The sequence below is a fragment of the Eulemur rufifrons genome, chromosome 19, assembly GCF_041146395.1.
Source record: "Eulemur rufifrons isolate Redbay chromosome 19, OSU_ERuf_1, whole genome shotgun sequence".
Classification (NCBI taxonomy): domain Eukaryota; kingdom Metazoa; phylum Chordata; class Mammalia; order Primates; family Lemuridae; genus Eulemur; species Eulemur rufifrons.
The window spans coordinates 60,108,452-60,252,630 of record NC_091001.1 but is presented as its reverse complement, the minus strand read 5'-3'; the positions used below and the strand labels follow the sequence as shown (position 1 = coordinate 60,252,630).

The 144,179-nt window shown below is 45.9% G+C and overlaps 2 protein-coding genes across 5 annotated transcripts in view; both read right to left on the bottom strand.

Moving 5' to 3' along the window:
* Nucleotides 1-32,624: 32,624 nt before the first annotated feature.
* On the bottom strand, nt 32,625-133,649 carry ADD2 (adducin 2). Of its 4 annotated transcripts, none has more exons than XM_069494281.1 (14): nt 71,899-72,081; nt 69,875-70,013; nt 62,962-63,113; nt 62,437-62,517; nt 58,485-58,634; nt 57,045-57,188; nt 54,857-54,955; nt 50,771-50,947; nt 47,109-47,366; nt 46,166-46,285; nt 44,776-44,865; nt 42,680-42,827; nt 41,226-41,354; nt 32,625-32,932 (listed from the first exon to the last, which is right to left on the bottom strand). In XM_069494281.1, the coding sequence occupies exons 1-14, from the start codon at nt 72,079-72,081 to the stop codon at nt 32,625-32,627; spliced, it is 2,178 nt and encodes a 725-aa protein (XP_069350382.1). The 4 variants fall into 4 exon arrangements, with proteins under 4 accessions (XP_069350382.1, XP_069350383.1, XP_069350385.1 ...); XM_069494282.1 differs by having other exon boundaries at nt 32,625-32,929; XM_069494284.1 differs by lacking the exons at nt 32,625-32,932; nt 41,226-41,354; nt 42,680-42,827 and adding exons at nt 78,089-78,202; nt 133,330-133,649 and having other exon boundaries at nt 43,099-44,865; nt 71,899-72,115.
* Nucleotides 133,650-142,091: 8,442 nt separating this feature from the next.
* FIGLA (folliculogenesis specific bHLH transcription factor) overlaps nt 142,092-144,179 on the bottom strand; it is an 11,804-nt gene continuing 9,716 nt past the window's right edge. Inside the window, exons 4-5 of the mRNA XM_069495102.1 lie at nt 142,430-142,464; nt 142,092-142,164 (exon numbers count right to left, since the gene is read on the bottom strand). Coding sequence (XP_069351203.1) covers nt 142,149-142,164; nt 142,430-142,464 — 51 coding nt within the window. The 3' untranslated portion in view covers nt 142,092-142,148. The remainder of the gene's footprint in view (nt 142,165-142,429; nt 142,465-144,179) is intronic.

Genomic DNA, 144,179 nt, shown 5'->3' with positions numbered 1-144,179 from the left:
ACCCTGGGATCTCAGAGCCACTCTTCTTAGGAGCAAGGCACATGGAGCAGCACACACTGCTAGGGGATAGGTTTGGAAGTGAGTTGAGCGTGCTGGTCTGCAGTATCTCCAACAAGATCCGTGTTATCAGTGCAGAATAACCCAGAGTATACCCACATTGGATGGTTACGCTCTGGTGTGGTTGTCTCGTCAAGGGGCCGTTGCACAAGGCCACTCCCCTTTGGTATGAGATGCAGTTTCCCCCTAAAGGGAGTGGAATTTCCCATCGTCAATCATCTTGGGAGGAGTTTTACCCGGGGATAGGAAATGAGGAACAGGGAGATGATTCTCAGAGAGAAAAGATTCAAAAACCCTTTCCTCTCTCTGGCTCTTGTAGAGTTGGGTTTGGACTTAAAGGATTAAGAGTAGGACTGTTGGTGGAGAGGATCTGGCCTGTGCCACACAGAGGCATGATTCTGAGCTGGGCCACATCTGGTGGCAGTTGTCCCTTACTCTCTGTGTTGGCTCCCTTACCCATCGCCCCTACCATCGCTGAACCTTTCACACCTGGCTCAGCCATTACTCCGAGGAATTAAGAGATGGGTGTTCGCTCATTCTTGGGAAGGGGTGCTTTGGGCAAGAGCAGCAGCAGTCTTGGGGAGCTCACCAGTGCAGAGCTGGCGAAGGCTCGGCGGGCAGGAGTGAGACACAGGCCCTTGCAGCCAGCAGCACCCAGCAGAGACCTGTGGCACATAGAATCAGCTCTGCTTGAGCCTCAGCAATCCTTAGAGGGAAGGAGACAGCCAGATAGAACACTGGATTTCCTGCAGGAAAGGATCATGGGGTATAGGATCATTTTAATTTTGAGCATAAATAGAAATATGATCTTTTAGGCTGGTAAGGCCTGGGACATACCAGTTACAGTTATGAGAGGAATAGTCAGAAAATGGATTTTTAAAGTGGAATATTTAAACGTAGACAACACATGTAAATCCTGGTGGTACACTTACAAGAATATTAGTACCCAAGGAATAAATCCAATAAAATATATGTAAGATATCAATGGAGAAGGTTATTAAAGTTTATAGAAAGACAATAAAGAAGACCTAAATAAATGCGGACTTAGAGATATTTGTGGATGGAAAAAACTCCAGATCATAAAAAGATCATATACCACCAAGTAGATTCTACTATTAACATTTTGTTGTTCCTGCTTTGTCATGTATCTGTTCATCTGTACATCTGTCTCCAGCCATCACTCCATCTTATTTTTTAGATGTCTTGCAAAGTAAGTTGCAGACATTAGTCCTCTTCCCCCTAAGTACTTTCACCTGCAAACCATGAAGTAGGGAGCTTGGGGATATTTGAACCACCTGGGTCGGGTGGATTTGGGCCCCAAACTGTATGAAAGCCAGCTTTTATTTACGAATTCTTAGGGAAGAGAAACCTTCTTTTTAAACTTTTTCCCCTCTACTTAGAGCCAAGGCTGAGACATATGTTCTTGCCGCCTTCATTTTTGTGGGATCGAAATTTTCTTTGATTCTCCCTGTAGCTTATGGTATACCCCTTGGTAGTCACTAATTTACTTGGGTCTCCAATATGATGTTCCACCCTGGGAACATTCTGTCCTATGTGTGGACATACAAATGAAGTTCCAGGTCACGGAGAATTGCCATAAGGCCTCAGGGCTGCTACCATTTCTCACTTACCTCTCTGGATTCCTGCCTCTGTTTGGGGCCTCCAGAGACTTTCCTTACTTTCTTGACAGCATATCTTTGAAAATATCTTTTAGTCCAGCATGTAGTGCTGATTCGTACTGTTGCACTGTGGCATCCGGTAGGTTTGACTGTAAATTAATATGCACCATCCATACAGCTGCACATATCCTAGAAACTATCCCTAGATCTGTCATTATCTTCACCTCTAACCTATCTGTGTGTTCTGCTGATGATTCAGGAAATCCACACAGGGTATTGCCAAAGGCTCCAGAAACCCATAAAGCACTATATTTATAGACATGAGCTGCTTCAGCTAAACTCTCTAATCCTGTTTTAGCTGAAGTCTGGTGACTCAGCTTGTAAAGGGTTAATTGCTTATGAGGCTCTACTCTGCCTTGGACAGCAAAGAAAGCAGGTGAAAAGACGCTAATAGCAGTGAATCTCCTATGGCAGTTAGGTAGCCCTTGCAGAGAGCACTGGCTGGAGCTCAGCATTCCCTTGGAACACGGCGTCGCTCAGTTAACTAAAGGTAGAGGGGCCCCTCGTGGAGTGTTGCCGTGGAGGAGGAGCCAGATGTGAGCTATACACAGCTAGCCACATCCTGAGTTCAGACAATTCTTCTGGTATGAATCCTCTTCTGGGAATAGCCTACTAATTCAGCAGAAGAGCGTGAGTAACCTGCTCTCAGATGCCTGTCACAGCTGGACAGGTCAGCCTGACATCACATCGAGAAGCCAGGTAGTAAAGCCCAGGGCATGTTGCGGCCTCCAGGTTTGCAATGACAACACGTGTCCAGGGTCGATGGAACGGAAGTGCCGAGCCTGGAACTCCGCGGGGCTCACTCCTGACAGGTCAGCCTCTGGGCATGAGACGGGGTCCCACCCCCTTCTCTGTGAAACCAGCCCTGCCTGCCTGTGAGCCACTGTTCCCTGGCAGGGCAGAGCAGTTTGCCTGGAGCACACCACCATGGAATGCGTGGGGGGCGGGGTGTCCTTGCTGCTGGGCGCCCTGTGCGTTCTACTCTCCTGCTTCTTCAAGGAAGAGAAAAACACTCTGAAAATAGAAGATTGAGCAAAGAAGCTCTTTACTCCTCTCAGGAACTGAGCATTTCCCATGTTCAAGCCCACCAAGCCCCATGCCCAGAACCTGGGTCCCACCATGAAGAAAAGATAGACCTTACCTTTACAGAGAGGACGTCAGATGGCTGTGGGAACTGGTGCTTAGTAGTTACTGAGAAATGTTCCGCCCAACCAAGCTAAGTCTGTGCATCAATGGTTGAGAACCATACCTGGCACGGTGGCTCATGCCTGTAATCCCAGTAACTTGGGAAGCCGAAATGGGAGGTATTTCTTAAAGCCAGGAGTTTGAGACCAGCCTGAGCAACATATTGAGGACCCGCCCCCATCTCTACAAAAATTTTTTTAAAAATGCTGGGAGTCGTGGCACATGTTGTAGTCCCAGCTACTTGGGAGGCCGAGGTGGGGGGAATCCCTTGAGCCCAGGAGTTTGAGGTTGCAGTGAGCTAGGATCCTGTCACTGCACTCCAGCCCAGGTGACAGAGTGAGACCCTGTCTCAAAAAATATCTCTTCTCTTAAAGACTACATTTTCTGAAACAGAAATTAGGAGAAAAGGAAGTGATAAGTTACAATGTTTCAATAAGAACAGTCAGAGTGCAAGAAATCAGCACCACCCTGGAAAATTCAGATGCTGCAGTTGTTGGCAAAGGAGAAGACGTGCATGGTCTGGCTGGGGGGGTGCCGACTTGCTAGAGAGCTCTGAGGAAGGGGGCGCAGAGAGTCTTAGAGCTGCTCCCAGGATTCTAAGTTCAGTCCCGGCTTGGTCCTAACCTTAAGTAAGGACTGGCTTAGGGCATCTGTTTTCCACATCTTGGAGAAGGGTTTGATGATACCTACTACTTGGATGTGCACCCAAGTATTTAATTAGTGTTTGCAAAGCACTTTGAGATGCAGTTGTAGGGCCCACAGCCAAAAACATAGCCAGCTTGTTTAGGTTGGCAGTAAAAAGTTAAGTGCTCTTTACTAATTAACACCCTATTAGTATAACAGCAATATCCATGTCGAGTTACTCAAGACCATGTTTATTTTCATCACTCTATGTAGTTTGGTTTCTAAGCTAAGGAAGTCTGAACTTACCTGATGGCGTGAAGCAATAAATTACCGAAACCTACCTTCAAGCCAAACTCAACTAACAAAGAAATATGCTAAGATGAGTGCATGCCAGGAAATGCCAGTCAAACAGGTGCCTCTTGGGGAAATAAGATACCCAGAAACGCTGGCAAATGTTTCCCAAACCAAAGCTCCTCGTACTCCAGAATGCAGTTCCTGGGAGGAACCTAGACATGAGGAGGGCGCCATCTGCTGGCACCAAGGAGTATTTTTAGCCATTTGCACCCAACGTGCAGCAGTCTGCAGACTAAAATCAGAGAAAATGAGAAAAGCTCAAAGGAAACTTACTAGATTGGCCTCCATTTCTATAAATGGCAATAAAGTCCAACATAACCATTATGAGAAAGTGAAATACACAAATATAGGCCTCTGCTGTATAGTATACCTGGAAAAGTTTAAAAGGAAGTAGAGATTGTTTTTGCAGCTAAAGCAGCAGCAATGGCAGATTAATAAATTGTACCTCATTTGGAACCTATGTTCTTAGCTCATTTTATTTAACAGACAGATGTATCTTAATTAAGCGTTGTTGGCCAATTGGAAATGTCTACACTGGATTTGGCAGAATAATAAACTATGCTTGAGTTAATTCTCATCAAAATCTAATTGGGTGGCTTAAAAACATATTTTGGTATATTACCAGCCCTAAAGAGGTTACAAATTTGAGGGCAGAACTGTCAACACAGACATAATCCACTAAGTAAGTAGCTAATCATTGCTGGACAATAAATAAATAGCCAAACACCAAGATTAGCCAACCTGTATTCAAATAAATTAATCTCTGAATCAATCCATTCTTCCCAAGTCAAAGAAGGAGGTGAGGAAGTGAGCCACACAGATCTCTGAGGGGAAAGTGCTCAAGTCATAGGGCATAGCAATGGAAAGGCCCTAAGCAGGGTGCACCCCTGACATGCCGAGGTTGACCAGGGAGGCTAGTGTGCCCAGAGCAGAGTGAGTGAGGCCCTTTCAGCCTGGGACACATGGAGCCCAACCAGAAGTCTGGTGTCCAACCTGGCCCAGTCTACCCCACCCAAACCACAGCCAATCTATAGACCTAAGAGTGTGAAAGTAAATTATTAAGGTTGTAAATCACTAAAATTTTAAAACTGTTTGTTTTGCAGCATTATTATGACAATAGCTGACATACACATTAATCAAATAATCACACAATCAAGTGTAGTAGCAGACGAGATCATACAGGTAATGGGGGGAGGGGCAGATTGTATAGGTTCTTGTAGCCAGTAAGAGAGGAAGGAAACTGGAAGAGAGGTGTCCAGAGACCAGATGAAGAAAGAGTGTTATGGAAGAGCCCAGTCAAATGTATCAAATGCTGCAGATGAGAAGGTGGCCATCTACTTTACCATACAAAGTGTGGCACTTCCGAGATCAAAAGGGGGCACTCTTAGTAACTATGGCAGGACAAGAGGTATGAGCTCGGGATGATACGGTCCTGTAAAGTGAGAAGTGAGAATCGATCCCAGATTTAGCAACAAGGAGGTCACTGGTAATCGCTCCAAGAGCAATTTTCGTGAACTGGTGGGTTGGGTTTAGCTCAATTGGATTGAGTTCAAGAGAAAATGGGAGGGCTGTGAGTACAGGCAACTTTTCTGAGAAATTCTGCTGTAAATGGGAAAAGAAAAAGGGGAAGTTGCTAAAGGGAGATGTAAAAGCAATATTTGGTGTTTCTTACTTGAAGAATTTTTATAGATATTTGTTTGCTGATGAAAATGATCCAGCTAAGGGAGGAAAGTTTACAATAGGAGAGGGAAGGAGAAATGCCGCGTGATGTCATTGAGTAAGTGAGGTGAGAGAGGATGGGATTTGATAGACAAACAAGGGTATTGTCCTCTGCTAGGATCGTGGGCTATTCGTCTGAGGAATAGGAGGGAAGACAGAGAGTAGACACAGGTAGGTATATAAATGTCACAGTGGGAGTTGGTGGAATGTTTCTTTTGATTTTATCGGTGAAATTAAAAGCAAATTCATCAACTGAGAGAGAGCTTGCAGAAGCAGAGAGGGAAAAGTTTAAAATCATTATCCAGGAGAATGGGAGAATTATTACACCAGAGAGACACAGTAAGATTGCCCAATAGCAGTAAAGGGTATGTGATCATGAGTTGAATTAAATTTTTAAAAAGTGCAATCAGTGGAGGAGACTCCACTTGTGCTTAAGATGTATAAAACTGCAAAAAGAAAAAAAAAAAAGTCACCCTACCCTAAGCTGCTACAAAATCACGGTTTTTCTGGAAATCATCAGAAAGCTAAGATCATAAGACACACAACAAATTATTTGAATTCCAAAAAGAGATAAGTTCTTCTGAGAAGAGAGAGGACTCACTAACCATATTACCCGTGGCAAAGCAGGAAAGAAAGGAATGCCAGCAGGTACAAATGGATAAGAAGAAATAAGCTAAAGTTTTAACCAATTGCCAAAGGCCAAATGTGGGCTAGTGCGTTGGTGGAGAACACGTGGGTGCTGCAGACACAGGGGAGTTTGCGCTCACTCACACGCTTCTCCCCACAGGCTCCCACGGGATGCTCCTGAGAAACAGTACAGGCAGGGCAGGAGACCAGAGAGCGCTCCTCTCTGTAGTACAGGCCAGTCAAAAGCAATCATTTCCCCAGACCCCTCTCTTGGACAAGAGAAGAAGACAAGTGAAAAAAAGAGCAGAAGAAATATTTTAAGAGATAATGGTTAAGAATAAGAATTCCACAAAGATAAGGAAATACATTAAACCATAGATCCAAAAACCTCGGAGAACCAAGAAGGATAAATGCCAAAAAATATAAATAAGCCAAAACAAAAAAATACGCCTAGGCACATCATAGTCTAACTGCTGAAAACCAGTGTTAAAGAGAGAATCCTGAAGGCAACCAGTGGGGAAGAAGGAGGAGAAAGGCACGTTATCTACAAAGGAACAAAGAATTATAGCAGATTCTCATCAGAAACTAGGCAAGCAGAAGACGGTGGAGCAACATTTTTAAAATACTGAAAGAAAAAAGCTGTTGATCCAGAATTCTACATCCAGTGGGAATATTTTTCAAAAATGAAGGCGAAATAAAAACTTTTTCAGAAAAACAACAACAGAGGGAATTCATTGCCAATAGACTTGTCTTATAAGAAATATTAGAAGAAGTTCTCCAGTTGGAAGGAATATGGTACCAGACAGAAATTTGATTCTACAAAAAGAAATAAAGAGCGCCAGAAATGCTAAGAATGAAGGTAAATTAATTTTTTTAATTGCTCTAAAAGATAATTTTCTAAAGCAAGAGTCATTAAACATTTTGTTAAAGGGCCAGATGATAAATATTTTAGGCTTGTAGGATATACAGTCTCTGTTGTAACTACTTAGCTCTGCTGTTGTAGTATGAAAGCAGCCAAAGACAATATGTAAACAGATGGGCATGGCTGTGTTCCAGTAAAACTATATTCATAAACATGTTTGGTTAACCTGAGGGTCATTTTTGTTGATCTCTGGTCTAAAGCAAAAATGATAAAAATGTACTGTGGGGTTTATCAACTATTAATATTTAAAAGCAAAATGTAAGACAAGAATAGCACAAAGGGTCAGAGGAAGAAATTGGAAGTATATTGCTGTAAGGTTCTTATACCATTCACAAAGTATTATATTGATAATATTATTGAGAGGTATACTGTAATAAGTTAAAGATGCACATTGTAAATTCTGGTAGTGTTGGAGAGAGTGACTGTGAGTCAGGAGCTAAACGTTTCAGGGGGCGAAGGGAACTGACTGGGTGGTGGTGGGTGACCTCTGCAAGCCCGGCAGTGGGTGGTGTAGTCTGGTAACATGAGATGTTAATGGGAAGGGAAGACCAGTCTTGTACCAGCAACGAAGAGTGAGGGGGCCTCCTGATGCCCTGCCAGGCTCTATGGCACCAGGAGGGGAGAGAAAACTGCCTTCACAGAGAAAGGCTGCAAAGGAAGCAGTGTTTTTAGGGGCGTGTGAGCATTCACGAGGAGGACTAGGCAGCATTCTAATTCTTTCCTTACTGTGAAACGGGCAACGGGGACTTTAAAGTTCAAATTAAAGCCTGAGCAAGAGTGAGACCCCATCTCAACAAAAAAATAGAAAAACTAGCCAGGCGTGGTGGTGTACCTATTGTCCCAGCTACTTGGGAGGCCGAGGCAGGAGGATCCCTTAGGCCCAGGAACTTGAGGTTGCTGTGAGCTATGATGACACCACTGCACCCTAGCCCAGGCAACAGAGCAAGACCCTTTCTCAAAAAATAATAATAAAGTAATTAATTTAAAAAAATTTTTTTAAGTTCAAATTGGTAGGCCGAGGACACAATTTTTTCACTTTCTACCAAAGACTCCAGTAAAATGATGGTGAGGGAATAAACTCATATTATTAAAAAAGTGCAAAAGAGACCATTGGTAGGTGAGAGGTTTCCACAAATTTCTTGTAGATAAAAAGAGAATGTGAGATATTTGTTGAAGAAACAGGTAAAACAAAGCTTCCCAAAATATGCAGAAGGAAACAGCAGCAAAGGAGAAAGCCAGCGGCCCCAGGAAACTCCAGAGAAGCTCCAGAACCAGGCCCCGCTGGCAGTTAGGAAGGACAGGGGTGAGAAGGAATGAAGGGGCTAATTCAAAACAGGCCCCCTCACATCCCCTTTTCAATTCTACTGCTAAGAAATAGATCGTAGGAAGCCCAGAATTTCCCTTCAGGCCGAAACTAGAGGACTCTTCTCTGAAGATACTAAACTTACTCCAGGGGCCAAATAGGACTCCCAGAGTGGGTAAAGCTCTTGGGAGTCAAGCTCTCCATTTACACATTCAGGCCCCCCCGCTTAAAGGCTGGCTACCTACGTTCTACACGAAAAGAGCACTGGGCCTACAGCTGAGCCCTGTAAACATTTCGGAGCTTCCAGTCAGCACACCCATTCCCAGGACAGACCTAGGAAAGAAAAATAGACACACCTGTATAAGCAAGGAAAACTATGGCAGCTGCAGCTCTAGAGAAAAATCAGTTCCCCATTATCAAGTAGGACTTGACAATCATCAGATAGAAGACAAACACCTGAGCATGAAATAACAACGGTACAAACGTAACAAATCACTCTGAATGAAAAAGATAACTCAGTTAAAAAAAAGAAAGAAACATACAAAAACCAAACTTCTAATTAATATCTGCAGAACTTGGGGGATGATGTATGTATACGGATAAAAACAAGAGCAGGATGCTATTAAAAAGGAACAATCAGAAAACTAATTAGAAAAAATGTATAGAACAGTTAAGAGATAAGGTGAAAAACATTTCCCAGAACATAAGGAAAAGAGATGGAACGTGAGGGAAAAGATAATAAAAGGCCTAAAGGATCAGTCCAGAAGATCAATTCTAGAGCAAGAAAACAGAGAAAGTGGATCAAACTAAAAATATAAGAAGCTTTTCCAGGGCTGAAAAGAAACATAGTTTTAAGGTTTAAAAAGTTCCTATAGTACCGACAGTCACACACATCTGTAACGAATTTCTACTGAGGATGGAGTACATCTAAAAGCAGAGACGGGGTGGGGTGGGCAGAGTGAAACAAAGAAGGAAAGACAGAGAAACAGAAATTCTTTAAAAATCTGAAGTCAGATTGACATCAGACTTCTCATCAGCAGCTAGATTCTAGGAGACAATGGATCCAATTTCACTAGGGGGAAATTATTTTGAATCTAGAATTCTATATCCTGCTAAACTATCAATCAAATGTCAGGCAAAAATAAAATATTTTCAGAAATGCACAGCAAAGAAAGTACAGCTGCCATGGGAATTGCACATTGTAGATCTCTGATTACAGGGCATGTCCTTGACTGTGGGCCCCACCTTTGTGCCTGACGTCCACTGACACACTTGTGCCATGGCTGCTCCTAGTCAATGACTGAAGGTTGCAGAGATACTAAGGCAGACCCATTCCTGGGAGACTCTGCCAAGAGCTCTGCCAAACCTGCTCTTTGACTAAATGGAAGTCTAGAACACTTCTGTGCAGCCCTCTCCCCCTCTGTCCATCACTGATGGTCGAACCTGCATCATGGTCTCTTAGCTCACCAAGCCTTAGCTCTTTTCCTATATTTCCTCAGGCAGATACATTTAATCCACCTTAAAGTTTACTTCTCAGTGGATCCAAACTAACAGAAAGTTTACCTCCTATGTACACTGCTTAAGGGAAAACCACCAAAAACAAGGGTAAAAAGGAAAAAAGAAGAAGAAGAAGAAAAAACAAGCAGAATGAGCAAGACATGAGATATAAATGGCCGACCTAACCAAAGCTCAGTAAATATGAAGTTGTGCAATAGGCCTGGAAAAGGAATTTGAGTCGATCTCTGGTTTGAATACAGTTGCTCAAAGTTACCTTCCCCCCACCCCCACCGGCCTTTCTGGAATTCATCCAAAAGCAGCAAGGAGAATGAGAAACAAAAATGCAAACTCTGTTTAAGAAAAACTTAGAGACAGCTAAAATGCCAATCTGTATGACAAGTGAAAGGACTGCCATCAACAGGAGACTTGAGGGGTGTTTGTGTAGAGAAAGGATGCTACATGGAGAAGTTGCCATGGCCACAGAGCTCAGAAAAAGGCAGTAAAAGCTCCCTTCATAAAGATGAGGGGCATCCTCGACAGGCAAAATCAAAATCTTTTTTTTCTAACCACATTTAAGGAGTGCTCTAGGTATCAAGAAAAGTGTCCCTGTATCTGCTAATAGTTGGGTTCCAAAATGCAAAGCAGATAGAACAAGAAATCATACTGGTAAACCGTAGTTATAGAAAGTGGTCTATCTCTTTGGCAGTGAGGGAAAAAAGAGCCTTTGCATTAAAACAAACCACACAGTGGCCCTTCTTCATTAGCCCAGAAGTAATAAAAGCTAAACAGGCACACACACAAATTCCAGCTAGTCTGGGTTGTGGCCCCAGCCCCACTAACACATGAATTTCATTCAAATACCTGGTCCAGAAAAAAGCTCATTTTCTCCAACAATGAGTAATTTAAAAGCAGCATAGAATTTATACAAAAATACTAGAAGACAAGAAGCAATGTCCTTACACAGGGAAAACAAATGACAGAGAGCCTGAGATGTTGTCATGGAGCAGATGAACATTTTGACCACAGATATTTCAATATGGATTTAAAAAAATATGCAGTAAGGCAATTATCTCCATAAAGTAAGAGGACAAACAAGAGATGCAAGGGCTTAGGGAGGAGATAATAACACCACAGGAGGAAATGAAAAGTAAACTGGCAGAGGTCAAGAAAGAAGTGAAAGAAATAAATGAAACCATGATCAAAATGAAGGAAAATAAACACGATGGAAAACAAATGAGAGACATAAAGTATTGAAATGAGAAAATCAAGAAATATTAAATAAAAATATTAAAATGTTAAAAAGGATTACAGAGAAAATTGGAGATTTGGGATGCAGATAAAAGAGATCCAACACACACATCACTGGAATCCCTGAGGAAGAAAATCAAAATAATGAACCATAAATATTACTATATATCTGGCCATAGGGAAAGCATGTAAAGGTATATGCTCTGGTCTTACCTATTAATATTTGACAGAGACCTTCCAAAATTCTGAGCATACCCCAGAATCCTCCTTGGCTTTGGAGCCACATGGACTTGGATTTAAATCTTGGCTCTTTAAGTTACTACAAGCGCCTTGAGCAAGTTACTTAACATCTCTGAACCCCAGTATTATCATCTGTATAACATGAATACCTACTGCATAAGAATGTCTCAATTAAGTGAGAATTGCACACAGTGTCTGACACACCGCAGGTGGGATGAACAAAAATATCATTTCACTAGAAGAGAGCTGTTGAAGGGAATCCTAACCAAATCCCTCTTTGTCTTTTAGTAGCCAGGTCTTAGAAGATAAGAGAGCAGAACAGTAACATTCTTTAGGTAAGACAGTGGGCAGACGTGGTACCAAATTCCTGGGCTTGAATTGGGAGACCTTAGACAAGTTGCATAACCAAGTGGCATAATTCCAAGGATGACAGCAAAGAGAAATGGGTCCCAGGAATACAGTTACTCAGCAGGCCTAGAGAGCAACCAGCCAGGTTGGAGAAAGCAAGTCTTCATGAGAGATGTTTCCAAGCAAAGAAAAATTAAAAAAAAAAAAAAAAAAAGAATGGTTAGATTCCTTGATGTTGTTGACCTTATAGAAAAGTGTTCTGTCTGAGAGGCTTTTGGAAGCTGTGAGATTTTGTACTTACTGCTGTGAGTGGTAAGTACAAAATAAATAAGAAGTAAACAAAAAAGAAGGCAATTATTAACTACAGATAATAAAACAAAAGTTAAGAAAGGCGACATCATCATAGTACACCACAGTGCTCAGCTGTGAATAATATTTATGTAGGCATAGAACGTAAACAGAGCATATTAACCTAATTATGTGGGGAGGAGGGGACACAGGAAGCAGAGGAATGGGGCTAGTGGTATCAGAGAATTAGATTCTCATCTACCATAATAGGAAGTCAGTAGATAGCATCTCAAATTGATAAAGTAAATGATAACAGCATTTACATGTTGTTTAAAAACGTAGAGATGTATAAACCCCGGAAACCAGTGGTTGAAAGTAGCAGTCTTTTGGGAGGGGAGCAGGTGGAATGGGTAGAGTCGGGATAGGAAATCATATTTTTGTTTGAAGCATTTTAGTTCAATTTGACGTTTGGAACTATGTGCACTGATAAAACAAAGATTAATTTGAAAACCCCATTCATTTCTCCCACGGAGAGGAGTCTCTGTGTGCTGTGGTGCCTTTTCTGGCTGCCCTGGCTCAATGGTAGGGCTAAAAAAGTAATGACAATCCCAACCCTCCCCCACAAGAAAAACCCTCAGCCTCCTATTTTTCTGTGGATGTGTACTTCTTCAAGTGTGTTATTACTTCAAAGAGCTATGCCCTATATCAAATATCTAGGAGAATGAAGAAAGTGATTCATAGGCAAGAAAATTATAACTAAGCAGAAAACACTCGGATGCAAGTTAAACACCTTCCTAAACTTCAACCAGTGTAATTTATCATGTATCTAATTTCCTTTTTGACTTCTTGGGAAATCTTTACATTTCCCCCCACCCCTCCCGTGTTTCCTGGTCCAGCCCTTGGCTGGTTGATGGCCTCCCAGCTCCTCGGGACCTGCTCTGGGGGTCCTTCATGGGTCCAGTCTCCTGGCTTCAGTTTGTGTCTGGTTCTTTTTGGTTTCTTTTATATATATATGGTGAACTTTAACAGCATTTTAATTTAAATTTAATTTAATTTAGACATGGGGTCTTGCTATGTTGCCCAGGCTGGGGTGTAGTGGCACAATCATAGCTCACTGCAGCCTTAAACGCCTGGGCTCAAGCAATCCTCCTGAGTAGCTGGGACTACAGGCACATGCCACTGTACCCAGCTCCTTTGTCCAGTTCTTTTTAACAGGATTTTCTTTCCTTTGAGAGACAAGAACCACTTCAAGCCTGGCACAGAACATACCCCGAAATTATTAGTTGAATGAAAGAACCTCTTTCCTAACCTCAGAACAATCCTTAAGCTGTTGTTAGAGCTGGAGGGATCCTAGTTTATCTGGTCCCACCACCTTATTTTGCAGAAACCCAGGTAGGAACCAACATTTGTTCAGGCCACTTGGCGAGTTAGAGGCTGAGGCAGGTGTGTGTATGTTTCCTGCAGCTGCTGTAACAAAGTACCACAAACTCAATGGCGTTAAAGAGCAGAAGTCCAAAATCAAGATGTGGGCATGGCCATGCTCCCTCCAAAAGTTCTAGGGGAGGCTCCTTCCTGGCCTCTTCCAGCTTCTGGTAGCTTCAGGAGTGACTTGGATTATGGCAGCCTAACTCCAATCTCTGCCTCCAGCTTCCACGGCTTGTCTTCCCTCTGTGTCTGAGTGTCTTTGTGACGTCACATGGAGTTCTCACTTGGTACTGACATATTTTCTTTTCACAAGGACACCAGTCGTGCTGGATTAAAGGCTCATGCTACTCCAGTACGACTTCATCTTCACTAACTACATCTGTGATGACCTTATGGGCAAGTAACAGTGTGGAAAACAGCTTTTCTGCCCTGGGCTGGCAGGTTTACCACGAGGTTGCTGGCTGCCCCTGTCCCTGAGTTGGGTGGCCTGGCTCCTGGCCCTGTAACGAGGGCTCTTCCAGCTTACTGATAGGAATGCTTTCATATCATATTGCTGCTTAAAGGTGAGTCTGCAACTTAAAAGAGGCCCTTGAAAATCAGAGATTCCTTTAAGAACTAAATAAATGGAATAAATGATAAATAAGAGAGAGAATTTCAAACTTGGTGAGAGGCAGTGGGTGACATACCAGAGAAAGTGTCCCTCCTGGGACCCCTCCATTACCTTTCTCAAGTTCCCACCGTCCACTCGTAAGCTCAGATGTGATGGGATAGAAAGGCTCATCCTGCCTCCGAGAGGACAGAATGTTTGGGCAACTCTTTCTCTTCTGCTTCCCACATCTCAGCATCCTTTGTCCCGCAGCGCTCCTAGCCACGGCTGGGAGGTTGGAGACGGTGGGAGGAAGAGAATGCTGCCATAACAGTCACCTTTCCCCTGTAGCTCTGAGCCTGGGCCTCTCCTGCTCTGTCCAAAGATCTCTCCTCTCCAGTGCCACAATGACCCAACCAGGCCCACAGTGTCATGGAAACAGGAGCCCAGGGCCATGGGTCTCTTTGTCCCGTAACAAGGATGATGATCTCACCCTTTTCGGATGATGCAATCTTTTGAGCTGGAACATGCTGTCTTTGCTTTTTGCAGTTGAGACCACAGACCTCTGTGGATAAGGACAGGTTGTCAGGTCACGCTGGCCCTGTGGTGTTTATTTTTAAAGCCACGAGAATAAATCTGATTCATGTCTCTAATGATTCAGCCTTCCCCATAATTGTGAGGGAGGAGAAGTTTGTTTTGTGGCCTCCACGTCCCCTCCTCGCTACCCTTCTCCCCTCAGTTGTCGTAAGTGGCACCAGTCTACAAACAATGGCCCACACCTTTGGGTTAACTGGTGCCAACCCTCCCGGAGTCTTCACACTGTTTAAGAGCAAAGCAGTGAGAGGAACACTGACGGACAAAGCCTTTCGTGTGAAGAGGGCCATTTGGGGACAGGGGAGGGGGGAGGAGGAGGGTTTCCAGTTAGCTGCCACTAACCCTGCTTAGAGGTGACGTGGACTCTGGGCTTTCTTGCCAGGAGCCACATCTGCCCGCCGGCGGAGGGTTTGGAGCGGAAGGCACGGGGGCTGGCAGGGTGAGGGCAAGCGGAGGGCCCAGTGGGCTGGCCACGCAGGCCAGACCTAGAGAAACCATGTGCTGCCACCAAAATAAACTTCAAAGGCAGTGATAAGACAAAAATGCTGGGTAATGACATACTGGAGCATCTTTTCATCTAAGCATCTGGAATCTCTTGAAAGCGTTAATTACACCCTCCTGCCTTTGGATGGAGGAGGAACTGTGTGCTTGTCACCATGGCAGGACATCTCAACCCCCCAGGAAAGAGCCCGGGACTGGAGCCAGGAGTTCCGGGGTTCCACCCTCAGCCGCATCAATGTAGTGATTTTTAGGCAAATTCCTTAACCCAAGTCTTGGTTTTATTATGTTAAAAATGGAAGAAATAATAATAAAACATAGCAACCTTTGTGAAGCACTTGGTGCCAGGTATTGTGCGGGAGCTGCACCTGCCTTATCCCAGGAGGCCCGCCCAGTGCCTCAGGAGGCCTGGTGCTACCAGGGAGCCCATTTTGCAGATCAGAAAGCCAAGTCCTCAAGAGAAGGACTGACTTTGCCAGGAAGTGGAGGGGCTGGTATATGAATCCAAGTCTGCTGACTGCAAAGCCAGGGCTGATAGGCTGATAAGAAAATCTGATGAGACAGAGTATGTGGAAGTTCCTCAGAAAGTTCCACCTTCCACAGAAGAAAAGGGGAGTAGAGGTGCCAGAGACTGAGCCCAAGGGGCCAACCTGCCTTCCTCACTGGGCCCTGGGCTGTGGCATCTCGGGGCCAACTTCCCTGCTGCTGGTGCTTGTGCAAGATTTACTCAGATTTCTAGTGACTTGATTATGTGGGAGGAACAGTATAGAACGTCCTGGATTAAAATGTTATCTTGTTCCTTTCAACCCTTTGCCCTATGGCTTCTGAAACCTTCAGTCTAGGGAAGCCACGCCATTCCAGGCTTCGTAGGTTCTGGGAAAGCAATCATCAAAGCGCAAAGAAGAAAAATGTAAAATAGTATTCTGCTGTGTGTTGTTTTCTGCCCCTCCCCAGGACTTGAGGAACATTATTTGATGGTGGGGGAAAAAATGGGGGGTTGAGGTGGGATGGGAAATGACTTTTCTCCTTTTACTACTGAGGAGAAGATTTGTTTTGTCTTTGAGGACGGTGCACTTTAAATTAGTGTCACCAAGCTTTTGCAGCGCCACGGCCCTGATCCTGGCAGAGTGCCTGTGAATAAGCAGCGGGGAGAAAGCTCTCCAGGACCACCGTGTCCTCTGCACCGGGAAAGGCAGATCTCGGAGCGCCTGCTGTTTCGGGGCTTCCTCCCTGCTCACAGGCTCGAGGACGGCAGGCACGCCCGGTGGGGGACCGGAGACCGCCGCCCCCGGGAGCGAGCCGGCGGGGACCGCGCTTGCGTTGGAGGACCAGGTGGAGCGCACGCGAGGCGGGCACGGGAACACAGGGTGGCGTCCCCGAGTCCAGCAGGTGAGGCTGGCGGCGCAGTTAGGGCCAGATCCAAAAGGCATGATCGCAAGTCGTGCTGAACAAGTGGCGCGCCGGGCAGTTCTTGAGGGACTGGAAGCGAGGACGCCAAGGCACCGGTTGATTCGTGTGTGAGAGAGCGCCCCCTGGAGGTCGCGGCGCAGGACAGCGAGCCCGGAACGGGCGCGGCCGCTTCCCACAACGGGATGGCTGGGCCTGACCCAGTTCCCGGGGGACAGAGACGCAGTGTTATTTTAACCCTTTTCTTCAAATGTCTGCAAAAGCAGGCTCTGTCTAGTGAACATTCCATGTATCTAGTGGGAATTTAAGATATAAAGCAAGATTTCCTCAAAAGTAAGTCATTGTTTTGTGATTGCTGTACAGCATAAACTTGAATAGATGAAATCAAACATTCATGGCAAGATTTTAAAATCCTTTTCTTTTTATATTGTTGCTGCTGCTGTTGTTTCTTCCTTTAGGGGTTCACCTGGTGATGATAATAATAATAGCTAACACAAAACACTTGTTCCATGTCCTGCTCCTTTCTAGGAGCTTTAAAGAGATCAAATTGTTTAAAGATCACAAAACCCAACGAGATGGGCACAATTATTATCTCTGTTTTGCGGGTGAGGGCATTAAATAACCACACAGCAAGTAGTGGCAGAGCAGGGACTTGAACCCAAGCAGCCTGGCCGCAGAGCCCCCTGTCAGCTACTTGCCTGTCCTCACACCATTTCACATGCCCAGGACAGCCCAGCATCTAGCAGCACTGCACACCAAAATGCGGGCAGGTTCTTTACCTAGGAGCGTACATGCAAGGTTTTGTGTACATGTGCATATTTCTAGAGAGAGAGTCTAGCTCTCGGCACCTTCTTGATCCCACCAGGCTAAGAGCCTACAACAGTCAGGAGCTCTGGGATCTAACCGTGGCTCTATCACTAAGCAGCATTTGTGACCTTGGAGAAGCTGCTGCGTTTCTGTGCCTCAGTTTCCTCATCTAACGATGAGGAGGAGGGGCAGTAAACTATGTGGTCTCAACGACTCCCTCCAGATCTAGTATTCTATAGCTCTGAGTTAGTTTGATAAATGTCCGTGCCACTGACCCTGCATGAGCCATGATGCTTTGCTAGGCCCTGGGGCTGCGAGGAGGAGTAAGACCAGCCTGCACCTTTAAAAGAGCTTGCTTTCCCCTACAGGAAAATGGCCACTAGGTCCAGTCTCCCTCAAGGACAGTTGGGGGCTGGGAGAAGAAACAGCACTGTGATGTTGGGACAGCACCCTGGGGTGATCACGGAGGCAGAGCCCTTCTTAGGGTAATAATGGTCACAAAGCCTGCAAGTGATAGAGATCTTTGCCCCAGACTGCTCTGAGCTGGCCTTTGGACCCAGTCACCCCCGAGACACCAGGACAATTCTAGATGTGTCTAGGGGAGGCCTCAAGAGGGAAATTCAGGCCATTCTGCCAATACAGTCATGTGAAGCCCGAACAGTCAGTGGGAAGAAAATAAGAAACATGATTTCATCTGTACCCCAAGCTGGGTTGTGTGTTATGGGTGAATTTTTTTTTTTATTTTTATTTCAGTATATTATGGGGATACAAAAGTTTAGGTTACATATGTTGCCCTTCCCCCCCCCCACCTCCCCGAGTCAGAGCTTCAAGCGTGCCCATCCCCTAGACGGTGTGCATCGCACTCATTATGTATGTATACACCCATCCCCTCTCCCCCCACATCTGCCCGACACCCGATTACTGTTATTCCTAAATGTGCTCTTAGGTGATGACCAGTGAAACCAATTTGCTGGTGAGTACATGTGGTGCTTATTTTTCCATTCTTGGGATACTTCACTTAGTAGAATGGGTTCCAGCTCTATCCAGGAGAACATAAGAGATTCTATATCCCCATTATTTCTTATAGCTGAGTAATACTCCATGGTATACATATACCACATTTTATTAATCCACTCATGTATTGATGGGCACTTGGGTTGTTTCCACATCTTTGCAATTGTGAATTGTGCTGCTATAAACATTCGGGTGCAGATGTCTTCGTTATAGAATGTCTTTTGTTCTTTTGGGCAGATGCCCAATAATGGGATTGCTGGATCAAATGGTAGGTCTACTTGTATCTGTATCTCCATATTGCTTTCCACAGCGGTTGCACTAGTTTGCAGTCCCACCAGCAGTGTATGAGCGTTCCTGTTTCACCACATCCACGCCAACATTTACTGTTATGGGACTTTTTGATAAAGGCCATTCTCACTGAGTTAAGTGATATCTCATTGTGGTTTTGATTTGCATTTTCCTGATGATTAGAGATGTTGAGCATTTTTTCATATGTTTGTTGGCCATTTTTCTGTCTTCTTTTGAAAAATTTCTATTCATGTCCTTTGCTCCCTTATTGATAGGGTAGTTTGATTTTTTCTTGCTGATTTTCCTGAGTTCTAAATAAATTCTAGTTTTCAGTCCTTTATTGGATGTGTAGCATGCGAAATTTTTTTCCCGTTCCGTAGGTTGTCTGTTTGCTCTCGTGACAGTTTCTCTGGCTGTGCAGAAGCTTTTTAATTTAATCAGGTCTATGGGTGAAATTTATAGACAATACAGCAAGGCTAAAGGCCCAGAGCCAGAGGCCAGGTCAGCAAGTGCTACTGCCTACAGTGGCAGTGAAGACTACTGTCACACAGAGGATGGGCAGGAGCCACAGTGTTTGAGAGATGGCTACCAGATAAGATGAAGGTGCCGCCCTGCATGTCATCAGGAAGTACCACTCAAAAATGCAATCTGTGGAAAATAAGTGGTAATTCTGAGCTGGATCACCGCTGGGTGATCTGATAAAGTCAGTTTTCTGGCCCTAATAGGGAGCCTGAATGATAGTGACCTAACCAACTGGCCAGGACTGTTTCCTGCCTGTATTTGTCCTATGTCAGTAGCCAAGAATGGGAGGGAGAGCATTGACGTGGCTCACCATTAAGAAGTTAACCCCATGAGAGGGTTCCAGGTGTCACTGCATTTGAGTATCATGGTAAGGAGACTCCTACAGTGTTTAGACCCCAGTGAAGACAAAAGGAGGCTTTGTTTCTTTTAGCCCTCATTAACCTGGCAAATCAACCACCATCTCATGCCAGATCTTGTCAAGTGTTTGTCTTCCCTTGTTATAACAAAACATTTCCCACCCAAGCCTATGGTCAGGTTTTGTTTTGTAATGAATGGGAATGAGGATATTGCAGTGCTTTCTCAGGAACTTCACAGAGGGTGACCACTGCTTCCTGGCCTCTCCTTGGGCATTCAGGCAGCGATATTGACCTTAGACCCCAGTAAGAGGGGCTCTGGGTCCTGTGCCTCAGAGGGCCCTGTCTGACCCATTATTTAGCCACACCTTCCATGAGGGTGGAGTCAGCAGGGCCAAGGGGACATGCCCATCTGGTGCTACACCACGCTTTGACTACCCAGGACCCCAAATTCCCTGCCCAAACAGCCCCTAGCCCACTGCTAGTGTCTGCACAGGTTCTTTCCGGAATTTATTTTCCCAAGGACTCATGGGAGCCAGAGGGCAGCTGTTTGCATGGGAGGAATGGGCAAAACCTGGACATGTGGTCTGGGTGTCTACCAGTGTGCACACAAGGCCACTTGAAGCATGGGATGGACCCAGCTTTGGGAAGAGAAGGGAAATGGACTTCAGGCTAGGAGTTAGCCTGAGGAGGACTGCTTGAGCCCAGGAGATCAAGGCTGCAGTGAGTGGCGATCAGCTCTCCTCATACTTCTAAATTTGAACCCGGCCTTCCAGCTCATTATGAATGTATATTTGTAAAGGTAGGAGGATAGAACATACTTAACTTGACATGTTTAGCTTGATTTAAAACTTTTCAGTGTTTGATATACAGTACATGAGCCTCCAATTGTGCTCTAACTCTACACCCTCAAAGGCTCAGACAGTTAAGTTGGTCAGAAATGACCTTTGTTCCGTGCTGAGATTGTACCAGACAAAGACCCACCTCTAGAGAGGAGGGACTCGTGTTGCTCACTCTGAAGTCAGGATATTTTGAACAGATAAGACATTGTAAACTGAGGTCATCAATTTTAAGTTTATTTTGAAATGATGCCAATGTTGTGAGTGTGACAGTGGTGTGTGTGTGTGGATGTGTATATGGATGTGTGTGGTTGTGTGTCTGTGTGTGTCTGTCTGTATGTTTGTGTGTATGTGCATACACTGATTTTAAGGATAGTGGGAGCCAACCTTTAGAGATCTGAAGCAATGAAAATTTTCATGATGTCTGCCACTGAATAATTCAAAATTCAAATAATACTAAATCATCAAAATTTATTCCCCCCAATTCTGGTTTTTTAATATTGATTATTTTTCCATTTTACAGATGAGGAAACTGTAGCTTGGAGATGTTAAGTGACTTACCCAAGGGCACAGAGCTCAGGAGTCCCAGAGCCAGGGTTCGCTCCAAACTGCGTGGCTCTGGAGCCCTGAGCTCTGTTCACGACTGCGTATGATCTCTCCGCCTGGAGAACAGACCCAGGTGAGCTGGGGCCATCGCGTCGGCTGCCTAAAAGAGGGGGCTCAGGAGGCTAGGCTGAGGGTACTAGAAGTTAGGCAAGTGTTTAGAGCCGCTCAGACATAGTAATCAAATAGGTTTAAAGGTTTTGGAGGCGTAAGGAGGCCCTCTACTCATTCTAATCCCTTTGCTGGTGACGAAAAGAGTCCAAAGTTCACGACAACGCTGCTAAGGGCTGCCTGTCCCCAGAACGAAGGGAGTCCTTGTTCAGCAAAGTGGAAGCAGAGAAAGGAAATGTCTCCCCCTGGTGGCCATCTTTGGGAGTGGCAGTAGGAGGTTGACCAGGCATAGGTATGGCGCGAGACGGGGAGGCGCGGGACGGGGAGGTGAGGGGTTAGCAAGGCAAGGAAGTTTCTTAGATCATGTGTTATCTATCCCATGGCCATTTGAAAGGAATGCGGCCAGGCGCAGTGGCTCACACCTGTAATCCCCAGCACTTTGGGAAGCCAAGGCAGGAAGGCAGGAGGATCCCTTGAGGCCAGGAGTTTGAGACCAGCCTGGGCAACATGGTGAGACCCTGTGTCTACAAAAATTTTTTTAAAAAATCAGCTGGGCATGGTGGCGTGTACCTACTGGGGAAGCTGAGGCAGGAGGACTGCTTGAGCCCAGGAGTTCAAGGCTGCATTGAGATATGATCGTGCCTCTGCGCCCCAACCTGGGTGACAGAGTGAAACGTGAAACCTTGTCTCAGAAAAAAAGAAAAAGGAATGTGCATTCTGCTTATAGACGCTATATATGTGTCTCTTGAATCAAGATTATTTGTTACATTCTTCAAATCCTCTATATTCATATTTAGATACAGATATACAGATATTTCTTGTTCACTTAATTATGAGGGCCAGAGAGGCAAGTTAAAATCTCTCACCTCTAATTGTGGTTTGTCTGTTTTTCTTCATGCCCTGCTATGGTTTGAATGTCCCCTCCAAAACTCATGTTGAAATTTAATTGCCGTTGTAACAGTATAGAGGTGGGACCTTTAAGAAGTGATTAAGCCATGAGGCCTCCTCTCTCTGCATTAATGTTTTATCACAGAGAAGTTTCACCATCAAAAGGTGAGTGCAGTCCCCTTCTCTGTCTCTGTCACCCTCTCTTGCCCTTCCACCTTTTGCAGTGGGATGACGCAGCAAGAAGGCCCTCACCAGATGCTGGTGCCTTGATCCTGGACTTCTCAGCTTCCAGACAAGTGAGAAACGAATGTCTGTTTATTATAAATTATCCAGTCTCAGGTATTCCATTATAGCAGCAAAATCAGAGGAAGATATACCCCTATCAGTTCTTGCTTTACAAATTTCAACACAATATCACTATGTTACAGTGCATACTATGTAACTCAACACAAAAAAGTTTTTTACTGTGATCACTTCATTGTGGGCTGGGCTTTTTATGTAAACCAGGCAGTCCCATTTATACTAAGCCTGTGACTCCTGCTATCAGATATATTCATATTAACTCTCCTGTTCTTCCTTCCTTTACATTTGCTTATTTCTTTGCACATTCCTTTATGTTTAACGTTTCTGATATTTGATATGTGTGTATCTTTTGAACAGTAGACAATAGGTTTTATTTTTTGACCCAGTCTGAACCCTCCTTAAAAATTGTAATAGCTTAAATTGTGAGGGGCAGAGAGGCATGTTAACATCTCTCAGCTATTCTAATAGGTGTGTAGTGGTGTCTCATGTGGCTTTCATTTGCATTTGAGAATCTTCTTATGTGCTTATTTGCTATTTATATATTGTCTTTGGTGAAGTGTCTGTTAAAATCTTTTGCCATTTTTAATTGGATTTTTATTGTCATATTATCGAGTGTCCAGGGTTCATTATACATTCTAGATATAAGTCCTTTATCAGATATATGCTTTGTAAATATTTTGTCATAGTTTGAATATTCAGTCCAAAATATTACTAGTGCTAAGGATAGAAAGCTTTGCTATAACTTTTTGTTTTATAATTTTACTGGTCATTTTAGGATTTATAGAATTTATATTTTCAACTTACCACAACCCACCTTCACCTTCAAGTGATATTATATCACTTCATGTATAGCAGAAGAACCTTACGAAGTATACTTCCATTTCTTCTCTCCCAATCTTTGTGCTATGTTATCAAGCATTTTGTTTTTACAGAGATGGGACCTTTGGGAGGGTTAGATCATGAGGGTGGTGCCCTCATGAATGGGCTTAGTGCCCTTATAAAAGGTAGCAAGAATACTCTTACTATCTTTCCACTATGTGAGGATATAAGAACTCAGCAATCTGCAACCTGGAACAGGGCCCTCTGTAGAACCTGACCATGCTGGCATCCTGACCTTGGACTTCTAGTTTCCAGAACTGTGAGAAACAAATGTTTCCTGTTTAAGCCATCTGGTTTATGGCAATTTGTTATAGCAATGTGAACTGACCAATATAACAATTTTATATGTAATTGAAACAGTATTCTAACAACTTAAACAATGAAATAATCTACTAAGTCCCTTTTGCCAATAATGAGAATTTTAGCGTTTTGCCTCCCTGCTGCTCCAAATTATTATTTATAATATATTCCAATAACTACAATTTCAACATTTGCTTTATTTGTTAAATTAACAATGAAAAATTAGACTTAGCTATAAATTTGGTTTCATTGCTCACTACCTTTAGTCCCATGTCCTTCTCATTCTTGAGTTATTTACTTATATTAATTTTCCAACCAACCAGATACATGACCGGCTAGTTTTTTTCAAATGGTGGACTTGGGATCCTTACATGTCTAAACATATTTATGTTCTCATTCATGGTCAACAATATTCAACCTGCCGTTGGTGGCCGATGTCTCATTTCTACATATGGTAGTGTTTTCACCATTAAAAAATGTTTTCCTGACTTAAATTGCTCCCTTTTTATGACTGGCTGATTTTTTCTGATAAATGGAATATTAATAGAGATTTTCTTAACCTTTCTCCTGCTTCTTGCAGTAACTCAGTGTCATTGAGAACAATGTGTTCTAGTTTCTCAGGTTGGTCTTCTTTTAAATTACCAAATTGTTATCGTATTATTTTTCGCCATGCTTGCTCTTGACAGAGTAAGATCTCTGTCCAGATTAGAGTTGGTTCCCATCAAAAATGTGTGGGCCCCGGTGCAAAGGCCCAAAGGAAAAGAAAAGGAAAGATTTCTATTTCGTATGGGGACGTTTTGCCAGATTAGAGATCTAGTTATCTTGCGTGGTAGTGACGGAATCCCCAATAACTTGGCAAAAGTTTCCTTTTTCATGTTTATTCAGGTGGCCAGGATTAGCTGGGGCCATGGCGCCCTGCTCTGACCCTGTCAGGATTCCGGTTCTGAAGCGTCCCCTAACCTCCCCCCATTCCTCATTACTGAGATCTTGTGAACAGGGTCCTGGCAGTGTAAACCCCAACTCTTTGCTCACTGTTCTTGAGACCAGGAGTGCCTCCCCCACCATTTTGCCAGGGTCCCCTGACCCTGTCTCTGCCACCCTATCGCTGTCTCCAAGTGGCAGCTGTCTCCACCGGGAGTCCTTTCCGCTTCCTTTCCAGCCAGACTCCCCATTCACGTGACTTGTGGGCTGGTTGGCCCGAGTCAGTCTCTTCTCTCCTGCACCACAGTGGTCCTCCCTTACCCACGGTTTCACCTCCTGTGGTTTAAGTTACCTGTGGCCAACTGCGGTCCAAAAATATTAAATGGAAAATTCCGGATATAATTCAGTCTTAAATTGTGTGTTGTTCTGAGTAGCGTGATGAAATCTCTCGCCATTCCGCTTCACGCACCTCCATCCTGCCTGGGACGTGAACCACGCCTTTGTACCCACACTGCATACGCTCCCCGCCCAGTAGTCACTTAGTGGCCATCTCGGTTACCAGATCCACTGTCACAGTGTCACTGCGCTTGTGTTCAAGTGGCCCTCATTGTGCTTTTGTTACAGTGTACTGTTATAATTGTTCCATTTTATTAATTATTGTTAATCTCTTACTGTTCTTAATTTATAAATTAAACTTCATCATAGGTATATATGTATATATAGGGCTCAGTACTGTCCATGGTTTCAGGCATTCACTGGGGTCTTGGAACGTATCCCCAGCGGACAAGGAGGGACTAGTGTACATACTCTGGAGAAATGTCTCAACATTTCTGGCAGACAGAGGGCACTCCGCTCCCATGTTTGCATCCCTTTAGTCACCACAGTGGGAATTTAGGAGGAGAAAGAATTCAACTTGGGGGTTAGCGTCACCATCTTAAACCGCAGCAAGCTTTAGTATACAGTGGTGTCAGCACGGTGACTATTGTCCTTCACCTGATCAGTGCACACGACTGTGAGAGTACAGAGAAGTCGTGTTCCTCACAGCTGGTTTCCTTGGTGACTTCGGCAGAGGAAAAACTGATGGCTTTGGGGTGGGTGATGGCCTGAGTTCTTTGTTGCTAGGCTTGTAGGAGCCTGTGGGAGCTTCGGGATGCCTGGGTGCGAGAGGAGGAAGGTGGGCTCTGCTCGTGGACGTGGGAAACAGATCTGCCCAAAGCAGCTGGCCTGGGAGTGATGCCCAAGACTGCTTCTGTGCTCAGGGCCCTCGGCAGTGAGCAGTCTCCTTATTTCAGAGCCTGCTTCCTCACCTGTAAAGTGGATGGTAATAATGGAACCAGCCCCTGGGATTTATGGGCATTCCATGAAGGGATGCATGAGACACCTAGCACATGTGTGTGGATGCTCAGCAAGTACTGAGCACGCAGACTGGGAGGGCCACGTGGACTCTTCCCTCATCTCTCTTCCTTTCTCCCCACCTAGTTTCTCCATCCCCCTTTCACCCTTTGGGGTGACTTCTGCAATCTCTCCAGCCCCTGGTTCTGGGCTGACACCCCTTTCCATTCCAGCCGCACAGCTGCCGAGGCTGCCTCCTTGCGGGGCTGTCTCCTCCTGTTTGTGTTCACAACCCTCCTCCCCAGTCCCAACCCACACAAATCCATCTTCCTCCACAGAACTGTTTTCAAATCCACATGGCCTTTTCCTTCTCAGAGGATTACGGTCTTTTATTTCTCCCTTCCCAAGTCAGAACTCAGTTATACACATCTTCAGCTTTCCATGTGGGAGAAATGGTCTCAAGAGTAAAAGTTTCTTGTGTGGTCAGTGTTTCCATAAATGGGCCCCCCCATTCTGACTTCTGCTCCCCTGGGAGCCAGGAGATCTGAGGAACCGACAGAGACAGGTCACACACAGCGGGAAGCCAAGCACGTTAGATTTACTAGGGCAATATCTGCAGGTGAGATAACAACAGCACGCACATACAGAAATCCACAGGCAGAGATACCACCCCGGCAACACAGTCAGACACCAAAGCAGCAAAAGGGCTCAGGAAGTGGCTTTGGAAAGTTCTCGTGAAAATCAGAGGGCAGCTTTGGTGCTCAGAGATTCAAACAGAAAACTATACAAAACCAACCCATAAATATATATATCATATATGTGTATATATATAAAATTGCAAAATAAAAGCCCAAGGAACTAACCATCGATCTACACGTCAGTGGCTCAAAAAGTGTTAGCGTAGAGAAAGGCAAAACCATTTGTGGGGGTGATGCATAATCCAGAGGGCGGCATTTCAGTAGCAGAAAGAGTATTTACATGGAACCCCTATTTGAAACCTCACAATACTAGGAAAAGCCAAACACGGACAATGTATGTACAAGGGAAGACAGTAAGTAGTACTCTCGCAGGACGATCGTCAGACACAGACACTTCACTGAAACCATCCGTAGCTCTAGTGAACACTGCACTCTCTATCTAGACCGGGTTCCTGCCACCCTGCACCCCAGCCAGGCGAGCTCGGCTCTGGACCGCGTGTTCCCCCCCATCCACCCCTTCCCGGGACAGGGTGCTTGTAAGACAGATTGCAGGAATTCAAAGGTGGGGCAGTCCTCACCCACAAAACAGGACCAACAGGCATAAAGTGGAGTTGAAATGTGGGGGTGGGGTTCCCTGAAATATATTCCCATTTTATAAGGGGCTTTGATGTTTTTCAAGTGTGACCCCTCTGTCCCAGGTCCAACTATCGTCCTCCTGCTGATTCGTTTTAAAAGATAAGATCTGGACTTTGGGCTTTTAAATGTTATACAAGATGATTTGCTGGGGGAGGAGTTTAGGGTCTTTCTACAGTTATTCTCTCACCCCACCCCCGAACTCTTACAAGTAAACTCTTTACACTCCCCAGAGATAAGGGATTTGCCACATCCCAGCTGGTCTCATCCTGACGCTTGGGAAACAGAGTGAAGAAAGAGGCTGAGGACCCGACGGCTAGGGAAGCTACCAGTACTTTCTCGCACTGGCGCTCGGGCTCCAGCCATTCCTGATGCCCTCTCCTGCATCAGCAGTGATCATGTCTACTCCATCTTCAGGCCCCGATTTCTCATAGCGATGACCCAGCTTTGGGAAAAATCTTGAAGGCAAGTGGCATCAAGTATCAATCTGGCCAAACTAATCCACCTAAGTATGAACCCATGCAAACCATTATTTCTGTATTTTTAAGAAAGAACACTCCCAACTGGAGATTCTTCCTAACTGTTCCTACATTCTCAAGGGACCTGTCTATGCAAAAATGATGAAAACTGTCTCCACGAAAGGACACCCCACCTGAAATCCCCACACTGCTTCCTGCTGACTGCGGCTTCTCACTGCGAGAGGCAAAACTGTTGGGCGTGCCTTGGTGACCGAGCTCTACGTGTGGTCTCTCATTTCTGACAAAACGTGTGCCACATCCAGGTAGATAGGTTGGTTAGTCAGGCTTTGGGAAATCACTGCACTACCAAGTGTGCTTTTTCATACGGCGGTGCAAGTGGACATGTGTGTGGATGATAACCAATGAAGATATTTCATGAGCCTAAAGTCACTTCAGGCCTCTTATTTCTTGCATTAAATTATCCCTTTCAGAGCAGACGTGGAACAAATGCTATGATGCCCCCTTGGGTTTTGAATTGTGGGTACCCAGTCCTTTCTGTGGGAGTGGAAACCATAGATTTCATCCTCTCCCTCATTCCTTCTCAGACTATCTGAATGTTGTCATGGTCCTAGAAAGTTCGGCTGGGCTCCAGTTATGAGAGGATGTAAGAAGACCCATTTCCTCTACCCTCAGAGTCCACTGCAACCGTGCCGACCAATTCAAGATGTGTAAAATGAGTAAAGGGCTAAAGTTCTCTCGTTTGTTCAACAGTCAAGAACTGATTATTCTTGGCCTGGAGCTAGAACCTGAAATTCACACTCACGAAAAAACATGGCATACAGGCCTATGGCAGGCTGTGCGTCTATGGATCCCTACACATACCATTATAGAAATTTATTCTTAGACTTTCAGAAGTGAATCATGCTGCTGGACGAATAGTTCTTTCAAATCCACAGCAAGCAAAGAAGAGGAATAATAGCATTTCTCCCCATGCTGACAAGAGTGGTAGCCCTCTTACGGCAGTGCCAAGCAACATCTGAATGGCGGTCGTGCCACGTCACCAGGAGTGAGCGGCCGTGTTATCCACGGGTAACGGGATTCAAGGCTCAGTCTGCCTGAATCAGTGGCACGGAGCAGTGCTTTATGGTGGGGCTCCCACTGCAGGAACTTACTGCTCCTCATCATCCAAAGCCCCCCAGGTCCTTTCAGAAGAACCTATCTGTTCACAGAGGAAGAACCTCACTATAGTTATAAGACAGGTGACAGGTTGACTAGCCGAAGTAGGACAGTTACTTGGGTCACCTATAGGCCAGGAGGCTCTTATGAAACCCAGACCTGGGCTGGGGCGTGTCTCTTGGCAGCACTTTGTGTGGTTTGGGGAAAGGTCACGTGGTACGGATGGTTCTTCCACACCACTACTGAGTGCGGCCACCAGGGCAGAGAGTCGTTGGAGCCAAGTCTGTCTCTCTGTAACCATCTAGTCCTCTTCCTCCCCTCCCCTCCTGCCCGCCTTCGGATGGAAGGAAATAAGCTCAGAAAAGTCTCCACACCCAGCTCAGCTAGCCACAGTGCAGCAGATTCGCTCAAGTTTTATCTCTTTTCTGGGGAATATCCAAGCACAGTGGCTCAACTAGAAATGAACCTTCTTGCCTAACAATTCTGAGCTCTCAAATATATTTTACTCCAGGCAGATACAGATCAACACTTTCAGCCAACTTTTATCCAGAGCCAAAGAACATGCCCTTCCTCTCATCCTAAAAACCCGTGGTTTTGTTTGGACCACATGTCTGTTTCTCCAGCATCAGTGCACAGCCTCAAGCCGGGAGCTAAGTGTGCCACACTCTACATGTACAGGGGAAGAAGACACTGGCAGAATGACTCAACAGCTTTCCCAGCAATTCCAAACCAAGACAAAACAGAATCAGAAACATTAGCTCTTTGAATATTTCCTTATCCTTGTCAAAAAACTCTCTTAAGATGCTTTATCCAAAGAATTTCCTGGAAACGAATTTTGTGCTGGAAACTCACTATTTGCTGTAGAGGAAAACGTAGAGTGAGGCAGCCCATCCAACATGTGTAGTACCGACATTTCAGAAAGGCCTCATCATAGCTCCCGCGCCACCACCCCACGCCCCTCCAGCCCATTTTCCACTCAGCCACCAATGGGATTTTCCTAAAAAGCAAGTCTAATCATGACACTACCCTGATTTAAAGCCCTCAGGGGCTCCAAAGCCCTTCCATGCTAAGTCCAGTTCCTCTACACCTTCTACGGGTTTCTTAGGATCCAGCCCTATCCACCTGTGCAGTGAACCCTTCGCCCTGCCTTACACCTCATGCTCTGGCAATGCTGTGTTTTCCAGTGGAGCCCACCGTGGCATTTCATGCCTTCATGCCTTTGCACATGTTCGTCCCTCATCATGGAATGCCCTGCCAACACTTTTGTTGTCCTGGGACATTCCTCTTTGTTTTAAAAAGCTAACAGCCATTGCTCCTTTCAGGAAGGTTTCTCTGGCCCCCCAAATAGTTCATCGTTGCTTCCTTATGCCACGTCGGTACTCTTGCCTGTTTTGCAATTTGTCTACATGCCTCCTGTGCTCATGAACTTCCTGAGAGCAGAAACTATGCCTACCCTCGTGCCTGGCCCTTGATGCCAGCTCAAAGTGTGTTTTTTGAATGCATGAGGAATGAACCACTAACAAGCAGGAGGTGCACCCGTGGCATAAATTGCAAGGATGATGCTCCAGTAGGACTCCAGCATGCTCACCCAAGGGAGGCCTTGCTGTTGTAAAGGGAATAAAGAGACATTGATGAAGGCAGAGTCAATCAACATCGTCTCCAGGCTACAACCACTCACACACAAAAGGCTGCACCAGAGGTCATGTCCACCCTTCTCCCAACATCGTTGCCACTTATTACTCTAGTCACAACAATTGCTTTCTTTTAATGCCAGCATCATGCTTGATGCTTGGGGGATGCTTAACAAATACTATGAAAGGATGAATAAACGTGAAATCTATTTTTTTAAAGAAGGCATCAAATGATTGGCTTTTAAAGGCATTTCACACATGATAGATTTTTCTGAGGCATTGGTGACCCTGACCATCGGGTTAACCCAACCAGGAAACAACAGAGAGAGGCGGCCTGGGGGAGCAGTTAGGAATCTGCACTAGAGAGACACAGTCCTGGGTTTACCTTGGTCCTATGTCAATTTCCTTCCTTCTCAAGCAATAGCAACCGTGGATGGTATTTCCTGCTCTTGCCTCTCGTTTGTCAGAGGAGCACACTAGCACTGCTACCTCCGTGCTATCCAGGAACGGCACGTGCACCAATGAGGGGGAACACAGGTCGTTTCCCACAGTCATTTCAAGACCACTAGGCAATGGAGACCAGTTGTAGAAATGAGCCCTGGACTAAAACCACCATTGTTGAGGATTAAAGTTGTCCATTCACCACAACGGTTAAGAGCAAAGACTCTGGATTCAGACCAACCTGGGTTCAAATCCAGGCTCCAGATCTTTCTACCCAAATCATATGAGGCAAGTCAATTGTCCTTTTGGGGGTTCGGTTTCCTCACCCATAAAGTGGGAAAGATCTCACACACCTCCCAGGATTATTGTGACGATGAAAGGATACGGTGTATGTGAAGCCTGCACAGTGTCTATAGATGGTAAGTGCTCAAAAATGAAAACTATGATTTAGGACTTTCAAAAATATTTTTACAATAATCAGGACAATAGGAAAAATATCCTTTGAGGACACTGTGCTTTAAAGAGAATGGATTGTCTAATTTTTAGTAGCCAACAATGCTCATTAATCAATGCCCCATGGATGAATATGAAAAGATTGTGTTGGCATTTAAAACAGTAGCTATGGCTATTACCACACCCCAGAACGGACAGATAGTGACAAGGCCAGGGACATCCAAGCATTGCTCTGAGAGCTGCTCCAAGAGGATTAATCCTGAAGGGCTCAAGTCTGATTCTCCCCTGCTGGACCCAGAGTAACTCAGAGTTGGAACCCCGAAGGAGCCAAGGTCAAGGTGCCAAGGGTAAGACGCCAGTTTCGGTCTGTGAGCAAGTGCTTCTGGGTTTGAGGGAGGGCCAGGGGACACCTGACTGCTGGACAGGACTGAGGCAGGTACAGCGCAATGCTCCGTGTGTCATGCAAAGCTAGAAAGTCATAGCGTTTCCTGTGCTGTTTTGATCCTCCTGGTATAACCCAAGGCCAACAGAGGATTAAAATTTCCCCAAATTTCTGCCCTGAGCGTGAGACAACTTTTTCCTATGCTAAATTTGGTTTTCATTTTGAAGCGCCTGAGATGCATGATTCCAATGGGTCAAGTTCCTGGCTTCTTATCTTGCTTAAACCATCCCCAGCCCCAGGCTTCCTAGGCTTGCCCTATGTCTGCCACCCCTTACAGCCCTTCCACCCATCATTCACAGGAGGTTCCATGAAGAAAGCTCAGGGTTAGCGTTTGGGGAAGTACAAGCTAAGCCATCAGCCCTTGGGAACAAAGATTAATTTCTGCTGGAGGGGGTGGGTTAATTTGTCTGGTTACTTTGAGCAACAGGGCAAGGACCTGAAATGGAAAAGAGAAGAGATTTCTAAATGTGGAGATAGCTCCATCCGAGGGAGACTGGATTCCTGGGAAGAAATGGACCTTACTCAGCAGAGGCCTCGACCTGTCTGATGCAGCCTGAGCCTGTGAGAGCTCACGGCCCATTTCTGGCCTTTTCGCCCCGGGCTCAGATTGGCGGGCGGCATCCTAACCAGGCGGCCCACGACTAGGCAGTGCTGTGTGGGGGAGGGAGCCCTGGACTGGAGGTCAGGAGACCTGAATTCCAGCGCAGGCTCTGCCGCTAACTAGCCGTGTGACCTTGGGCAAGTCACCTGATGTCTCTGGGGCAATTGTAAAGTGAGGGGTTGGTTGGGCTATCTCTTAAGTCCCCCCTCTGAGTGATCCAGGGTCCTAGTCTATCCCTCCTTGGCCCTGTGCTTCCAGGGACAGAGACGGGAGAAGGAAGGGACAGGGAGGAGAGAGAGGAGGCAGAAGGGAGCCCAAGGGTGTCACGCATCAGGACTCCACTTTTTCCTTCTTTTTGCTCTTTTTCAGGAAGGAGGGGGTTCGGAATTTCTTTTTCTTCTTTGAAGGAGACTTAGAGGGTGAGCCCTCTGGGGACATGGGGCCACTGGTGACCGACTCGGTTTTGTCCTTAGAGGCATCGACGTCGGTGTCGGCGTTGGTGGTCATCTGGCTCAAGCCTTTGCTGAGGATTTCCTCCGCAGTCTGCTCCTCCTCCCTCCCGTTGACCACCACGCCCTCCGGCTGGGTCGTCTCGGGCTCTGTGGTGGCTTTGCTTGTTTCTGTCTTCTTAGCACCTTCTAGAAAAAGATCAAAAGACATGCCAGTAAGATTTCATTCAGGTGAGTGCTTCCACCTGAGGCTAACACAACCATTTCTAGGCAATTCTGTAAAGTAAGGCCAGTCCTGGGAAGGTGCCCTGGGCAGGGCGGGGTCTCTGGGCTCTTGTCTACAAATTTAAACAGATATCGATGTCTGAACATGGCAGGGGGCCTGGCTGGGGACCAGCTCAGAGCTTTTCTAGGCAGGAAGGAGGGAACAGACACAGGGGAGGAGAGAGGCTGTTGGAAGGGGGGAGCGTGTCACGTACGCCTCAGTGGAGACATCTAAGGATTGCTGTAACTGGTTCAGCTTCACCAATAAAAATACGGAAATTCCATGTTTTCATACCCGTTTCATTTTCTACACCAGTGAGGAACTTTGGGAAAGATGGAGATTATCTTCCCAGCAGGTAGAGGCGAAGGCAGAGGGAGAATGGAATTCCCTGAGTGACATGGACTGTGTTTCCAAGACACAAGTACCAGCCCATTCTAGCAGCCACCGGGGCCCCCAGGTCCTCATTCACTCAGGGAGCCTGTTGGGATTGCCGCCACGTTGGCCAAGAGCTGCTCAGACTCCAGAAACTAAGCCCTTCTGACACCCTTGCTCCACTCCCAGCTCTCCCCACACCCTGCTTCCACACAAGCTTTGAAATGCCTGGCTGGGAGGGAGGGGAAACTGTGTAGAAGTAGCACGCAACATAAAGGTCATCTGGCTCACTCCTCCCATTTTGCAGCTAGGAAGACCGAGCTCAACAGGATAACGGTGGGCAGACCTCAGTGTACTGACTCACAGGCCAGTGTCCTTCTCACCACATGAACTGAAAGAGGTGTGACTGTGTGGGGGCTTGTGTGTGAATGAGGGGGCTGTGTGTGAGTGTGCGCGTGTGTGCGAGTGTGTGTGTGTGTGAGTGTGTGTGTGTGTGTGTGAGTGTGTGTATGTGTGGTGTGCAAGTGAACGTGTGAGTGGTATGAGAGTGGGTGCACGTGACCGTGAGCGTGTGAGCGTGTGTGCAGTGTGCAGATGAGTGTGGCAGGTGTGTGTGTCGCCACATCACCAGAAGCAACCCCAGCACTCTCCCCTATATGGGAATGTGGGTCATGGGGGAGGCATAAGCAGTGTTCTGGAAAGTGAGTGAAGACCTAAGTTTTAGGAAAAGCCTAGGGTCTTTATAGGTAAAGTATGGGGAAACCTATAGTTCCACAGAGGATGACAGGGGGAGTTACTCGGGGACAGTTAGAATGGACAAGTGTAACTACCTGGACAAGGTCTCCCTATAACGAGGTTTTTTGCAACTTTCCCCACTGGCTGGGCAAGTCAGAGTCCTCTCCTGACGACCCTGAGCACCAGCTCCCCCTCAGGACCCAAGATTTTGGCCACTGGCTCCCACTCTTCCCACTGCCCGGTCCCTGTCCTGTCATTGTCCAGCTACCAAGTTTTCCAATGTCCTCGACTCCTCCAGCCCTTACTCCAGGCCCCTCGCCTACCACGTCCTTCTGGGGCTGTCACCTGGCAGTACTCTTGAATGCCACAAACCAGTCCGGACACAACCGTCTCTGTCCACTGTCCTCTTCCCACTCCACCAGCTATTTGCCCCATCAGCCTTCTAGTCCCTGCACACACACACCCCAGCATCCCAGCCTGTCTCCCTCTGTCTGGAAGGCCCTTCTGTCTCCTCTCTGTGCACCCAGTCTTTACCCCACACAATAAATCTGCTTGAATGTTACCTCTTCCTTACAGTTTTTCTTGGTTCTCATTCCCACTGCCAGGTAGAATTTTCAGTCCTTCCTTTCTGCCTCCAGTATGTAAACTTCCATCACAGCAACTGCAAAACTAGGACTTGTTTTCTTGTGCCTATCCCCTCCCCTCTCTAAACTGAAATAAATTAGACTGTGTCTAATTATCTGTGTAACCAGCTCATAGAAAGTACTCATAAAATGTTTGTGGAATCTATGAAAGGTTGAAGGCATGAGCAAATGAATGAATGTGTGAATGGACTGATTCCAACCACACCAATGCCATCACCTCATCTTTCTCGTCTATCCCAGCCTGAGCCTTCTACGCTGAACTGGATCCGTCCATGTAAACAAGCACCATCCCAGGGAGCTGGCCTCTGTCTCCTCTGCCTGCTGCCCTGGTCCTCTCTCACCTTCCTGGGCTCTTGTGCCCCCAGGGTCCTGCAACTTCCACCCAGACCCTCACCGCAGGCCCTTCACTGGGATGACATATACTCAAGCTTGCCCCTCAGTGTTCTCTAAGATGATCCACAAATACAACTGTAGAGAAGAGGGGTTCCTGCTTTCTGTCTGGGTGGCATCTCCTGCCTGGTGGTGATGAATATCCTCACTTTAATGGCGCACTTCTCCCATGTCCCTTATCTGTGTCCCTTTGCCCACTCCTGCCTTGCTGTAAACCTCATCTATAGCCTCAGCCCCTGGCATGTGTCTTGGTTTAGGAGAATGACACTCAAGGTTCTTCTTACCATGTAGAAAATGAAGGCCACACCCAGTGCATCCACCATGACCTCAGAGAGCTCCCACATTGTGAACAGTCTGGGGGGTCATGACAAGTGGAAAGTGGGGCTTGGAGGATCCAGGTTCCAAATTGAGGTCCCCACTCCCTCAACTACAGGGACAGAGACTGCTGGAGGCCAAGAAAAGGGGCAATGGGGAAGGCTTCAGAAGTGAACATGTATTGGGGCCCTGAACAGTGTCAAGGACTAGCTCTGGGAACCTGGACCCCTCCTCTGTTAATACTTAGGTTGAGGCTGGGCTGGGAGGGGCAGATGGAAGTTTGCTTTCCAGCATCCTCTAGGAACCACTGGCTTTGTCTCCTGAGAGGGGCACATGGTGCTCTGGGAATAAGGGATAGTGTGGCAGTGAGTGGAGAGGGACAGAGGCTGGAAAATGAGGGGCTCTGTCCAATTATAGTGATCAGTAAGCTGGGAGGGAGAGGAGGCATCCGGAGAGCAGGTGACTGGGAGCAGGACTGCACTCGGGAGCAGGGTCCACACCCAGACTGCTGTGGGTTGGGAGACAAAGGGCTGAAAGGCTTCCAGAGGCCAAGGGAGGAAGCAGGGCTTCCCAGGGAGGTGCAGAGCTTGTGTGGACACTCTGCTTCTCCAACTTGACTTCTCACTATTCCACAGCCTCCAACCACTGGTTGTCTCTTGGCCACCAGTGTCCCTGTGGATGGTTAATTTTATGTGTCACTTGACTGGGTTAATGGATGCCCAGATAGCTGGTAAAACATTTCTGTGTGTCCATGAGGGATTTGGGGAGGAGATTAGCATGCGAATCAGTAGACTGAGTAAAGAAGATCCACCCTCACCAAAGTGGTCGGGCACCATCCAATGCATAGAGGGCCTGTTCAAATAGAACAAAAAGGTGGAGGAAGGGTGAATTCTTTCTCTCTTCTTGAGAGGGAACATCCATCTTCTCCTGCCCTCAGATATTGGATCTTCTAGTTCTCAGGCACTTAGACTTGGACTGAATTACACCACTGATGTCCCTGTTCTCCAGCTTGCAGACAGTATATCATGGAACTTCTCAGCCTCCATAATCACGTGAGGCAATTCCCCTAATAAATCTTCTCTTATCTCTCTGCATATATCCTACTGGTTCTCTGGAGAACCCTAACACAGAAATTACCCCTTCCAGAAACACCCACTCCCCCAGCTTCCTGGAAACCACCCCTGGACAGCCCACTCCACTCCTGTCTGCCAGTCCAAGTACGTATCTCCCCAAAGTCTGGTTCAAGCCATACTTTATTTGTGCAGCCTCTTCTGATTGGGTGATGATCTTGCCCTTCTCTAAAGCTACTGCACATATATTCATTTTACATTTGCATGTGTCATTTATCTTTTTTCTTTTAAGAGTCCATTCATCACCCAAGTAGACTGTTCAGAACAGAAAGTCTGCCCTTTACTTCTCTGACAATCACCACCCTATTTCAATGACAACATGCTCAAGCCGTGTTTACTGCTGCTGAATTTTGCCAGGTAAGGCCAGATGAAGGTTCAGTGGAGGATGCCTTGCTTCAACTCAGCACCTGGGCTCTTCTGTGTCAGTGCAGTGGGGTGAGGACGTGAGGAAGGAACAGGGACCTTGCCTTACTGAAGGAGCAAGGCTGCCTTTCCTCCCCTGGCCTGACGAACCCGGTCTGCTAACATCTCAGGGTCAAACCCATGACCTCTAGCCACAGCCCCACAGCTTAGAGAGGCCCTTTCTTTTGCAGCAAAGGAGACATCAATGGGGGGACCTCACATAAGATTTGCCAACTCACTTCTCAACACAAGGTCAACCAGATTGATCATGACCTATATACCAAATGCATGGAGAACTGGTCACTGCCACGTACCGCTTTCACTTCCCTGTTGAAAAGGCAGCTCTACACCATTGCACAGAGAAGCCATAGAAAGATTCATTAAAGACTTCGGAAGAATCTGTGATCCACGCTGACACAAGGGCTGGGTGCTCATGCAGCAACAGTCAAAAAAGTCCACAGGGTGCTCAGGAACAGAGCAGCAGACCAGCAAGCAGAACTGCCTCATGGCTGATCATATGCTGGCCATGCAGAGAGGTCTGAATCAGTTTCTGTCTGGGTTTAAAGTCTGAAATATCAGTGTCTGAAGAAAATTACCCAGGAAGCTTGCAAAAATGTAGCTTCTTAGTCACATCCCCATAATAGACTTTGAAACAGAGGGTGGGCCAACAGATATATATTTTTAACAAATCCCCATGTAATTCTGATACAAAAGAGCCATTGGCCACACATTGGGAAACATGGGTTTAGAATGATATATCTCCTCCCACCTTTACCTCCCCCAAGGATGAGATAGCACCAATGATAGGAAAGAAGGTAGAGCTTCTCGTAAATAGATGCAGCAGACACTCTGTAACTCCCATCCACTTAAACATGGTTGGAACATAAATGTTCCCCTGAGCACTCAATTATACTTTTCATATGTGGTACAGCCAGTATGCAAACATGGCCCCAATGAGCCATGCCCCCAGGTATTCACGTGCTTGTGTAGTCCCCACCCATACTGAATCTGGGCTGGCCCCATAGCTCGCCCTAACCAAAAGAATGCAAAGGAAATGCTACAGAGCCAGCCTCAGGCCAAAGACCTAAGAAGGCACACAAACTTCTGTTTTTACAGTTTTGGGAGCCCAAGACCACCAAGTATAAAGTCCAACTACCCTGATGGAAACACCTGGAGGAGCTCCGGACCATATGGAGAGAGATAGACCCAGCCATCCTAGTGTCCCAGCTGAGCCTAGTCTTCTAGCTGCCCTGCCAAGGCACCAGACATAAGAGTGTACCATCTTGGAAGTTCCAGCTTAGTCAAGCTCCCAGCTGACTACAGCCCCTGCTGACATCACACAGAGAAGAAGAACCATCCAGCTAAGCCCAGACAACTCTAGTCAATCCACAGGAGAACTAATTTCCATAAAACTAAGTTCTTATTACACATCATGATTTAATAATTATCTATTGCTGCATAACAAACCACCCTAAAACGTAGTGGCTTAAAATGTCAAGTGGTGTATATAGCTCTTACAATTTGGAGAACCTGGTACATAATAAGAACTAATCAATGTAAGCACATTACTTTTATATTCAGTAGCTCATTTTATCCTGACAACAATGCTGTGAGTTAAGAAGGGCAAGGATTTGTCTGATTCCTCTATTCTGCAGTGTTTTTAAGTGACTTATTTGAGATAGCTAGATTAGTTAGTGGCTGAGAAGACTGTCTGGTATCAAACACAGGGCTATTTCTTTGCAGGTGTAGCCAGTTCCCCTGAGGGTTCTGTGGCGGATGGAGTCCGCAGGGCCCGGGGGCAGTAGGAGTTAGTCCAAGAGAAGGAGCTGGCACAGGTGACCAGGGTAGGAGTCAGGGAGACAAATGAGAAGTGACATTGAGCTGACTCAGCACAAGAGGATTTGAGGGCATAGAGACACATGGTTGGAAATGCTGTCCCTGATCTGGTGGGTGAGCTAAATGTGAAAGTGCAAATGCTGCCTGGTTGGTCAGCCCTGTCTGCCCTAAGGAGCAGGGCAAGCCATTAAGCAGCCTGGCCACAGAGTCACACCAGTCACCCCACACAACTACAACTTGTGCTCTCATCACACAGGGTCTGCTCCAGTACAGCCAGGATCCCCAGCTCTGTTTGTGCTGTAGGAAGTTATTTTCAGGAAGGTCTTCACTTTTCTAACAACTCAACCACAATGTGCCCTTGTAGGGGGAGAATGAGGAATCCTGCTACAGTGGGTATGATATCAGGCGTGGGTAAAGAGCTATCCCATCCATCTCACACCCGTCCTGCCTTCTGTCCCTCCTGGGAGCTGATAAGAAATTGCCACCCCTTGTCCCACTCCTGCCATGAGCCTCCTCTCCAGCCCTGGGTTCCCCCCTGCAGTTGGAACACATGTCCTGATGGATGCTGGGGACCCTAGCAGGCCAGGCCTTCCATGCACCCGTATAGGATGGTTGGTCCCGAGGACAACCAGGCTCTGGCCCACAGCCCTAGAAGAGGTTGCGGGCTCCTTAGAGGTGCCTGTGAATTAGGAACAGGACGGAGGTGAACTCTTGAGGGCCATGAGCATTCTTCCCTCAGGGAGTGCCTGAGATTGGTCCCACTGCCTGCTCACTTTGGGGGTTTGTTGCTTCTCGGCATGTGTGCCCTGTGTGTTTGTGTATGTGTGTGCCCTATGTGTGTTACATCCATGTCTCCCACAGAGAAGCCTAGTCCACATACAGCACATGTGGAATTGGTCATGAATTTTACAGCCAGGAAACCTCCTAAAGGCGGGATTGTGAGTTGCAAAGGAAAAAATCACAGAGAAATATATTTCTTTTGAAAGAATCCTCCCTCCCCCATTGCAAGTGTCGGAGTGAGTTAGTAAGCAGCCTCTCTATACTTACTACAGAGACAAGTATTCAGAATCGGAGGAAACTCCTTTGATGAAGGCACAAATGGGAAGAGAAAGGAAGACATTGTGGAGACAGGTTGACAACACCACGATGAGACACAATGAACACAAACAGTCGGGGGACATCCACTTGGGGCCCTGGCCGCAAGCAGATGGGTTTCCTTTGGCAACGCTGGGCCAGCACTCAAGGTAGCAATTTGCTTATGGAGGGAGCTCTGAGGTTGGGGGATTCTATGGAAACCCATATATGTGGCCATTCTACCCCAGAGGGAGAAGATTCCAACAAGCCACCAAGTTGCTGCCCTCTGGATGGCAGTGCAGCCCTCTCTGGTGGGGATCTCCGGGGGGGGGGGGGGACCCAGGGGAGGAGTGTTCATGCCCTGGGGTGATTCCAGGAGCTCACTATAGACACTTTCATGATTTAGGTGGCTAGGGATTATAATAGTATTATTATCCATCATATATATACTATTAATCATAACCATAATTAGACATTTAAGTAAGTCATGCTTTTACTTTTTCAAAGTATGCTTTCATCTACACTTCCCTTATACATATAAGAACTCTAAAAAGAGAAAACATTAGTAGCCCCGTTTGACAGACAATGAAACTGAGGCACAGAGAGGTTATCTGATTTGCTAAAATTAGTAGTTATTATTAATTAGCAGTTTGGTTGGGCTGAAAACCCGGTTCTTTAAACTAGTACCTCTCCATGGAAGTTGTTCTTGACCTGGACTATACTTTAGATTCTCTTGCAGAGATCTTAAAACTCCAGGCTGTACTCCTCAACTCTCCCCCAAGCCCATTTAACTCAGAAATGCTGGGGGTGGGATCCCGGCATCGGGATTGTTAAGGCCCCCCGGGTCTTTCCAGTGTGCAGTTAAGGGTGAGAATGACATCGTTAGTCTCACCTGAGAAATTCGGAGTCTCACGTCCCATCCCAGACTCAATGGGTCAGAATCTTTATTTTAACAAGATGCCCAGGTGGTCCCTACGCACACTGAAGTCTCAGAACCTGGCTGGTGAATCTGGAAAGGCCCATCAGCCCCCCACGTCTGAGTTAGGGGTGAGGAGACTGTGGGTCGGTCATCAACTTATTCATCCTTGCTTATACCAGGCTTAAGTTGTAAGATGTATTGTCACAGCTTGTGAATGAAACAAGTTGAAATTCAGTAACCCTATTTCATATTCCTAGAAGTAGCAACGGGAAAGCTTTTTGGATTGGGGGGCAACACCTGTTGAAGGCAGGGTCCCCGCAGTGTGCGCACCTGCCCTGCCCTCCACGCGGGCACCTTGTGGCTGCACCTGCCCCCTCCCAGCCCGCCCGGCTGCACTCACCCTCTGAAGACTTGGAAGGAGACACCACGGGGCTCTTCTTCTCGGCCTCCTTGACTGGGCTCTGTGCGGGAGAAGCGGGGGCAGACTTCACAGGTGAGCTAGGCTCCTCTGTGGCGGTTTCTTTCTCTCCTGAAAATACAGGAAACCACCTTAGAATGGAGGTCAAACAGAGGAGAGGTGGGCAGAGAGAGCATTTAAAAATTGCTTTTTTCTACTTGATCATCATTTCTCCGGGCTGATAAGGAACCTTCTGGCTGAAGTTAGCTGCTCTCTGACCTTTTCTTTTACTTCTGCTCCTTCCTCGGGGGGCCAGTGGGAGAAGTCAGAGTCACGTTGTTCCCTTCATCAATGCACATCTACCAGTGGAATATGTCACCCCCGATGTGGACGGCCAGACCAGAGCCTGGCTCCTATCCCTGCCCTGTCCCTGAAGAGGACCAGCTGGGTGCTTTATGCTGTGAGCACAACAACAGGCGAGAGGTGGATCCACAAAGAACCACTAACTTCCCTTAAAAACAGCTGTGACTTGTTTGCACGTAGCTCATTTACTATTTATCTAATTTATGTTTTCTGTCCAAACAATCCCTAGAAATAAGCATCATATTTGTCTATCTACCTTTTCCATTGGCATATTAGAACTCCAAGCAAACCAGCAAGCCTTTTTCTAGTGCTGTCTTGGTGCCCAGGAAGAAGCCAGCCCTGGGGCGGGGGGCACGGTGGAAGAAGACTCTGCCCTGAGGGAATGACAGCCTGGACGGGTGGACACAACCACAGGCTGAATTATGTGTCTCAGACCCTAAGAGCTCTTGAAGCAAACAGAAGAGATGGCTCCCTTGCGTGGGCTGCAGAGGGTAACAGGAGGCCTTCCTAGCTGGACGGGGGTTTGACATAGAACCTGAAGTGTCGGTCACTTTGGATCAGGAAAGCCAAGAAGGGGAATCATGCCAGGAAGAGACAAAGTTGTGAACAGGGGCATATAAGCTATCGTGAGTATCAACATTTGGGAGTTAACATGGAGAGATGGGTTTGACTAAAGATTCTGAAATAAGGAGTGAGAAAAAGAAAAACATAAAGGTGTCAGCTGGTGGACAGTTTTGATTGCCAGACCTAATTATACCAGACCTGATGGAAAATAATAATTAAGACTATTAAAATTATTATAGCTCACATTTATCTTGTGCTCACTAACCTGAGCTCTATTTACAGACACTGTGCTAAGCACTAAGGAGTCTTAACTCCTTTACACCCGGGTGGGTGGGTCTGGTGAGGTCCTGAAGCCACCATGTAACTGCTGGGCACAGAGCGATGAGGGGCATTATTATGATTAACAGAATTGTGGTAATAAGAATATTACTGTATTTGGCAATGGGGCAAGAAGGTCCTCTCTGGGTGGTCCTGAGCTCTCCCCTCCACCCCGGGGGATTTTGAAGCAATGGTACCTCGGGGTTATTTACCATCGAGTTCTAGTTTCTTCCTCTCCACCTCCTTCTTGTACTCCTCCAGCTCCTGGTCAGTGAGTTGGCTGAAGGGATTGGGCACCATCTCCTCTGAATCATCTTTGGTATCTGCGTCACCCTTGGACATCAGCTGGCTCTCTGTAGACTGAAAGTTAACCACAGAGTGTGTGTCGCTCTCTGAACGCCGCGGTTGGGGCGCAGGCCCCAGCTTCCTTTCAGACTCACGTGGCTGCCAGTGGTCTCGCTAGGGAGAGCGTGGCATGCAGCTCCTTGGAAACAGCTCAGGGCCTTGGGGCAGGGGTTGTTCATTCCTCCCCATTGCTATCTCACCCCCAGACCCAGATTTTGCAACTGCCGGGATGAATACAGGGGGTCCACACTCTGCCCCTGAAATAAAATCAAAGGATGCTCCCAAGCAGAAGGATGACACACCTTTATTGCAATCCCTTCTATGGACACTTCCAAGCCAGCACTATGCAAATACAGTTGGTGGCCCAGGTTCTCAGCCAGCCAGAGCCCAGCAAGCATAGCATTGGCTCAAGCAAGCTTCATGCCAGCCAGTCCCCACCACTGCCCCGCCCCCCGCCCCCCAACAGCAGTGCAAGCCACAACACACAGCTTTAAGTCATATGCAAAACACAGCGGCTTCAGCGTTCTCCATCCATCCAAACTGTTAGTCCTGTTTTGCACAGTCATAAATTACAAAGGGGCCAAGTTCCTGAGTCGTGGATCTTCAACCTGCCTGTGCTGCAGGTCCCTGAAAGGACATTGGCAAAATCCCTGTTTCACCACCTTTGTGGAGCCCCTGGCTCTGGGGAGCTGGCCAGCCGGACCTTGGGTAAGCTTCAGGAATCCTCTGACCCCTCTAGCCCAAGACAGGGACTAAAATTCCGACTCCACAGCCCCTTTTCCTAATTCAGCATCCTCATGCTGGCCGTGGGGGATGCAGTGCTCTGAAGCTGCGCAGGAGCAAAGGAGAGCGCAGCCCGCCAGTCCTCCCTTCCCTGGCCCGCAGGGTCGTCCGATGACGGGCCACAGGCTCCTTCCAGAAGGGAGGCAACAGCAGGCCCAGCGTAAGGGATCTGGAGTCAGAGGAGCATCCGAGAACCCCAGAAGAGGGACTCTGAGAAGAGCACTTGGCATAAATGGCACAGTTGCTTTTCTTTTTTTAAACAATTTTGTTCATTGTATTGAACTCCCACCCCCATCCCCCACCCCAATCATGGGCTATTTCTGTCCTGGACCCTGAGCACATTCGGCGTTCCTCATCTTGCCGGGTGTGGGTGTGGTGGAGGTGGGTGCGATGACACAACTTCCACACTTCTGCCAATGGGCACCCGCACTGTGGGCTGCAGCCTGAGCTGATGTTTTTACAGCATCTCAATTTGCTCTGTAGGGAGGAACATTTCCTGTATTTCCCCACTTCTTACTGCTAAGGCAAATGCCATGCCCATTGTTACCTTGCAGCAAGCAGCAATGCTTTCAAACACATGCCAGAACCCTGAACTTCACCCCTTTTGTGAAGCACTAGACAAAACACTGTTCTATCTCAAGCACGAAAACGACTTTATACTTTCTAACTCTATGTGGGTTTGTGTGGGCAACTAATTGTCCCTTCCCATCCTGTAGGAGCCCTGTCCTGTCTACACACCCCTCTCTGTGGGTTCTGCATCCTCCCAGAGTTCTGGCTGGATGATGCCATATCCCTGCACAGAGGTCAGAAACACTCAGGGCTGGCAGACCTGGGGCACCTGAGAGCCACCGGCCCCTGCCTGTGAGTCCCCACCATGCGGGGTGCTAACAGGACAAAGCAGAGCTCCATGCTGGAAGGAATGGAAGCCAGCAGCACTCCTGTGGGCAGGCGGGGCTGCTGCTCCCCTCCTGGTGCCCAGAGGGGGCGATGAGACATCATCCTCCCAGGCCTCACGGCACCCCTGCGAGGCGGCCCTCCATTTTGCAGCAAGAGCACCGGCACCGAGACCACAGGGGAGGGTGGGCATGAGGACTCAGGGGTCCTGCTGCCCAGCCCCAGGCACGGAAGACCCAGAAGGCAAACACGTTTCCCCTCCAGGCAGGGGCGGCCTCTGCTGTACCGGGCTTCGGCTCTTCTCAGCGATGACGCCCGCCAGGAGCTGGGACTGAGGCCCCGCCGACTTCACGTCTTGTCGGTTTTGTTCTCGAATCTGTGTGGAGAGGGGAGAGGGAGAGTGAGCTGACTGTTCAGTGTCGCAGCGTGGAGTTTGGCAGGGGGCACACTGGTGTCCGCTGTGGCCTGCGGCAGGAAGGCCCCTGATGGTGTGGGAGCCCGTCTCCTATTCTAGCACAATCCGTCCACTCCAGGAGACGGTCTCCACATTTGCTCCAGAGTGATTAGTAGCTCATGGAAAGCACCAGATCTCTGTGAGCTCTGAGAAGGTGCTGTAGAGGCGAGAGTGAAAGGAGGCACAGTAGATCCTTGAGGGAGGTTCTTGAAAAAAAATTGGTACTATAAATGACATTTTTTATAATGATAACTTCTTTAGAATAGAAAATCGTGGTGAGAAGAGCAGCATTTTTTTTCTTTTGAGTTTTCTTTTTTTTATTGTCTCAAAATATTACGGGGATACAAATGTTTTTGGTTACATGTATCGATGTTATTATGCTGAAGCCAGGGCTATAAGTGCACCCATCACCCAGATAGTGTTCAACCCGTTAGGTAAGTTTTCACTGTTCCCCTGCTCCCCTCTGCTTGATTTCCACTGAGTTTACTTCCCTCTGCACATGTGTGCTCATCGGTTAGTTCCAATTTAATAGCGAGTACACATGGTGTTTGTTTTTCCATTCTTTAGATACTTCACTCAGGATAATGGTCTCCACTTCCATCCAAATTGTTGCAAAACGCTTGAATTCAAATTTTAAGATTCCTAAGAAGCCCTTAAGGAATTTGTTTCAAATACAGATTCCTGGGGCGCCTCCACACCTACTGAATCTGGATGTCTGGTGGGGAGGAGGACCCAGGAATCTGAACTTTAAGCAAGTTCTGCAGGGGTCCCAGGCCACACACTGAAACCTTGTCCTGTGAGCCATCTGTCTTCTTGGAGGTGGCCTGCTATATTGCAGTTTTTAAAGTAACATTAGAAATATAAATGATTGAACTGTCAGGCAAAGGCCCAGAAATAAATAAAAAGGATCTTGAAATCTTTAAAATGGCATAAAAAGAAAAATGGCATAAAATTCATAAAAACTCAAGTTGTGAGCAAGCCTTTCAGACATATCTAACGTGGAAAGTAAGTGCCCTCTGTGCGAAGGAGTTCCCTAGGACTACCTAAGTGGCACACTTAGCACAGTGCCTGCCACATGGTCAGTCCACAGTTGTCTCTTGCTCCTCTGGCGCATCTGGGATATTGGTGCATCAGGCACATGCGGGGGACTCAGCTCATGTTTGCAGGACTTGAGATCCCTCCCCGTGGGAGCAAAGAGTGAGCTAAGCAGTCCCCAACTTACCTTGTTCCTCATCTCCAGCACTTCTTGGGGGTCAGTATAGAGAGGCACGAATTGGTTTGGGTTTTCGATCCGTATGGGCATGCCACTGCTGGACTTCTCCACCTCGTCAGCCTTCATCCACTGCACAAACACAAGGCCGGGTGGTGAGGTGAAGGAGCAGGCCCAGCTGTTCTCCCCAGGGGTCCCCCCCCCAAGAGCTGGGCCCACCCGTCTGCACGGAAGGTTAGCAAGCCTATACATAGATGCTCTCTCTTCTCGGGACTCATCAATGCCTGTCTCCGGCAGCAGATGACCCAGCTGCCAAAGAAGGCCTTCAGGCCAAGGGATGGCCATAAAGCTCACTGGTGGCAGAGCCTTGGGAACAAGCTTTGACAGACAAGCAACGTCTGGGGCTTCAGTATTAGGTAACCCAATTTGAGTTTGGAGGGCTTCATATTTTTTTATGAAGAGCTATTCTATTTGGCCGTGGGCTACTTTTATGTTAATGAAAAATCAAATTGAGAGTCTATGTGTGCAGGAGAAAGGGAGAAAAGATAACAATAGAAGTGACTGTCCTGCCCCCTCCTGGGTTTGCATCTGGATCTGCAGTCCAGATGGTGGGTGCTCAGCCCTAGAATTTCCCAGAAGTCCCCTCTGGATGTGGGAGCAAGAAGCAGAACCCAGCTGCTCCTGGGTTTCGTGCTGCTGGAGCGACCTGGTCCAGCTGCCCTCTGGCGAAAGCTGCTCCTCAGATCCAAAACCTCAGCACAGAGGTGCCAGAAAGAGGTGGTCAGGGGCTTAGTGGCCTGAGCAGCCTCCCAGATGCCCAGGAGAAAGCCCTAAGAGGAAGTGGTACCAACCCAGGCACAGCAGAAATTGGTCTGATCTCCTTTTAAAGCTGCTTAACTTCACAAATGCAGCCCACCCCTCTCTCCAGACAGGCCTGTGCTGGCATCCCCCTTACTGTGGTCTTGGGCCGGGGGGTGCCCATGCTCCTCTGGACCTCGTCAGCCACATTGACCCGCAGGTAGGTGTTGGGCGTGTTGAGCCAGCGGGTCTTCTCCTTCTGCTGCTTCTGGGCATGCTGTCGCAGCGCCGGGACCGGGGCGCCATCCTCCTCAAACACAAAGGCTGTGACCGTGGCTGGAATCTCCACCTCACTTTTGTGTTTGGTCTTCTCTTGAACAAAGGGGTGGCGGTATGTGTAGCCTGTTCTGTAGCCCTAAAAAGGACAAAAATAGAACCACTTATGGTGGGGGAAAAGGTCTGTACATGCACATGCGTGCACACGCGCATTGCTCCCTTCCCTTGAAGGACTCAGTTTAAACCCAAATCTCCATAGGACAACCTGGCCTTGCCGCTCTTCCGGTATATTTCAGAATTGTTCCCTCCTCCTGGCCCCCCAACCCTCTCTTCCTCCACCCCAACAAGCACTCTGATCAGGGCTGGGAAAATCCCTAGAACCTTGAGCACCAGAGAGAGCTCTTTTCCCAAATAGAGGCCCAGGTGTCCTCCCCAGTGGTCCTCAGCCCCGATGGGCACTGGAATCACCTGGGACCTTTACAACGTACCGATGCCTGGGCCCTGCTTCAGAGCTGCCGATTTAACTGGACAACAGCGTGGCCTGGGCTACAGGATTTTTAAAAGCTTCTCAGCTGATTCTAGCAATCACTCCTTCCTGAAGCTTAACTATTTCCCTCTTGGAACCCCAAAATCTGACTCCACATGCCTGTCTCCTAAGCCATAGCATGTCCCTCAAAGCCAGCACTGACTGCCGCTCAGTGAGAACACACATTGAGGCCCCTTGGCAGTTATCAGAGCAATACTCTGCTCTCCCTTTTTCTTCTTTTATTTTTAAATTAAAATGGCATTAATATATTTTTCTGATTATAAAGAAAATACGGACCCATGCAGAAAAACTAAGCAATATAAAAAAATTAGAAAAATAGTGAATTTTATGCAAAATCTCACCCCCAGAGACAACCACTAAAAATCTTTCCGGTCACGTCTCTGTGCATACATATGTGTGCGTGTGTGTGTGTGCTTGATCACCAGTAAAATGGGATATTTCCAGGTACATATTATGGCCACTTGAATCTCTTCCTTTGTAAATTATTTATGTTCTCAGCCCATTTATTGTTTCTCTTTTTCACATTTATTTTTAATATCTCTTTACATTAAGCATATTAATCTTTTGACTGTCATAGATGTTGCAAATATTTTCCCCCATAATTTTTCTTTTAGCTTTGTTTATGGGGAGGGGTTGGTTTATAGAAATACAAGTTTTGAATTTTTAATGTAATCATATCTGTCAATATTTGTCATCATGATTTCAGACTCTTCTGACATGTTTGACAAGGTCTTTCGCAACACAAAAACATCAAAAATATGAATATGTTTTTAATACCTCTATGAGTTTACTGTTTATGTTTAAATTTTTGATAAATCAGGAATATTTCTTACTGACAGGAATGAGGTAGCAATCTGCCGTTTTCTTTCCCTAATGACTAGATAGTCTTTCTTTTCCTCACTGATTTATATAATAATGTGCCTGCTTATCCTGTGTTAAATTCTCGTATATTTTAAGATTCTCATATATTTGAGATTCTCATATATTTTGATTCTCTAAGCTGTTGCATTGATTTGCTTGTCCATCCTGCTAGCATTTTAGTCACCATGTAGTCACTAAAGCTTTATCACACTTCATCAGGGGTGGAACTAGTGTCCCTAATTACTTTTCTCTTGATAGTATTTTCCTAGCCCTTCTGAATTTCACATGGAAGGACATTTGAAGTCCTTGGTGCCTTCCCCCATTTTTGAAACAATTACATTGAATTTACTGAGTCATTTTGAAGAAGTGACCTTTTTACCCTATTGAAGCTTTTTAACCAAGAATAAATTACAGCTCTACACTGATTTCAGATTTTCTTTCTTATCTATTGGTAAACTTTTATGGTTTTATTTAAATGGGTTCTGCTTAATGTTTCAGGATTTTGCTGCATTTGCAAATAGGATTATTTTCTCCCATTATTATGACTCATTATTTCTACTATTTTTTCAGTTGACTTTTTGGGACTTCATTGGTACATGACCATATTATCTGTAAAGAATAGTAATCTTGTTTCCTTTACAATATTTATACCTCTTATTCTTATGCCTCACTGCCTTGGATTGAGTCCCAATATTATTCCAGAACAATATTAAAGAATAGTGCTAAGAACAAGTATCATCATTTTATTTCAAAGCTTAATGGAAATACTTCTAGTGTTTCACCATGATACTGGCTCTTGTTTTGAGAAAAATCATTTTAATCATGTTAAATAGGTGTCCTCTTGTTCCAGTTAACAGCTTTTATTTTTATAAATTGTTTTTAAATTTTTATCAAATGTTTTTTGATATTAAAATGATCAAAAGGTTTTTATCCTTTGACTCTTCAATATCATGAAAGATATTTAAAAGATTTATAATATTAAACCATCTTTGAATTCTAGGAATGAGCCCTCACTTGGGCATTGTGTATTATTATTCTGATGCTATGCTCAATACTATTTGCTAGTTTTTATGCAGCATTTTTAATCAACATTCAAATTAAAATTGGTCTGAATGTGTTATAATTGCTACAGTTTAGTATCCTTCTTTCACTTTTCTCTGAAAGTTTAAATAGCATAAGAATTGTCTGTTTCTTAAAGGTCCAAAAGAATTCCTATATGAAATCATCCAGTCATCTGTACTTTATTTAAGTACAGATTACTCAGCACACAAATGTTAATGGAAGTTGTATTTTTATTGTGGATTGTACTTTTCGTCATTACAAAGTGACCCTCACGATGAGCCTGGTAAAAAGGTGGAGATCGTTTGAAGGAACTTAAGGCAGGGAGAAAAGTATTAATTATTGCAATGACTTTGGCATGATAAAGACAATCCAAGGCAGTAGCAGTGAGGGTGGGGAAAACGAATCAGACAGAAATGTTGTGAAGACAGGTTTCCTCTTCAGCTTTTCTGAGCATCTAAGAAGTTATAGTCTCTTGCTGCAATTAGTTCCTCATTGCATATGCTTTCCTCTTGTTCTTCAATTGTTGCCTGTTTATATCCCACATTATTTACTAAATTGTTAACCCCTCCAAGAAGGAAGCATGTCTTAAAACTTTCTGTATCCTTTAAAGAACCAGCCCACTCCTATACACATACCAGTTTAATTCCTGACATGATTGACTCATTCATTCATTCGTTACAATAGGATATTGTTATAAAGCAGCTGCTTAGGAATAAGGAAATTAGTATTATGTGCTTTCTGCATTTAAGTCATAAAAGTAGAAAGAAAGGCAGAACTAACTACATGGGAGGTGTCAGCTAAGCCCCAGTGTAAGGGGAGCCGTGTTCTGATTTTTACTGGATTACTGCTTCTTATAGACAACACTCTGCAGATGTGATGACAGCCGCAGCACTTAGTGGGGGTAGCAATGGCCATTTTTAAGAAAACTCAGCTACTATTAGAATGACCACAAATTCTAAATCAAATTGCCAATCAGCAAGGCTTTAACACCTTAACTGTGATGCTGGCAGTTTTTCGTGCCCACCCAATGCCTTGTACTGCCCGGCTCCAGAGGGCAATGGCAGGGGACTCACCAGGTTGTCCAGCATCCTCATGAGGGCCTCAAACTCGTGCTCCCCCAGCCGGCTCTTCTGCATGGGCCCGAAGGTGCTCCCCGCCCACTGCACAGAGCCCACCTCGTGGGGCCGGTGCTTCTCCTGCTCCAAGAGGATGAGGTTCTCCACTCCCCCAGCACTGGACAGAGCCGACACCTGCAGCAGAGAGCAGAGAGCTCTCAGCCCACGTGCACACGGGCACCCTGCACTTACCTTCACTCCTGTACGTAATGGGACGGGGGGCGGGGCGGGGGGGCGGCCACAGAGGAGAACTTAGACATCAGCAATGTCTGGGAAACTGGGGAAAAGCCACCCAAAGCTGTTGGTCATGCACCTGTTTCCAAGAAAAAGGTATTAGTAGTGTCTTTCCTGATGTTGGTTCTCACAGGCTATAGAGAAGAAGGAAATAGCAAGTGTTAAACCTTAGGAATAAAACAATAGGACTGGGGTGTTGCCTGGGATACAGACCAACTTAGAATTGTGATTATTTCTGGGGAGGGAGACAGGATGAGACTGGAAAGGGCTCCAAAGGGAACTTCAATTCTTGTTTGTAACATTTTATTTCTTCAAAACAAAAAAATTTGGAGCAAAAAGGCTGTGAATATTTGTTCCATCTGAGTGGTGGGTATGGATGTCTATTATGTTATTCTCTGTATTTTTCTGTATGTTTGAAATATCTCCTATCTATTCTTTTTAAAGTCCCTTGAAAGAAATAGGCTGGCTTCTAAGCCAATGAAAACTGGGCATAACCTAACGGGATGGATTAATAGGTCTCAAGGAAGAATGCGTCCTCCACGACCGGGTTACTCAGTCAAGGAAACGCAGAAAAGGAGATAGATCAAATGTTGACGGTGCACGGTTGGCAGACGGTGCACATCTGGGGGGCCAGATGTGCAGGGGTTAGATGGCTTCTACCCAGAGACTTAGAGCATTTGTCCCCTGGGGAGGGGATGATGCAGGTGGCTGAAGGCTTTGAGTATTAGGAGGTACGTGTATACAGCAGGTGATTTTACAACGATTCTAAAAAACATTCATTAACCTAACAAATTCCCTTTTCCAATTCCATGCTTATCTCTCAGTGTGTTCTATTTACCCCCATGTATCCACCACTCAGGTGTAATTGGCCATGGTCTGGCTTCCCGGAAAAGCCAGAGCGAGAAGGTGGCTTTGGAGAAGCCTAGGTAGTGGGCCAGGTGTGTGCACTGCACATCATTACATTGACATTCTGAGCAACATTTCATATCCCAGGTAATCCTGCTTATTGTGGGGGAACTGCTCCAATTACATAAACTTTCAGTGTTTCAGTGTTTGTGACAGTTATTTTTTACTGAAAATGAAACGATCTAATTTAGCCTGCTGACAAATACAGGTCTGTGAGCCCAGGAGGGCGGGGACAGACCCTGGAGTGTGTCAAATTCATCAGCGTTGACAAATGCCCCTGTGAACTTCTCAGAGGCTAGCCGGGCAGCCTTCCCCAGTGACCCCCATCGCCCTGTGAAGAGGAGGAAGCAGACATTTCCACGCCCTTCTCATCCCAGGCACGTGTCCAGCTGCAGGCAGCACATGGTAGTGTTTTAGGGCACAGACCTGGGTGCCAGGCTGCTGGGTTTGAATCCTGCTCTGCCACTTACTGTGTGACTTTGGGCAGCTACTTGCCATCTCTGTGCCTCAGTTTCCTGAAAATAGCAGTACCTACTTCATGAGGTGCATTAAGGTAACAGTTAAGCACTTAGAATCGCATCTGGCACACAGGGAGTGCCTTACGAATGTTTCTGATGAATGGATTCTGAGAAGCAACATCCCCCAGGACCGGTCATTAATGGAGAAGGCGAGAGCAAGAGAACTGCCCACAACCTTGCGAGAGCTGCCTCCTCCTACCTCCCTCTTCCTCCCCTGGTTTCCATGGTGATGGGCAGCAGATGGAGAAGAACTGCCTGAGCTCCTTCCCATCTGCCTGTCAGGAGAGCGAGGACCTGCCTCTCTCCGCTGGGGATGACCCAGTTTCCCGGAACCCCAAATTGATGGGGAGCAAAGAGAACACCATCCCCAGGAGAACCGAATAGGCTCTCTGCCTTGAGCCACCAACATGACTACAGTCAGGTTTGCTTGTGTGCCAAGGTCACCGAGAGAGAAAACTAGGCCCATGGTGGAAACAGAGCTTCCTCGCTGGCCACTCCACCCGAAATGATCTGACCAGGGCTGCAGTCCAGACAGCACCTCAGACTGCTGCTACCTGGGCTCTGTCACGTCCTGATCCACCCACGCCTCTGGTCTAATCTCTCCTGTTTTTCTTCCACATCTTCTAGCTCCATTCCTCCCTCTAGAAGCCTCTCTGCTCCACCAGCTGAAAAAAAATGTCACTGGAGCTTTTCCAGGGTTATCTGTCTGGATCGCCTGAGGTACTATAAAAGGGTCTCATCACACCAGTCCTGAGAAGAAAGCGACAGCAGCTGGGGGCTGTCAGGGACAGTGGCCGGCAGCTCTGCCCTTTGACTGCAGATGGCCATTCTGCCTTTGGTTAAATTGCAGTGACCATTCTGGGGGTCTGGATCCTGGGAGAAACGCACTTCCCTTTGTGGGGGGACCCATGGGCATCTCTCGCCATCCATTTGTAGGGCTGGGCTGTCTTTGCAAAGAGATGAGGTTTCCACATGAGCTATTTTCTCATGGAGCCTCTTCTCCGGAAGGAAGATGCGGAGATCTTAAGAGTTCAGGTGCGGGGAAGGGACAGTGGCTTCCCTTTATACCAGAGGCTCCACCACATTCTTGCACCAGTCAGTGGTCGGAGCTCAAGGCCAGCATCCTTGGCTGGACAGAGAGGCCACCACTTCACAGGTGGACCCTGGGTCCTGGGTCCACCTTCCCCATGTCACCCTGTTCTGACCACTTCCTCTGTCACTTCTTCATCTTTACCCTTAGAACTATCCTCTCAACATGTTCCTTTAAAAACTATTGGAGGGTCCTCCAGCTTTCTTTTGACAGACAAAACAGAACTACTGAAGGGTACCACTGTGGAGCCTTCACTAGTGAGGCTTCTGGGACGATGTCATTCTTCCCAGAGTGACTCCAAGAGAAGGGCAGTTCTTCCTCCGGGCGCTGCTGTGCCCAGGCCGGCCAGGAGAGGGCAGACACCAAAGGGCCTGCAAAGAGCTGACTCACCCAGGAGCAACCAGCCTCCCCTTCCGTGAGTTGAGTCCTAAAAGCACCATCACAACACCTCTCCTTGTCTGGTCATTGTCCTGTCCCCACAGTGACCCACGAGGCCCCACAACTATAGTTGAGGGATCAAGGATCGAGGAGGGCAAGTCCCCTACCCACAGGCGCACAGCCCAGAGCGGGGTGATGGGGCCCAGCAGCCTGGTTAACAAGCCTTTCCGGGGCGCGCAAGGCCCTGCTCACCCAGGCCAGCCTGCCACAGTGAACGGTGTGTGCCTGGCGTGGCCACCACCACCTTGTCTATAAAACTACACATTTGTCTGTTTTCCTACTGCTTCTCCACCAACTCCTCTAGGGGTTCTGTGATCACTGGCTGTCTCCCCATCCCTCACCAGTCAGGGGACTCCGTGGCTGGCTCCCTGGACCTCACCCTGGGGTTGCCCTGGCTGCTCAAGCTGCCCTGTCAGTGCCCCATTGGCCTGCTCCCCACTTCTTTCTGGCCCTGACCATGTTCCTGGCCTTTGTGCACCCCAAAACAAAGAAAACGTCTGTGCAGCAGGTACATCCCAGATGAAGCACGTGCACGGTAAGAACTTTTATGTGCCCGATCACAGTTTCTCCCGCCATCCAGCTGATGAGCCCAGGCAGCTCCCCATCCTGGGCGCTGACCCCCAAGAGTGACTGTTGGATGCTAGACAGTGATGATAAGTTTTTAAAAGCCACAGAACTAATTTTAAGTGTGAAACTTTAGAAGGTTAAGATGGTGCCAAGGCAGAGAAATTGGGCAAGGCCTTTAGAAGTCTAGGCTCCAAGGACTCCCTGAATCACAGCCAGTGGGCTCACTGCCTTTGCACACAGGCCCCTGTCGGAGCCCACTCCTGGGCCTGCTTCCCAGAGGAACTTGCTCACCTGTATCTCACATGCAGCCTGCAGGTGGAAGACCTTATAAAACGCCTCCTCGACGGTGTCGCCTAGAGCAACCACTCCGTGGTTTCTTAGCACCAGGATCTACAGAGAAGCAAATGCCAATTAAAACATTAGGCCTTCTAAACTTTAGTTAAGAGAGAGAGGTTTTTCATTTTATTTAGATCGATTTCCACACCCAGTCCCGGGGCCCCTCCTTCAACTCCCTGTTCATTTTCTCTAATCAAAAACCCAATGCTACCCCACTTGTGGTTTTAACCCTAAGAATTTGAAAAGGCATTTTAAAACTGAGACTAAATAGCTTGGTCAAATTCTTTGGGCAATGCCTGGGTCTTTAGGCCTTGGAAACTTAGAAGTTTGAAAAACTGGTGTGTATGTTAAGGTGAATGAAAGTATTGCCAGGCATGGTGGCATGAGCCTGTAGTCCCAGCTACTTGGGAGGCTGAGGCAGGTGGATTTCTTGAGCCTGGGAGTTCTAGTCCAGCCAGAGAGACATAGCAAGACCCTATATTTTTAAAAGAGTGAATGAAATTATCTGATGCCCAGTACAATGGTCCCACCTCAGAAGCAATCTCTTGCCCCTTTGACGTAGTCGACTTGGGAGTCAAAACCCAAGGAGGTGGCTCTGCAGAAACAGGTGAGTCACATCCCCTCTCTGGGCCTCAGGTTTCTGCTCCATAAACTCAGTGAGGCCCTGCCAGCTCTAAGACCTCACAGTGAAAGAGGCGACAGTGACCTTCTAACCTAACTCACTGGTTTTGCAGATGAGGAAACAGAAGCCTAAAGACATTGAAAGTCTCCCAGCTACTTAAGGGCAGCACCTGAACTAACCCTGCACTTCTCACATGGGTACAATGTTTCTGAGTCGGCGGGGCAGCAGGCAGGGTGGAGAACCAAAAATGAATTTGTACCAAGAGCATGAGTCCCCAACGTCCAAGTGCATCTTCCCTGCCAGAAACTTTTCTTGGTTGGTTTTACCCTCAAGAACTCTCTGAAACCCGATGACACCTGCCTGGGAGCTGGGACACAGATCCATGTGTCATATCTGTCCTTGCAGACTTGGGGCTTGAGGCCTGGTTACTCTACATACACATCACATTCTCTCTTGTGTAAAACAGCTGATGTTTTTCTCTCTCAAGTGCCAGAGAAATGGAAAGAGATGATGACTGTGGCCCACAAAAGATAACGCAAATACCCCATCTCTCAAATTCCTGTAGCACTTCATAGATGTGAACGTCTCCTCCCTCTCCCAGCACTGCAAATGACACTTTGCAGGATGTCAGGAGAGGGTGGCGGGTTTTCTCGCCCACATTAGAGGTGGGAAGACGGGGACTCAGATGGGGAAAGACCCAGGCAGTGCATTACTTGCCAGGACGGCAGCAAGCGCCCATCAGCCCAGGCTTGGTTCCGAAGCTCTTCCATGCTGACCCGACCACCCCAATAATGTGCTGTTGTAAAATAGGGCTTTAGATCTAAGCCAAGCAATCATGAGATTCAGTTTTTCTCTAGCAAGTCAGCAAAACAAATAAAAGTGGTAACAGTCAAGTTTGGGGAGACTGCAGGGAAGTCTCATGTACTAGATGTGGGGTGGAGAGTGAACAAACTTTGTGGGGGGGATTTGGCAATAGGAAGTGAGAGCTCGAAAATGTGCATCCCTAGGAATTTATTCTAAAATCATCTCAAGCACAAAGATTTAGCTGAAGGGATTTTCATCACAGTGTTACTTATATTAAGAGAAAATTCAGGGAAAAAAAAATAAAGCCCTTCTAATGTCCATAGAGGAATGTTCAGGTAAACAGTGTCACAGCCATTCACACAATGAAATAGAATCTAATAATTTAGAATGGTGATAGGGAAAACATTTACCAATAACATACAAAGGGGTTTACTATATATTACTAAGGGGAAAAAAGGAGAACTTATTTTATGATTCTACTTTTGTAAATGTATGTGAATATATTTGGGGTATTATAAAATCAAAATCTCAGAGTAATGTGATAGATGTTTCTTTTCTTCTTCTTCTTCATTTTCTTTTTTTTTTAAATTTTTATTTATTTATTTATTTATTTGTATCTGTAACCTCTAAACATTCTGCAATGAACATATATCACTTCTGTGACGTTGGCTTTGACAATGCCACTCCAGAGCACCTTCCCAGAAGAGCTGGGCTAACCTTGCAGGTGGGTCCAAGGCACTTCTGCAGGTTGATCCGATCGGCTTCCTGCTCCATTTCCCCATTGAAGTCGTAATAGGCCATGTCCCCCACCAGCAGGGCATTGTGGGAGACGGGCAGGAGGCCCCACTTCATGGCTGACACCTTAGCGAGACAATGGCACGGTTAGCACCCGCAGCTCCCCCAGCCATGCACGGCACACCTGCCCTTTCCTCAGAGCAGCACGGTCCAGCTCTACGCCAGGGGCCAGTGAGGGTGGGGAACGGGCACTTGAAAAAGGCCTTGGCTCGGGTCTGCTTTCACGCTGCTTGCTCTAATGTCCTTCCAGCACAGTTTCACAGCAGCCATGTCAATATGTCACCTTTTAGGATTACTGGGAAGAGCATACTTGACAGCTATTGCCGCCCCTGGGTGTAGCCCCCAGGGAAGAGGCAGGGTGTGGTGGAGTTTGCACCAGGCTGGGGTGAAGCAGAGTCCAGGTCCCTGGGGAGAGGCTGGAGACCCTCAGCCTTGATTTCAGTGCAGAAATGGCCATGAGTCCTGATGGGGAGACCCACTGAGAAGTCCCATTTTATGGCTCTGGGGCAATACAAGTGCAGGGACCGGGGTTAAAACACAGGGTATAACCCCTACCCACACTTTTTCTTAAAAGCAAGGGGCATGGAGAAGTTTGGAGGAGCCCTTGCCCTCCCTCACTCATCCTGCCCCGACTCAGCCCTGGGCTCTGCAGAGATGCACATTCGGCACAAACACATCATTGCCTCTTAGTCCAGATTCCGGAGGGTCTGAATGCTCAGAGCCAGTGTGCTTTGCTAAGAAAGAAACATGCTGGTGACAAGTCCTATCTGTCCCTGTAGGTGTGTGGCCTGGGGGTCAGTAGGATGGGGCAAGGGTTGGGGGAATGTCCAGAACTGTCTGCTGTCTTTCCAAGTGACAAGGTCTTAGGCACACATGGAGAAATGACCAGCTCCTTGGGGGACAACCTGCTCCTTGAGGTTATTCCTTCTACTCTCTCCCCATTTTGCTGGCTCTGTCCCCAGCTCTCAGCCTACCCTGGGCTGAAAGTGGGCACAGTCCAGGTTCCTACCATCTTGTTATCCTCTGGCAAGATATCTCTTCACCAGAGCCTGGTCTGCGTGGGGGCAGGCACCACCCCCTGGTCCAACTGGACTGACCTGAGCTGCCCCCTAGGTCAGTGGTCCCAGTTTGTGTGTAGTAGGGTCAGGGATATGGTGGAATGGAGATTCCATGTCTTTACCTTACACTGAGACTTCAGTAGTTAGAAAGCCGGAGAGGCTGAGGGTTTCCACATTGGAAGCTCTCTCTCCTTACCTTGGCCTGAGTGCCAGAATCTTTCCAGAACTGTTTTAAATGATGAGATTGCTACTACCTCCAGTGGCTTCTGTCCTTCCTCAGGCAGCTGGAAAGAAGCGCACTCACCGCTGCGGTGGCCGGCGTGTGCAGGTGGATGATGCAGCGCACGTCGGGTCTGGCTGCGTAGATGGCCGAGTGCAGGCAGAAGCCCGTGGTGTCCACCGGGAAGCAGCTGCTGCCCTTCTCCACCACCTCTCCTAGGATATTCACCTTGATCTGGGCAGGGAAGAAGAGGGGCTTACAGCAACAGGGTGGCCGAGGTCCCCCACTCATCTCCCGGCCGTGGGCCCTGCATGTGGCGTCCACCTGTGTCCGCTCATCCCAGACACCATGAGCAACGGCTGGGCTTGGTGTTGGGGGAAAACGACCTGGTTCCTGCCCTCAGTGAGTGCACAGTCTCATGGAGGACATGGAGGACTACAATTCAGCAGGAAAAATGCTAGAGCAGAGTTTCTCCTACTTTACTGTGCACATGAGCCACCTGGAAATCCTGTCAAAATGCAGATTCTGACGTGTAGGCTAAGCCTGGGGCCTGGGAGTCTGCATTTCTAACACGTTCCCAAGTGATCCTGGTGCACACAACACACTCTGAGTGGCAAAGTGCCCGAAGAGAGTTATGCACAGAATTCTCTAGAAGCAGATAGAAGGAATCTTTAATTCCAACAGAATATGAGAATCAGAAAGGCCTTCCCAGAGAATGTAACCTCTAACTAAGCCCCCCCTTTTTTTTTGAGATTTAAAAAATCATACATAAAGAGATAGTATAATGAACACCCATTTTCCAATTACTCAAAAACTAGATCTTAAAGTGGAAAGTAGTTACTGGTTTTATAACCTGCATTTGACTCCATGGGGCTCGTAGGTATAATGGCTAAAAATATCACACACATGCGTGTGCACGTGTGTGTGAGCACATTTGAGAGAGAGTCGGTGGCTGGCCATTGTGTTCCCTACTTAACATAAGCAATTTTACAGAATATCAACATCAGAGAAGGTCACTTTGTGACTGTGATACAACAAGACAAATGACCACTCCTTAATCATGTCTAAGCACAGACAAAAACAACACTGTGCAAGCACAGAAATGACCAACACCCCCTCTCGTGGCTAAGGAGAGAGACTGCTGCTTCTTACCAGTGACAGCTTGAGCCTCACTCCCTCCCCTCCCCCGCCTGGATAAAAATTAGTAGACTATGCCATCAGAGAATTTCCCCTGTGTCCTGGCAGTGTGCAATTCAAGGTAAATTGAGAACTCCCTCCCAAATCAGCTAACACAAACTCAAATCCTGTAACCAGCTCCTCGTAACACTCTCTTACTGAACACACCCCGGTCCCTTGAGTGCCATCTCCCTGCAGCCGGTCGTTAACCTGACTTACTGACTACAGTTGGTCCCTGGACATTAACAAGCTAGATTATAGTTGCTGAAACTCACTAAAACTTTGGCCCTGAACACCGAAGCACCCATGCCATCCTCAATGTAGCCCACAGGGCAGTTCCTCAAGTTGCCCACCGTCCCAGTTCTAGAAAGCTCAGGCAGACAAGATGGGGACCAAAGGAAGGAGACAGATCTGATGTGGGGGGAGTGATGTGCTTCTGACATCATTTGCTTAAGCAGAAGCATCAGTAAGATGTTCAACAAATTCCCTCTTACAACATTCCATTCTAAGTGAATTTCACAGAATGAACATGACTCAGAGTGGCCTGGGCCCTGGAGGTGGCAGCAGCTCTCCTACCTCCGTGTGGGCCTCTGGTTTGCCTGCAGCCCAGCTCCCCTACTTCCTCGGGTGTGCAGCTCTCTCAAATGATCTCTCTCTGAGCTCATGTATTTTTTCAGTCTCATCATTAGATGAATGATCTGTTGTCACTCAATAACCTCCACAGCGTAATAAAACAACTACCATCCCATTTGGTGCCTTTGTACAAATGACAAAGCAGGTGCCCTCTTGAGGACAGCCCCAGGGACACAGGGCTTGGTATGGGGATGTTGCTATTGTGCAGACTGAAACAAGCAGCCCAGTGCTAGGACAGAGTGAGTGGAGCACAGGATGAATTCTCCTTTCTCCTCTCTTCCTCATAAGGCGGGCTCCCTTGTGCAGTGTGGAAGCTACCCAACCATACACAGCAGCCGAGGTCTACACACAGTCCATAAACATCTCATGCCCATGACTCTCCAACCTGTATCTCTGGCCTACAGTTCTTCTGAACCTAGGATAACCAAATGCCAATTAACATCTCCTGAACACCCCACCAGCTCCTTAAACTCAATCCCGGTTCCCAACCCAACTGATCACCAGGCCCACTAAGCTTGCAGGCCCAGAATTTCCTTCCCAGCTTACTGTAAAAGCCCCAACTGGTTGGGCTCCACACAGGTGTCACAGTGATATTTCTAGGACAGAAACCTGCTCACATCATTCACATGCTTACAACACTTCAGTGGCTCTCTGTGTCCAGCAGCAGAAAGCCAAATGCTGTAATAAGGCCTTCTGTGCCACTTATCATCTGGTCCCTATCCCCTTACCAGACTCACCTCCAGACACTGAATACTTGAGCCGGACTTGACCACTTGCCTGTCCTCCGAGATGCACAGGGACCTTGCATGCATGTGGGCCTGGTGCATGCTGTGCTCCTGAGGACATGAGTCACCTCCAGTCACCTCCATCAATCTTCTCCCTGCCACCATGGTCTCAGTCTGCTCATTCTGATGGCTCACGAGGGCTCCACTCCTGCACCATGGTTTCAACTAACAGTCTCCTCCCTCACCCCTCCACCTCCTATGGCTCCTAGTGGGGCCAGGTGCCCCTTTTCCAGGTTCCTGAAGCTTCCTTCAGCTCTATTGGAGCACTCTTCACTCTGAGTTTTGTGTTTGTTTTTGAGACAGGGTCGTGCTCTGATGCCCAGGGTTCAGTGTAGTAGCGCAATCATAGCTCACTGCAGCCTCGAATGGGCTCAAGGGATCCTCCTGCTTCAGCCCCCTGAGTAGCTAGGACTACAGGCACGCGCCACCATGCCCAGCTGATTTTTCTTTCTTTCTTTTTTTTTTTTTTTTTGTAGAGACAAAGTCTTGCTATGTTGCGCAGGCTGGCCCCAAACTCCTGGCCTCGAGCAATCCTTCCACCTCAGCATCCCAAAGTGCTGGGATTACAGAGGGAAGCCACTGCGCCCAGCCCACTCTGAGTTTTAATCACTGATTACCTCACCTCTCTCCCCTGACCAGACAGAGCTGGTGCTGTTCTTGTCTCTTTGGTCCCAGTTCAGACTTAACCATCACCTCTTTGGGTGCCTTTGGGTGCAAGTCACCCTCTCTGGGCACCAGTGTCCCCTTCTGCCTAAAAAGTGGCCTTGGCCATCATCAAGGTCCTGCCCTGCCCAGATATTCTGTGACTTTGCCAACTTGGACTTTGAATGAGCAGCTGAACTCTACACCCGAGCACATCTCAGGCTGGGCCAAGGCCCTCAAGGTGACATCCACCTCTCACGGGCACACAGCAAAGCAGCCACCACCCCCACATCTGAGAAGGATTGGGCTAGAAAACCGTCCTTTCTACTGTTTTCCTCCTCCTACCCAGAAATCTTTCCTGAACTAAGGCAACATCTGCAAGTGTCTTCCTACCTCATCTAAAAGGAGCGGCACTGAAAAGAGACCCAGAAGCCACCTCTAACGGCACCAGCACTAGACGAATCTCACGTTGCTTTGGTTCTTGTTCTAATGTATCCCCCATCCAGGAGGCCCCCACTCCCAACCTTGATGGTCCGATCCCAGGCTTGGTCACCCCATGAGTCTTGTGGGAGACTCCAGGCCCATCTCCACTCCCTTCCCTCCTACTGCGCCTCGCATCTCGTCTCTTGGTCACATCATGCTCTGGGCACTCAGTTTGTTCCACTGTCTTCTCCGTCCCACCAGATTATGAGCTCCACGGGACAACAGTGGCCAATCTGGAGATGACCTATCACTGTAGGAGCAGAAGGGGCGCTGTCATTTCAGTAAGGAGTGGGCAGCGGGACGCGGGCTGTACTCACCAGGCTGGATGCTGTGACTTCACTGCAAGACACTCCCTTGGGGCTAATCAGGAAGTGGTCCTGCTCCTTGCTGACTCTCAACTGCAAAAAACACACACGCTCTCAGGGGCAAGGAGGGAGAGGGGACATTTCCAAGGACACTGTGCTTGAATCCTTTCTTCCCCTGGATCTTCTGGATCCAAGTCTTCCCCCAGGGAACCCTTCTCTCTCCCCCTGAACCATGAGAGATGAAGAGGACATGGCCTTTATTTGGAGCCAGGGAAATGGAACTACAAAAGGAATCTCACAGTGGGCAAGGGTGGCCCTAGATATGGGATCCAGGAGTTCCTGGTCCCCACCCAAAGAAGTGCGCACTGGGCAGGTTGTCTATTCAGTGACCACCGTGGTTAGAAACCTAGGAAGGGCTCTGCATTTTGGTCAAAGGCCACCAGCAGTGCCACAGCCACGCTGAGGGTGAGGCGTTTTCCTCTGGATTTTGTGGGACCACACGCAGTGCCCCACCCCAGTCCTGGGTGCTCTCCTCACCGTGACATAGGTGTCACTCAGCTGGGCCCAGCCATAGAGGTCCAGGAGTCGGTAGACGCTGCTGATCTTGCACCGCATGAGCCGCTCCCCCTTGGCTAGGGCCAGGGAGTCGGCTGTGTGGAGGTCATTGATGGGCGTCATCAGGGAGAAGTCTGCAGAGACGGGGAGGGGACAGTGCAGCACTCAGGGTAGGGCTCCCGTCCGCCCACCCCTTCCTTGCCCCAGGCCTCACTAAATCCTCACTGGCACCACAACTGCACAAGGACTTCCCCAGGCGGAGAATTAAACCTCTTTCACCCTTACCCAGGGGGGCAAAGTCCACAGAATGGATATTTATGCCCAAAAAAGTCCTCTGCTCATTTGGATAAGCTTGGCATTGCTTTTGGTCGCAAATCATGGCAAGACTCAAGGCTACAAAAGGAAGGGAACTTGGAATGCCATGCTTACCATAAACCCTAAAGACAGACATTGAATAAAAGCAAGAGTAAATTATTCCTGAGTGGAAATTCAGGTCTACTTCATCAGCTGGTTTTAATGAAGAAGTTACTAATCATTAGACCTGCCATTATCATGTTGTTTTAACTATATCATGTAATAAAACTTTTTCTGTGATTTGGAAATAGGGCAAACAGAAAACCAAGTCAGCCAGAGGTAAATTCCTTAACTTCTTCTGACGAGTCATCAATGCCCAGAAGTCAGCCTGGCTGCGGTTGGCTGAAGGGCTGGAGGCCTTGTGCAGGCCACGTCTGCTCCTCTCCGGACATGCAGGGATGTGTTCTTATGTGATAGTTCTGCGGACATGTGGCAGGGATTTGGAAATGGGCCTGGAGGGGTTGATAGTCTTGTCCTCAGGGCACCCAAAGGGTCTAGGAGTTGACAGTCAGTCTATTTGGCTAACCGTGATTACCACTGCCTACGTGCCTCAGGAAGGCAGAACAGGGCATCTGAGCCCCGGCGCTGGATTAGTCAGCGTCTAGGCACCAATAAAAGAATCAATAGGAAAAGATTCTGGTTTAAAATGATGTTTGGCTGGGAGCCGCCTGATGCTGCCTCTCCTAGCTCCCCACTGAAACCTTTAATGGATTAGAATGTTCTTTGTAAGCTTTCACCACCTCTGTAAACCTCACTGCTACACAATGTGATGTACGTCCTGTATCAGATTTGCCATTAGTTGAAATGATAAGATGATCTACAAACGTGACGGAGGACTGGCTGCTGTTGGGACAACATCCAGCAAGCAGAGCACACCTTGAGTCACCCCACGTCAGGGAAATGCACCCAAAGGGCCTGTGCCCACCAGAGGTGATACACCTACCTCCAGGGCATGCATCCAGTAAGCCCAGTTAACAGGGACAGGGGTAGTCCAAAGGCCTAGTTAAACAGGCAAGAACAATAACAAAACTCCAAAGTCAAGGATTTCTAATTCAAATTAGCCAGTCGGGGTCCCTTCCTTCTCTCCATGGGCTCCCCCGACAAGAAATTACTCCATCACACCTCTTTGTCCTGTATCAAAGAGAGTCCCCTTGCCCCACCCTACAGAGCTTCCGCTATGCAAGGACTCCACCCACAGGACTGAGAGGTGGGAGGAAAACACCAGGGCTCAACGGCAGTTTCTGATCCCCTGCTCTAAGTCTTAAGAGGGGGGGATAAAGAGAGGCTGGTTAATCAGTACAAAGATACGGTCAGATAGAAGGAATAAGTTCTAGTGTTCAATAGCATAGTAGGGCAACTATAGTTAGCAACTATAGCTATGGTATATTTCAAAATAGCTAAGAGATTTGCAATGTGCCCAACATAAAGAAATGAGGTGATGGATATCCCAATTACCATGATTTGATGATTACACATTGTATGTGTGTATCAAATGTACATGTGTCACATGTACCCCATAAATATGTGCAATTATTATGTATCAATTTAAAAATAAGCAAAATAAAATAATAATGATACAAGAAGTTAAAAAATGCTTATTGTAATTGGCCTCATGAGCATTAGAATGGCTGAATGCCACATTTGCCAAAATGTCAAATGCCAAATCTGATCTAACTGAGCCATTGATTCAAAAGTACCTAAGAAAACATAGAAAGGGATGAAAACTCATTAACCCCCCTGAAAGCTAAGATTGAAGGGCACACTAATGCCAAAAGCCCAAAATTCCTAGGCAAATAGAGCTAGACAGAAAATAATCTATCTGGGCTTGAACTTGTGATACTTGAAACTTCCCCTCTCCATGTCCTCTGACTCAGATAACCTGGATGTGTACTAAGTAGATTATCAGGCATCTATCTGTCTTCCTGCCAGATGCTGATTGACGAGGCAATGGGAATGCTAGTCAGCCCTATTCCTCTCTTGAAAGGAAGAGTATGAAGACAAAGACATGAAAATGAGGGTAGAGAATATGACAGATAAGGGAGACAAAGACCAGAGAGCCAGCATATAATCAGTATTGATATAATAAAAGAAAAGTTTTCTGAACTGAAACAAAGACCTGTGTATGCAAGTTGTAAGGACTCACTGCATTAAAGGCAGGAAAAGTTCATTTAAAAAAACCAAATACCTACACTTAGACGCTTCCTGGCAACATTTCTGAAACACAAGGACAGGAAAAAAAATCCACAAACATTTAGAAAAAAAAAATTGGTTACCTACAAAGGAACAAAACATAGGCTCTCTCAGATTTCTCTGTTATTGCCACAGAATGCTAGAAGACAATGCTATAGGAGGTTTATAAAAAACAAAACCAAAAAACACTAATGTAACCCAAAATAGGTAAAAATAAAAGATCAAAAGTATATCAGACAAATATAAACAAAAAATAACCAGGCATGGTGGCTCATGCCTGTAATCCTAGCACTTTAGGAAGTTGAGGTGAGAGGATCACTTGAGGCCAGGAGTCCAAGACCAGACTGGGCAACACAGTGAGACCCCTAACTCCACAAAAATTAAAAAAATTAACCGGGCATGGTGGTGAAAGCCTATAGTCCCACCTACTTGGGAGGCTGAGGCCAAAGGATCACCTGAGCCCAGGAGTCTGAGATTGCAATGAGCTATGATTGTGCCATTGCACACCATCCCGAGCAACAGAGCAAGATCCTGTCTCAAAAATAATAAGCAAAAAAAAAAAGGTCATCATATTATCATCAAAGTAGAAGTCAGGGAAAGCAATATTCTCTTGGACAAAGGAGCTATTTTGTAGGTCATTTTATATGGATTAAAGGTACAATCCATAATGAAGCTATAGCTATAAAGAATGCTCATGCTCTGAATTATATTTCATCGAGATATATAAAGCAAAAACTACCATAAATATAATGAGAAATGAACAGAAATCAAATAAAATGGGAGACAATACAACTCTCATTTATCACAAAATCAAATAAAAATGAAAATGTAGATTAAATAATATTCCCTAGAGATAGTCTATACCCATATATTATTTTTAAACAATATTATTATGCCACAAAGAATACCTCAATAAATCTCCAAAACAGAAATTAAATAATCCATATTTTCTAAACATAATGCAATAAAATCCAATGTTACTAATAAATCTTTTAAAAGAATAAGCATTCAACCACTTGGAAAGGAGAAAACACACTCTCAGCTCTAAGAATAACAATAAAGTCAAAACAGCAACTGCAAGCTATTTAGAAATGAAAAATAAAATAAGTGCTATATGTCAAATTCATGGGGTAAGGCCAAACACATACTCAGAGAAAAAAATTATAGCCTTAAATGTCTTCATTATTGAATTAAATATGAAAATAAATCCATTTATTCTATTCTAGAAAAAAATAAAGAACAAAATAAACCAAATAAAAGTCATGGAAAAGTATTAATGAATATAAAAACAAAACTAATAAATTAGGAAACAGGAAGAATAGCAGAACCAATAAGTAAATACAAGAATTGGCTTATGTGACAAGATCTATGAATAAACAAATACTTGGACTAGTCAATATAGAGAAAGTGGAAATACCCAGCACTAGGAATGAGAATAGATGTCATCTCATCCACAGCAGAAAGTTTAAATGATCAAAAGAATACTCTAATCAGGCTAATAATTTTGAAAAGCTCCGTGAAAATGGATTATTTTATACAAAATACATGACCACAATTTACTCAAGATGCAGCAAAGTAAATTTAGAAAACTCTAGGAGCAATTGAGAAAAAAAAAACCCAAAATACCTAAAATGTTCCAGATCTAGGTGGTTTTGTAAGTGAAGAATTAATCTTCAGGCAACAGATACTTCTTCTCTTCCTTAAACTCTAACAGGGCAAAAAAAAAAAAAAAAAAAGGATGGAATTACCCTGATTCATTTTATGAGATTACAGCCTAATACCAATGATAGGTGAACACTGCCCAAAAAGTGAACTGCTGACCAATCTCATGTGTGAATATCAATACAAAAATCCTTAATGAAATTCTAGCAAATCAAATCCAGAAGAGTATTTTTAAAAGACTGCATCAAGACCAGGAATGATTTGTTTCAGTAATGAAAAAAAGAGTTCAATACTCAGAAATCTATTACTATAACTCATCACGTCAATTGTTCAAGGAAAGAAAAATCAACAAATGCCCAGAATGCATTTTATAAAATTCAACATCCATTTCTGAGAAAAACCCATAGTGAACTACAATAAAAAGATATTTCCTCAACATGATAAAGAATAATTATCTCAAACTCCTGTGGTAAAACAATTTCCATTAAAGTCAGAAACGAGACAAGGATGATTATTCTCTAATCTATTATTAAACATTGTTCTGAAAGTTCTAACAGATGTAATCAGAAAACTGGAAAAATAAACCAAAGGATAAATGTTGGAATAAAGGAAGAAAAATGACCATTATTTGCAGATTATGTGACTTTTCTATATATAAAACCCAAGAGAATTAACTGAGAAGATATTGGAATTTAAATAAGAGTTTAATAAAGGGCTAGTTTAAATATATATGTCCAACAATTTAACTTAAATGAGAGATATAACCAGAAACAAAATTGAATGAATAGGAGACATACCTCATTTCTGAAAAGATTTAAAATTCATTCATGAAAATTTTTTTCCTTTTTTTTTGAGACAGGGTCTTATTCTGTCACCCAGGCTGGAGTGGAGTGGTGTGATCATAGCTCAATGTAACCTCAAACTTCTGGGCTCAAGCGATCCTCCCACCTCAGCCTCTGGAGTAGCTAGTACTACAGGCACAGGCCACCATGCCCAGCTAATTTTTTTGCATTTTTTGGTAGAGATGGGGTCTTGCTATGTTGCCCAGGCTGTTCTCAAACTCCTGGCCTCAAGCAACCCTCCAGCCTCGGCATCCCAAAGCGCTGGAATTCCAAGTGTGAACCACCATGCTTGGAGCACTCATGCAAATATTTTTAAGCACGTACCATGGGCCAGATACTGTTCTAAATCCAGGACACTATTCTAGGATATAGCAGTGAACCAAACATACATTTTTCCTGTGGAGCTAACATTCTAATATAAAATCATAAATTCTTCACCAAATCAATTTATTCATTTCATGTAATCCCAATCAAAATGCCAAAAGTAAAAAATTTTTTTAAGTAGATGAGGAAGTTAGCAAAATAATTCTAAAGTTATTTTAAGGAATAAACTTGTACAAACAGTTGAGAAAGATTGACACACAAAGGAAAATTACAATGGATTCAACTACTTGAAATTAAAGAATTCTACAAGACAAAAACACCATGAACAAAATTAAAAGGCAGAGAAGAAACTGGAAAAAACTGCAATGTATTGGACAGATAATAGGGAAATAGCCTTGGTTTATAAAGATTGGAAAATCTGTAAGAATACACTAATAGGAAAATAGGCAAAGGATGTAAACAGGCAACCTACAACAAAAAGAAAATCATGCCCAATACGTATATAAAAATACATAATGTATCTAACCTTATTAGTAATCAGATAAATACCCATTAAAACACAAATAAAGTATTTATTGCCTACCAAATCAGGAGGATGAAACAAATGGTAATATGTACAATCGATCGGGGTAGAGGAAATGAGCCCTCTCTTACAATTGGATGCATCTTTCTTTCTCCAGGACGAAGAAAGGATATAATTTGCCATTATGCATTCAAGTCTTTAAAATGTGCAATATACTTCAATCCAGCAATTCTAGTAATTTATCTTAAGGAAATAGTCATGGATATAATGTCAGATTTATTTACAAGGATGTTTATTGCACTGTTGTTATTAATAGCAAAATGTTGGAAACTATCTAAAAGTCCCATAATGGGAAATTGATTAAATAGCACATATCTGCCAAAAATTATATTGTAGAACCATATTTTATGTGAAAAGTTAGTCAAGATATGTTAAATTATTTAAATTATATGTATAATGTGATTACATTTTGTTTGCATAATCTATATATGTTAGGAAAAAAGGGCTAGAAGGATATATGTACACCAAAATATTGATAATATTAATTTCTGGGTTTTAAGATTATTTTCCTAATTTTCAACCAAATCCTGTATTAATCTTGTTGAGGCGAGCATATTTTCAATGCCCGTTTTTTAAAGGTTGTGGGCAGAGTTTCATAGCCCAGGAAGGTGGTTCATGCATAGCCCTGGCTCCTCTCAGCCCTCATCTATGGAGTCAGGTTGGCCTGTCTCATGGGCATGGGAACAATAGCTTCAATGGCCTCCTTCAATCCCCTGAAGTCACCTCCGCTCCTCCCTTTCCTGGCATCAGGAATAATTCTGCGATCTTTAATTCACAGAGCTAGGTACCCCTCTGGCTGCTGCTGGGCTCCCCAAGGCCCGATGATGCGACTGTGCCACTGCTCCGCAGCCTGGCAACCAGCCGCTTCTCATGCTCCCTCCTCTCTTCCCCACCCCACCCCTCCACCTCTGCTCCTGGCAGCTCCCCAGACACCACGTACTCATGGAAGATGTTGGGAAGACTGCGTGAGAGGTGCTGGCCATGAAGTCCGCAATCTGCCGCAGGGCCCAGATGTTGGAGGAGTTGTTCCCCTTCTTCATCTGCTCCTGGATGAGGCCTTCTAGCTCCTCCCTGAAAGACTGAAGCAGGCCCCGAGGTGCTGGTCCCCCTACAGCCTCTCCCAAGGGAGATGGGGGCCCCTCAGGCCAGCTGCTGAATAATGAGCTCTTCCAAGTGCCCACCCTTCCTCGCCCCGGACCAGCTGGGCCAGGGCCATGCTCAGGACCCCTGGCCCCAGGAAACGCTGGCAATTCCCCTGGGGCCTCGGGAGCCTCCCCAGATCGCTGTTGGGGAGGTGACAAGGAGACGCTGGAATGGATCCTGTGTTCCCCTGCCCTGTAGGCAGTAATCCAGATTCCAGATCCTTCCTGGGTCTACGAGATGGCCAAGGCTCCTCCTGCCCCATCAGACAGGGTAGGACTTCACTTGAGTAATTAAGGACATTTTTAAGGCAGAACTGAATGAAGAAGTGTTCCACCCTCCCTCTCCATTAGCCATGCCTATGGTTCTTCTGGGCCTCAGTTGCTTCATGTGCTTAATGAAAGGGAGGAGGACGGGCAGAAGGATTTGATGACCTCTGAGGTCACTTTCACTTCTAATGTCCGACTCTGAGCCTGGCTTTTCAGATCACCAGGCCAAAAGCAAGGCATCCTGCGCCCTAGACAGCAGTGGGAAACACTCAGGAGGAAACAGGGAGCTGCTTAGGTGTTGGCCAACCTATAAAAGGACAGAAGGCAGCAGGATCCCCTCCAGTCTCTGCATGACACCCCAAAATCTGGGCTGGTGCTGTCTAACTCTGCCCTTTCCTACCCCCCTGCGGCCCGTCCTAGTCACACTCTGGGGGTTTTCCCAGGGCACCTCACCCCAATGCTTTTAGCACCTGCCGTATTCTCCCAGGCTCCCCAGCACAAGGCTGCCAAGATCTCAGGCCCATACCCTCGGCCTTGCTTGGTGTGCTCTCAGCCAGGGTCGCCACAGCCCACCCACAGGCCCTGGCTCCCCAGGGGGCAGGAGGTGTTGAGACAGAGCTGGGCCCACCCTCCTGAGCCCATCCTGGCAAATACCGGGAGATGCCAGCTCTGTCCCTGGGCTTCCTAACCCTTGGGATCATGCACTGCTTCCTGAGAACCCCCAAGCTCTGTGCTCCCAGACACCCCTTGCCTCCCTCCACACTGCTCTCCGTGCCCCGACCCAAGGGCTGCATCACCCTCCTTCTTCAGTGGTCCTCTAGGCCCATACTCTGGCCTTCTCAAGGCACAGCATGCCTCAAGGACGAGCTCTGTGGCCACGCCAGGCAGGGACCACATGACCCCCGTCTGGCGGGATCGCGGGTGATCCTGCCTTGCCCTCCCTCCCCCTACGCCGTCCCATATCGCCTATGGGTGGAGCACGTCTCCATTCAGTTCTGCTTTTATACCCAATCTATAGGGTGTGACGACGAACTAAGTCAAAACATGGAACCTGCTCAGTTGTGCAGCACCTTTCTCCAACTAACTGGCCACTCTCCCCGCCTCCTGGGGTTTCCAGGCCCCTCACCCCCACCCCATGCACGTCAAGGCCTGATCTGCCCGCACAGATCGTTTTCACTTTGTGGTTCCGCAAAGGGAGCCCCAAGCCTCCCACGTGGCGCCCCCTGCTGGCGCCCAGCTTACAAGGCTCTGTCTCTTCGTCGTTAGAGCTTTGGGGAGGAGGGAGGTAAAGGCTGGAACCTGAGGCCCAGGAAGGGCAGGAAACTGAGGGGGGCTCCTGTCTCTCAGTCTCGCCTTCCCCACCACCGATCCAAACCGCCTGCTCACACACCGGGCTCTGCCATCCACCCGTGACCAAGGGGAGACGCCAACACTTAAAGCGGGCTTAAAGCGCTACCGACCCGAGCAAGGGGAAGAGAAGTTGTTCATCTTAGGTTCGCCCCGAAGAGTCAGCGCTGCCCCTGCCGTCCCCATCCGGGCGGGGCCGACCACTCACCGGGCTCTGCAGGATCATGGTGACGCGCTTCTTCTGCTCCATCAGGTTGAAGTCCTGCCGCAGGTCCGCGGCGCGGTTGCGGAGGCGCATGTACTCGGGGTCGTCCTCAGAGAAGCGGTCAAAATAATGCTGCCCCTGCGGGGGCGGCGGGGAGGCAGCCTCGGGGACCGCCTCGTCACTCATTTTCCTGGTGGGTTTGCAATCCGCTCCTGGAACCCTACAGAGAATGGGGTGCGAGGGCAGGTTGGTGCTCCCTGTTCGCGTACACGCTTCCTAGAGCAGAGGGCTGGGTTCGGTTGGATCCACAAGGGGATGTGGCTATTTCCTACATGGTAGAAGCCGAGCCACCGGAAGGAGGGCAGGACACGGGCAGCTGCCCGGTGTGCCAATATATAGGGTGCGACGACGAACTAAGTCAAAACATGGGACCTGCTCAGGTGTGCAGCACCTTTCTCCAACTAACTGGCCAGCCTTTAACCCGTCACACTCGGCCTGGGGTAGTAGATGGTTCCCCCAGTGGAAACACGGCCTGGAGACCTTTTTGAGCATTTCTGTGATGCATTCTACATCGGGGAAAGCTAGTTACTGGAAATTAATACTTCATCTAAAATGTAAACTCCCTAATAAGCCTCCTCAAAAATTTTGGGGAAATTCACAAAAGAACACTACTACTAAACAAGAACTACTAAAAGAGAACAGGAACTGCTAAAATGTGGGAAACACTTTGCTCCATGCTTTTCTTTACAACTTGGACTTTGGCCCCTAGAAAGGAATTACTGGTGAATCTGTTATTGTAAATCACATCTTAATGCCGAATCAGATTCTTACTCCAAATTGAAAAAGAAGTATGCAACTTTTATAAATGGAAAATTATTTTCTCCTAAACACCACTAGGAACATACTGATAAACAAAGACTAAATACTGCTTGCAGGGTGCCATGTTGCCAGACTGCCAGCGTCCCATATACTGTGTCTAGGACCTGATCCCTGGGGCGTGGACCAGGGCAGCCTTTGGAGAGTCAAACTCTCCAAAGAGCTGCATATTTTTTCTACTCAAGCATGCTTTTTAAAATGCATGAATGATAAGCAAAGGAATGTTTTCTATTGCTATACTGGAACCTTTCTGAAGAATAAGGCTGCAGTTCCAGCCTTCACTTCCCAGCTGTGGGAGTTTGGCCAAACCAGTGCCCCTTTGTGTGTCAGCACTGCTAGGCCCTTAAGTCTGTGTTGTGCCCCTTCAACATCCAGGGAAGCCTAATAGGGCTTTAGCCTTCTCCTTGCTGCTGAATCCCTTCTCAGCAAAAGAAACCATGTACTTCGAACAATAGTTTTGGAACCTATGTACACAGATACAAATAAAAGGTCATTAAATGATATCAGGACAACTGGGTTCTCATCCATAACCTGCCACTCCCTTGTTTACCTCCGGGCTCCCATTCCACAGGAAGGTGGAGTGCTCTCTTGCTCTTTGGGAGAGCCCTTCTTCCTCCCAGGTCCTGACCTGCTCTGTGCCCTCTGCTGGCCAGTCCTGGCTCCCGCCAGCCTTGCTCCAGCAATCCTGTTTGCCCAGCCTTCACCTCCACTCCACCGGCAGCTCATTACAAAGGAGGCCTTGCTGATGGCCATGAGACCATATTCTTGTTGTCCCTGAGCTGCCTATGACCTCTTTTTCCATCTTCTGTCAGAACTCTACCCTCCACCTTGACAGTCTCTCTGGGTGGGGTGGGTGGAGGGTGATGCAATAGATAAGCCCGGAGAGGACAGTGGGAGTCCTGCCTGTCAGTCTACAATACCCAGATGACTTGCTGTTGTTGTTTGCATTCTTCCTTTTAATGTAAACAGTAAGTTCAAGGGAAAACACTTGGACGGAATCTCTCAAGGGTAGGCTGATGGCCTGAACACTGGCCTACAGCAGTGGTTCCCAACCTTGGGTGCACATTAGAATCACCTGGGGAACTTTAAAAACCACTGATGCCAGAGATTCTAGTAAAATTAGTCTGGGTGTGACCAGGACATCAGGATTTTCAATAGCTCCTTGGGTGACTCTAACGAGCAGGCAGGGTTGAAATGTCAGGGGCTGGATGTGAACGGTTTGTAACACGTAAGGGAAGGAGTCCATTCCAGGTGTTGGACACTTCCAGTAAGCCTGACAAATAAGACACAAAGCTTCATGTGTCCCACACTTATGCCGCATGCCACTTCCCATAGCTGTCCAGGCCCCTCCTCCCACTGTACACTTGGCCTGGGACATGTTAAATGAAGTTTAGCCTAAAGCTGTCTCCTTATATATTTTAAGTGCAGTGTAAAGGATTCTACATACACAGTGAGCTGTAACCCAACTCGATGTGCAAACTGATTCTTGTAAAAAGTAGCCAAGTTTCAGCCAATCACAGCAGCCGAGTTTTGGCCAATCACAGGTGGCCCTTGTTCACGGAGGGCGAACATCAAAACCTAACCAATCCAGCTGTTTCTGTATCTCACTTCCATTATGTGTATGTCATATTCCTTTTTCTGTCCATAAATGTTATTCAACCATGTGGCAACCCAGAATCATCTGAAACTATTCTGGTTCTGGGGGAATGCCCAGTTTGCTAATCATGCTTTGCTCAATTAAACTCTGTTAAGTTTAATTTGTCTAAAGTTTTTAACAGTCAGCAGGAGTGCTCCAAAGGCCACCATGACCAGCTTCTGCAAGGCAGCCAAACCATGACCTCTGACCATAACTCTTCCACTAATTAGTATCTTCCTATGAAAGCCCTCACCATATCTCCCCAACCAGCAAGCCCGTACCAGGTGTGCTGATGCGATATCTGGCAACAGGGGATGGTGATGGGAGTGGGGGTGGAAGGAAGAGTCTACTGGGAGTGGCAGCCAAAACAAAAATTCTCTAAAGAAAGATTTGGAAACAGATTTGGCAGGTTGCTAGAATGGTTGTGGTTGTACTTAGTAACATTTAAATCCAGACCCATTCTCTTCATCTAAATGGAGAAAGAGTGATTGAGTTTGTCAGGGATGTTTCTGGTGGAATCAGCTCTGGACTAGAAGTCAGAGACCTACAATCTTGCCCCTATCTGTCACTTGCTAGCCACGTGGGACTGGGCAAGTCATTTCCTCTCTCTGGGTCTCACTTTGTCCATCTCTACATGAGAGAGTGAACAGAATGATCTCTGGTGTCCCTCCCAGCTCTGATAGTATTCGACTTATCTGAGATGGAGATAGACAAATTCATATAGTAAAGGCAGAAGGATGGAGGAGCTGAGTTTCCTGGAGCAAAGACCTTCATGCCTTCCCCTAGGGGCTCTCCCCTGAGCCAGATGCCAAAAAAAGAAACAACTGCAAAGAACACACGGGAGCAACTGACACTGGCCCTTGGGTTCCAGTCAATACCAGGCGCACGGGGCTAGTTAAGAATACTTCACCTCCATCATGCTCCCGCCCAGCCTCATTCCCGGGCCTTGCAGGTAAGGAGGGAGGGCAAGGTCAAACACAGACTGCATCGGAGCCACACAGACATGCGGTCCCCACCCAGATTCTCCTGGGCAGGCAACACTGCAGACCACAATTCTTCCAGAGACATCACCCCACTGAACACCACCCCTTCTCTATTTAGTGACTCATCACGGCAAATTAATTCTGTTTGGCACTTTCAAAGCCCTGAACCTCTGATGTTATTTTTAAAACAGCAACAAACAACCCCCACCCCCAGTGAGTACACTGGCTGTGAGCATGGGGACATGAGCTCCCTGTGTTCCCTAGCGCTCCGGGCCCCACAAGCTCCAGAACCGCCCGAACTCTCAGCTGCTCTGGGAATGAGATGGTTTTGGCCAGCATGGGCCTGGTCCCGAGCCTTCCTAGCATAAATCCTTTCCATCCAGGCAGGAAAAGGCTGATCCTCTCCCCTTCCCATGGAGTGGCCGCATCTCCCAGGAACGGGTCCGTGGCGGCTGTGAAGCAGCTCTCCACTCCTTGAAGCAGGAGGAACCGAGAGAAACTCTGGGCCTGAGGGACAGGAGCCCACACCACCATGCCCGTGCGTCTGCCTTCCCTCTTTGGAGCCCAGCCCCAGAGGGCTGCTCCAGAGGTGTTCCAGTGGGGGTGGCACAGGATATGGAAGTCCTGACTCCATCCCCATGACAACAGGGGCCTGGGCAAACCCTTCGGCTTCATGAATCAGAGGTGTCCTTCTGTGCTCCTTCCTTCTCCTCGCAAAACGTGGAGATGATCAAAGTTTTGTGCAGCCGGTCTTAGTGGCGAAAAGCACAGACTCTGGAACAGGACTATCTGGGTTCAAATCTCTGACTATGCCATTTATTAGCTCTGTGACCTTGGGCTCGTGACTTAACTGCTCTGTGCCTCAGCTTCCCCATATATAAACTGGGGATTACGACAATTTAACTTCCTTGAAAGGTGGTTGTGAGGATTAGCAAAGTTAATGTATGTGATGTACTTAAAACAGGGCCTAGTACACAGCAAGTGGTATTAACTATTTACTCTTATTATGTGTCATGTAGGGGCTGGAATCATCTTAGCATTAGGGATTCAAGTAATGAGAGGCTTGTGATTCAGTTATAAACAGGTACACACTAAACATCTGTACTTGTGTGTTTTAGTACAAAAAACTAATTCAGTCTTGAGCTATATTAACAAAAAGAAGAACATCCAGAAAAAGACTGAGAATACCTGTTTTTCAACCAGATAATGGAAACATGTCAATCTGGGGATCACAAAAAAGAGGCTAAGCAGGATGCTGAAGATCAGAGACCAGCGTTAGCTGGGTCAGGCATGATAGAAAAAATATATATATCTGGTTTTTGTCCTGGCTCCTGGCACAAAGCTTCAAAAACCTTTGGAATTTCTAAAATGTCCAGAAGACAATAGGAATGTCTTTTCTTATTCATAATGAGCCTCTTTCATCACACCTGAGTTTATGCTAATAAGGGGACTGTTGGTGGGCCCTTAGCCAGTTTCAGGGGAGGGCCTGGACACCCCAGAAAGACCAGGCACATGGCCACAAGGTTGTAGTTTCAGCTCTACCCCCAGCCTTCAAGGAGGGGAGAGGGGCTGGGGATTGAGTTCAGTCAAGTGGCAAATGATTTCTGCAATGAAGCCCCTTGATGGGGAAAAAACCAAACTGTAGCCATGGAGGCCTGGGGAGCTTCCTGGTTGGTGAACACACTGGCATGCTAGGAGACGGTGTGACAGCTCTGTGTACCCCACCCCAGGCCCTGAGCTTTGCGTGTCCTCCATGTGGGTGCTCCTCAGTTGGAGCTTTATAATAAAACTACGATAACAAGTACAGCACTTTCAGTAAGTTTTTTAAATCATCCTAATGGATTATTGAGCCAGCAGAGGGGTCATGAGAACCCCCATATTTATGGTCAGGTCAGTCACAAGTGTGGATGGGCTGTGGCCTGTGGCTGGTGTCTGAAGTGTGGGCGGTCTTGTTGGTGACCTTGTTCTTTCACTTGTGGTAGGTACCTTGTGCACCCTTTAATTCAGATAGTTCATGTCAGAATTGAATTGAATTGTAGGAGAGCCAGTGGGTGACAGAGAATTGGTGACATAACATCATCAGGCAACTTTTATTCGTGATTTATTTTCATTCCTGGGACCACTCTATGAGGGAGATATTATCGTCCCAGCTTTACAGAGAAAGAAACTGAATCACAGAGAGGTTCACTAACTCGCCCAAGGTCACCCAGGTAACAGTGGAATCAGGATTCAGCCAGGTCTGTCCCTGGCCCCAGACCCCGCGCTTCTCCACTCCATCACAGACCCTGAACATCTGCTGGGCTGCTGTGTGCAAGGATTAGGCCGATTCCCCGGAACCTCAGGGGCCAGAAGCAGGAAACCAGCTGGTGTTACAGACAGGTGGATTGTAGCTGAGGGCATCAGGGAGAATGTTCCAACTGCTCAGGGACGGGAAGATGGAGCAGGCTGCCTTGTCAGGTGGTGACTTCTCTCTGCTGGGAGTCACACTGACCACAGGATGCTGTAGGGGCTGCTGCCCTTACTGGGTAGGGGAAGGGAGTAGACTAAGGTCCTGCAGATTCTAGGTAGCTCCTGGTCAGCAGGATAGAGGGAGTTCATGGCAATGACCTGAGCGTCTGGAAGCTCAACCTCATGTGATAGATCCAACCAGAAAGTGTGCATCTCTCCCCATCTCCGTGAAAAACTGCTGCCTACTCACCAGGAGGCTGGCCCGGCCCTGTCCGGGGCTCCCTGTCAGTGCTCGGTCTGCACCCGCTGCTCCACTCTCAGGGTGTCGGCCACATCTACACAGCCTCACACATCCAGGTGGAAACTGGAAAACACAAACACAACGAACATCAGGGCCTTGTCTGCGCCACCATGACCATTAACCCAATTTATCTGAAGGACTGCTGGGCAATTCTTTAAGATGAACTTGAAATGAATGTTTATGTTAAAAGCAAATGATATCTTTAAAAGGGCAGTTGGGATCCTTTTAAAGAGAGGAATTGGAAAATCCCTTTGCTGGCTGGCTGGCAAGGCCTCAGAGCAAGGAGGCCGCTCTGTACCATGGAGAGAGCAGAATGTGGAACTCCTGTGCCAGCCCAGAGGGGATCACAAGTTGCTGCAAAGGTCTCCCTTCCTGAGACCCCAGAACACTTCACTAACAGCTGCTAAACTCACAGATGCAGACGTGAGTGAATTTTGGATGCAGTCCAAGAGGTGGAAGCAGGCTGAAGAATATCACACCCCAGGAAGGTGGGAGAGTTTTAGATTTGCACAGGCCACGAATTGGTTGGTTCAAGATAATTTCAGCTAGAGTTCAAGGAGAAAGGCCCCCAGCTAATGCCTGGATAACAGGTCATGCAGAACTACTGAAGGAGGAATGTAAAGTTGTTAATACCTTACCAACAAGGGTGAGTCACTACTCCAAAAATCCTGGGGATCAGAGTCTTCAGAGGGTTACTTACCAAAATGTTAACAACAACAAAACTAGTTTTCTATTTTCACTTGGACACCCTGTCATTCAGACCCAGAGCTGCTGGGGGCTGTCTCATCCACAGCTGGCAGCATCCCTGACCACCCCCAGCCCCCAGCCTGCCACCTGCCCATGGCTCTGGGCTCACAGCTCAGCTCTATCCCCCACCCAATGCTGTCCAGAGTGGAGCCATTTGGGGGGACTCATCCCACCAATGCGAGGCAAGGAGAATTCATCTGGCCAGGTGCAATGCGCCTGTGGGAGTCCAGGACATCTGCACACCCACTGAGGTGCAGCCTCCTCCTCAACCCAGCCAGGGGGCCCAGGGCTCAGCACTTCAGGGCCTGGATGGTCCCCGGCCCAGTCCTGATGTTCACCCTTCTAGTTAGAGACTTGGAAGTCGCTTGCAAGAGCTGGGCTCTGCGCTCTGCAGTCCAGTGCCAGCTGGGGTCCTCCTTCCAGTGGTTTTAATTTTAGCAAGAACAGGATCACAGCCACCACTTGATGCTGCCTCTGTCCAATGCCCTCCCTCCCAGGGCTGACCCCAGGGTGGGGTTTGCCGACATACCTCCACTGCCCTCCCGAAGGACCCATCCTGGAGCCAGGTAAGTTTTTTCCCCTCAAACTTCCTCCCCTTCCCCAGAAGCCCCTGCCATGAAGGTCTGAGGCTGCCCCGTGGACATAACCTGCTAAGATTTTAATTTTCAGAGTCTGAACTATTTTTGTGTCCATTAATAGAATTAATCCTTTGCCCCTAGAAGTGGCCTGTGGCCTTTATGCAACAAAGAAGACATCTATCCCCCAGATGAGTGTACACTGAACAAAATAATTCCCATCCCAATCCCCACTGGTGTGAAATTCCACAATTAGAGCTCCATTCCTTGGGTTATGGTGTTACTCCCTCATTAAAATGAAAATAGCCCTGAGAGGTATTGGAGGCAAGTGTATTACCTGTCAACCATTATCCTGTGGCAATGAAACTGTCAAATCTGACTGCAGGGGCCAGCTGAGCAGGGCAGGAGCGGCACCGGATCAGCAAGTTGTAATGAGGGAAACGGAAGAGGAAGAGGCCTGATGCCAGGGCCACTCGAGAGGGGCCCCAGCACCTGGGGCAGGGCTGCTGCCCTGGGGGAGCTTGGGGTGACCCCGGCCCTATAGAACCTTCTGAGCCGGCATGGGCTGTGGTATCAAGCCCAGCATCACCCCCCATTCAGCCTTCAGCTTCCCAGCACGTGCCTTGAGAGCCTAGCTCACCCCAGCTTCCAGCCACCCTCAGCCCTCAGGCAGAGCTGAGAAGCGAGGAGCAGGGTGAGCCATGGTGCCCCACGTAGTGAGAGCAGGTGCCTGACACCCCCTGGTTGCTTCAGAAAGCACAGGAGGCACGACCCTCAGGGCCACCTGCCCCCTGCTCTCAGTGTGCAGTCAGGCTGGGCTCTGAGGCAGGAAGAGTTAGGACAGTGCATTCTAGTCCTTCTCGGCCACCCACTCGACTGTGAACCCAGACATTAAAAAACACTCAGGGGCCTTTGCCCACCATGTGTCCTGCAGCCACCTTGAAGTCAACCTGCAAATGGACCGTCACTCCCGCTTACTCTGCGGCTGCAGCCTCCTTCTCCCCAGCCAGCCCCTCCTCCCTGCTTCCCACCGACCGGTCACCCCACCCCCACCCCCGCCCACCCGCCATGGCCCAGAGAGGCAGCCTTGACTCCCTCTTCTTGCCCTGCACATCCACTCGGTCACCAGAGTCGCTGTTCTAAAAATGCAAATCTGGCTGATGCGTGTCACTGCCCTGCTAAAAACCCATCCCTGTCACCAGGGGCAGTGTTCCTTAACCTTTTTTTTTTTTTAATTTCTGCTCTTCCAGCCAAAACTTAGTCAAATTTGGACTCTATTACAAAAATGACAGGTATTCTTTTCACATTTTCCAAATATAAAATTTTAAACCCCAGGAAGGGAGGGGAGAGAATGAAGAGAAGTTGCTTAATGGGTACAGATGTACAGTTTGAGAGAAGAAATAAGACCCAGTGTTTGACAGATCAGTAGGGCGACTATAGTTTACAATACTCTATTGTAAATTTCAAAATATCTAGAAGAGAAGAATTCAAATAGTTCTAGCATAAAGAAAAGACAAATATTTAAGGTGATGGATGTCCCAAGTGTACTAATTTGATCTTTGCAAACTATATGAAAGTATTAAATAATCACATGTACCCCGAAACTATGTACTTCTATTATGCATCAATAAAAAAAATGTTTAAATCTGAATTTGCTCTGTCAAATACAATGCATGCTCTATGTTAAAAATTCAAGCCCAGCAGCCCCCAGCCAGGGGCTGGGCCTTTCTCTCTCTGCCCAGCCTCTTCTCCTTGAGGACGGCCAGCCTGTAGGCCACCCTTCCAGACTCTTAGCCGACACCCACAGCCCCCTGGGCCTCCCAGTGCCCGCCCCGCCCTCCAGGGGCGATTCAGAGGCACAAGGCAGATTCCTCATGAGTGCTGGCGTCTGCCAGGAACACCCTTTCCTCTTCACCCCAGGTGTCCTTTCCTCCGGAGCCTGCCCCCGCACCCGCCTCCTCGGGCTCTCACATCACTTTACTCACCTCTTCCATTCCACCTGCAGCCTGACAGCATCAGCCTGTTGCCGAGAGCTCCTAGGAGGCAAAGCCTGAGTCTTCAGCATTTCTCTATCCTCCCTGGTGCCATAGGGCCTGGTGCCAGGTAGGTGCTGAATAAATGTTAGCTGAACTAAAATACAACTAGTGGTGAATTGGGAGGAGTTAGGACAGCTTACCAAAGCAGCACCGTCCAGCCCGGGTGTCCCAGGGGCGAGTGTGGCCCGAGGAGAGCTCACAGCACTTTGCGGGGAGACAGACCCTGATGCTGCCCATGTCAGAGTGACGTGTGGGTGTCAGTGGAACAGTGCATGACAGGGGTCCTAGCGCCTAAATCACCTCCTCTTATACTAAGTGTGCTTTGGTATATAACCCAATGGCGGGGCCCCTCCTCCTACCCTTCATGCCTATTTTGGAGCCGAATCCCAGCAACTGACTGCAACTCGCACACTACCAAATCCAACCTTGACGGTGGAGAGACAGAGAAGGTAATATTACACACCACGCAGCGCACGGCAACCGCACCGCCCCAGCTCGCCAAAGTCCAGCCTCACCTCCTTCTCTGCCTCTCACCTCTCTCAAGCACCCCCTCCCTTGCCCTCGCCTGGGACCCTCCAATCTGCTCAGGGGACCCCAGAGCTCCCTTTTGACACCTCTATCTAGTTCGCATCCTCACACCCCCGACCCCTCCTCACCAGAGACCCTGCTTGGGATTCACCCAGGTAGGAGGCAGCTGGGGCCTGCAAATCACAAAACACGCTCCCTGTCACGGAGCATTTTCTTCCCTGTCCCACTGAAGACCAAGTACATGTAACCACTGGAGTGTGAAATCGCATTTCTATGGATCATTCCTTCTGGCTGTAAAAGGAATGAAAGGTCTATAAGGGGAGTAACAGATGCCCAAGGTGTCTGACTTTTCGTTAGATCTGCTTAAGCTCCACATGCCCAGAGAGGAGGTAGGTGCTGTCACCTGCCACTTCACTGGGGGGTCCACAGACAGGAACAGACAGTCTGTATCACTCAGCACCAAGAGCCCAAGGTGGAAAGATGGCACAAGCTGCCATTTCCCAGCTGCTCACCACGGCCATAGCCACGGGTCCCCTCAGCAGCGCCAGCCCCCGAAAGCCCCAGGCCTGGGCCCCACAGGTCAGCTGTGGGCAAGGACAGCACAGCATTTGCTCCAAGCCTCAGGCTTGAAGTGAGAACCCAAACTCACCGATCACCGAATGAGACTCCCACAGTGAGACAGGAGGCATGATGACCGTGCGGCTGCGACTTTGCAGAGTAAGTGGAGGCAGTTGAACAGGGACTGACCACACCCTGCCTGGCGCGTTCAGATAGAGAAAGCTTATGCCTCTGCGTGGCGGGATCATGGGGGAAGCTTATCATCATCTCTTCACGCTTATGAATTTTCCAAAGTTCTACATCAGGTATTAACTGCTGTGATCATTTGGGCCAAAAATAGTTTAAAAGAAGAAAGGGAGAAGGAGGCAGGTGAGCGAAGGTGAAATATCTATATGTCCATCTCCAGAAGCCCCCTGGGCTGGAAGAATCCTTCAACCCTCTCACTGCTGCAGGAGGCCCCAGAAGTGCTTATTTCTGGGCACCCCTGATGCACACTTTCCTAGCGAAGTCCAGTGAATTTTAAAAGCCTTCCAACAAAGGGATTCAAACCTAAGAGTTAGTAGGAAATTTGTTCCATTCTCCTGCTACCCGGGAATTGGACTGTGGTGGAATGAATGGGCCCAAATACTTTATCAGACTTGGAATCACTTCCATTTCCTTCTAGATAAACACAGTTACTTGTCAAGTATCTACTGGTGCCCGGGAGTGAGCAAGAACTGGAACTGGACATGAAAGGGAAGATACCTGGGAGAAATGAGATCAGGCCCTGAGTGTAGAGGCCCATGGTCATGTTCATATTCATGAAAAACATGAATGCAAATGAAATATACATAGATATCTGCACATATGCACAGGTATGTAATCAACTGTTAAGGCCAACACAATATAGGGCGCTGACAATGAATGCTGGGGTGATGTGAAATGACTGTGTTTGATGCTTATGAATCCGTGGGTCCACATGGATGAGGACCAAGGTCCTGAGTTAAACCTTGAAGAAAGACATTCAATCAGCAAAAGCTGTGCAGCCCCGTAGGTGCCTGTTGCTGTGCTGGGCCCTTCTCCCCAGCCCCGCAGCGAAGGGCCCAGCATTCTGGTTTTTCAGGTGAGGAAACTGAGGCTCCAGGAAACTGAGTGACTTTATCCAGGCCACAGAGCTGGTGAAGGGCAGAGCCTGGGTTGGAACCCATCTGGTTCCAGAGCTGTTCTCTTTTGAGTTCACCACACTCTCCTCTCCTCATCCAAATGAAGACGAGTGGATGCCAGGGGCCTGGTAGGAAGGTGGGGAATGAGCACCAGCAAACGGCCAAGGCCCAAAGCCCAGGCTCTATATTCCTGGCAGAAGACCCGAGGATTTGGCCGGCATTTAAAAGGATAATTCTGTTCCTGTTTCTGGCATGTGGGGCTCAGAACCAAGATGGCTCAGAACTTCCCAACACAGAAGATGGGGATTAGACAGCAGGGGACAGAGCAGGCACCTCTGGTACTCACTCTGACAGGTGGCTGTGCGTTTAGGTAAAGAGGATGCTGCTGGCCCCCCTCAGGAGGACAGCAGGCTGCAGTGGTGACAGCTGGCAGTGGGTCACGCACATGTACTCCCAGGGCTGCCAGTCCCTGAGACCTGCTTGATCTTAACAGTCCTTTCGCTACATGCCTGCCATGGGCCTGGCCACCACTGGGGAAGTCAGGGGATGTAATCCACAATCCCCCTTCTCAAAAGGCCCATGATGAGGGGGTCACGGAGAGAGCATTATAATACCGGGGCACACACTTGTAGAAGACTGAAACAGGACCCACAGCTTTCACCTCTCACAAAAATCAAATCACGGTGGATAACAGACTTAAACCTTAGGCATGATGCAATCAGAATTCTAGAAGAAAATGTAGGAAAGACTCTTACAGACATTGGCCTAGGCAAAGAATTTATGAAGAAGACCCCCAAGGCAATCACAGCAGCAACAAAAATAAATGAATGGGACATGATTAAATTAAAAAGCTTCTGCAGAGCCAAAGAAACAGTCACGAGAATAAACAGACCACCTACAGAATGGGAAAAAATTTTTGCATACTACACATCAGATAAAGGACTGATAACAAGAATCTATTTAGAACTCAGGAAAATCAGCAAGAAAAAATCAAGCAACCCTATCAAAAAGTGGGCAAATGACATGAATAGAAACTTCTCAAAAGAAGATGTAAGAATGGCTAACAAACATATGAAAAAATGCTCAACATCCCTAATCATCAGAGAAATGCAAATCAAAACCACAATGAGATATCACTTAACCCCAATGAGAATGGCCTTTATCAAAAAAACCCAAAACAACACATGTTGGCATGGGTGTGGAGAGACAGGAACACTCATACACTGCTGGTGGGACTGCAAACTAGTGCAACCCCTGTGGAAAGCATTATGGAGGTATCTTAAACAGATTCAAGTAGACCTGCCATTTGACCCAGCAATCCCATTACTGGGCATATACCCAAAGGAAAAAAGGTCATTCTGTAACAAAGACACATGTACCCGAATGTTTATAGCAGCACAATTCACAATAAGCAAAGATGTGGAAACAACCCAAATGCCCATCAATACATGATTGGATTAGTAAGCTGTGGTATATGTATACCATGGAATATTACTCAGCTATAAGGAATAATGAAGATACGACATCTCTGTGGTTCTCCTGGAGAGAGTTGGAACCCATTATATTAAGTGAAGTATCCCAAGAATGGAAAAACAAGCATCACATGTACTCACCAGAAAATTGGTTCCCTGAACATCACCTAAATACACATCTGGGAACGACACCAATCGGATATCAGACTGAGGTGGGGGGTGGAGGAGGGGATGGGGGTATGCCTACACAATGAGTGCACTGCGCACCGTTTGGGGAATGGTAATGCTTGAAGGTGCTGACTCGAGAAGGGGGGGTGGGCAAGGGAGGGATATATACCTACATGATGGGTGCAACGAGCATGACCTGGGGAACAGACACGTGTGGAACTCTGACTTGGGGGGAAAGGCGGTACATGGGCAACGTATGTAACTTGCAATTCTGTATCCCCCATAACAATAAGATGATATAAAATAAAAAAAAAAAAAAACAATACCGGGGCACAGTGCTCCAGTGAAGGTTCACGAAGGCAACCAGGGGGCTCCCAACCTCGAGGCTCCAGCACTGGGCTTCAACCCACTCGTCAGATGCCTCTGCCACTGATCACAAGTCCATGTGGACCTCATGCCTTCCTGACGGGAAAAATGGGGGGCGCCCAGGAAGCCCTGGTGCTGCAGAGATGATGCTGGCCGGGCAGGAGGGCTGAGCTCAGCCTTCACAGACTCGGTGCCTTCAGCGAAAGGGTCAGTCAAACCCGGAGACGATACAGACAAAAGCTCATCGCAAAGGCTGTCTCATTGAGCTGACTCGTGCTCTGATTCACCGTTCCCCACCTCAGGCTGTCCTGGAATCCAATCTCAGACACTTTTAAGCAGTCATCTTGTCGACCCTTTGCCAAGACTGTATCTAATGTCAATGGAGCTACATTTTGAAAAGTTTTACCTTAATCTAGTTCAAGCATAAAATGGTTGATGCTGCTTTTTGGCTCAGTCTGAGAGCATCCGTCCTCCAATAGGAAACTGAAGTGTAACCCACTGAATCATGTGGCAGAGCTACTCTTGTCCCCATGCCTACCCCCAGACAAGAAGTCCAGGAAACAGCCGTTAGCTGATGTGGCCTTCTGTGTCTAATAGAATGAACCATATCCCAGATCACAAGAGGTGGAAAAGTATGCTCTTTTAGCACATTAAGGTCAAAGTTGTTTTGTTGGTTTTGTTTTTTGGGGGTTTTTTTTCCCCCACTAATTGGGCACAAGAGAAAATAAGAAAGACTAGAGGGTGAGCTAACATATTTCTTTCTTCTCCAGACTGGGGAAGCTGTGAAAATCCACAACTCAAATGAGGCTTGGGTGTGCTGGGGGGAGGGGGAGGAAGAAAATTAGGAGGCCCAGGAAGAGGGGGTGGTGGGAACTGGAAGGAATAGGTTAAGTAAGGGGGGAGGGTCTAAAGGCTCACACGGAGAAGTGCTGGGCTCCGGAACGTCTGTGTTCCCAAAAGCCTGAGCAGGGAGGCTCAGGCCTTCACAGGGTGTCTGGAACAAGATGGCAAAAATAGGAGGTATGTTGTTGACTTTCCACTCCTCTGCCCAACAATTTTCTATAGTTTGAATTTTCTCATGGAGATATTAAGGAAAGAGCTGTTTCAACTTCTGTATGTTTCTGTGTGTGTGTTTGCATACTCATGTGTCAGAGGTAATGCTATGTGCTCCCCAGCCCCGCTTCTATCTGGATAGGACCGCATGGAATGTGAGCAGAAGTGCGGGCATCACCTGTAGCCCAGGCGATCAAGAGCAGAGGTGCCTTCTCCGCTCTCTTTCTCCTTCCTTGCCTCCCTGCTGGAGGCAGAGGCTCCAGTGGAAACTCCCAGGCCCTAGGGAATGATGCAGCCACCAAATGGGAGGAGCAGGTGTCACTGCAGGCAGCCCCCTGAGCATCTGATTGGCGTCTCTGAGGTTGTTGTAACAGCAGGTTGCCTACCATGAAAAACATATTCCCACCATTTCCCACTCTTCTCTTAATTCTATTCCACTTATTCTAGTGTCTCCTTCAGGATCACCAATGACCCATATGTTACATCTCTGTTCTCTAAATTTATCATTTTTCTTCTCACTAGTTTTATTGTTGACATTTTCCTTACATTCTGACAGTTTGTCACTGTTATTTTCTACTTTGCTAATTTTAATTCCCCAAAATTAATGTGGATTTTAATTCAGATACTGAACATTTTGTCTTTTTGCATACTTTCCTTACTTTATGTCCATTTTTACCCAAGATCTTTTTATCTTAGTCTATTCTCTCCTTATGACTGTCCTCTCCCATTTCTTAGAAACCATATTTTTTTTGAATTGTATTTATTAAGGACACAAGTTTTCTTACATTTTTCTTCTGGTTCCCATAGCAGATTATTGTCAGAAGTAAATGCCTCTTTTGAGTCTTCCAGATCATTTATCTTCCTCTAAAGTGTCTTTTCTCAAGACACTTCTAATTTTCTCTTCCTGTATTCTCCAATAAGGTGAAATAAAGTCCCCTAAGACACAACCTTCAGGAAAAATAGCTTCTAGCAAAAGGTGATGAGAAAGCCACATGTTTTCTGGAAATCAAGTGTGGTACACACATAATTAATAGTGACCTTTAATACCTCCAGGCAATTTCTGCACTAACATGACCAAAGCAATTACCTTGGCGATCAGTTCACTTAAGACTAGAGATATAAAAAGATGGCCATCAAGGAAACAGGCCCAATCCCACATCCAGGTTATAAGTACTCCTTTTATAAAAAACAAACTTCAATCAAACTCATTTCTGGGTGGTGGAGCGATTGGGCTATGAACATCAGACTCAAGGAAATAAATACTTATATGAGCCCATAATTCTTAAAATCTGACTCTCTGCTTCACAACTTCCTGAGATGCCATAAAAGTATTAATAAGATAGAGGAAGGAGGAGATGAAAGAGAAACATCATGATAACAATTTGAGGGCTATCAGATACTGGAGGCCCTGGTCAGCCTCACACCTAGGACATCTGCTTGAAGAAATGACATGTGAGGTGAGTCACACAAGTGAGCACAAGGAAGACCTTTCTTTGATGCAGGTCTCAGAAGTGAAGGCAGAGAGATATAGCCCAGGTGTTGATTTGATAGAGGGATAAAAATAAAGTGAACATTGGCATCTTGTATTTCTTCAAATCTAAGACATCCTTGATTGATTGATTGTCACACCAATTATTTTAAATATTACTAAGAAAAAAACCATTGCCAATTATTAGTCATCACTGATTGGAGGACATATCCTAATTTCAAAGATGCTGAAACGTGGGGGGAAAGGTGTATCTTAGAATCTATGAAGTACAGGAACTCAACTTAGAAGTTAGTGTCACCAACTAATGGGACTGCCTCTCGCATGGTGGGTGGCATGTCATCTACTGGGGCAGGGCACCGAGGGATGAGACAAGAGAAACAGGCCACAAACGCTTGAGGAGAACCCCTTGACACCCTGAATCAGGGCTTATCGGTAGACCAGACTGGTTAGCCATCAATCCCTGCTTCTGCCCAGTACAGTGTCCTGACATCTACAGCAAGGCAGACCGGATAAGCATGGCTCCCAAACAAGTTCTCACGCAGCGTACATCCACGTACACCTCCGTGCATCTGCTGAGGAGGCATCTTCCTCCTCTGCGGAGCAGCACATCATGTCATAAGGCAAGGCCAGACTAAGACGAGAAAGCCAAAGCTTAAAAGACAATAAGAAGCGATGAAAGTGGAGATGGATCCACTACTGGGATTTCTGATGGTCTGGGCCCACGTAAACCACACTGGCTGGAAGCATTCTCCAAAGGGCCTTAGCACATAGTAGGTGCTCAACCAGTGCTAGCTCCCATCCCCTACACCTCTCTGCAAGAACCCTCCCAGATCTGCCGTTTGATTCTTCCCTGCATCTTCCCAAAGTTAGGAGTAGAGAGATCAGAGAAAACTAAGGACTGTGTTGGGGAGGGGTAAATACCTATCTCACTACATGAAGGACCCGGGGAACTGGCACCCCCCTGCAGGATCATGGCCAAGAATCCAGGCTCTGGATGGTACTAAGGGCCTAGGATTGAATCCCAGCTCTGCATCTTTCGGTTATGTGACCTTGAACAAGTTACTCGATTTTTCTAAACCTCAGTTTCTTCGTCTGTACAATGTGGAGAGCAACAGTCCTCCTTAGAGGTTTATATAAGATAATATATGAAAGCACAGGCTTTGCACAGGGCTGACAAATAGTAAAGACTCAATAAATGTTAGGTGCTCCTATTAAGTCATTCCTTATATGGTTTATTGACATTGCAACAATTGAATTTTTTTTAAATCACCGTCTGGATTCCATCTTGCCAGCAAGTACGCATCTGGGCTGACTGCCCCATCAAATGTTCTCAAAGGAATGCCAATGAATCCGTGAAACTGAGCTTAATAAAATCAGACAGGTGGACTGGGCACTGTAGCTCATGCCTGTAATCCTTGCACTCTAGGAGGCCAAGGTGGGAGGATCGCTTGAGCTCATGACTTTGAGGTTGTAGTGAGCTGTGATGATGCTACTGCACTCTACTCAGGGCAACAGAGCAAGACTCTGTCTCAAAAAAACAAAAAAACAAAATAGGTAGGTTACGTCTGCTGATGAACTTCTGTACTAAAGACACAAGTAGATTTTTAGGTGATATGAGTTTTAAATGGTGGCTCTACTTTTCCATCTGAGCAGGTAATCTAGCGCCTCCAGTGCTGGTGACAGTGCTGCCTGCATCGGTGGTGAGAATGCCTAGACTGGGTTGCAGGTCTTTCCAGCTAATTCCCTGTCCCCTTTGACCCAGCCATTTATTACAGGCACAAAAGGCCATGCCCAGCCATCTCCTGACACACTTGTGCCTTGGGAAGGGCTTCTTTGAGTTTGGAACTCAGAGTAAGGGGTGAGAATTTTTGGTCTGGGAAAAAAAAGGTAGCAAAGGACTGCAAACCAAGGCCAAGCATCACGAAGAGTATCAAGAGGGTAAATGCAAGAGGAGACCCCACCTCTTACCACTCAAAAAAAGGCCTTTAAAGCAAATTCAGTGAGGCTTCACACACTGGTTAATAAGCACATGGAATGTGTTACAGCCCAAGGGAGGATACACGTGCCAAGTGATGGGCCACATTAAATATCCATCCAACGACCTTTGATAATGAACACCCACATGGCATTTAGCCCTTAAAAGCTCGCCCATGGAAATGTGTACCTACATGGTGTTAAACGAAAAAGGGGTTAGGGTGGAATAAATACATATACTTTTAAGTACCTGCTATGTCCAGGCACCGTGCTAGGCACTGTCCTGCCATGCGCCTGTCATTCCAGAGTCCACCCTGTGCTGAGGGGAGAGGGGCCTTGCAGCTGTGTGACTTGGGCAACTCCCTCCACCTCTGTGTGCCTCATTTTTAGATGGTGACCATAGCGGTACCCCTGTCATAAGAAATGTCCCACCTGCATTTCTGGGTGGTCTCTTCATGAGGGATTCAGAACTTGGCTCAGCAGCCGGCTTCCTAATGAAGCCATGCAGCTATACAGGGCATAATGTCTCTGCCCCCCAGCCCCACTCCCACCCCCACAAACACTCCTATGCACGCGGGCCTTCCAGAGCTCAAGCCGCCTGTGTGACTCACCTGCTCACACCATAGGAGGCCTGGTGTCATCCCCCTCGCAGCTCTGGGTCCCACTACCAGACTCTCTGCTTTTGCTTTGGGTCTCCTTGACGTGTACCCCCTCTCGGGGCAGCAGTACTCAGGGCTGCTGCTGGCCCTGGCTGTGCATGTGCTCCTCTGACACAGACGCAGGGCACTGTGCTAGGCGCCAGCCACTCACTAGTGAGGGAGACATGCTCCGTATCCTCCAGGTGCCAACAGCTGGGGCCCCCCCGACCTCCATGCAGTGTGGGGTGCAGGCAAGACAGCTGCCCACGTTATATCTTGGCCTTCTTTGTGCCCAAGCCTCCCAGGAAGTGGGACAAAGGCCCCTGATGCCATCTCTCTCCTCCATCTCCTCTCCTTTCTACCTGGAAGGCAACTTTTTAAACCCTCATGATCTCAGAAGCATCATTACATAACAGTGAAGAACAAAGACTGCACAGGCTGCCTGGTTTGTATCCCGGGTTCACCTTTATAAGCTGTGAGCCCTTAGGCAAGTTACTGAACCACCCTGTGCCTCAGTTTCCTCATCTATAAAGCAGAGTGGCGATTATGGTAGCCACCCCAAGGGATTGCTGCAATTGAGTGGGTTCATCCAAGTGCAACACGTAGGACAAGGCCCATCACGGAAAAAGCATTCAGTAAGGCTGGGCCTATCCAGCAGTTCTCAGTCAGTGTGAGTAAACCAGGCTGCACCAGCTGAAGGTGGGCACTGGCAAGGGGCTAGGAGGAACCCTGTCTGGGAATGCTCCAAGGGGTCTGCAGTGGGTTGAATGGTGTCTTCCCCACCCACCAAATATGTCCATGTCCTAACTCCCAGAACCTGTATATGTGACCCTGTTTGGAAAATGGATCTATACAGATGTAATAAAGTTAAGACTCTAAAGATAAAATCATTCTGGATTATCCAGGTGAACACTAAATCCTATCACAAGTGTCCTTATATGACACAGACACACAGGAGAAGGCCATGTGACGATGGAGGCAAAGACTGGAGTGATGCAGCCACCAGCCAAGGAACACAGAGCCACCAGGAGCTGGAATAGGCAAGAGGGGATTGATTCTCCCCTAGAGCCTTGGGCAGGAGCACAGCCCTGCCACACTGTGATTTTGGACTTCTGGCCTCCAGAGCCATTGTGGCATGTCTCCAACCTTAATGTGCATACAGATCACCTGAGGCTCTCGCTAACCTGCAGGCTCTGATTCCGCAGGTCTGGGGTGAGGGCTGAGATTCTGCATGTCTCAAGGGCTCCCGGTGATGCCAATGCTGCTGGTCCACAGACCACACTCTGAGCACGGAGGGCTTAAGAGCATAATGTCATCAGCAGTACTATGATGACAAACAGAACCACTGGAACAAAGGGGCAGGGGTTGTACATCCCATCAGCTATAACGCTGGGCCACTGTGACAGTGTGTGAGAGCCCAGCTTGCAGCTGCGGGAGAGTGGATGCAAGTCATTGACCTTTAGTGGCACTTGTCCCTGGCTCAATCAATGCTTCTGAATTGAACAGCAGCTCACCCAGGCAATGCTAATGGATTTTGACAGCTCCAGTTCATCACTCCCTAACAGGGTCAACCAAGAAATGGTCTCATCCTTATGGCTAGGGGGGAAAAAAAAATTTCTTCATCCCTGGCTTACAAAGGGCCCAGGACAATTCCTGGGAGAATGGAAATTTTGGTGGCAGAATCCCAATTTCCTAATTTCAAAAAACTTGATGGAAACTTACAAATCAGGACTCTTGTCCTAATGTTTTTATGGGATAAAAAACACCTGATCCAGAAAGGAGACAAGAATTCACCTCCAACATAACCTGAGCTCTTAGATGACTGGGTATGGAGAAGCTTAGTTTGGTAGATCAGAGAGGAGAGGCCACTGGCATAAATGCCTGAGGATGAGGGAGGAGGGGGTGGCTTTTCCCACTCACAGAGCCTATGTTAGGGAAAAAAATCTGGTCCACCAAATCCAATGCAGGAATGGGCAGGAGATACAGATGTCAATTAGCCTGAATTCTCACTGCATTTTCCCACTGGTCTCTCTGCAGGCCGCCACCCCAATCCAGCCCACATACATGGTTATATTTCTAAAATGCTTCACAGAAACCATCCATGACTTCTCGTCCATAGCCACAATGGTCACAAGGCTTTCTATCAAGTACCAACTCCAAACGATCAGTAGCTGCTGCCTTAGAGTTTGAGTCCTTCTTTGCACTCAGTTGGAAAGAATGTTAGGATCGACTTCCAGTGTCTGCCATGGGCTCAGGGCAGGCGGACTGACACCATGCCATTTCTTTCGGGACAGCAGGATAAAGTCATCTTGGCTTTCAAGCTCCTCAAGCTGCCGCTAAGACATCATCTCCCACTCTTCTTCTACATGCAATGGGACCCCCTTCTCCACCCCACACCAGTGCCCAGTGCTTCCCATCAAGTGACCCTGCCTCCGAGGCTGGGCTCAGGCCAGATCTTTCCCCTTCCCCGGCCAGGTCTTTCCATTCTCCAAGGCCTAACTCCCCCTCGCTCTCTGCGGCTCTAGTGCCTCTCATTCATCACCAGAACCTTCTTTCCCTGCTGTTACTCGTCTCTGCATATGAGTCAGGACAAAAGTGACTCATGCATGAGTATTCCAAGTTTTTCCACTCCCCTCAGACCCTTCTCCTCCCTGAACTCCAAGAGCCTGCCGTACCTCACTGCTCTTTTGATCTTTGAACAGAGACAACAGAGGACAGGACCTTCAAGGAAGAATATGAATTTTTAGGGGCCTTGTGTTGAGAGAGGAGTGGCTTTGTGAGGTTCAAGGGCACAGGGTGGCAGAGAAAAGTAGATCTGTAAGAAATATTGCTGTGTTCTATAGTCTCCTCATTTCACACTCAAGAAAGGCAAGCAAAGCCCTGGAGTTATTACAAAGAGCTGCTGCTGGTCACCTCAGGCCGTCCTTGAGGCCACAGCCGTGCTCTCAGTCTGGACCTCATGGGATGTGGCCATGTGTGAGCATGACGGTTACCCAGCATGTGCTCTCATCTGGGGTGGCCTAAAGGGCCATTTCCTGCACCCGTCTGCCAGGGTCTGGGCTGGGCCCCACAGTCACAGAGTTGGGAAGGCCCTCAAGGCATGCCCAAGCCCCCTCCTTTACAGATAAGAAGGTGCCTGAAGCCCAGAGAAGGGGGTCGGTCCACACCTTAAATTCCACCGTGGCTGAGATGCCCACGTGAGGAGGTTGTCCTGGGCTGACGTCAGAGCATGCTTGTTAATGTCACCCGCCCTCCTTCAGGAGGAGGCACACTAGGTGAGTGGAAACCCAATCAATCCCGCTTGACAGGTGTTGATTAAAGACACTCTAGGAAAAAGGTGCTATGTGTGACTATACATTAAGTATTTGAGAAAAACCTGCTATGGACATTGCCAGGACCCATCTTTTTGCACAGACAGTAATCATCCCCAGCCCTTTGACCTCTGTGCCTTTGAGTTGGGCCTCATCTGTCTCTCTCCAACCCACAAACACAATCCCTCTCCTGTCCCCTTTCCTCCTCCTCTCCCACTCTTGCACCTTCCCCTCCACCCCCTGGCACAGACACCTTCCCTGAAGGCTTGCCTTGTCTCTCCCATGTAGGCAACGCGGTGCAGAAAAAGGAAAGTGCAATGCTCATTTCTGACGGCGGGGTAGGGAAGTTTCACTAAAGACCACTCGGGCCTGTTGGCGTGATTTTCCCTTTGGCAAACCCTCAAGGATAGGTCGGGCTTCCAGCTCTCACTGAGTGGCGGAGTTCCAGGGACTGCAGAGGCAACCCAGCATGGGCCTCTGCTGGCCTAATGGTTCCTCTGCCTTCCCTGCTGACCCTGCGGGCTCCGGTGTCAGCTGGCTTCCTGCCAGGTTGGGAGCAATGGAGGGCCCTGGCCCAAGACAGGAGGGGACACCAGGGCATGTCCTCTCACACTCCAGCTCAAGAGGTGTCTCCTCCATGGCCCCAGCTTCCTCCAAAGATGCCTGCATGTTCCAGCTTCCATGGCTCCTGGGCTAGACTAACACCAGCTGCTCCCTTTCTCCCTCCAGCCTCGGGGTGGAAGTGGCTTCCTGCTGTGGCTAATCCCTGTGCCACCTCACCATGCCCCGTTTGATTGTTTTCAGCTCCTCCATTACCTGTGTAAATTTCCCGTGTTAAATTCCCAGTTGAGACACTTGAAGAAGTTTCTATTTTGCTTGTTAGACCCTGACTAATACATAGCCCAACACTGCCCCCCCCCCCTTCATTAAACCTATGAAAAACCAAGGCCAACATGGGTGTGATTTGTCCAAAAACAGACACACTGATAGCTCGTTGTCAGGGAGTGGACTGGGTTTCTTGATTTCTGCCCTCTGCACCCCTGCAAAATATGGCAGGAAATGCTTTTTAACCCAAAAGACTTGAGAGTCACTGGAATCAACAATTTTGAAATATGTGACTTCTAAGGAACAGCCCCAGCAGTAGTTCTAGGCCTTTCGCTTTCCACACATGCCCTCTGGCGTTAGGAACATTTACACCTTCTCTGGGAGATGGAGAGGCCTCAACTAGAACAGCCCACAGCCAGGTCACTGCCTGCCTCCCAGCGTCTGTTTCAATATTTAAGGAAATAAATGTGATACAAAAAATGACCATTTCCAGAAGCATTTAAAAATTTCTTTTAATATATGCAGCAAAATTCAAGTCCTCAGATTTTTGGACCAGATGGCTTCTCAATTCTGCAAAGTAGGTTTAATTTAATAGTTATTTAAACATGCCATATATTTTAAATACACACAGCTTCTGCTAATTAACACTTCATAATTTCTCAAGAGTCCCACGGGCAATAAATGGTGAAAGATAGTGTCAAGAAAATGAATCCTATTTGTTCCCAAATTGCAGCCCTGGGATGGTATATATGAAATATCTCATCTCTTCCCTTCCCTCCCCCCACCGGTGTGAATGGAGTGGTGAGAGAAGACGACAGTGACTCCCCCAGGGTTGGATGACGGGGACATGTGAGCATGGCTCCACATTAGGCCCTTGGACACAGATGGTCTTCAAAAGGCAGACCCGCACCACGGGCCTATGGGCCAAGATTAGCTACACAGACCCACGCAAGTTAAACAGTGACCTAAGAAGAAGACAGGGGCGCACACATGCGCACATACCTGCACTCACTGCACGGCAGGGCCAGACAGCCACAGTGAGTGTGAGCTGGGAGGCAAGGCAAGTAACCCCCAGGGCTGAGCGGGGCTGGGGCGCTCGGCCTCAGGTCTCCTCAGGCTGCTTACACGTCCTCCCCACGCCCCTTTGCCTGAAGTTCGATCATTTGGAAATTTATTTGGCTGATATGTCTCCTCTTTATAAAAGTCAGCGCTCCTGGGAGAGTAGATCGGATACAGTTATAATCTGCATAACCACAATTCAGTCAATGATAGACCAGGTATATGATGGTGGTCCCATAAGATGAAAACACCATATTGTTACTGTACCTTTTCTATGTTTAGATACACAAATAGTTACTATTGTGTTACAACTGCCTACAGTATTCAGTACAGCAACATGCTGTACAGGTTTGTAGACTAGGAGCCGTAGGCTAGACCATATAGCCTAGGTGTGTAGTAGGCTGGACCATCTAGGTTTGTGTAAGTGCACTGTATCATGGTCACACAACAATGAAGTCACCTAATACATTTCTCAGAACATAGCCCCAATGTTAAGCGACAGGTGACTGTATTTGTTAATCCTTCCTACATCCGTGTGACCTAATGAGACAGCTTTCTTTCCGGTGTTTTGCAGACATCAGGGGCTGACAGGACGGGAAACCCAAAGAGAACATGGAGAGCTTAGGGAGACACACTTGGAGGTCTCAGGCTGCTTTACTTTGTCGTAATGAAGGGCCTTGAACAGCTGGGAAAAGGGGTACTTAGAGATTGAGGGGGCACCAAAGAAGGAGGGAGGAGGAACGTCAGCTTACCCAGGGTCTGCCCAGGACCACCCTGCCTGGGCGGGCTGCCGCCATGCACAGCTACTACCACCTCGGGACTGCTTCCTCTTTGGGGGAAAGGAGACATAAGCAAAAGGCTGACACTGAGGTAGGGGACAAAAGTAAGTACAAAGACCATGTGTGACTGGGGGAGAGCTCATTGTGTGAAAACTTCTTTACTGAAATCCTAAAAATAGCAAAGAACCAGAACAGGCTTTCACCTGTCATCGGACTGGGAGTTCTAAGAGGGGAGTCTGATTTTGCTTATCACTGGATCCGCAGCACCTAGAATCGTGTTCAGAAAGAGGCACTCAATAAGCATCGGTTCAGTCAATGAGATCATATGGACCTAAGTGCAGTGAGATTATTCCTCAAGACCCTTCTAGTCCCCTCCTTCCTCAAAGTGCACCAACCGCGTGCGGCTGTACAGTCTCTTGCTGGAGTTATGAATGGACCTCTGGGGAAAAGACAAATCCCTCTGCAGACCCCTGCAGAGACACACTGCTGAGCTTTGCTGGCTTTCTGCTGTTCCCCGGGGTCACTGCCTCCATTAGGGGCACCTGCTAGATGGCCAGCCCCCATGTGTCACATCTGGCAGTCCCACAACAGGAGGTAGACGCTGCACTAACCAACGTTAAGTTTCCTTAACCAAATCTTCCAACAAGCAGCAGGCTCTGCACCAGAAGATGCTAAAGGAAAATTCTTTGGGGTATTTTCCATCCTTCATTTTTGAGGCACCACGGGAAAAATGAAATTTCTGATACTCTGTTGAACCCAATGTCTCAAGGTGATGTTCACAGTCATATTTTCCATCTTCCCCTCCCCTCTCCTCGGGCTAAGAGGATGAAGTGGTACAGGCAGCAGGTGAGAACCCAGCCATGATTCTGAAGGAAGGCTGGACAAAGTTGGTGGTTTGCAACCAAATCATGTAGTAGTACAAAAAATATATACTAGGAAGCCTTTGGATCTTCACAGTTTACAAAACCATTTTGTCAACCCACCCAAAGCAGCTCTGGATGTAGCCAGTGCCACTCCTACCTAAAGCTCATCTACAAAGATCCAGATCTACACACCTCGCCCAATGCTAGGCTTACAGTAAGTCATCAATCAATTTCTATCTGATTGAGAAACATTTGAATGCAATGAGTATCTGGACCAATCAGGATCACATACATATGAAACAGAAAGCTTTTCCTGATCCCTGGGTGTACACTTGAACCATACACCACACAGAGAAGCCGGGGCTTGAAGCTGGCATTCCAGGCACTGCATGGGGGAAAAGGCACTGGACAGACTAAACCCAGGGGTCTGGTCCTCAGATGGCCCTCAGGGGTGTGGGAGGTAGGAATGCGCAGGAAGACCCTGTCTGTTTAGAACCAGAGCAGCAAGGTCCCAGGGCCAGGAGGTTGCCTCTAGACAAAGAACTCGGCCAACTAAAGCCTCCCCTAAGCTGAGCCTGTTTGTCTGGGGAAGTCAGCGTCTTTCCCTGGGGAGATGAAGGAAACAAAGGAACTGTGTGGAGGGCCGTAGAGTGCCACAGCTCACCCCCTGGTTACTGGGGGGAGGGAGACATGCAGGAGCTAAATTTGAGCCCCAGAGCTGCGAACTTCACAAGAGGAGACAGTCGCTGAAACGTCTGATGGAAACGGTGCAGGGTTCTGGCCTCCATCTGTCTGTTCATACATCTGTCTGAAGCCGCCTTCCGCTGCTAATTAATTCCCGTCTCATCACAGTCACTCTTGGCACGTAAGTCCCGCTCACAATTTCCCATCTATGTTATTTAGCATTCAAGAATTCAGTGCACTGACATAGATGCAAAAAAAAAAAAAAAAAATTGGCCATGCTTGAACAAATTAGCTAGTTTTATATGCCCAGGGTCCAAGGGCCATCTCCATTAGATTTGCCATAGGCTACAATTTTGCGGAATCTTTTCCCTGAGTTTTTCCGACAGCAGATGTTGCTTCTCGCAGGGAGACGTGAAAGCACTGCTGCCTGCTCTTCTCCCCAGTGATCCCTAGGCTGCTTTTTAAGGAGGCTTTAATAATGCATAGGAGGGAAGGCGGTGCATGAATAAAACACCAAGCCACTACCAAGACGTGCTGCCTTGAAATCGGGCCTCCTGGTTAAACAAATGGACCAGCTTTTAGCAGGAGTCTTCTGATTTGCACCAAGAATGAGGGTTTGGATCCCAGAGCCTTTTCTTAGGGTGCCATCTGACAAGTGCAGCTTTGAGCCAGCATCAGCTTATCAAGTGCTGAGTTAAATTTCCTCCCAGCATCCTGGCCACGTGAATCATTGCTAGTTGAGGAAGGAAGAAAGGCTTTTGCTTTAGCCTTCAAGATATGTAAGGGTGAGTACATGTTCAGCTGACATTTAAAACGTGTTATCAAAAAGGGGTTGTGGGTCTGCTAACATACATCAAGGATCAGAGGCAATGCAGGGGAAAGGAAGGAAAGATTCTATATCTGGATTCCCAATTTGCAGATTACATAACTGATGTCACTGTGCCTCCTGGGAGCGTTTTAATATTGTTAATAATACAGTGAGAGTTGGCGAGTTTTCAGAAATGGCTTGCTGTATCGATAAAGAAAGGATTGCCTTTCTTGTCCCCAAGTCCCAGTGCTTTCCACAGACACACAAAAGCCCACCCCCAGCAGCAGATGAGCAGACTTCATCTCTGTTGTCAAGGAAACCAGTCTGTTCTTAGCTCTAGAATTAGAAAGCCGGGGCCTGGCCTCAGCAGTGCCTCCCGCCCACGTCTGCTGACGGGGCTGCTACGCCCCTCCTCCCCCTGGGACACCAGAGACCCTTTCTCTAGCAAAACCTCCGGCACACTGCTGAGTGACAGCTCCAGGCAACCCGTGGGTGGGTGCACGGGCCAGATGAACAGACTCATGGGGAAAATGAGTTTATGTACACAGAAAGGGAAAGGACAATCGGCAAGTGTCTGGGACAACATGGTGATTGACCCATGTCATTGGGAATGGCTTAGGGAAGCAGGTATGACCACCCAATCCTGGCCCAGCACTCTCTCCCTCCAAGACATCTACCTCCACATTGCTCTACACAGAGAGTCAGCCCACTGGTACCAACGGGCCAAACATGGTACTCTGAGCTGACACAGGGAGTGCAGCCCCCAAGAAGCCTGGGGTAAGCCCAGGTGGGGGGCATTTGGAGAGTCAGGGGTAGCACATGGGTCTGGGTGGTGGGAGAAAGGACCCCAATATCACTACTACCAAGGAAGGGGCAATCAGATGGAAAGGAAACAGAGAGGCAGAGGAGTGTGCCACCGCTGGCAGGAGAGAGGAGAGAGCGACCAGTATCTTTGCGGACATGCCCTGTGGAAACCAAGGGTGGGGAACAAATTGAAGGGGGCTCTGAGATGACACCTGTTAAGGACAGTCGTACCCAAAAGGCAACACACGTGCTTGATTTTCTGAACTCCCCAAGCCAATAAGTGTCTGTACCCCTTTCAGAATTTAGTGCCCTCTACCTTGCACTACTCGTGTTACACCTGTCCTGTTAAACCAAGAGCCCTGACCCATCTTTCTATCTTCCATAGCCCTGGAAGAACGGCTTGCACATATCAGGGGCTGATAAGGGTTTGCCAAGTGTTCACGAATGGATGAATTCTTATTTTAGACACTGTGAAATCACCTACAGAAAGTGTTGAGAATTTTGAAATTATTATCAGAAAGAATTTTAAGATTTTCACCTCTAAACAGTATTTCAAACAGTATTAGTTGGGTTCTCATTTCTAACAGTGCTTTATCTGATCGTCCCAATTATGATGACTGCCTTCTGATAGTGGTAATTTTTGTTAGCACAAGGAAAGTACAGTGAGACACCCGAACAGAGAAATGAAGGAAATAAAAATGTCCTCTGAATTACACCCTCCGAACACACGTGGTGCTTTGGGACAGAGATTTACATAATGATTAACTGAACAGAAAATGACTCCTCGGCCAGCAGGACCAGACTCTAATCTGACAGTGTATAAGCACATCCAAACTCCATGACACACGTCACACACCTGGGTCTGCCCTGGAGGGATGTCATAGTCATGGGGACACAACACCGTTCATGCAACTCAAAATGTAAAATATCTCAAATCCTTTGCTAGAATTTCTCAAGCACCATGAAGAATAGAGAATCCCTTGGGGAGCTTTTAAAATCCCCCCTTTCTTCTCTGGTTCACTGCACTCAACAAACACAGCCTTTTTCTTCAGGTCTCAATCTCCCAAATCCCAAAATGTCCTCTGACCCAGCCTGCCCTGCCTATTCCTACTCCCCTACTCCCTCCCTCCCTTCCTCTCACTCTTTCCTGACAACCTCAGTGTTGTATGCAAATGTAAAAGCGCATTGGATTTATCCTTTCTTTACCCCACCCCTGCCCACCTCTCCTCCCAAGCCCAGTCAGATTCCTCCACTTTGCAGAGCACAAGCCTGTGGAGGCAGTGGTGCCACGTACACAAAACCAGAGCCTTTCACTGCCAGGAGAGCAGGGAGGCTGGGAGCAGGCAGACAGATGGTACTGACTTTCGTCTCATCACATAAAGGAAGACTATGTCAGGTATGAAGGCATAAAGGAGAGAAACAGAGGGGTGGTAGGGGATTGGAGCGGGATTACAGGGTGGGCCAGCTGGGCAGATGCCTGCAGAACTAACCATCGAGTCGCACTAAGACATCCTTGGCATAAAGTAGAAACACAGCCCCAGTTAACTCAGGTTTCCATACATGACTCCTCACGTTGTAATGAAATGTAAACTGGTTCTTCTCCCATCGAGTAGGTAGAAAACTTATGATAGCTCCTTGCCTGCGATGACTTAGAATTTTTAAGTATTTTTGCAAAACGCCCCTCCAGGTTTCATGGTATATGCATCACAGTCCCCTGAAGTCTGTGACAATATTCAGCTGAAATTTCTAAAGAAAGTAAGACATGACACAGTGTTATGTATTGAGATAAGTTATTTAGCTGATTATATAACTTGTAAAACTTTTTGTATGTTTTTCAAGAAGCTGCCTAGTTGAGAAAATCTTATTAATGTTTTCCTGATTTTGGACATGAACAGAATCTATTTATCTCTACTCTGCTTTAAAAAAAAAAAGTTTAATAAATGTTTAAATAATTTCAGCTTGGAGGTAGGCAGAATCATTAGTGCACCCAGGTTGCTCACAGAAACAATTCAGGAGAGAGGGAGAGCATCCCTATTATGAAAGGCTTGATACTGTCCTGAAACATTCAGTTCATTCTAGTTCCCCTGTTCTGATTCCATCTCCCTACGAATTCTTATGATTGTGATTCAGCTTCTCACATATACATGAGGCCAAAAGAGATCAAGTCCTGGGTGACGCATCACAGATTGCCTCTGATCTTCACTACCACTCTTTAGAGTGGAAATTATTATCTCCATTTTATAGAAAAGGAAACTGAGACTCAGCAAGTTTTAGCAACTTGCTCGAGAGCAGACAGCTACTAAGTGGCTGAGCTGAACACTGGACCCAGGTTCCTCTGATTCCAAAGCCCAGTATACCATGAGGCCTCCAGTTTCTACAGCTTGTTTAATTTTTAAAATAAATTAAATGCCACTTAGGAGACTCATCTGTAAACAAAACCAAAAATCCAGTAAGAGAAGACTGGAATTTTTAAATGCTTACAAATATTATAAGAAATTCAAGTTCAGGATGGTGTCTGGCTAGTGCTCCATGACTTACCCTTCCCCAATTTCTCACAAAAAAGCAATGTCAACTCACAAACAAAATTATACCATAACTCATAAGAACTCCAAATGTGAAGACTGACAATTAGCCTAGAGCCAGAATGATGGATGAACATTTACTTACCTATGAGATGGAAAAGAGAAGCACAAAGAGTGGCTGATACAGACACCTGTCTTTGCCACTTGGGTGAAAGAAAGCTCATCAGCTGGAAGGTGCAGCTTCATGCCTCCCCCACTGCCTGCCTTCTGGCTCAGGGCCGGTACCCTCCAGGAAGCTTTGCTACCTTCCCACCGTGATGTGGAAGCTGCTCCTTGAGAGCCCAGAGCCAGTTCACACACATATTACCCCTATGAGTCTCTCTTATGCTTCATCTGCTCCAGGATTGCAGTGTCAGTCACGCAGCCTGGCCAGGGACAGACATGGATTCCAATGCTGTATCGCAGCCAGAGATTTGAAGACACAAATAAGTGGCTGTGACAGGATGGGTGTGGGAGTCAGATAAAATCCACCTCTAGGCGACTTGCAAAGAGATATATCTATAATGAAATCATATAACATAATTAAAAATAATTAGCAGATAAATGTACACCAGGAAAAAATAAATGTAAACAAACTATGGGTTATAATATTTATATCAGAGATAATAGAATTCAAGGTTAAAAGCTCCAGATGATTCAAAGATTATTTTTGGGCCGGGCACGGTGGCTCACGCCTGTAATCCTAGCACTCTGGGAGGCCGAGGTGGGCGGATCGTTTGAGCTCAGGAGTTCGAGACCAGCCTGAGCAAGAGCGAGACCCCATCTCTACTAAAAATAGAAAGAAATTATATAGACAGCTAAAAATATATATAGAAAAAATTAGCCGGGCATGGTGGCGCATGCCTGTAGTCCCAGCTACTCGGGAGGCTGAGGCAGTAGGATCGCTTAAGCCCAGGAGTTTGAGGTTGCTGTGAGCTAGGCTGACGCCACGGCACTCACTCTAGCCTGGGCAACAGAGTGAGACTCTGTCTCAAAAAAAAAAAAAAAAAAAAAAAAAGATTATTTTTGTATTTGAAAGAAGTAAATCCCACAATGAAAATATCATGTTGAACTATTATGCACCAAATAACACAGCATTGGACTCTTTCTCTCTCTCTCTCTCTCTCTCTATATATAGCAAAAACTGTTGAGAATCAGTGAGAAGATAACATAATCACAATAATAATGGCTTATATTAATATGCTTTTCAGTCCCTGACAGAGTAAAGAGGCTAAAAAAGGGGAGGGGGGATAGAGGGAACCTGAATAGTTTGATTAATTAGACTTAAAGGTATCCCTCGCTATCCATAGTCTCACAATACAAACTCAGGAACCTAATAGATTTGGGTGACAAGATGTATATTGAGCAATTTTACTTCAAGCATCTAGAGCAGGGTGAAATACTAGTTTAAAACGAATTCTTCAACAAAACATTTCTTCATTCTAGGAGAAGCATCATTTATCTTCGGGGGATAGCGGAGTTTTTGGTCTTCTTTTTTGTCTTTTTGGTCTAAGAAAAATTTTGATGGGTCTCTTAAAATATGAAAAGTTAGTTCCTGCCTCCCTTGTCAACCCTCATAAATCTTTATGTGGGAGAGGATAATGAAACAAAGGGATAAACTGCCCTGCAGAGAAAGTAACCAAAAAATCAGAAGTGGTATGCCAACAGAAAATGGGAAAATCATGGGAGATATAAGGATAGTCCAGAGCACCAAAAGAACACGACAAGAACAGAGGCACATAGAAAGGAACAGCCAGTGAGAAATTCCCCGCCACAAAGAACGACCAATAAATTCTGAGACTCATTGATGTCTGACATTGAATTTAAAAGTTGTTTATGGCCTTATACTGTAATTACCTTCTGATATGCCCAATCCATTGATTAAAAGTCCAACATGCAGAAGAGCCTCGGTTAGTGGTGCTTGGGGAGAATGAAGCAGAAAGGACAGTGTTTAGTGAGGGCAAATGTATTAACAAAGAGGGCAGCTCCTCTGGGAGGCAAGCTTTCAAGCGTGACAGGCCTATTGTTCCAGGATGTGTTTCCTCTTCACTTTTACATATAGGGAGAGAATAGTATTTCCCCACCCTCTTCCAGTTCGGCATTGCCAGGTATCTTTTTGTGGTCAATGAAATATGAACACAACTTCTTCTGGGAAGAAGAATTTTAGCGCCTTCCTCCTGCTGCAGCCAGCAGCAAGTTCCAGACGGTGATGACTCCATCAGCTAAGTCTCTAAGTAAGGAAGACAGGGGACAGGATCCCCACACAGGCCAAAACTCGACAGACATGCAGCAGGAGCAGGAGATACATCTCTATTGTGTGTGGCCACTGAGATCATAGGGTGGCTCGACGCTGCGGCACAACTTGGCCTGTTGTGATCAATAGCCTGGGTGAGGTCACGGTCAGCCACAACAGTGACATAGAGTAAGAGGTTGACTGAGTGACTGAGACGCGTGAGCTCCTCCACCCAAAAAGTCTTGGGGAATCTGTGAAAGGCACTAGCCTTTTCGCAGTTTGTACTATAGGAGTTTGAGCCATTTTAATCACATATTAAAAGAGAAAGTAAATTGCACATTAAAAACAGGCCAGAGGTCTTAGAGACATTTGGGTTATACATTAATGGAGCATTTAGAAAAACTTATTACAAATCAGGCCATGAAGGATCCTCCAATAAACCCTAGTAATTGAGAAAAACATATTCTCAACACATTAAAACTAGGTAATAAGTTTTAACAACAATAACAATGAAAAAAAACTGTCACCTAGAAATCTTAAAACTCTCACTCTCCCCTAAGAATGTTTGTTCAGAAAGGAAATCCAAACTGCAATCTTCTATTATTTAGAAAATAACAAAGAGGACACTATGCATCAATAATTAAGTGCCGCATATTGGGCTACACTATGTATCAACAATTAGGGGACAGAGCCTTAGCTAGAAACAAACTTAGAACGTTTAATACTTTTATCAACAAGAATGAAAATAAAATATTTAAACATTCAACTTTAAAAGTTAGAAAAAACAAAATAAACCTAAGGAAAGAGTAAGGGAAATAATTAAGATAATATAATTGGCCAGGTGTGAACTGGTCAGGTTCACACCCGTAATCTTAGCTCTCTGGGGGCCCAAGGGAGGAGGATTGCTTGAGGTCAGGAGTTCAAGACCAGCCTCAGCAAGAGCAAGACCTCATCTCTATTTAAAAAAAAAAAAAAAACAGAAAAAGAATAGCCGGGCATGATGGCATGCACCTGCGTCGCAGCTACTCCAGGTGCTGAGGCAGGAGGATCACTGGAGCCCAGGAGTTTGAGGTTGCAGTGAGCTACGATGACACCACTGCACTCTAGCCAGGGTAATAGAACTAGACTCTGCCTCAAAAAAAAAAAAGAAAGGTAATATAAATTAATAAAAAACAAAAAAGAAAATTGATAAACCTAAGAACTGGTTATAAACAAATAAATAAATAGACAGATACATTCTTAGCAACTCATTAAAGAAGTAACAAATGGCCAGTGCAGTGGCTCACGTCTGTAATTCCAGCACTTTGAGAGGCCATGGCAGAAGAATTGCTTGAGGCCAGGAGTTCAAGACCAGCCTGAGCAACATAGTGAAACTTGTCTCTACCAAAATTAGAAAAATTAGCCAGTGGTGTGTGCCTATAGCCCTAGCTACTGGGGAGGCTGAGGCAGGAGGATTGCTTGAGCCCAGGAGTTTGAGGCTGCTGTGAGCTATAATGATGCTACTGCTTTCCAGCCTGAGTGACAGAGCAAGACTCTGTCTCAAAAAAAAAAAAGAAAGAAAAGAAAAGAAAGTAGCAAATATATAAAATGGGATTGAGAATATGGGAATATATCGGTATACATACAAAAAACCAAAAATCTATAAGGGCCGCGGGAGGCGAGAAAAGGGGACAGGAGGAGGCAGCGTGCAGGCAAAGCCAGCACAGCCAGGGAGGCTGGGGGCAGGACGAAAGGAGGGAGGGAGGAATGTGTGAAGTTACTGGGTGATGGCCTCTCTTTGGAAAGTGGCTGCTTTTTTGTGCAATTATTTATGATGCTAGCATTTAATCTGACAACTTCTAGGGTGGGTCAGATTTTCAACAAGCCACATGCATGATAAGCCTACGAGGAGCACAGTTCTAAACCTAGAAAACAATCCAGTTCTGGTTTTGCAGTTGTTAGAGAGGGAAGAAACAGAAACGTTTCCTTGACTGGTTCATTGTACATCACACTACCTCGGATCAGGATGGTCTCCTCACACTAGGACTGGCTTACAAAGTGCCACTAGTTACCGGAGAGGTAGGATGGAACCACAGCCCACCTGGGGAACATCCTGCCCCCAAGATGTGGTACAAGAGGTACATGCCAGCCCTCTGCGGGTAGTCAGGATCGGGGCCCTCATTCTGCTTCCAGGCCAGGTCGGCCCCTCCTGCAACTCGAACCTTTACTCAGTATCTAACTCGTGACCATCATTTGCAGCTCTTGCTAAGCAATTACTGTTTATTGTCGTCCTTCGGCATTTACTTGACATCTGCCTCTTCGTCTCTCTTTCTCATTCTCTCTCTTTCCCTCTCCCTCTTCCTCTCTCACTTCCCTTGCCCCTCACTCAGACCACTCTGGAGTCAGGAGGCCTAGATCAGAATCCCAGCCCCTCCCCAACACAGCCCACCCAGCTGTGGGCTCCCAGGCAAATCCATTGACCAATTTTGCTGTCTCTCTGATGAACAAAATAAAATGAGGATGTTGGGCTGGATTGGAAGTTTTTAAACTGTGTTCCAAAGAACCCTGAAGGTTCCAAAGAGGGGCATCAGGGGTTCTACAAGTATTTGATTCAATCTGTTTTAACTTTTTTAAAGACCATAATATGCCTTTAATATTCCTAATTCAAGTACATGGGAGACTATCAATGCCTTGTGCTAATTCTTCTTTTCCCTGACTTCAGAATAAAGCTTCCCTGCCTCCCTCTGCAGATTTGAGAATTGCCAAAAACATGTCCTTGGTTAGGAATGTTCTATTTCTGGGCTGTTTATTTTTTGGAGAGCAAAGCCTGTTCATGTGGGCTCACATGAATATGTACGAGCAAGTACATCACCAGAGAATATGTGCACTGGGCCCAGTGAAACACCACGAACTCCATGAAGCTACTGGCAGAATTAAGTTTTGGGTGTTCTTACCTAACTTTTAGTATTTATACATATTATTTCTTTCTGGTGAAGTGAAATAATTACCCTTAAAAAGGAAAATGGAGTACTGGTTGAATAGAGAGGATTTTAAAAGAAAATATGATGATGTCTGTGATCAAAGTGATCAAGTTCAAGGTAAAACATCAAGTCAGACTTAACTGGTACCTATTGATTCTTTAACTCCTGTTGGCTACAGAGCAGTGCATGAAATGAGAAGAATGCCACAAAACTCAAAAACAAGAAAATACAGTAGCCTTTATCTGTCTTGGGGCTCACCCTTTAGGGCAATAAAATCCACTCAAGTCCTTGATGTGCTTTGTGTAGAGAAATCTGAGGAAAGAGTTCCTACGTTCCCTGCCACAGAACAGCAATTGGACGGTACCTAGTGAGCCTAAAAATGAGGTCCTTGGCTACACTTAGTATAAAACAATCATCTTAATATTATTTTTTAAAGTTATATAATAATATTTAAGTTTGCCAATGTATGTTTAACTTTGCCCATGAGGGAAAAACACACGCTCTCTTTGGAAATCTTATTAAATCCTGTCTCATGGACTTTGTTATACATGTGTTAAAATGAGAAGCTTGCTTCAAAAATACTGGTACTGCTGTCAGAGAGCACAGTCTACTTGAGAATCCAAGACTGTATTGAATGAATTAGCCAAGCAAGTCAAAATTATCATAGCAAAGTCATATGTTATGATGGCTTGGAGTCCAAAGTCTGTCAGTAAGGCCCAGATTGACTACAGTCAAAATTATCCTTGAACATCTCCTCAATGGCCATGAAAAATAGAGTATGGTTTCGTATATATCACCCCACATAGTATTGTGCATATGTAACTGTATAATATGTACCACAGCGTATGACTCATAAAAGGACATGTGCAAAACATAATTTGGTCGTATTTTTACTCCATTTCTCTGCGAGTTGGATTACCATGAAAGAAATGAGAGCATAAGACACCCCTGCTCTGAAGGAAATGTTTAGCATTTCACTGAAGAAGAGGTGGTGTCTCGTGGTTCTCTCCATGCTGCTTCTTTGTACACCATAATCAGCCAGGTACTTTATAAGGGACAACACCTGCTTCAAAACACTTAACATTGGTACAAGGTTTTTTCTTCTCAGTAAGTGTGTAAAATTTTAAATAAGCTTGTAAAATTCTGAGATACAGGTTTATTTGTAAATAAATCTGGTTGAAAAACCCAGGAAGAGAGGCTTCCTGGAAGCTGTGGCTATGCCCTATTTAAAGTCATCAAGTCTTGTGGGGAAGAATAAGAGTCAACAATGAAACAGGAAGGAAAAAGTGTTCCGAGCCAGGGCACTAGCATGTGCAAAGGCCCTGTGGTGGGTTAGAGCAGGTGGAGGAACCAAAGGAAGGCTAATGTGCCCAGGACAGAGCTGAGGAGCCTAGAGAGGCCAATGGGGGTGACACATGGGAGCCAAATCGTGCTAGATCATATTCTCCCATTCAGCCATTTACTCACTCGTTCATCAGTCAAATATTTACAACTATTTACCTTCTATGTATCAGATACTGTTCCTGGTACCAGGAGATACAGCAGTAAACAGGTCAGGTAAGGAGCCTGTTTTTACAGAGTTTACATCCTGTATGGATAATAAATATCACACTTTTAAACACTCAGAGTGATTTGAGCCATGAAGAGAATTAAAAGAGGGTGACATTTTCACCATTTGGCAACCACTTTGGGAATAATAGTTTCAAACAAGAAACATCACTGGATATAAAAACTAACAAGCAAAACTATGATGACAAAACTAAGAAGATCCCGCAGTCTCAAAGTCTCTCTCCACAAGACCCTTAGTAATTATAAGAGATAAGCAGTAACTTGACAGTAGAGAAGTCTGGCAGACACCACCTCAATCAAGTAAATGAACATGCGTCCCCTGATAGGATGCATGGAGACGAGAGCAGCATCGCCTCCCTGGTATCCCTGCCAAGAAAGCACAGTCTGAACCTCACCACGAGAATACGTCAGACAAACCCAAACTGAAGAGCATGTGGCAAAATAACTGGCCTGGACCCTTACAAAGTGTCAAGGTTACAGGAGATAAAAGAAGACTGAGGAACTGTCCCAGACTACAGGAGCCCAGGGAAGCATGATCCCAAATCAAATCCTGGACCAAAAAAATTATTTCGCTATGAATAATATTGATAGGAAATTGGCAAAATTTGAATAGTCTGTAGATTAGATAATCAGATTGTACCAATGTTAATTGCCTGGTTTACAATTGCCAAAAATTGTCATTTTCTTATGCACAAGAATGTCTTTGTCTTTAGGAAACACACACTGGAGTATTAGGGGTAGATGGGCAGCATTACATCTGCATTTTATTCAAACAGCTCAGAAAAAAAATTGTGTGTGTATATATAGATGTGTGTATATATATGTATGTACTATAGTGTAGAGAGAGAGAGAGAATGCCCTCTGGAGAGGTGACACTTAGATTGAGATATAAATGACAAGAAGAAACTAGCCAAGGAAGACCCTATGAATGGGCATTTCAGGCAGAAGGAACAGCTAGTGCAAAGGCCCTGAGGCAGGAAGGCACGTGGTGGGTTGAAGGAGCAGAAAGAGGTCCAGTGTGGCTGAAGCTGAGTGGGCAAAGGGGCAAGTGCTATGACATTCAAGCAGAGAGGAATTTTGCCTTTTTTCTAAGACTAATGGGAAGCACTAATGAGCTTTAAACAGGAAGATAGCAAGGTCCACTGTGCACACTGAAAGCTCACATTGGCTGCAGTGTGAAAAACAGAACAGAGGCTGGTGCAGAAATGGGCGTGCAGAGGCCAGTTAGAGGTGGCAGCAGATGTTCAAGTGGCAATGATGGGGCTTGGAGTGAGGGTATGAGGGAGATGGAGAAAAGTGGATAGGTTTGGGATGTTTAGGAGACAAAAAAATCAAACACAGCTTGGCAGTGACCTGGACGTGCCCTCTTGTTCTCTTCTTTCAAGCTTTGGATCAGTTAATGGAACTGAACTAAGATTTAAAGGGGGCTATTAAAATAGCCCTACCCCATCCTTGCTATAGGGTTGTGGTTGTTTTTACTTGTTTCTTATTCCCACACTCCTTTCTGGACAGTGCCACAAAGTACAGAATCAGAGATGGAGAAAGTAACACTGTGGAACGAGGCCTTCGGAGAGTGGAAATTGTACTTAGATGTAAAGGGTTTGATCTCCTCCTGAGACACAGGCCACGTCTCTGAGGTTATTACAGTGCTTCTAACATCTGCACACAAAGCAGGAAAATGACATGTGCAGGAGGGGGACAGGGTCGGGGGATGGGGTGGGTGTGCAGATCCAAAGGCAGACTACAGCCTCACCACAAATCCTCCCAAGAGAGCAGCTGTCTATGCTAACTGGTAGATTGCCTGCCCCTCTTTCTTGAGAAAGCACAGCAGATGCTTTCTCTATAATGTCCAATTACTCCAAGGAATGTCATCATTTTTATGATTAATCAGTTGCGTACACTCAGAGACATATGTGAGGTGGTATTCAAGGACAACAAAGGACCCTGCAGAGAGGAGATAAATTGAATCCAACCCCTGCAGCCAATAATTAGAGAAACAGATTTAACTGTATATATTACGTAAATATCTCTCAATGTAAATTATTGCCAAAATAAGAACTATTTCAATCTAAATTCACTGTGAACGTTATTTTTAAAAACTACAGGTTATGGAAATGATGGGGAAAGTTGTAAATAATAGACATGCCTTTTCAGAACTCCAATAATAATGAGCTAGTAAGCCTGTACTTGTGATTATCACCTGTAAAATAGCACCCAATAAATAAAATAGCTTTTGCACTTAAAAAGGATTCTTCCAAGAAGGAACCGAACCAAGCAGGAGTATTCCAACTTGCTTTGTAAGGCCCAACGCAACTGTCAACCCCTTTGTGAGGTTTTCTCTGATCCTTGGAGTAGAATTAATAGGCCTCTCCTCTGAGGTCTTAGGGCACTCATCAGTGGGTGGTGGAATTATTTATCACGGTAAATCTCTCAGATGATGCTCTTTGATTACAGTACGTAGCATACTACTCAACTTCTTCTTCTCTCTGGAGCTCTGAAGGAGATGCAAATATTAAAAGCATCAGTAGTGGTTAGAGCTTGCAGCTGCTAATACATATGGAACAGTTCGTGGAGCCAGGTGCTAACTCCAGGCATTAACTACTTTAGTCCTCATGAAAACCGTAATGAAGTAGGTACCACCAAGATGAGGAAACAGAGCAGGAGAGATAAATAGACATGCCCAATGTCACACCACTAGTAACCGGGGACAAAGTTCTAACTCAAGCAGTCTGACTCTGCCACCTCCCAGATGGGGCAGAAGGGGAAAACACTGGCCCGGGAAGCAAAATACCTGGAGTCTTTATTTGCCAGTTTGTTAGCTGTGTAGCCCTAAGATACTCACTGAGCCCGCTGGCCTCAGGGATTTCCCTGTCTCTAAGAATTCTGGTCTCACCCACACTCACCGGCAAGACAGCAACAGCCCCCTGCCTGGGCTTCCCACCACTGACCCACAGCCTGGGGCTGCCAGATTAGCATCTGAGCCAAATATTTTTGATAGGACAAATGTTTTTGGATGGATTTACTTAAGCATCATTGGTCTCCTAATGCCTTTACTCATCTCACAGATTTTGAAGATCAAATTGGGCTAAGTGCTGGAAGACGGCAAAGATTTAGCAAATGTTCCCTGCACTCCAGAAGCTAAGAGCCCAATAGTGGCTTCAAACAAGAAAGCTGAATCTCAAGATTGCAATCCAGAGCTGTATAAGTGCTCTCCCATCATGCCATGTGCTCATCCATCATGCCATATGCTCATCCTCCTCCTTTCCCATCATGCACAGTCACTTAGGCAACAGAAACTCATCCTGTCTTCTGCTAGTTACCCTTTTCCTTCTATCTTCTACACACATTTTGCATTAAAGGGACAGTATCTCTTTATGGGTCAGTGGCTTGGGAACCACTTACAATCTCAGACTGACCTTTCTGAAACATTACTCCTGATAAACAAATTGTTTTCTTTGTACTCAGTGGGATTAGCATTTGAAATTCATTTTTTTTTTTTTTTTTGGTACAGTAGGTCAATTTATCAAAATGATACAAGGGCATTTGCTACTTTCAGCTGCCACCTTTGGATATGAGGCTTGTGTGAAATGCACCTTCTTGGAAATCTGTAATGGCATAAAATGTTAATGGCTTTTCGAAAAACCTCATGTTATTGCTGATAGAAAAAACAGGTGTTCTGTCATTCCTGATTGGTTGCCTGCACCCAGAAGCAAGGAAAGAGCTTGTGTTCGTGGCAGGGTATGGAGAATGGCAAAACCTGTATATGTTTGTCTTCCGGGGACACCATGCCCTCACTTGTGAAGAAAATTCCTGTTCTCAAGTTTGGTGACATGATTGCCTTATCCTGTGGGTCCTGCCCTCCTCCTCACCTCAAACCTCTAGAGGTAAGATTAGAAATGTCACATATTCAAACACTGATAAAAAGGAAACCTTTTTTGGAATCTGTTCTGTGTCTCTGTATCATCTTTGCATTATTATTCATCAGGGTAAGCTGAGTTATGCTGCAGTAACTGGACTCCTTCCCCCTGGTCTTGTGTGGCCCCTCTGACCATAAAACAAGGAGAACCAAAAGGAAAAGAGATCTTTATGGCTCTGTCTGCTACCACAACAGGTTCCTCAGTGCAGGTCCATTTATCTGGATCCCAAACAGAGCACTTCCTATCTGGGAACTGCAGTTTGCTATTTGGCTCCCCCAGTGACTAGAATGTGTGACCACAGAGGTGATCATTAAAGACCCCTGCCACTGACTAGGTCTCCTGAGCCACTCTGCAGCATCCATTGCCTCCTACAAGATGAAAGTCTTTGTCTTTTCGCTGCTTTAATGTTGGCCAGAAAAAAGCATTGTTTCTACGATGCATTTTGAGTATATTACTTTAAACATGGCAGCTACATGTAAAAGGGATTTGGGGGGGTTGTAGAGAGGTAAGTTCCAAATTCCATTAGAGAACATTAGAGAAAATGAAATTAGCTTAGGAGTGCAAACACACTTCAAGCCATTAAATAATTTAAAAGGCACTTAGTGTAGCATGGAGCCATATGAGTATGGGCACTTAAACTGCTTGAGTTGTACTGAACTAAATGTTTGGCAGGATTAAAGTTGGAGGCCAATGCTAACAACCTAGAATTCTATAGGAAGTACTCGCTTGTGAAGGACAGCTGGGACAAATGTTTAATAAGGGCGACCTCCCGGTCACTAATGCCAGGGGAAGTTATGTGTATAGCAGTCATTGCTAGCTAGGCAATATACACCTCCCCTTCTTCCTCCCTAACAGAACCTCAATTTCATCCAGGGAACAATATGCTCAACTAAAAATCTGCATTTTTCAGCCTTCCCTGAAGCTAGAAGCAAACATTTGACACAGTCTTGGTCAATAATGTGTAAGCTGAAATCTGCTGGGAATTTCTGAGACAGTCTAATTTCCTGATGGAAATAATATCCCTTCTCTCTCACCACTTTCTTCTATTTCTCCCTGTTTGAAGGTAGTTAGTAGGCTGGAAATGGAGTAATTGGTTTGCAGACTTTCAAGAGAAAGAACACTACCTGCTAAGCATGACAGAGCAGAGACAGGAGCCTGGCATGTTGGTGCCGTCAGTAGCTGCTGCACTAGCCTTGGATTCAGAACCTCTGGGCTTTCTAAGGAAGGGAAATAAACACCTATTTGGCTAAGCCACTGTGGCTGGGTTTCTGCTTCATGCAGCTGGAGGTGATCTTTCACCAATATAGAGGGCTACACAGACAAAAGGTTTCCCTGTCCAGTAAGTTGTAGAATAAGTAGGGTAAACACAGGTCCTTGTTACAGGACCTTTCTGAACCTTTTATATCCTAGATGCCTGATGATGCTCTGAGAGGAGGATAGAGTCCAGTGTCTCCCGAATTCTACTGACCATGGAAGTTTTATTTCACGTTACATCTCTTGGGAATAGTGTTTCAAAAAATATGGTTTGGGAAGCAGCGCTCTAGGAGTACGTGTGCATACTTGCGTTCTCTCTCTCTCTCTTTTTCTCCCTCTCCCTCCACTACACTCCAGATCAAGGAAACAACATGTTTGTTGGACACACAAACATAAATTTTTAGCAAAAGTTGAAACATAAAACCATCGTAACTTTGCATAATGGGTTGAATAGTGTCTCTTCAAAATTCATGTCCACCTGAAACCTGTGACTATGTCCTTGTTTGGAAATAGGGTCTTCGCAGACACGATCAGAATAAGATGAAGTCACAGTGGATTAGGTGGTCCCTAAATCCAATGACCAGCATCCTTATAAGGAGGAGAAGATTTGTACATACAAAGTCACGGAGGAGAGGCACAGACCATGTGGTGACGGAGGCAGAGTAGAGGGATGTAGCTGCAAGCCAAGGAATGCCAAGAACTGCGGGCAACCACCTGAAGGAAGGAAGAGACAAGAAAGGATTCTCCCCTAGAGCTGGCATGGCCTTGCCAGCTCCTTGATTTCAGACCTCTAGCCTTCAGAACTATAGGAGAATTAATTTCTGTTGTTGTAAGCCATCCAGTTTGTAGTACTTTGTTAAGGCAGCCCTAGGAAACTAATACTTTGTAAAATTGTGCTAAAGTCTAAATGATCGTAATTTTTCCTGTGTCCAGGGATGAGAATTAAGGGCCAATGTTAAGGCCTGGCCATCTAGAGAGCCTACTCCCCGCATCCCCCTCCCCACACCCAGCTCCTCCACCTTATTTTACAGTCTTATAAAGAATTTAAATTCTTCCTGTCACTTTTTCTTGAAATAAAAGAGCATCTTGGAAACTACAACATTAAAAAAAGGGGAAAGTTGATGTTTAAAAAGAAATGCCCTAAAGAACAGTTTTCAGAAACCCTAGATTTGTCATTAATTATCTCCCTCGCCTTATCTTTTCTCGGCTCCATTTGTCTGATCTCTACAGTGAAGGGGTTGGACTGGAGATCTCTATGGTCCTTTCTGCTTTGACACTCTGGAATTCTAGTGGGAATGTTTCAGCTGTGTGACATTTGATGCACATCACTCAGAAACATAAAGTCAGGGAGGGCTGGTTGGGATGAAAAGTCAGAGAAGCCGGCCCTTACTAATGCTTAGGCAGCCTTTGAGCTTTTCTGCGTTCCCTTATATGCAAGAATCTTACTTCCTAGGATATCTCTTTCAACTGAACCAGAAAAAGGAATGCGGGGTTATGTTTGGTGTTATGTTTGCCTTGTTATATTAAAAGTCCTAAAAGGGAAGAATGGTTCTTTAGGAGGGCTGTGATAGAAATTACTAGAACAAAAATGAATGTGTCTCCTTTTCCCACTCTTAAGAGAAACTGACACTTATAAATCTAGGTCAATTATTCACATTACAAAAGATGTCTTTATTTTCTGAACAAATTTACTAAATATTTCCTGTTTAAAACTGGTGTAACAAAGTAGTCACTAAACTGCTCTTCTCCAATCTAAACAGCCCAATCATTTTAGAGACTTCAGTCATTTGAACTAGTGTCCATGTACTTAACAATTAGGTTGTCTTTTTCCCTAAATACCAACCATTTCTCATACTTTGTATTGTGATAACAAACACAGAGCACAATATTCTCAAAATAAATCAATACAAAGGAAACTTAGGAAAGGAACACAGCTGGGAGCTTGAAGTCATTTCCTCAATATATTCCACAGGTTACAGAAAATGCAAAGACGTAATGAGAAATAAAATAATACTTGCTTTTTGCAAGGACACACAAGACACAATGTCTTAGTAAAGGTGCATCACAATATTGTAATTATCAGACACAAATTATTTCTAGTGCCTTAAATGCCTATAGCCCTTGTCAAAATGGTTTGGAGAAGCCAAAGACTATAAATTCTATAACACACACACTCTTTGGACACTTGCCTATGGATATTTGCAATATAATTTGTGCCTAGCAAGGACACAGTAAACTTCAAATAAGATACTCTCTCACTAAATCACTAAGTGTATCGATAGCACTATTGACTATTATATTTGCAACAAAGGAGAAAAATTAACCAAAAGAATGAGTTGGGTTTTTAAAGTAATAAACTACAGGTCTATGTAGGGTTATCCAGTTATAAGTCATAAAGTTTATTCATATACTCAATCCACAAAGAATTATTTATTGCTAATTATGTGTCCACTTCTCTTATCCAAAAAATGAGATTAATAATGCCATCTACCCTATAGGGTTATTGTGATGATTAGACTTTAAATACATATGAATATAAATATGTATAATTAACACAGCCTGACATGTAGGAAGTACTGAATACATATTAGCTACTAGCATCATAATGGAGCCAAGTGGAAAGATCTGGGATATGTTGGAGGATTGAGCCAACAGAATTTGCTGAGGGATTGGATGAGAAAGTGAAGGAAAGAGAGAAATCAAGGACAACTCCAAGATTTTTGGCTTGAGCACCTGGGAGGATGATGTAAGGAAAATGCAGAGAGAAATGGGTTTGAGGAAAAAAATCAAGAGCTCCCAATGGGTCATGTTAGGTTTGTGCTGAGATGCCTATAAGACATCCATGTGGAAATGTCCAAGTCTTCAGCCTCACTCCTCAGCACTACTCAAAGCAAGATCCAAAGACCAGCAACATCAGCATCACCTGGGAACTTGTTGGAAATGCAAAATCTCAGGCCCCACCCCAGACCTACGAAATTGGAATCTACATTTTTACAGGATCCTTGGGTGATCAGTGTGCACATTAAAGTTCAAGAAGTGAGCTAGAACTCTGGGGAGATAGAGACTTTGTACTCATAAGCATATACATGCAGGCTAAATCCAAGGCCTGGATGGGCTTCCCTAGACAGAGTATATAAGGAAGACAGGGTGGCCCAGGGCAGAGCCATGGAGCTCTCTCACCTTTAGAGGTCTGGTGAAAGAAAAGGGAAATGCACGGAGGAAAAGGAGGAACAGCCAGGGAGGCAAAGGAAAACCAGCAGATGAGGTATTCCAGAAGGCCAGATAACAAGAATGTCTCAACTGTGTCGAATGCTGCTGATGGGTGAAGCAAGATAAGAACAGAGGAGAGGCCATTAGATCTGGCAATATGGAGGACATCTTCAATGACCTTGACAAGAGCAGCCTCAGAACCATAGAGAGGACAGAAGCCCAAGTGTAGACAGTGGAGGACAAGAAGTAAGACAGGGAGCAAACGCAACTCTTCCAAGGAGTTTGGCTGAGAACAGAAAGAGAGAAATGGGGTGGTAGCTGGATATACTTAGGAGATTCTAGAGCGTGCCTGAATGCCAATGGGAATGTTGCAATTGAGAGAGACAAAAAGGAAGAGAGAGAAGAGAGGACAGGGGACACGCTGATGATGCAGAAAACAGAAAGGCTAATTGCTAGAGTGATGTTTTTGAGAAGGTAAGAAGGAAAAGAGCCCAGAAAGAAAGGTGGCTTCCAGTAGAAGCAGGGGCCGCTTGACCCAGAGCAGCATGCCAGGTGGGAGGCTGGTGGTGGGAAGACGGGGGAGCTCCCAGATCATTGCTTCTGTTCTCGATGAAGTCGGAGGCACCCAGCAAGGTGGGTGGGGTGGAGAGGAAAGAGGATTTAGAGAAAGGAAGAGTGAATTAGTCATTTCAGAAAGTGGGAAGGTAAATGCCTCAGAATTGCCAGGTAGCACAGGGTGCTTTTTTGAGATTTTTGGCCATGCATTTAAAAAAAAAAAAAAAAAAAAACCATGCTCTCCGATAACCTGCTTCATTCCTCCAAAAATGTCCTAATGTTCTAATGCACAGAAGCATGAATCATGAGAAAGAGCACCTTTTCCATCAATTCTTGTTATTCCTGTAAGCATTTTATTACATTAAGGGTCACCATCAGCACAGCAAGGCTAAACAAGGGAGTCATGGTAGAGCAACAGTAAGATGGTGATACAAAAGGACAGACGCCTTCTGTCCCCTCCATGAGATTTATGGCTGAAGGATGAGGCAGGAATTAATGACATGAAAACACAAGATGTCTCATGGGAGGGAGTTTTTCCTCTTGTTCTTACAATTCACAGGAACTGCTAGGAGATCCCTCATGAGACAAGTACTTTGGTAAACAACACCAGATACTGTTAATTGCCTTTAATTGAGTTTTCAACAAGCCCAAAGTCAATAATGCCTCCTTGGTTACCTTCCTTCCTGCTTGGAAACCAATCAAACTGAACAATCACATAACTCTTTGCGGCACTTTCTAATCCAGCTACATAAAAAGCCCATTCCTGTGACCCACAAATCAAGAGCAAAAGCCTGGCTCTCCCGCATGCACTGTTGGCCCACAGCTGTCTCCCCCACATCCCACATTCTCAGGCCTTGGTGCACAACCTGTCTCCCCCACATCCCACATTCTCAGGCCTTGGTGCACAACCTCCGTCAGCCTATAGTCACCTCCATTCCACTCCTTCAAAAACCCCATTGCGTCGGAAGCACACGTCTTCCAATTTGACTTCCCCTCACCCCTCCTTGTGACTGTTGTCTACTGCCCTCATTCTCTGATTACCTCAGCTCTTGGCTCCATCACTATCCTTACTCATTCCTGGTGACTTCCGCATCTACACAGTGATCCACCCAACACTCAATGTCACATCTCCATGGCCTCTAATGCCAGTCATCTCTCCTTAACCCTAGCCTCAGCCACCCTCCCCTGGCTGTACCCTAGATCTTGCAGTCACTAATAATATCACCACCTCCCACATCGGGATGTCAACATCCTACTCCTTGACCCTCCCCTTCCAGCCCACCTAGTCTGGTATCCCCCCTCCCAGCAATTCTCCAATGTCTCTGAGACCTTCTACTCATTTTTAACTGTTGACCTCCAAACTCCACTCTTCCCATCTAGGTTAAATTAAATTGTCCAGCTGGGTAACCACTCCCTTATAAAACACCTCTAACTCCTCTGGCCCCTCTCCCTCCACTGTTTCCACCAAATTTTTAAAAATGGAATCAATATTATAGCTTGTCTTCCTCCCTCCCTCCCTAAGGGAGCAGCCCCTCATAATATAACCACAAAATCCTCCAGAAGAGGACTCCAAAAGCAGCCTGTGTAGGAGGGAAGGATCAGATACCCCAGCTCCTGACATCACCCCTGAGCACTACCTTCCTTTTAGGCAACTCTCCCCACATCCCCCCATACCAGCCCCCCTGTTTCCCTTTGAGACTAAGGAAATGCCCCTTCCCTGTTGGCCTTAGATCAGCAGAGCCTTGCCGATATTTAAAAGACAAGCAAACAACCAAAAAAGAGATATGATGGAATTTATGCACATGAAAAGATGCTCAGCATCATTGATCATTAGGGAAATGCAAACTGAAACCACAGTGAGACACTACTTTATGCCTACTATGTGACTAAAACTAAAAAAAAACCTGACAATACCAAGTGTACCACAACTAGAACTCTCATACACTGAGGAAGGAATGCAATATGATACAGTCATTTTGGAAACAGTTTGGCAGTTCCCTATAAAGTGAAGCACACACTTAACCACACCACATTGCGATCTCACTCCTAGGTGCTTACTCAAGAGAACTGAAATCTTATATTCACACAAAAACCTGTATGCCAATGTATGCAGTGGCTTTATTCATAATCATCAAGAACCAGAAACAACCCAAATGGTTTAATGGGTAAATAGCTAAACAAACTGATATACATCCATCTAAAGATATATTACTCAGCAATCAAAATGAATGAATGATTAATATTTGTAACAACATGGATGAAACTCAAAAACATTTCACAAGACAAAAGACGCCTGGCACAAAGGGCCACACTCTATGATCCCATCTATGTGACATTCTGGAAAAGGCAAAACCAAAAACAGATGGGTGGTTGCCAAGGACTGTGAGTGGAGTGAGGCGATTTCCTACTAAGGGGCACAAGGAAAGTTTTTTCTACCTTGATTGTGGTGGTGGTTACATTACTGTGTATATTTGTTAGAATTCACAGACCTATACATCTAGGAAAGGAGAATTTTACAATGTGTGTATTATCTCTCAATAACCTTGACTTTAACAAAAACACAAGTAAATAAATTAAAAAGTGAGTGACCTGTATAATACTGGAGTTGACATAATAATAAGTAATACCAGCAAAACAAATGGCAGCAGAACAGATCACGTTTAAGGAGCCGGTTTCTGATCCTCCAGCAGCTGCACTCCAGTCTTGAGAGAACTCACACACGGACACAGTGCCTTGCCTGGCACCCAGCTTCATTTCAAGGTGCCATCTTGCGGCCTGCCGTTGGTCCCAGCCACATCTTGAATAGGGCACAAAGGGCCTCACTCCAAATCCGCAGCCACCAGGGCCCTCTGATTGCAGAATCAGAATGACTGACATCCTGAAAGGTAGACCAGCCCTCGCAGCCCTGTCCAAGTGTCTCACCCACACCACTTCAAAGCGCAGCGGCAAAAAAATCACTCATCTGCTCGATGACTATATCACGGGGATTACAAAGTGGGAATGGAAACCTTTCTCAAAATCTGACTAACTTTGGAAGGATGTTTGAGCAGGTAAAAGGTAATGGAGCATCTCAAACAGGAGAGACACCAAGATAGTTACAGATGGGCATGTGGACTTGCTCTGCAAACTAAAGCCCCATTTTCCTGACTCCTCATTCTCCAGCAAACTTGCTCTTCCTGGGGCACATCCACCCATCTGTAGCATCCCATGAACCCAATTCAGAACAATAAAAACCAGACTCCTTTGCATAAAGTGAAGCTATAGACCTGCTTTATAACATTGTCAGTTTAATTAAGTACTGTTTCCTGGGTGTCCCAGTTGCAAAATCTATGGATATTTGCCCCATTATTGTCAATCAACTTAACAGATTTATCTTTGACAATCTTCTCTAGCTATTTTCATTTTATGTTTGAAGTTGACGAATGTTTAACATCATGGTTCAAGATGAAAAGCTCCAATTTTAATAAAACAGCAAACAGCACAAAACAGCAGACATTTTTTAATTATGGAAAATTTGAAAATAGACAAAATTAAAGAGCAGACAATAATGAATGTTAAGTCCCCACCACCTAGCTTCAGAGAAGACTGTAGTTTTCCCCAAGAGAGTCCAGGTTATGCCTCTTGTTCCAATGTAATTATTAATAGCACCTCCTCTCTAAGTGTGTCAGTTTAGATGATACATTATACCCAGCCTCAACAATTATCAACTGATGGTCTATTTTAACTCACCTCTAATGCCGCTCATCTCCCCCCCACACACACAAAAAGATTATTTTGATCCTAAACATACAATTTCATCCATAAATAAAACAGACATTTTAAGAGGAGATTTTAGTTATTTGACATCCTTAATCTTGATACATCTTCAGTTCAGAACTAAATATAACAAGTACAGATTTCAAAACTGACAATAGTTTTACAGCTTATAACTTTAATATTAAGATATATAGCAAGACCCCAAAAACTGTTTTCAGTCTTAATGATCATCACTAAGGCTGAAAAATGAGGCAATAATCTCCAAAGAGATGGAAACACAGAGGCAACTGGAATTACTTGTGTATTGTAACTCTGTATTTACTGTGTGAACGAAGAGCCTTTGGCATCCACAAATCCCACCTTCTTATCCAGGTGAGAAAACCAGCAGCCACTCCCTCTGGGAGGACCTACTCTATTAGTTCACTTACTTTTTCCGTTAGTTTCTTACTTGCCAGGTCTAAGTCAAGTACAGTATTGGCAACTTGACCAATGATCTGCCACAGGACTTCGGTAATAACTGCCACCCAGGTTCCTAGGTAAAGTTTCACTTCTCTTAATCCTCATTTTTATCCTAATCGCTTTTAGACCATCAGCCAAACTCTTCTTTCTAATTTGCCACTTCTACTTTTCTGAATCTCTAAGGAGAAATAACTCAGCTTCTTGGAATTGTATGTAAACTAAAAGTCAATAATCTGAGTAGGGAGGAAGAATGTTTAAATGTTTCTGGATGATTCTAGGTGGGAGACGATACTGGAATTGCTAGGTACTGCAGCTATTTGAAGGCATTTTCATAACAAAGAAAAGAAAACTTCACCAGAGTCTGAATTTAGATCATGGCCACGCTAACGGTTTGTTTTCCTACTATGTATGACTTGATGGAAAATGAACGCCCCTGGCTTCTAATCCAAGGAGGCGGCCTTACTCCACCTATCTCTATGTTTCTCTCTCTCCTTGGACGTCTCCTCTTACTACATTGATCATAAGAAAATAAAGATATATATTATTCCCTTGTATTAGTGTTATATTCCTAATCCCACAATGACAAAGTAAAAGTGGGTCATAACCAGAAGAGATAGTTCAACAAATTTCTGGAGGCCAAAAAGCAGATGGCGGACTGGTGACTGATGTTTGAGGGCAAAATAAGCCCCAGCCTAGATTTCAGGCAGAGGAGGCCAGAGCCAAGGAAAGCAGGCGTCCACCTGCCTGGCAGAGGCTAAGGATGTCCCAAACTCTGACATGGCAGGTACTGTCGAGGACAGGAAGAATAAAAAGAGGCTGGACACAGGGACACAAAATCCAGGTCCCTACACAGAGCAGCAGGCCCTGCCCACATCCTCTCCTGCCCCCACATACAGCAGCCACGGCCAGGCACTCAACTGTAGTCACCTCTTTGTCTCAAAATAACATGCATATACTGCTGTTTCTGAATTTATCAACTTCAATCACTGGATGGGTGTTCTTAGAGAAACTGCACACATTGCAGGGGAGAACTAGAGCAGCTATGACGGTACTGGCACCCCCAGAGGAAAGCCCTTCTTAGGGGGGTCATTTAGGAGGCCCCAGATAACAGAATTAACGTGAAATTCACCCTGGGAACATTTTCCAATTAGTATCCCAAGGGCTGAGTTGAGATATTAGAGCCCCTGAGAAGGTTATGAAATCCTTATTGTGCAGTGAACAATATCAACCCAGTCAGGAATGAACACTTTCAGAGTTTTCAGCTTTTCAAATTACCTTATAGACAAATCATAAAAACCAACAGCGGCTGGGGAACAGAATGAAAATGTTATCAACTTTGATAGTGCAAAAGCAAATGTATAGCTAGAGGGAAGGAGGAAGCAGGCAGGGAGAGGTGGTGCTAACAGCCCTATCTTACAGAGTAGAGAGGCAAGTAACACGATCCACAGTTGACGGAAAGAGAAATCTGGTTTCAATAAGTACATCATCTGGAGTTGCAGGGATGCCCAGCAGAAAGGCGGTGAGGAGACGGAGGTGTGATGTAAATAAGCTACATCCTTGACTTTCATGGCAGGAAGTCATCCGACGATGATCGCAGCCGATAAATCCAGAAACAGAAGTATATGCACAGTATTTTGAGATACAGAGGTAACTACAGCAGAATGAACAGCATAGCTAAAAGGGGTTTGCCTGTGGATAAGGGATTTGGGGTGGGATTTGGGCAGGGATTGTTGCTTTTTATTAGAAGTCCTTCAGTCCTATTTGATTTATTAACTATACACATACATTGCCTTAAAAACTAGAAATTTGGGGACAGGAGAAGAAAGAAAATTAATAACATGTTTTATGAAATAAGAGAGGAAGTCTCACACACAATACGGTAGGAGCGAGTGTGCAATGGTTAAGCTGGGTACTGCATAACTATGGTAACAGATGTAGCTAATTTAGGACACAAATGGGGGTGCCGGAAAGTTCTAAGAGAAATGTGGTGTTAAGAAGGAAGGAGAATAAATTCTAAATAAAGGGATGCTGAGATAATCAGTATGGATGCTCTGCCACCTGACAAGAAAAGGAGGCAAGAACTGAACCCGCCCTCACTTTTCCTGTGTCTTTTCACCACAGATTTTTCAAAGTAAAAGCCAAGAGATTCTCATGGGGGCTCCATGCTGAGTAAAGAACACCAGCATGACGAAATTCATACTCCATAAAATAACGTGGGCGGAAAATCACGTCCATTGTTAAATGAGATTGTCTTCATAAAGTCTCCATGCATTTCAAAGTTTAATAACTTCATTTGTTCTTTGAGAAAAACAATTTACAAATGTCATTAAAGTGCCCTTGTATTGATTTTCCCTTCAATAAAATGATTCACAATCAAGCATAAGCATTTAACTATCCTTTCAAAATTCCAGAGAAAATTACCAGAGGAATGTAAAAATAGGAACAGATCTGCGTCGCTTCTGGTTACCATGAAGGCTGCCATCCACGCGGAAACTGTGAGGAATCGACATCTTTGCGACATCAGTTCTTCCCATATCAGAATATGACATTCCAGTTCTTTCTTTCTTTCTTTTTTTTTTTTTTTTTTTTGAGACAGAGTCTCACTCTGTCGCCCTGGGTGGCGACAGTGCAGTGGCGACATCAGTGCAGTGGCATCAGTGTAACTCACTGTAGCCTCAAATTCCCGGGCTCAAGCTATCCTCCTGCCTCAGCCTCCCGAGTAACTGGGACTATAGGCATGCGCCACCACGCCCAGCTAATTTTTCTGTTTTTAGTAGAGACGGGGTCTCGCTCTTGCTCAGGCTGGTCTCGAACTCCTGAGCTCAAGCAATCCTCCCACCTCGGCCTCCCAGAGTGCTAGGATTACAGGCGCGAGCCACTGTGCCCCGCTCGGCTGACATTCTATTTCTTGAGTAAACTGGTATTGGTAGTTCCTATTTTCTGTGAAAATTGTCCATCTCATCAAGACTTTCACAGATGTTAGGATCCAATAATGCACAGTGTTCTTATGACTTCAAGTCTTTTCTTCCCTTTGTTCCATATGTCATTTCCAGCATTGTGGATTTTTTTTTCTTTTTATTTTAATTAGGCTTGCTGGATGCTTGTCTATTTTATTGACTTTCTAAAATAACCAACTTGCTAAACAAAAGGTCGGGGGAGGGCATACAAGGAGGAAGAAAGTGCTCACGAAAGGTGTAGAAACCAAGGGGGCGGGGTGGGAGAGCATGTTCAGAAAGACGAGTGGTCCGGCCTCCCTAGGGCAGAGTGTGAAGGAAGAAGAAGAGCAGTCGACGTGGTGAGAAGTTTGGGCTTTATCCTGAGGGTAGAGGAATGATGGGATTAGATTTTTGTTTCAAAAAGATCAACTATGGATGGAAAAATTGGGCTAAAAAGCAGGGAAGCCAGGAAAGGCTTTAAAGTAATCTAGGGTTTCAGCCAGGAGCAGTGTGGCCATAAGAAACAGAAACCCAAGCAAACTAGCCCAGGCAGAGTGGAAGGGAAACCTCATTGATACAGGAACCAAAGTCTAGCAGGGTCTCATGGAAACTACTAGAACTAGAATCAATTCAGGGAGCTGTGGAGATAGGGTGAAGGATATCAAATGGTCCTCAGAGCTTCCTGATAGAAGCCAAAGGGATTTCCTACTTGGCCTGGTAAGTTTTTTCCAACCACTTCAAGGCTAGGCATACAGAAGACCATTCCAGATATCAAATGGAACACTGAAATTTGTTTTCGGGTAACCACATCCTAAGCTCCCTGGCCTCCAGCTCCTGCCCTGGGGCGAGGCCCTGTGTCAGATTAAATAAATACATTAGGGGTATTTACTGCTAGGCCAAGCAGCATTTATTTTTGTACTTATGTATCTTTATTTTTAGCTGCATCTGGCAAGTTAATCAGAATCGACCTTGTTTGAAGCCGGATATGTTAAAGCCCCAGTTTACCGGGAGCTCCCTCAGCACATGTCAATACTAGGGTCCACCACTCGAGATGGCAGTACAGACAGACTTCCTAGAGCCCTTCAGTTTATACCCCCACTCTCACCCCAGCTCTGCTGAACACACACAGCTCATCCTGCTCTGCTGCATTGAGCCTGAGGATTATTCTAGGACTCAACAGGGAGGACCCTGCTCCTTCCCAGGGGGCCCCTTGTTGAATCGTGGGCTGATGCTGATTGGCACCATCTGTACCGTATCTCCTACAGAGTCCTTAAACAACGGGAATCTAGGCCCATTGTTTATTCTCTCCTTGTTCTCTAAAACTAAAATAGATCTGTTTTCCTTATTGTATTAATATTTGTCTGTGGTCATTTTGGAGAGAGGGAAGGTAAACATTTAGGCCTATGATGCCATCTCGAAATCAGCTCCATTTGTGTATTTGTGACCTTGTACCTCCAGCCCAGATCTCCCTGCCAGGTCTCAGCCCAGAAACACACACCTGCCTCTCTACCAGCCATCCCCACCTCAAACTCATCTAAAACCGACTACTGTCTTCCACAGACTGCTTCCCTCTTGACTGTGCTAGATTACCCAGCAATCAGCCAACGTGAGTTTAGAGCATCAGCAAAGCAGGGGCTCCAAACGCTCTCGGGATGAATTTGATATATATTTTCTGAAGCATCAAAGTAGTCATAACGGAGACGTTATAGTTATAACATTGAGCAGGATATAAATGGTACAATTCTAATTTTATGAAATTTAAGAGAGACAAGTCTGATGTATTTGTTTGAGGACGCAAATTTAGATTGTAAAACTATAAAAGAAAGCAAGACAATGACCACCATAAAAGGAAGCGGAGTGGTTACCTCCAGGGGGAAGGAGGCGAAGTGGCCAGAGGGTGCCGGGAGCTGGCAGTGACCTGCAGGTGGTCACCTGGGCATTCACTTTATAATACTTTGCTAAGCTGCACATTTGTTTCATGGCCTTTTCTCTGTGTTATGTTTTATACGTTTTAAGGGTTCTTTTTAATAAAGTTGTCACTGCCAGCGAAAAAATTTAAAACTTTCATGACTTTCTTACACTTATTTTGATAACGTTGGCAACAAACTTATCTTCTGTAATATAAAATGCCAGAAGACAAAAGAACAAAATCTAGAGGTTTTAGGTGAGACGATTTTGATAAAAATTATATCCCCCCAAAAGATAGTATTGCTGCGTGAGGGCAGCATAAAGAAGTTCTTAGGCAAGCAAGAACAGAATATATTACCTTTTCTGAAAAAAATTCCAACTAATCAAGAAGTAAGTAAAAATAAAGATTGAGCACAGGAAAAGGATTGAGTGCTACAACCTATGACTCTCCGACTCTCAGTCTAAAAAACAGCTGTTCATATGGCTATGACATATAATGTAAACGTCAAAATTAATTCTGGAAAGCAAAAGTATGCATTGTTTTTTCTTAAAAAGATAAGCTGAATCTAAAAGCCAAGATATGTTTAAGGTAAAAAGTTAAATGGGGGAGGGGAGAGAAAAGAAAGAAATCCAAATGTATTAAATCTCTATAAGAATCAATAGACATAAGTACATTTTTAATGTCAGTGAGGACTCGTAGGAAAAAATAGATGGATTATTTCCCTTTTATCTTAAGAATAAGGAAATCTTATACTAGGATGAGGAAATAGCTTGGAATTTTTTTAATGTAAACAAAAATCTTCAAAAATCAACTGTCATATATAATAAATGTGAATTTGGTCCGAAAAATCCAATTATGTTGTTTAAAATAGACAGACAAAAATCACAATGACATGGAGGAAGAAAGCTTAAAAAGGAAAAGAATAGGCCGGGCGCGGTGGCTCACGCCTGTAATCCTAGCACTCTGGGAGGCCGAGGCGGGTGGATTGCTCAAGGTCAGGAGTTCGAGACCAGCCTGAGCGAGACCCCGTCTCTACTAAAAATAGAAAGTCATTATATGGACACCTAAAAATCTATATAGAAAAAATTAGCCGGGCATAGTGGCGCATGCCTGTAGTCCCAGCTCCTCGGGAGGCTGAGGCAGTAGGATCGCTTAAGCCCAGGAGTTTGAGGTTGCTGTGAGCTAAGCTGACGCCACGGCACTCACTCTAGCCTGGGCAACAAAGTGAGACTCTGTCTCAACAAAAAAAAAAAAAAAAAAAAAAAAAAAAGGAAAAGAATAAGCATCACACCAGAGAAATGAAAACAGAAAGATGGCAGGATCTCAGTTTTATTATCACACAATAAAATTTAAGACAAAAAAAAACATACAATAAGACAAAGAAGGTTTGAAAAGAAAGCAGATTCATTCCACCACGGACATGCCAGAGTCACAGCATTTGTGACTCACAGGGTGTGTCTCCATAGGACGACCAGCCACCCCCGTTTGCCTGACACCGTCCTGGCTTTAGCAGTGAAAGTCCCTAGAACCCAGAACCCCATCAGGGCCCTAAGTAACACAGCACCAAACATAACTATTTAAAAATACATAAAATATACATAAATACATGTTTATAGAATATAATTACATCTACATTATATATTAAATAAATACAGAAATATAACTATGTATATATGATATTCATAGATATAAATGTATATGATATGTATACAGCAAAAGGAAAGCTGTCAAAAATACCACTATAGTGGAGACTAACATATCTCTTATGCTCTTTGACAGATACTTAGGTACAAAGAAAATGTAAAAATAGATTCAAATGATGTAATCAATAAACTTGTTTTAATCTACACAATTGAAATTTGCACCCCACAGAGCATAAACTTTCATTTTATTCAATGACATTAGCAAAGCTTTCCTACATAGCTTATCTTGGAAGATTGGCCAGGATGAATCTTTACTGGCAGCTTGCCGTTCCACTCGTTCTTGCTTGAGTTTGGGGGATTTGGTGGTGGTGGCAATTGAAGACAGACAGTTTTTCTTATAACTACTTTAAAATTCTTTCAAGCTAAAACTATGGCAGCCACGGTCAAATATTGTGGCTGCAAACTCTTCTTAAGATTCAAAATTCTATCCTAAGAATCTTGGGTATGTCCCTATACACAGTTCAAAATGCTTAAACTATATAGAAATCCCCCTTGAAGCAAAAAAAACTTTTCACAGACTTAAGGATTGATCTAAGTTACTTTTATTCAAATGTAACTTAAATATGTACACTCATAAAGACCAGTTGTAAACACCTGTGCTTTATAGCTTTTATATTATTAAAATGCCAAAACAATGTACAAATAAATACAACTATCAAACTTTAAAAGTTCAAATTAATAAAATTAATTTACTGCAACAGATAATGTTTTGCTAAAACTAAAACACCATTTTGAGTCTAACAATAAAAAGTTGTAGCCTCAGGTCTAATTTCTACATGTTATCATTTTCTAAATTTTGACTTCAACAATACTAATGTACACAGGCATAAAGCATGCTGTGTAAAATAATATTAATAGCCTCAAAAGCGTGTTTGCTACTTGAAAATAATTAGATATCATAATTTAAAATTCTGCTATCAAACTATCCTGGAGTGTCTACGTAAATAAGGTACCATTTCATACTAATAAAAATAATAGCAATCACTAACATTTAATCACATCATTAACCCTTATAATATCACTGTGAGTATCACTATGAAATCAATACCATATATTTATGCCCATATTATCATAAAAGGAACCTGAGCAACAGAGAGGTTTAATAACTTGTCTAAAGTCCCACAGCTTTGTAGACAAATAGGCTTTGAAGTCAGGTACTCTGGCTTCACCTAACCATTACACCAAATGACCTGTCTCATTTCCTTGGATGTATGATATTTATCGAGGAGTTACTAAATCTGCAGTAAGTGAAGATCTAATCTAATTACAGCTGAAACCAACAACAGCAACTTTTTCATTGTGTTTTCACTACAACACCTGCTGCTAATAAATAGCTGCACCCTTGATCCACATGAAGGTGGGACTCGAATGAGATCTTCATCCCTTGCCAATAGAGCAGTGGGTATCAAGAGCTTTTCAGTTTGGCAAGTGTGTGTATGCCCTGTGTGGACTCACTTCTCTCTCCACGATTCACTCTATCCAACTCCCCTCTCCTTCATCTGTGCTGTGACCCCAGCCAACAGGCCTGCCCCTGGCTCAAACAGGAAGACAGAGAGGCAAACACAGACCCCAGCATAGGTTTGGGGCTTGCCATCAGGATGATCCAGAACAGATTTTTATTATTAATTATTTAAGACTATCACAGGAATAAAACCATGTTTTTTAGAGAATATACAAAGCCATCAAAATACATACATCCTCAAAACCCCAGGGGGCTGAGAGACCCATGGTGTGACATCATGAGCTCACACTAAGGGACACTAAAAAACAACCATACAAAACCCATCCTTGTGTCTGACAAGGAGGTGATTGAAGGTAACATTCCAAACACTGAATCATATTGGAAAAAGTACCTTTCTGGTCTTAGAATCAAGAATCGTTATGCTTCTCCCAAGTAGTTTTTATTTGGTGTTTTTATGTTCTGGACATGTGATATTTTGTGTCTTTCCTGCGTAGCTCTTACCACAATTGAGAGATTAAGTGATGAATGTCCATTTCTTGCATTTGTCTTTAACTGCCCCATCAGGGCAGAGATCACATCTATCAACTTCATCCCTTTGTTTCCAGTACCTCTCACAGAACCTGGCACATAGTGTGTCCTCACTGAATGTTTCAGTGAATAAGTGAACGAGTGGGTTAACAAATAAATAAAACATACATGCATGGGCTGGTCAATTTCCTTTCTGCTTGAGCTGCTAGAAAGTTTAGAGCTGGATTTGTTTCCTGCTCATAGCCAGCACAGAGGGTCTCATGCTTGTGTTTTTATATCAGCCTCATTCTTAATAATACTTAATGCCTCTACCCTTAGCTTTCTTTTTTCTTTGCCATCTACTTCTAAGTTAGGCTCCCTTGCTATATTTTATGAATTCCCTGTTAAATGTCTTAAATCCCTTTTGGAACAATGTAGGTGATAAATAAATATATTTAACAATGTCTTTTTTATATATATTGAAAATCTTAACACTAAACCCCCTGCCAACAAACACATTTGATCATCTGCAAACCTTAAGAATAGTTAAAGTTTGCTAATTCCAGTACTATACTAATATTTAAAATAAATTCAATCCCAGCCTGGAAACCTCAGGTAGTGTGTCATTTCAGGCATTGTTGTGTATTGTGTATGTAACAAGTACATTTCTAAGAGGGCTAGACAATTTTGTGGATAAGAAAGAACTTAGGGCTTGCTACAAAATTGTTACAGATTTTGAATCAAAGAATGATTTATACTTAGCTGTTTTACAAAATGTATTGACATCATACTAAGAATGAAAAGTTTGCTTTTACTTGTGCCCTGTGTGGGGGTGGGAGTAAGGGGTGAGAGAGCCTGGGCAAGTCTGATCACTTTACAGAACAAAGGTAAGAACATTATAAAGTAAAATATTTTAAATGGTCTAAACCCCCTTTTAAAATCTCTAACATATATTTAATTCATATGTTAGTGGGAGGTGTTACTTGCAAGTCTGAAATTTCATAGTTCTCTTCTTTGGTCACATTCATTTGGACCACTTTCACTTCGAATGTTGGCCAGCTATGTTTCCCTTAAAATGAAACATAGTTTTCAAATCTCACTAATGAAAACGCCCCCCTCGCAACACGAGATAAACATCTCAAGGCGCCCAACTAGACACACAACTGGAAGCGAAAGGAGTTGCGTGCACCCTCTCCAATCCCTTTGCTCCCACCAGTATGCCAGACCAACCCCTCTTTTGGCGTTAGTTAGAAAACATGAAATGTCCATTTAGGAAACAGAGATTTGAGTTCTAGTACTGGTAATGTTCATTTGAGTCAATTGCATCTCAGATGACAAACTGCAAGAGGAAGGAAGAGTAGGCGTAAAGAACCAGATGGGTAATAATCATGTGTCATAGATAAATGACAATTTTTAAAAGAATTTGATAGGGTGTGGGCTGGGGCTTGCTTTTTTATTTTTATTTTTTATTTTTATTTTTGGAGGGGCTGGAGATTAGGGGTGAGAAAAGAAAGGAGGAGAGGAGGCAAGACAATAGGCCGAACCGAGCGCCTGCCTGCTCGGCATCCTAAAGCAGTCTGCCCCTCCCTCCCTTCCCCCAACACCAGGTAGGCTGTGGTGGCGATTTCAAAACAAGCAGACACTGACTCCCGCCGCCGGACAGAGGATGGCCTCCGGGGTGCAGAGGGGAGGGAAGATGCAAGCTAAGAGATGAACAGACTGGCAAGACCTCCTCGGGGACAGTAGCCTTTTTTCCCTCCAAAGTGGTAGAGCCACCTAAAATCCAGACCTACGGGCCGCTCACGTGCCAGCTGCCCCATCCAAATGTGGGCGGCTGCCGACGCCACACCTGCTCCGCCAGCCGCTGCGGCGGAGGGCGGCGCCGCGGGCGAGCGTGAGGCCCGGGGGAACGGGCTCCCCTGGAGGGCGGCGGCCGCGCGGGAAGGGAAGGGAAGGGAGGGGCGGCCCCGCGCGGCGCGGCGAGGGGAGGCGAGGCGAGGCGAGGCTTGCCACCCCTCCACCCTGCCGGAGAAGAAAGCCCTACCTGTCAGGCGTTATGCTCTGGGCGAGGGTCCCACCGGCCCCAAGCAGGGGCCAGCCCTTGCAGCCCCGATTTCCAAAGAGCCTCCAATGTTACATCACCAAAATCCTTTGGGCGCAAAAGCCACAGCCGGCCTGGGCTGCACGACGCGCGCTAGCGGCCGCTCACCTGGCTGGACCGAGCAGCTCCCGCGGGCGGAAGGATGCTGAGGGTCGCAACGCCTTGAAAAGCAACAAAACCGAGGCAAGCCCACGATGCCCATTCCCAAGACCGCCTTACCTCCTGCTCCGCATCTTATCCATCTCTGGTCTTCCGCTGTGGGTTGGGTTTTGTTATTTGTGAGGGTTTTGGGGGGAGGGGGAGGGTGCTCTTTAAAAAATCCACCCAGCTACTCTGCAGAGCCGTGTTTTCTACCCATCCCGCAGCCCCGCACTCGCCAGCCGCCGGGTTCCACCAGCACTGCAGCTCCTGCGCGTCGGCGGCAGTTGCAGACCGCGGAGCTGCGGCTCCTTGACAAAAGGCGCTCGTTCCCGCTCGTCCCTCACAGCCCTGCGGTCAGAATTAAATCCATTTCCCGCACGAGGCTGGGAGGAAATGAGAGCTCTCCCGGCCGTGCGCGCTGACAAAAGGCCGCTTCGCGGTGCCCACAGCGCCCCCTCCAGCGGGCCGCTGCGGGCCGCCCGAGGGCCGCGGTGCTGCAGTGTCCCCGCCCGCCGCGCCCCGCCCGCGCTGCCGCAGCCCCGCGCCGGGCTCGCTGCCCACGTCCCCGCGCCCGCTCTGCTCGCTGCCCCTGACAGCCCGAGCTGAACTGAGGATCTGTTACTAGGCGGAAAATCTGAACCGGAACTCCGCTGGGGATCTGTCTCCACCCCAGCATTGAAAAAAAAAAAAGAAAGAAAGAAAGGCTTACACTTGGAGTATTTTTTTTTTTTTTTCGGTCTGGGAAGGGCATCTTACCTTTGGAAGACAAGTCTATTAGTGATTTTAATGACAATTGTTTGTTTAAATTCCAAACCAAAATTATCCCTATCCTAATTCTGATTGTTTTCGACTAGGACAAAATTCTGGTTGTCTGCCCCGGGGCTACGGGCCCAACCCCTCCAACTTTCACTGCATCCCCCACGCTCTCCTTCTCCTCCCCGTCTCCCACCCCAGGGGGGCAGGTGTGTAGTGAGGAGGTAACCGGGTGGAGAACCAGGACACTTGCAGTCTCAGACCTGCTATTGATCAGCTGTAAGATGATGAAGCCGCTTAAATTCTCCGGGCCTTATTGTCTTCCTCTGTCAAATGACAGTGTACCTAAAGCACCTTCCATTTCTAATGTTTTCTGACAATATTTCTCAAGGTCTTGCCCTCAAAGAGTACAGATGTCAAGGGGTAGCTTGGGACTTCACACTCTAAGGGCTTTTAAAAATGTACTTGTAAACATGTGCAACTTCCAGAAAAGCCTCTGGCTGCTGATCCCAAACCAGACCCTGGCCCCTCTGCTCATTCCAGATTCTGGGGCATACAGCCCTCAAACTCCCCCACAAAATCACTCAGTCTCACCACAGTCCTGCTGTGGAACCAGAATCTTTGGAGGTGGACTCAGGATTCGATTTTGTTTTGTTTTGTTTAGAGACAGGGTCTGGCCCTGTTGCCCAGGCTGGAGTGCTGTGGCGCGGTTACAGCTCACTGCACCATCCAACTCCTGGGCTCCAGCCATCCTCCAGCCTCAGCCTCTTGGAGTAATTGGGACTACAGGCACATGCCACTATGCCAGGCTAATTTTCTTTTGTGGGGGGATCACCCTGTGTTGGCCAGGTTGGTCTCAAACTCCTGGGCTCAAGCGATCCTCCCGCCTCAGCCTCCCAAAGCATTGGCATTACAAGTGTGAGCCACCACGTTTAGTTGGGATTCAATATTTTTAACAAACACTTCTAGTGATTCTTTTGCACACTAACATTTAAGAAACACCACTCCGTGTGCTACTGATTTAGAAAAGAGAAAATGCCAATCACAGCCCTAGAACAAATGGCAGGTATTTTGTTTCAGATATCAGGGCAAATTTGTCTTTCTGCTCTAGCTCCTCCTACTCCTATGAGAACACACACACACACACACACACACACACACCTGGTCCCTGCACCCTCCTTCCCCATTCAGTGCTTCTCACTCATTCCCATTCCTTCCTCAAAATCAGAGTCCACAAGCCCTCTCCCCATTCTCAAGTTAAAACCTGCTAGAAGAATGACAACAAGTTCAGTCACACAAGGTGAAACCCCTTCCTCCGCCCCACTTCAAGGCCAAGGAAGCCAGGAAGTGCTATATTTATGGTGACATTCCTGGTGGCTGTTGCACTATTAATGCTAACAGGTGATGAAATCTGGGAAGTAGGGAACCCCCCGCCTCCGGAGCCTTGAAATCACAGGTAAGTAAGGTGGGCTCTATTCCTTGATAGAAATTCAAAAGACAACAGAGAATTTTTGTTTAGTCCCAAAACAGCAGGTTTCATAAATCACCACAATCATCTCCATTCCTCAAAATTTCTCTTCCTAGTGTTGTTATTTAGTTGTCTCAAACAAATAATAGCAAACCCTTATTGGCTCCTGGCAATGTTCTGATGGCTTTACATACATTTTCACTTAAGCCTCACAAGAACTCTATGAGTGAGGTACTGTTATTATCCCCATTTTACGGATGAGGAAACTGAGCACAGAGAGGTTGCCTACGGTGGCACAGCTAGTGGGTGACCGAGCCAGAATTCAAACTCAAGCACTGCGGCTCCAGAGCTTATGGGCCGTAACCACTGCACTGCATGGCTTCTTAGAGAGGAAAGAAAAGTAGGCTTTTAAAAGCAGAACTGGCACAAGACACAAATCAGGCTGATACACTCTCCTTTTCAAAAAGAAAAAGTGATTCTGCTCCCCTAGCCATCACAGGAGTTAAAAAAAAACAAAAAAACAAAAAACACCCAGCTTCTCTCAGACAGTACTGAGAAGAGTGACACCATCCTGTGGCTTTAGGAATTGTTCAAATGTCAGACAGGAAACAAGACTTCATTAATTTCTACATGCATAGCCTATGATGAAATTTTAATTGCAGTTCCAGAAATTCTCACTCCATTTCAGATTCATTTTGAAAGCCAGCAAAAGGAACCGTAGCTGCCATTGGCTCTGGCTATCCCTGGAAGATCACAGGACTTCAGATTTCCCACTGCAGCAAGCCCACGATGCCTGGCCCTTAACGAGGGACAGAAAAGCACAGGAGACCCCATGTCAGACCCTGGAAAATCACAGCTGGCTAATCCTCAGTGACCAAATAAAGAGTATAAAATATGATTTTCTGACTTATTTGTAATAAAATTATTTCTCATCTCCAAGTCTTTTGACAAAAATGTTTCTGGCTGAGATACCAGCTTCTCAGATGGCCCCAATAAGCCCCACCTCCTGGCATCCATGCCCTGTGTAATCCCCTCCCCTCAGGTGCCGGCAGAACTGTGACTCATTTCTATCTAATAGGATACAGCAAAGAGAATGGGATGTCACTTCTGTGACTATATTGCATAAGATTCTTTGTCTTACTAGCAGACTCTCTCAATTGCCTTCTTGACTTGCATGCTTTCATTTATTAAGTAGCCACATTGGGAAAACCTACATAGCAAGGAACTGAGGGTGACATCAGCCATTAGCCAGCTAGAAACTGAAGCCGTCAGTCCAAAAGTCCTAGAGGAAATGAATTCTGCCGATAATCATGTCAACTTAGAGGGAGATCCTTCCCCGGTCAAGCCTTCAGCTGAGACCGCAACTGTGGCCAACACCTAGATTTCTGCCTCCTGAGAGAGGCTGAGGCAAAGGTTTCAGTGAAGTCACTCCCAGAATCAACTCCTGGCCCATAGAAACTGTGAGTTAATTGATGTATTGTTTTAGTTGCTAGGCTTGCAGTAATTTGTTACACAGCAATAGGTAACTAATTCAGAGCCTTAGTACTCTGCAGGCCCAGGCATACTTATCAAAGGCCTTCCCCAGGGCATGTTGGAAATGCTGGAGAAATTAACACCCTTGGGATCAGCCCTCAACCAATGACTGCCAGGAGTTAGCAGATAACAGCCTCGCTGGCTCACCCCTGAGTGCTGGGAGGACACCTCTAAGGCGTATCTTCATTGTCTCCTGGTGTGCCTCAGCAGGAGTGGGCCCCAGCTGCCCACAGCAGTAACCTGTTCAGCCATGCATCTTTCATGGGCTTGCTTTTCGTCCCTACACCACTTTCCCACTCCCCTACAGGTGCTTCCTGGGCTTGCCTCCCAACTTACACTCAAATCATGGTCTACTTTTAGGGGAACCCAATTTAAGATGGGACAGTGGGAAGACAGTGCTTTCAAAGCAAGACCAATGATAATTGTAAGTCTAGATGTCCTGAAGGTACCTCTCTCCCAATAAATGAAAGTTAAGCCAACCCTATGGCTGAGGCCTGCTCCGGAAAGAGAATTGAATTGGGAGTCCAGGGCCTAGAGCTCCAGTCTCAGTCCCCAGTAGTGTGTGGCCTCAGGAAAGACTCTGACCCCTTGTTCTCACTTCTCAGCTATAAAGTGAGGGTAACAGCGCTTGCCCTCTGTTATGGGTTGTGTCCCCCCAAATTCATATGTTGAAGTCCTAACCCCCCAGTACCTCAGAATGTGACTGTATTTGGGGCTAGGTCCTTTGAAGAGGTAATTAAGGTAAAATTAGTTCTGTGTATGGGCCCTAATCCGGTATGTTGGATGTACTTATAAGAAGAAATTTGGACACAGATTGTCACAAAGGGAAGACCACATGAGGACACAGCCAGAAGGTGGCCATGTGCAAGCCAAGGAAATTATACCTGCTGACATCTTGACCTCAGATGTCTAGCCTCTAGATCTCTAGGATGGTAAATTTTTGTTGCTTACCGCCACCATCTGTGGTCCTTGGCTATGGCAGCCCTAGAAAACTAATACACCCTCCTACCACCCAGGGCAGTTGTGTAGGCAAAACGGGACACCAACTGAAAGTACTTACAGTCTCATTTTTATTACTGATTAAAAGGAGACAACCAGCCCCTGTAACCCCAGCCACACCAGGGAATAATGACCTCGGGGCAGAGAGGCCCCAGACTCCACTTCCCACCCTCACATTAGGTCCAGACCTCAAGGGCTATGGATAGAATGTGTAAGGCCTGGTAATGTGTCAGTCCCTCTTGGGGAGTCCTTCATGGCCCCAGATGTGAAACACACTAGTTCCTCCTCCCAGCCCTTAGGAATCCACAAGAAGATTGTTTTTTCCATGACCACCACTTGCCCAGCAGGATTTACTGTCCTGGTGTTGTTATTCCTAGAAGGGATAAAAGCTTCCAGAGTCTGTCTTGAAACTTGGGGCTGCTGCCTCAGATAGACCCAGTGGTTTTGTTCCTGGTACCATGACTCTCTCACTAGCCGGTGCCCCTCAGACAACTAGAACCAGCAGATGGCTCTTGTTCTGATTCCAATGGATTCCACTTCGAGTATGTACAACTCACTTCAATAAGGCCCTTCTCATCCTTACCCTAAGACCCAGTTCCATACAATGCCATTCAAAAGAAACAAATCCCACAGCCAGTGCCTTGAAAAGTTTTGTAAGTCATTGAAGAGATGGAAAGGAGGAGGGGGTGGGAGCATTATCTCTCATACTCTTTGTTCAACTTCTTCCTACACCAATAGAAGTTGCCCTGGAATCTCTAACCCTTCTACCTTCCAGAGTTTTTCTTCTGTGGGTAGCTCCACTTCCTCTTTCATAAAGAAAATTGGCCTCCCCTGTCTTCCTTCCATTCTTTCATGCATTTCCACCCATTGCTCCTGATGAAGTCAACAAGGGGCCCAAAGCCCAGTAGACAAGCAAACAAAAATCCTCTTCAAGGTGCGGGAAGGAAAAAGGCTGTGATCCAACATTTGGGTGTGTCTGTGAGGTTATCTCTAGATGAGATTAACATTTGACTTAGCAGACTGAATTAAGCAGATTGTCCTCCCCTATGTGGGTGGCCCACATCCAACAAATTAAAGGCCTGAATAGAACAAAAGGGCTGACACTCCCATGAGTAAGAGAACTTCTTCTACCTGACTGCTTGAGCTGAGACATCAGTCTTTCCCTGCCTTTGGTCTCATACTGAAACATTGGCCCTTCTTGGGTCTCGAGCCTATCGGCTTTTGAACTGGAACTTAAACCACTGGCTGTCCTGGTTTTCAGGCCTTCAGACTCAGACTGCAACCATCCCATTGGCTCTCCTGACTCTCCAGCTTGCTGATTGCAGCTTTTGGTACTTCTCAGCCTCCATAATTGCATGAGCCAATTCCTTATAATAAATATAATCTCCTGTTGGTTCTGTTTTTCTGGAGAACCCTAACACAGATTTTGATACCATGAGTGGGGTGCTGCTGTAAGAAATGTCTAAACAACCTGGAAGTGACTTTGGAACTGGGTAATGGAGGCTAGAGTTTTGAAGTGCATGCTAGAAAAGGCCTAGATTGCCAGGAAGGGACTGTTGCTAGAAATGTGGACATTCAAGACAATTCTGGTAAACTTTCAGAAGAGAAAAGAGGAAAGCCAGAGGGAAAGCTTCTTTTTAGAGAATACATAATCATATTGTTGGTAGAGAAATATGGACATTAAAGACCATACTGGTGAGGTCTCAGATGGAAATGAGGAATAAGTTATTGGAAACTGGAGGAAAAGTGATCCTGTTTTAAAATGGCAAAGGACTTGGCTGAATTATATTCTAATGTCTTGTGGAGGGCAGAACTTGCTAGCAATAAAATTGGATATTTAGAAAAGTGATTTCTAAACAAAGAATTGAAGGTGTGGCTTGGGTCCTCCTTACTGCTTATAGTAAAATGGGAAAAGATAGAGATGAATTGAAGAAGAAATTGAAAGTAAAAAGAAACCAAAACTGGGGATTTGGAAAATTCTCAACCTATCCATATTACAAAACTTGAGAAAGCTTATTCTGAAGAAAACACTAAGTTGTGACTGAGCAACCATTTGATAAAGAGATCATGAGTGTGACTCATGGACTCCATCATCCACCTCAGGGGAAGCCAGGAATAGTGATGGGGTCATACCAGCAAAGACACTGACAATTTGAACTACAAGGGACAGAGAAAGCAGGACAGAATGACAGCAGGCCGTTGGCCTTCTAAGAGGCCATATCACTATTCGACTACAAACATGCACTATTCTGCAAGCAAAGGAAGGAATGACCTTAACAGCAATCCATATATTACCAGGGCTGCCCAGAGGGCAGGGCTCGTTCCTCCTCAGTTTCGGTGGGCAAGGCCACCATGCCAAGTCATGAGGATGGCACTGCCACCACAGTGGGCCTGGAAGACAGGACGTAGAGCCAAAGAGGATTATTCTTGAGGCTTAAGATATAATGGAATTTGCCTTGCCAGATTTTGGACTTCCTTGGGTCCCATCAACCCTTTCTTCTTTCCTGTTTCTCCCTTTTGGAATGGGAATGTCAATCCCATGCCTGTCCCACCACTGTTTTAGAAGCACACAACTTGTCTGGTTTCACAGGTTCACAGCTGGAGAATAATTTTGCCTGATTTCTCAAGCCTCACTCATACCCGATTTAGATATTTTATTATTATTTCAGGATACTATGAAGGTACAAACATTTTGGTTACATTTTATGACTCTGCCTCACCCAAGCGAGGATTAGAGGCATGCCCTTCCCCTCTACAACGCTCACCGTGTCCATTAGTTGTGAGTGTACCCACCCCCCAACCCCCTAATCCCTGGAGAATATGACTACTGTGTGAGCACCACAGAGTTGATCAGTTAGTGCCAATTTGATGGCGAGTACACGTGGAGCCTATTCTTCCGTTCTTGTGATACCTCACTTCAGAGAATGGGCTCAAGCTCTATCCAGGAAAATATAAGAGGTGCTAGATCACCGTTGTTTCTTACTTATACTGATTTAGATGATATTTAGATGAGGCTTTGGACTTTAGAGTTGATGCTGGAATGAGTTAAGATTTGGGGGCCTGTTGGAATGGAATAAATATATGTTGCATGTGATAGGACATAAATTTGGGAGGGCCAGGGCAGAATGTTATGAATGGAATTGTGTTCCTCCAAAATTCATGTTGAGACGCTAACCCCAATGTGACTGTATTTGGAGACAGGGTCTTTAGGAGGTATTAATATTAAAGTTAAATAAGGTTTTAAGGGTGGGTCCCTAATCCAATAGGATTAGTATCCTTATAAAAGGAAGAGAAAGCAAAGCTAGCTGGCTCTCTGTCACATGAGGACACAATGAGAAGGCAGCCATCTACAAGCCAGGAAGAGAGCCCATCAGAAACCAAACCCTGCTGGACCATGATCTGGGACTTTCTAGCCTCTAGAACTATGGGAATAAATTTCTGTTGTTTGGTCACCCAGTCTATGGTATTTGTTAGGGCAGCCTGAGCTAATAAACTATCTGTGCCTCAGTTTCCCCATCTGTGTAACAGGAATGATTATGCCTATCTCTTAGCTTTGTTGTAAGAACAAGTTAACATATATAAAGTGTGGAGAACAGAACCCAGCATATATTAATGCTATGTCTTTATGAGCAATTGTTATAAAGATGAAGACTGTCTTTGTGCTTAAGGTACTTGGGTTTCTAACTTGCACAAAGGTACCATTTGGCCTTAGTTGGGTATTTAGAAAGCCTTGAAAATTCTCACTCCCATTGTCCAATGATTATGACTCCACATTCTTCTAGCTCAAGTTTGCATTCCTATTAAAGATTAATTTCTCTGAGAGGGGTAACAGTCACTTATTTCTCGAAGTGAGGAAAAACAGATGGAATGAAAGAGATTAGGTGTAGGTCCTAAGGGGATGAGGATGGAAACCTCATGAGCAGTCAGCAGCAAAGGCTGAAGTCTCTGAAGCCTATTTCTTCAAAGCATGAAGTTAAGGAGAAAGTACAGTTGAGTAAATTTGTGACAGGCAAAGCTATTTAAAGGGTAATTGTTAAACTTTGAATTATTGAAAACTTCTGCTTTTGAGAAAAAGACTAGACTCCAAAACTTTCAAGACTGCTTTTATTTGTCTCTAGAAGGTAACCCTGGGCCTTTTCACTCCTCATACTTGTGGAAGTCTGAAACAGAGAAGGCAGTCCATTATAAATGGCTAAAGGATAACAACAGACAGTTCACAAAAGAAATACAATAAAGAAATATGCAAAATATCTAATTTCATTAGTAACCAAAGATGTTTAACTTTAAAGATATCATTTTCTACTCATTAAAATTCCTTCATTTTAATAGATCTCATTGGTGGCAAGAACGTGATGGAATCATCACTCTTACACAGCTGGTGTTATTATGAACTGGCACTATGCATCAAGTCATGGAATGACCTACCTGTGACTCAGGAGTTCTATTTCTGGGACTCTATCCTGAAAAAGCAACAAAAATACAGAAAGGGCTAAACACGTCAGATTATTTGCTATGTTTATAAGAACAAAAAGCTGAAAACAACTTAAGTGTCCGACACTTAGGAAATTGTTCCACTCAATAGGTCATCTAAACATGCCAGTGATAGAAAAATCAAAACAGGACACACACATTATGCATCCTATGAAAATTTCTTATTTTAAGTCACATAGGAAAAGAATCTGGAAGCATTTTAGTATTTTCCCATCAGTGGTTTTACTAAGGTGGTAAGATCATCTTGTGTCTTCTCAATTTTCTGAAATCTCAACATAAAGAAAAAATAAACTCATGACTGAAAAATAAAGTCACTCAAATCATGGCCAGGGAGTTTGGATGTTGGAATCCATTAAGTATATCACTGTGGATGATAAAACACTGCAACTAATTGCTTTAATTTATCTATTTTCTAGTCCACTCTCATATTTCAAGGTTGAATTTTGTAGAATGAAAGGATTTAACACCATTACTCCAACACCAACAGTTCATTGACTTGCTGAATATTGGGTAAGTTACTCCTGTTCCTTACTTTCCTCACATGTAAAATGAATATAATTGTATATCACAGGGTGCTTGTGAAAATTAACTAGCTTAACATGTATAAAGTGCCAGGAACAGTATCTGGTACAAAATAAGTATGGGTAACTATTTTTTCTGATCTTAATAAAGTCTTTCCACCATACATGTAACTATGCTTTTATTTTTTTGTTCAGACTTACCTTTATAGAAGCTTTACTTTTTAAAAAATTTAATTTTTTACATATCTAGAATGTTTTATACCTAAGAGACAAATTCATATATAATTACCTGAAGGGTTAAAGGATAATTGAATTGTGTCAGCCTATAGTCTAGTGTATTTTAGATCATTGTTTTGTTTTTAAGAGTTAGCTGGAAAATTCCAGCTCCCCCTGGGAGTGGGGACAGGGAGACCCGAAAAGGCCTGGGTTCTAAATGGAAATGGCCCAGCACGTCTGGCCTAGAAACAAGAAGGCACAGCAGAGCCATGGACTTTCACAGGTGGTCTTTGTCTAGAAGCATAGTCTCTACAGTATCACGGGCAACTCTGAACAAAATTCAGAGCCATGCATGGTGTAAAATGCCTGAGCTATAGCCACAGGTGACAAACAGAAGGAAAACACTGGCAGGAGAGAGAGCATCCTGCCACCCCGCAATGCCCAACCCCAATATGGCAAAAACCTACATCTTGAAGCTCCAATTTTAGACGAGCCTCTCCTGGACCTTGAAATTAATCTATAGTCCTACCAAGACCAAATGCAGTAGCGTCACATGGCTCATGGCCCCGTCTGCAGACATACTTGCCAATTCAGTCCCCAAGTGAACCTGCTTTGGCCCCAGAAGTTAATCTCCAACCCTGTCATCAGCAGATTCTTATGTACTTCATTCGGAACTTTGCCTCCCAGGAATGTTGTTGATCTTGCACAGCCTGCCCTGACCCCATCTCCAAATCCTCAAAAATGCCCATCTCTGCCACCACCAGGATTCCACTCCCCAGATCCTCTCTGAGAGCAGGGAGAAGGGTGGCACTTCTGCAAACTGAAGCTGGAGAGGGCTTGCATTCCAAATCTTAAGCTGCTTCTAAATCTTAAGCTCCATATGAGCATTTCAGCCCAATGAGCCGCATCAGCTATCACTAGGTCTTCAGTCAGGGTATGTGGCCAGG

What these genes read in the sequence shown, in the direction of transcription:
- ADD2 (XM_069494281.1), bottom strand. Translation starts at nt 72,081, where the DNA reads ATGAGTGACGAGGCGGTCCCCGAGGCTGCCTCCCCGCCGCCCCCGCAG. An exon ending in AGGCTGCATGTGAGATACAG is followed by an intron (nt 50,948 to 54,856) that starts GTGAGCAAGTTC and finishes TCTCTGCTGCAG; the next exon opens with GTGTCGGCTCTGTCCAGTGC. An exon ending in TCCTTCCAAGTCTTCAGAGG is followed by an intron (nt 32,933 to 41,225) that starts GTGAGTGCAGCC and finishes ATCTTTTTCTAG; the next exon opens with AAGGTGCTAAGAAGACAGAA.